This window comes from Camellia sinensis, chromosome 7 (genome assembly GCF_055761805.1).
Source record: "Camellia sinensis isolate YWXY chromosome 7, ASM5576180v1, whole genome shotgun sequence".
Lineage (NCBI taxonomy): Eukaryota > Viridiplantae > Streptophyta > Magnoliopsida > Ericales > Theaceae > Camellia > Camellia sinensis.
The window spans coordinates 823,922-968,100 of NC_138967.1; the positions used below are offsets into that span (position 1 = coordinate 823,922).

A 144,179-nucleotide genomic window follows, 5' to 3' on the forward strand; every position below is an offset into this window, starting at 1 on the left:
TGATATCTAGTTTTGAAAACATTGTGCGTTCTTATTCCGGTTATTAGCCTAGATTTACTATGTGGTACGCACAGCATACAAATATAGACCGGATCGCCTGAATTGGAACGACATATCTCATGTTTGTTTTTTTTTTAAAGCGGTTTGCTACTCGCAAGTATGCTAAAATGTGGATTTGCCACCCTCAGGTGGGCTTAGAAAACAAGGTGATTTGCCACTATCTAGTGGGCTTAAAACTCACAATTGATGAATTGTTTCAATCCAAATAACCCAACCTTCACCCACAGGCATTCAGGCAGGTATATCATATAAGCAAATAGCCTCATGGTAAGCATGCTATCATGGCAGTCACTCACACGCATGCGAGGATGCTAAAGCATAAAACTTACCGAGTACTCCAAGCCAAAATAGAAGCTATGTTAGAAATCCATGCATGATCCTAACTATACAGAAATGCCTAATGCAACACATGCAAAATGCAACTAAGATAGGCTCGGCTATTCTAAAGATAGCATATGAAATGCTACAACTAACAAGTATTCAACTTGGAATTGAAATACAAATGCAGTTAGTATGATGCGCCGAGCCCGGTGCATGCAAGACAGATGAATGATGTAAACATGCAAGCATAAGTATGCTAATTGAAACATGCCCTAATCTAACCATCATAAGCATGTAAATAAAAGGGAGAAAGACGTGGGGTTGGAAGACATACATCACACGCACGCACACTTATTACAATTGTGTCCTCACTCGGAGGGTCCGAATAAATAATACAGTCCGAATGAATAGTACAGTCTGAATAAATACAAAATCCTAATTAATTAACAAATTAATCTAGGAAAGCAGATAAATTGGCATGCAAATCTATGGACCGCCTCAGCTCTGTTTTGGATGACAAATGATGCATGCTCGGGTTGCCTTTGTCAGGAAATTCCTTGCGATGCCCCGGTTTGCCTCTGTTTGCAATTAATCCCAGGATGTTGTGCGAAGCTCTAGAAGGCTACTAATTTCTGGTTTGCTACAACAGAGAGCAAAAAGGGGGCATGGCAAAGTATTTTTACATATGAATGCATGCCTCGATCCTCGTACCACCAATCACGCATATCGATGCATGATGGCTGAGGAGTCGAATTGCACGACTCAATGTGAAATGAATGCACATGAAAACACAACAAGACCTAAACTCCATCATGGGTAATCCGGAGTGTCGGGGACAAGGAATTGAGACACGTTCCGTCACTCTGAGTACGAAACGTCTCTCGTTTCCCTTGCTTGGGCTAATTCCTATCCCAAACACAATGCAAATGAGATGGCATACACAATGCGACTAACATACAACCTAGCATACGCAATGCTATGAAATGGCATACACAGTGCTCGATGTAACATGGCATACACAAAGCTCTAACAGGCAACCTAGCATACGCAATGCTATGAATTGAAAAGGCACACACAATGCATAATGGACTTACACCAACATGAGTGGACCTCAGCCACACTCACATCAGTGGCCATTGGATGAAAAAGAGACAACCGAAATACGTGCACACATGCACGCATACCGAGGACCGAACCTAAGGCATCAAATGCCACTCTAGGGATGAAAGATGGCCTATGAACATGTAATTTCCTGTACTAAAATATGATGCTAAATGATCCCGAAACATGAAAATATAGCACCCGATGCAAAGAATAAGCCCCGAAACTCAATACTAGGCACATGCATTGAACCATAAGTATACAAATCAAGCATTATTTGATCATGAAGTTAAAAGACAGAGCTAAGGCAGTCCCAAAAGATGCACATTTCTAGTTTAGAGCATGGCCAAAAGATGCTAACATGATGGACTAAAATAGCCTGCAACATTGGCTAGCAAGCATGGTTTACATGGTATGTATATGAAGAAAATGAGAACTCATCAAACCAGCCAAAAACAGTGAATAAAACATGCCAAAATATGCCCAAATAATCACTGAAATGCAGCCAATGCATGCAAAAATGAGGGGCTTCTTTGGAAGGCCATTCAAGGGGTTGTTAAGCACATATAAGATAGACACTTAGCATGACCAAACCAACTCTGGAAATGAGTTATGACAGCCCTAAAACTCACAAAATTGGCCCTGAAATCAGTTAAGGAAACATACGATGAAAGGCCCCCTCAAAAGGCCTTGAATGGAATTGTTCTACACATGCACTATAGACATAAAATATGATCAAAAGGGCCCTGGTCAAACCTAAGGCAGACCTTAAAACCCACAAAATTGTGCCCAAAAAGTGACTTCAATGCATGCAAAATAGACCCCCTTTGGAAAGCCAATGATGCTAGTATAGAAAATGAGGGGTGAGAGGGTCACCCCTCTATGATTTCAAAACTCAAAACCTCATCAAAGCCACTGAAAATCCCCTAGATTTCAGTGGCTAAGAGGCCTAAACAAGTCCAATGCAAATGCTCTAATGCATAGCCCTAAATATGAAGGAATGAAGCATGCAAGGTAGGAGATGACTCCAAAAAGAAAAGTGACCTCAAGAAAACTTAAAGAGGAGGTCAAAACAAGGCTTTTTTCCAGTTTATAACAAATCTCGAAAATGTTCACAAATAAAGCTAAAGTATGATGCAAAAATAGTCCTAAAAGAGAGATAGAGGGTAAGGGGAAGCAGATGACCTCAAACAGCAAAGTACCCCTAAACAAAGTTGAAGAGGAGCTCAAAATATGACACTTTATAGTTTATGATAAAGGCCAGAAATACTTGCAAGTGAAGCTAAGTAATGAAGCAAAAAAATGCAAGTTTAAGGAAAATAGACACTTACCCTTGAAGAGCCGACCTCCAGCAGCTTTTGGACCAAGTTGGTGAGCTTTCAACCTCTGCAAATGACTTTCAAGGTGCTGGAATGGATGATGGAACTGTGGTGCTAAGGGTTGTAGTGCAAATGGACCAAGAAAATTAGGGTTTTGGAGCTTGGAATAGTGACAATGGAGGAGGGAGGTTATATGCCTTAAGCAAAAATGTTTAACCCTTCAACATGAAGCCAAGCCTCTCCTTTATAGAGGAGAGGCTCCAAAATATCCAAAAAGGTCCCCAAGTATCCTCCATACACGTGTATGGAGGATGCACCAAATGGCTTCCAGCTGGCACAGCTGGACTACACTCAGAAAAAAGCAAAAAGCAAGAAGCAAGAAGCAGGCCGGCCAGTTCAAGTAGCCGGCCGGCCAGTTCAAGTAGTCGGCCGAACAGGGGTCAAAAGGTTCAAGAATAATTTCTAGCCGGCCACCCCAGAAAGGTGGCCTCCCAGATGAGTGCAACGCAGCTATGTAGAGAAAAACCATAAAATGTGACCCAAGAGAGAGAAAAGCTAGCTTTTAGGCAAGGTTCAAAAGGGTCAAGAAGAGAAAACTGGTTGGCCTACCATATTGGTGGCCTCCCAGATGAGTAGATCACAATGGTGGTATGAAAAGCCAGAAAATGTGGCTCAAAAGTGAGAAAAACCAGCTTTCTGTCAAAAAAATTGGCTTTTGGAGAGAGAAAATGAGAAAACTAGTTTTTTAGGGGAAAAGGTGGCCGGCCACCATCCTACCACCTTCTCAATAATGAAAATAGGGTCTCTACAAAAAATGGACCAAAACGGATGCAAAACGAAGGTTCGGGGGCCAAAACGCGCGATTCGAGGCCTTGAAAGTAGGCTGTTTGGCACCGGAAGTGGCGTATGACCACGAAGGTGGTCTCCCGGGCCACAGTGTCTCTCTAAAGGGAGGAAATAAGGCGTGTGCCAAAAATCGGAGCCAACGGAGGTAGTTAAGCGGTCCTGAACCGAGGCATACGACCGATGGCTCCGAAAACCGAAAATCGGGCTCCAAATGGGAAAAATGGCCTACAACTACGAAACGTAGCCTACGGCCACTGAGAAATGGTCTACGAGACCTCTCCCTCCCTTCAAAAAGAGAAAACAGAGAAAACAGGACCTGGTTTGCAAACTGAGGCAAAGCACAAAAAAGCCTCGAAGTCCGGAGGCAAAGCTCTCAGCCGAGACTCTAAAACCTCAGATCGAGCACAAAATGCAACATCACCGAGCGCTCAACTGGTGACTTCTAAGTCTTAAGGTCGGTCAGAAATGGGGTGTCTATAGTTGCCCCTCTTTGACAGAACTCGGAAGTCATACATGATGGGAGTGAATGTCAAAGCCGAGAGACGACCCATTTTTGACAAGGCCGAAGACTTAGACAAACAGACAAGATAACAAAGATGTGCCCGCAGGCATGCCCGTAGGCAGGGGGCAAAATGCAAAATGATATGCACAAAGCTGGACGTAGCTCATGATCATGCAAAGCAGCAAGCTGTAATGAAGCGTACACGCAATAGTTTTAAGCAAGCACACACAAATCTAACTACATTACATGCAGAAAGGGTGTAAGAGAATTACTGCAATTCTCACTGCGAATACAGTGCGAACGTGTGATAGATACACAAAGTGAGTAAGCACGTGTGATAGATACACCAAGGGTGAATACAAGGTATGATAGATGCACTTAGTGAACAAAGTGTGATGGATACACAAAAGGTGAACACGAAGTGTGATAGATGCACTTAGTGAACTGAGTATGATAGATACACTGAAGGTGAGCACAAAGTGTGATAGATGCACTTAGTGAACAAGTGTGATGGATACACAAAAGGTGAACACGAAGTGTGATAGATGCACTTAGTGAACAATTATGATGGATACACAAAAAGTGAACACAAAGCGTGATAGATGCACTTAGTGAACAAAATACGATTGATATACTAAATGTGGACACGAAGTGTGATAGATGCACTATGTGAACTGAGTATGATAAATACACTAAAGGTGAGCACAAAGTGTGATAGATGCACTATGTGAACAGAGTATGATAGATATACTGAAAATGAACACAAAGTGTGATAGATGCACTATGTGAACTGAGTATGATAGATATACTGAAAATGAACACAAAGTGTGATAGATGCACTATGTGAACAGAGTATGATAGATATATTGAAAATGAACACAAAGCGTGATATATGCACTATGTGAACAGAGTGTGATGGATACACAAAAGGTGAACACGAAGTGTGATAGATGCACTATGTGAACAGAGTATGATAGATATACTGAAAATGAACACAAAGTGTGATAGATGCACTATGTGAACTGAGTATGATAGATACACTAAAGGTGAGCACAAAGTGTGATAGATGCACTATGTGAACTGAGTATGATAGATACACTAAAGGTGAGCACAAAGTGTGATAGATGCACTATGTGAACAGAGTATGATAGATATACTGAAAATGAACACAAAGTGTGATAGATGCACTATGTGAATTGAGTATGATTGATATACTAAATGAATGAAGTGTGATGGATACACTAAAGGTGAACACAAAGTGTGATAGATGCACTTAGTGAACAAAGTCTGATTGATATACTAAATGAATAAAGTGTGATTGATACACTAAATGAATGAAGTGTGATTGATACATTAAATGAGAAGGTGTGTGATAGATACACAAAAGTGAATACGTGCGTGATAAATACACAAAATGAGAGTGCGTGTAATAGATACACAAAATGAATGAAGTGTGATTGATACACTAAATGAGTGAGAGTGTAATAGATACACAAAGTGAATGAAGTGTGATTGATACACTAAATAAATGAGAGTGTAATTGATACACTGAATGAAGTGTGATTGATACACTAACTAAATGATCTTAAACGGAACTTCTTTGAATGAACCGTACATACAATATCGTGCATGACTGAGAAAGAAATTTGATAGGTACAATGCATTACAATGCATGATGCTTAAGAAAAGCAATAAATGGACAAAGCGGCACTTTAGAAAGCACCTCATGAGGTTAATGGCGGTGAACCGCTCTTCTCTGATAGGGATCTCCCCTTGTGCTCTTCGAACACTTACCTTCAACTTACAGTACAAAGGCTCTGAAATACTGACAAGGGTTTTTCACATAGAACACTTTGGATGCTGCCTTTCTTCCTGATCATATTCACAACTTTCCCTATTCTCCAACGGGGTGACAAACTAGGTTGGTTCGGTATCCAGAATTGAGGTGCATACACGCTATCTCAACCTATGGGGCTTCCATACAGATTTCAAGCCGAGGACACGCCTCTGGGTATTTAAACCAGACTTTAGTCTTGGAAATCCCAAACCTTTGCGTTCTAGGCAACAGCCATTAGAACTCTAGTTTTCACCGTCGCAATTGGTCTCCTAGGAACTCATTGTGAACACAGCCAAGATGCGTCTGGTAGGGAATGGTACTTAGGGAGAGCACTTCTGATCGCCATTCTGGCTTAAAGTAGACTTGATCTTGAGCTTGAGGTAGAGGCACACTCATACTTCGGAGCATTGGCAAGACCTGAAGAGGTACACACGGAATGCAATCTCGGAACTTACTGAAGTTGAAACAAACTCAGATACCCAACATTTTCCCTCTTTTCTTTTGCTTTGTAGTCTGGAACCCATATAGCTTCAAATAGGTCCTGGTTTTACTGTTCTGACATGACCTGGGTTGAACCCTGCGGTTTTACGAAAGAATGAATCTTGTTTTGCACAAATGTGAAGAACGGCACGGCACTCTGAGCACAAAACGATTTTTTTGAAATTGAGAGTGAGAATAAGTTCTCAACTAGGTATTGAGCCTATGACTGAACACAGCGCACCACGACTCAACAAAAGAAAACAAAGGCAAAACAACCTAAACACAAACACAGACACTCAAAAACGACTCAAGACAAGAATCGAGATAAAACAAAAAGACACGACACTCAGACGTGCACAGGGAGCCTGTTTCTCTGGGTATTGTTTCCCACCCTTTCTCATTTGTGATTCTCACATTACTCGGCCCTCGGGCTCTCCTTTTTTTTTTGTCTGAAAAAACCCTTTTCCTCACTTTTTTCTCAGCGCATAACTCTCTATTCTTCAATCTCTCATTTTTTATCCCTCCCCTGGATGGTTGATAGATAAATAGGAAGTTGCGGGCTCTTACCCCTAGCATTCTGCTAGATTCTCTTTCTTGTTCACAACAGCGAGTTTCTCCCATAGAGCGGTTGCAATGCGACCAGACGCGCAGCAGATCTGCAATTGACATCGGTTAACGATGCTCTGCTGGGAGTTTGGACGTGATCAGATCTGTCCGGATGAGGGAGTGGAATACCTTGCTCCATTTCAGTTTGTGCTTCGCACTTGGCTTGCAACCTCGCTGCTCGGAGGATATGAGAGCTTTCGGCCCTTTTTTGTTAGCTTCCGTTGTGCCCCTCTTGGCGAATAGGGTACCCTTTCTAGCAAGTATGTTGACAATAGAGGAAAAACAGAACACCTGACTCAACTGTGCCCCTAGTTCATCATTTTGACCATTTTTTGTTTTTGACGTTCTGCTAAAACAATTTTGACCAACATGAGAGTTAGATTAACATGCTTGTTCAATTTAAAATCATGCAAGTCAGGCTATGAGCACTGAAAATTTTCCTTTTTTGGGTCCAAGAAATGGTCCAGTTGTGAAAAATGGAATACTTTTTGAGAAAATCAGTCAACCTCAGTAAAATTCTCAAAAGCTATTTTTGCAAACGACCACTGCTCAACGAGCATGAAACCTACTCTTGAGATGCAAAATCTCTGATCCGAATGAAAATTGCCCCTTGCTTGAAGGACACTACATGGCAACGAAAAGTTGTCCCTTGTTTGAACGGCACCGCGGCGCATTAAATGGCAACGGAAAGTTGCTCCTTGTTTGAATGGCACTGCAGCGTATCGTAGTCAGTCTTCAGAGTGACGATCACAACCGAGCTCTCAGATACAGAGAAGACAAAGATGACCAGAACCATCACATGGACACAGTCAGATTTGAAGTGTTTTATGGCTGGACTTCAGAGTGAAGTTGCCTACGTATGCCAAAGATGGGAATCAAGCCTTACGTAGTTCGGGGTTAGGTACACTCAGGTATTAACCTCTCTCTTTTGCGCTCTAACTTTTGCCAAGGCCGCCCTTCTGGGTTTTCAACCTTGCGAGCTCTATTCTTCTTTTTTTCATCTTTTCTTTTTATTTTCTTCATTTTTCTTCTTTTCTTTTTTTCATTCTTTGCATTTTTCTTCATTTTTCTTTTTTGTTCTTTTTCTTCTTTTTCTTGCTCTAACTTTTGCCTGGGTCGCCCTTCCGGGTTTTCAGCCCAGCGAGCCACTCAAGGGTAAAGGTGTAGCTTTGTCTATGTCAAATGGTTTTGAGATCCTGAAGTCATCTGAATCCAGGAGAATGACTGCTGTTCGCTGACGATGCAGGAGTCCACCCAATGGGGGGTTGAATTTGCTCCTAGTGTTGTGGATAGGAACTTAGTTATCCTTCAGCAATACTTTCTTCTTTCCTCCCTTCTGGGATTTGACATTCTTGCCGATCTTCATTGATTTGCGGAATGATCCATCTTCGGCTTTTCGAGCAGAATCGGACATTTTGTGCCCTTAGTTCGAGGGGTACTTCAAATTTGGCCACACAGGCCTCATATTGTAATTGACCGTTGAACATTCTGAATCCAAGTTCAAGGTTTGAAAGTAAAGGGGTCGAGTCTCGAGGCTGAGAACGATCCTAAGCTGCACAATCTCAAGAACGATTCCACACAGGTCTTCGCAGGACTGCGCAAAATATTTTTTGAAATCTTTTAAGAAAGCGACTAATCGCTCGTGCAGAAGACAATGTGAAACCAATCTGGATCAAGCCAGGATCCTTCTCAGTACTCACATTAACAAGCATGATCTCATTCATTAAGGGCTTAGCATGCCTCACTTTCTCTCAATTGATCAAACTTCGCAAAACCCGAGGAATTCCTTCCTCTTCGTTTTCACCGCAGTGTACGAAAAAGTTTTGAAAAACTTAGGTCAATGCAACAATTTCAAGGCACAGAAGAGCAGGTGAAAAGTACTGCCACTTATTCAAACTTTCTGGCACAACTGGCGCAAGGCAGAAACAAACACAAGAGTGTGAAAATCACTACTGTTTCATTCGAAATCTGTTGGCACAACTGGCTCCCTGGTAGAAACAGACTCAAAAGAAAGCAAAAAGACAAACACAAAATAGTGATACCCGAGGTAACACCTCCGGAATCACCTGACTCTAACACAACAGGACTGACTCGATACAACAAGACAGACCCGAAACAAAAAGACTGACTCAAAACAAAGAGACAGACTCAAAACAACATAACAAAACTGACCTAAATACCCCAGTCAGAAACTAGCATTCGCAAATGCTCAAAACAGTGCGTGCCATACGCCACATCTGGAGTAAATCGAGCACCACCCGCAGCTGGCTCATCCCCCGATCACATAATCACATTATCCCCTACAAGTTCACTGATCAAGTACCGATAGACTTTGCAGGACCTGGTGTGGCAATGACCCCGTTGTCAAACAGATCTTGTACATCATGGCGCAAACGAAAGCAACTGTCGGTGTCATGACTGGTTTGTTGATGGTAGGCACAGTATTTAGTCTGGTCATGCTTTGCAGGGATAGGATCGGTAGGGGCCGTTGTTCCAACGGTTTCAAATGTCCTTTCCGGAGTAAGACCTCTAGAGCCTTTGACAAAGGCATATGAAGTGGGGTGAAAATCCTCTTGACTCGAGGTGGATATTTGGTTTCTTGTGAGCTACTTCCGGACGCACCGGTGAATGGGGTAGCTGTTTTTGATACGGTGGTGGTGACCATGCCTACTTCAGAAGATCTTGCGGCTGCATCACCACTGGTGGTCGCATTCGAACTGCGGGAAAACGTCCTCCTAGGCTGCTCCTTCTTCTGGTCAATGAGGCCCTGCTTCATAGCATCCTCAATTTGTACCCCCATCTCATGTAAATTTGAAAAGGTAGGGAAGGGGAGAACAATCATTTTTGCCATAAGCTTGGGTTGGAGATTACGCACAATCATCCGAATCTGATCTTTGTCAGTGGGCCTTGTAGCCATCATTGAGGCTTTTGCTTTCCATCTCGTCACGAACTCTGAGAAACTCTCCTTATGTTCTTGGCGGCTGACTTCGAGATCACGAGTTGTGACCTCGATCTGTGTGTTGTAGGAGTATTGAGCAATAAAGGCCTCAGCCAGCTCTTCTCAGTTTCATTTCACGGGGTCCTCTAATTTCGCATACCAAATTGCGGCTATCCCAGACATGGTTCGGCCAAAGAGAGAGAACTTCTGAGCTGTGGTCAAACCCATTGGCCTCAAGATATCAGAAAATAGGTGGAGGTGCACCCTTGGGTCTCCAAAGCTGTCGAAGCGGTCGATATGCGGCATTTTGAATCGGTCCGGCAGAGTCACGGCCGAATCGATATACCCATCCTCAATGTCCGGAATGGACTTCACACCCTGAGATTTCTTGAATAACTTTTCAAGCTTGCTTACTTTTAGTGCTGTGGGGTCTACCTCAGACTCAAAGGGAGAATCCGGCAGGTTGGTGGGTGTTTTGGATAATTGGGGTAGGATTGGGGGCGGAGCCGGCCCGTCGGAATGTCCGTACCTTCCTGGACATTTGATGTCTTCCCAGGTGCTGGAGCTCCTGGTGGGGGAGGAGCTTGATGCGAAGCAAATGCTCCGTTTTGCTGTTGCAGCCTGGTGATTAGCTCAGCCTGCTGGGCCATGATCGCAGCCTGTTGTTTGGCAAATTCCGTCGGGCGGGCAGCGTCTTGCTGCATGAGTTTCATACTTTCTTGGAGTTGACGCATCATTTCCTTCATCCCTACCATGTTCTGCTGTTCCGGCTGACTGACTAGTGGGGTGACTAAAAACTGATAAAAACTGTGGCCTCAGCCTGACTATTCACTGGTGGGGTGGATAAGGGCCACTGATCTGGTAACTGTTGAACCGGTGATCTGTGCCTAACTGGCCCCTTTTACCCTACCTCTGGCGGAGGAACACTGATTTGCCCTTGAACTGAATCTTTGACCTGACAAAGTCTATCAGCACAAGTCTGATAAACCTCAGGGGATATCGGAGCCTTCTGAAGCTATGGTTCCAAGACTACCCCTAGCAAAAGAGAAAACATGCAGCATCTCAGCTTGATTTCACCTAAACAGATATGAGCGTAGTTGAATGAGTGTGCTCTCTACTGAATTCTGCCCAAAATTCTACCGGTGAACTGATATACCCTCAGGTAAAACTGATTCTTCCAAATATTGATACCCGCAGGCCTGATACCCAGACTTGCAAACTGACACATACAACCTGTAGAGACACACTCTAACAGCACGTATCAAGCAAGTAAGAGCCAAAACACCCCTATGGAGGGGTAGGGTTTCGCTGTCCTATCTTGTCAGGAGCTAAGGTTTCACTACGCACGCAGCGGTTTCAAACAACCTATAAATTGGTAAGCAACCTGTCCTAGTTTGGCATGGTCACTATGGATTCCGAATATGCACTAGGTCGAATGGTCAAAAAGGGTGCCCGGTAAAACTGGGGTTTGTGTTCCCGTCGTGACAGAGCCCGCAACTGGTCAGCCTTATGGCACGCTTCTCAAAGCGAGCCTCCGACAAACCGTTCAGGAATAGCATACGGCAAACACAGTGTCCTAGGCGCACCAATGCAAATGCAATGCAAAAAAACACATAAGTGTAATCAAAACAAGATATCATGAGTTCGAGTCAAGTTCTCTAAATCCCCAGTAGAGTCGCCAGAAACTGTAGATGTCCCTGAACGTCCCGGGAGGGAAATCCCCCCCGTTTTGTTCATTTGGGCTCACCACAGTTCAGGACTCAAAGTCACGGTCCTGTATCTAATCTCGCGGAGTGCAATGCAAGACCGACGAATCATCAAAGAGTCCAAATCCGGCAAATCGTTTTGGAAAACTGATTTTTTAGAAAGATGTGCCAAACATGGACTGCTTTGCCAAATACAGAGTCGCCACCTAAATATTTTATTTTGGGAAATTTAGGAAACCCTGACTCGTTGCCTAAGGCCACGTGTCCGTCATCACCAAAGTTGCCTCGGCTCGGGAACTTGGGTACGATTGGGGAAGGTCACTTCGTGAGCACCCCCGCTTACCCGATCAAAGATCGGCCTCTACTAACCATGATATCTAGTTTTGAAAATATTATGCGTTCTTATTCCGGTTATTAGCCTAGATTTACTATGTGGTACGCACAACATACAAATATAGACCGGATCGCCTGAATTGGAACGACACATCTCATGTTTGTTTTTTTTTAAAGCGGTTTGCTACTCGCAAGTAGGCTAAAATGTGGATTTGCCACCCTCGGGTGGGCTTAGAAAACAATGTGATTTGCCACTATCTAGTGGGCTTAAAACTCACAATTGATGAATTGTTCCAATCCAAATAACCCAACCTTCACCTACAGGAATTCAGGCAGGTATATCATATAAGCAAATAGCCTCATGGTAAGCATGCTATCATGGCAGTCACTCACACGCATGCAAGTATGCTAAAGCATGAAACTTACCGAGTACTCCAAGCCAAAATAGAAGCTATGTTAGAAATCCATGCATGATCCTAACTATACAGAAATGCCTAATGCAACACATGCAAAATGCAACTAAGATAGGCTCAACTATTCTAAAGATGGCATATGAAATGCTACAACTAACAAGTATTCAACTTGGAATTGAAATACAAATGCAGTTAGTGTGATGCGCCAAGCCCGGAGCATGCAAGACAGATGAATGATGCAAACATGCAAGCATAAGTATGCTAATTGAAACGTGCCCTAATCTAACCATCATAAGCATGTAAATAAAAGGGAGAAAGACGTGGGGTTGGAAGACATACATCACACGCACGCACACTTATTACAATTGTGCCCTCGCTCGGAGGGTCTGAATAAATAATACAGTCCGAATGAATAGTACAGTCTGAATAAATACAAAATCCTAATTAATTAACAAATTAATCTAGGAAAGCAGATAAATTGGCATGCAAATCCATGGACCGTCTCAGCTCTGTTTTGGATGACAAATGATGCATGCTCGGGTTGCCTTTGTCAGGAAATTCCTTGCGATGCCCTGGTTTGCCTCTGTTTGCAATTAATCCCAGGATGTTGTGCGAAGCTCTAGAAGGCTGCTAATTTCTTGTTTGCTGCAACAGAGAGCAAGAAAGGGGCATGGCAAAGTATTTTTACATATGTATGCATGTCTCGATCCTCGTGCCACTAATCACGCATATCGATGCATAATGGCCGAGGAGTCGAATTGCATGACTCAATGTGAAATGAATGCACATGAAAACACAACAAGACCTAAACTCCATTATGGGTAATCCGGAGTGTCAGCGATAAGGAATTGAGACACGTTCCGTCACTCTGAGTACGAAACATCTCTCGTTTCCCGTGCTTGGGCTAATTCCTATCCCAAACACAATGCAAATGAGATGGCATACACAATGCGACTAACATACAACCTAGCATACGCAATGCTATGAAATGGCATACACAGTGCTCGATGTAACATGGCATACACAAAGCTCTAACAGGCAACCTAGCATACGCAATGCTATGAATTGAAAAGGCACACACAATGCATAATGGACTTACACCAACATGAGTGGACCTCAGCCACACTCACATCAGTGGCCATTGGATGAAAAAGAGACAACCGAAATACGTGCACACATGCACGCATACCGAGGACCGAACCTAAGGCATCAAATGCCACTCTAGGGATGAAAGATGGCCTATGAACATGTAATTTCCTGTACTAAAATATGATGCTAAATGATCCCGAAACATGGAAATATAGCACCCGATGCAAAGAATAAGCCCCGAAACTCAATACTAGGCACATGCATTGAACCATAAGTATACAAATCAAGCATTATTTGATCATGAAGTTAAAAGACAGAGCTAAGGCAGTCCCAAAAGATGCACATTTCTAGTTTAGAGCATGGCCAAAAGATGCTAACATGATGGACTAAAATAGCCTGCAACATTGGCTAGCAAGCATGGTTTACATGGTATGTATATGAAGAAAATGAGAACTCATCAAACCAGCCAAAAACAGTGAATAAAACATGCCAAAATATGCCCAAATAATCACTGAAATGCAGCCAATGCATGCAAAAATGAGGGGCTTCTTTGAAAGGCCATTCAAGGGGTTGTTAAGCACATATAAGATAGACACTTAGCATGACCAAACCAACTCTGGAAATGAGTTATGACAGCCCTAAAACTCACAAAATTGGCCCTGAAATCAGTTAAGGAAACATACGATGAAAGGCCCCCTCAAAAGGCCTTGAATGGAATTGTTCTACACATGCACTATAGACATAAAATATGATCAAAAGGGCCCTGGTCAGACCTAAGGCAGACCTTAAAACCCACAAAATTGTGCCCAAAAAGTGACTTTAATGCATGCAAAATAGACCCCCTTTGGAAAGCCAATGATGCTAGTATAGAAAATGAGGGGTGAGAGGGTCACCCCTCTATGATTTCAAAACTCAAAACCTCATCAAAGCCACTGAAAATCCCCTGGATTTCAGTGGCTAAGAGGCCTAAACAAGTCCAATGCAAATGCTCTAATGCATAGCCCTAAATATGAAGGAATGAAGCATGCAAGGTAGGAGATGACTCCAAAAAGAAAATTGACCTTAAGAAAACTTAAAGAGGAGGTCAAAACAAGGCTTTTTCCAGTTTATAACAAATCTCGAAAATGTTCACAAATAAGGCTAAAGTATGATGCAAAAATAGCCCTAAAAGAGAGATAGAGGGTAAGGGGAAGCAGATGACCTCAAACAGCAAAGTACCCTAAACAAAGTTGAAGGGGAGCTCAAAATATGACACTTTCTAGTTTATGACAAAGCCCAGAAATACTTGCAAGTGAAGCTAAGTAATGAAGCAAAAAAATGCAAGTTTAAGGGAAATAGACACTTACCCTTGAAGAGCCGACCTCCAGCAGCTTTTTGACCAAGTTGGTGAGCATTTAACCTCTGTAAATGACTTTCAAGGTGCTGGAATGGATGATGGAGGTGTGGTGCTAAAGGTTGTAGTGCAAATGGACCAAGAAAATTAGGGTTTTGGAGCTTGGAATAGTGACAATGGAGGAGGGAGGTTATATGCCTTAAGCAAAAATGTTCAACCCTTCAACATGAAGCCAAGCCACTCCTTTATAGAGGAGGCTCCAAAATATCCAAAAAGGTCCCCAAGTATCCTCCATACACATGTATGGAGGATGCACCAAATGGCATCCAGCTGGCATAACTGGACTACACTCAGAAAAAGCAAAAAGCAAGAAGCAGGCCGGCCAGTTCAAGTAGTTGGCCGACTAGGGGTCAAAAGTTTCAAGAATAATTTCTAGCCGGCCACCCCAGAAAGGTGGCCTCCCAGATGAGTGCAACACAGCTATGTAGAGAAAAACCATAAAATGTGACCCAAGAGAGAGAAAAGCTAGCTTTTAGGCAAGGTTCAAAAGGGTCAAGAAGAGAAAACTGGTCGGCCTACCATATTGGCGGCCTCCCAGATGAGTAGATCACAATGGCGGTATGAAAAGCCAGAAAATGTGGCTTAAAAGTGAGAAAAATCAGCTTTCTGTCAGAAAACCGACTTTTGGAGAGAGAAAATGAGAAAACTGGTTTTTTAGGAGAAAAGGTGGCCGGCCACCATCCTACCACTTTCTCAATAATGAAAATAGGGTCTCCACAAAAAATGGACCAAAACGGATGCAAAACGAAGGTTCGGGGGCCAAAACGCACGGTTCAGGGCCCCGAAAGTAGGCTGTTAGTCACCGGAAGTGGCGTATGACCACGAAGGTGGTCTCCCGGGCCACAGTGTCTCTCTAAATGGAGAAAATAAGGCATGTGCCAAAAATCGGAGCCAACGGAGGTAGTTAAGCGGTCCCGAACCGAGGCATACGGCCGACAGCTCTGAAAATCGAAAACCGGGCTCCAAATGGGAAAAACGGCCTACGACCACAAAACGTAGCCTACGGCCATTGAGAGATGGTCTATAAGACCTCTCCCTCTCTTCGGGAAGAGAAAACATAGAAAACAGGACCTGGTTCGCAAACCGAGGCAAAGCACAAAAGAGCCTCAAAGTCCGAAGGCAAAGCTCTCAACCGAGACTCTGAAACCTCAGATCAAGCACAAAATGCAACATCACCGAGCGCTCAACTGGTGACGTCTAAGTCTTAAGGTCGGTCAAAAATGGGGTGTCTACACATGTGTTTGAAACCACTAGAGTACTTTCCATTCTTAGAGAAGAAAATTGCTGCGGTATTGTCACAATATATCTTTAGCGGCCTGGCAATTGAGTCAACAACACCAAGTCTTGAGATGAAATTTCACAACCATAAAGCATGATTTGTAGCCTCAAAGCATATGTAATGTCCTTCATTTGTTTTCTTTCCAAGTCATTCCTTGGACACTGTTTTTCACTTAATTTATCACCCTTCGTGATGGGTGCATCACCGGCTGAACAAAAACTGCATATTGAATCTCTCCAAAACACGATCAATATATCCTTTTGGGATAGTCCTAGCAATCCTCGAGATCGATCCCTAAAGATCTCTATGCCAATAACATAGTTTGCCTCACCCATATCGACCATTTTAAAGTTCTTAGATAGATATTCCTTGGTTTCATACAATAAGCCAAGGTCATTACTAGCTAACAAAATGTCATCCGTATATAGCACTAAAATAATGAACTTACTCCCACTAACCTTCAGATATATGCACTGATCAACCGCATTTTCCTTAAATCCGAAAGAGGTAATGGTATTATTAAACCTTAAATACCATTGCCTGGAAGCTTGTTTAAGGCCATATATGGATTTCTTTAATTTGCAAGCTAAATATTCTTTACCTTTCTTTGCAAATCCTTCTAGCTACTCCATATAAATTTCTTCATCCAAATTCCCATTTAGAAAAGCAGTTTTCACATCCATTTGATGCAACTCTAAGTCATAATGAGCTACCAATGCTAGGATGATTCTAAGCGAGTCCTTCTTAGATACTGGAGAGAAGGTCTCTGTATAGTCTATGCCTTCTTTTTGAGTAAAACCCTTGGCATCAAGTCTAGCTTTAAATCGTTCGATATTGCTTTTGCGTCACGCTTGGTCTTGAAGACCTATTTAGAAGAATCATCACTATTCATGGCTTGTGAAAATGAGACTGGATCTTTGTTAATCCCAATATCAAAATCAGATTCCTGTAGATACACCATGTAATTATCTGAAATGGCAGGCTTTCTTTCCCTTTGAGATCTTCTCAGAACTGCCGGTTGTGGTGGTTCTATAATATTTTCAATGGTGGTATCTTCATGAAGTGGTGAAACATGAGGTGGTGAAGGATTTTCATTATGTTGTTCGTTTCCCTCAGCTTGTGGAACAGTCTGAGGAACAACAGTTTTTCGATAAGGGTCAAATGTTGGCACATCTACCCTAATTTCCTCAAAATTCACCACTTGTGTTTTCTCACTCCCACTAATTTCACCATTCTCTAGGAATCTAGCATTACCAGTCTCCATTATCCTCGTACTGTGATTAGGACAATAAAATTTGTACCCTTTAGATTTGTCTGGATAACCAATGAAATATCTAGATATTGTTCTTGAGTCCAACTTTTCTCTTGTGGGTTAAAGATTCTTGCCTTTTCTAGACAACCCCAAATATGTAAGTGTCTCAAACTAGGTTTCCTACCAGTCCACAACTCAAAAGGAGTTGTTGGGACTGCTTTACTAGGAACCCTATTTAAGATATACATTGCAATTTTTAAAGCTTCACCCCACAATGAAATAGGTACAATTGAGTAACTTAACATACTCCTAACCATATCTTTAAGTGTACGATTACGCCTTTCAGCAACTCCATGTTGCTGTGGCGTACCAGGCATTGTATATTGAGCACAAATGCCTTTCTTTTTTAAGAATTTGGCAAATGGGCCAGGATTTTGTCCTGACTCATTATATTTACCATAATACTCATCACCCCAGTCTGATCTCACTATTTTAACCTTTCTATCTAATTGTCTCTCGACTTCAGTTATGTACACCTCAAGGATGTCAACAGCCTGAGACTTTTCATGAATTAGATACACATATCCATAACGTGAGAAGTCATCTATAAATGTGATAAAATATTTTTCACCACTAAGACATGGGATGTTGAGTGGCCCGCAAATGTCTGTATGAATTATCTCAAGAAGCTCATTACTTCTTGTGGCACCTTTCTTAGTGTGTTTGGTTTGCTTTCCTTTAATGCAATCCACACATATCTCAAAATCAGTGAAGTCTAGGTTTTCCAAAATCCCATTCTTCACCAATTTTTTAATTCTATTTCTAGAGATATGCCCCAATCATCTATGCCACAAGATTGAGGATTTTTCATTAATTAGACCACGTTTTAAACCAATATTCGAATGCAGAGTTACTAATGATTGTGTAAACTCATGATTTAAGGTAATTTTATATAATCCATCACATAAATTACCAGAACCAATCATTATTGAATTAAACATTAAATTGAGTTTTCCACAACTAAATAAAATTGAATATCCAACACGATCTAATTTGGATAACGAAACTAAATTCCTAGAAATTGAAGGAACATAAAAAGTGTCTTCTAGATCCATCCGATGAACCCGTCTCTAAGATCAGTCGGTAGGTTCCTACAGCTACGACTTCAACTTTGAGACGGTTCCCCATATAGACAAATCTTTCACTTTCCTTCGGTTTCCTGGTTAAGAGGTATCCCTGCATGTCATTTGTAATGTGAATCGTGGCCCCAGAGTCAATCCACCAAGTATTAGAAGATACTCTTTGATTTTACAAATTTACCCATCTTTTTCTTTATAACTCCATGAGTTATAGCCAATACAGTTTTGGCATCCTTTTTCCCTCAACCTCACTTCCTCCTGAACACACATATTAGTCTGCTCATTCAAACTTCACTTATCTTTATTGGTGTTATAGTGAATTTTGAATGCACCGAACTATGATAGAAGTGAGTTGAGAATAAACTGCATGAGGAAAGTTTCATCAACTTGCATCCCTAAAGTTTTAAGTTTTGCAACTTTGTCACCATATTGAGGATGTGATCCTAAACTCCTAGGTGGCCATTATATTTCATTGTTGTTGATTCAACCATAATAGTGCCAGCAAGTGGCTTGTTGATCTTCAACAGCCTTTAACCAAATTTTACTTTAAGCATTAGGGTAATGTTACTAAAGAGTCATTTGGTCAATAACCAAGTAAGATCCCAGGAAGGTCGAAGGAGTCAATATAGTCTCCCTTCTAAGTCTAACCACCTTAGATAGCAAGCTATCTTTTTGACAGATCTTAAGAGATATTAACACAATATCTCATAAGTAACACGGAAAAAGGCATAAACAATATACATATTAAAGCTTTGAGAATTATGATAAACTATTGATATCACATAAGTATTCCTTTGGGCAAAACTTAGGTATATCTATTGTCCACTCGTCAAGAATCACTTATGTAGGTCTAAAGTAATTTATGCAATTTTTCAGCTAGTCATGTTACATTTGGGTATTCAATTTTAATCTGTCAAATTATATAAGTTACATTATCCTACTCAGTTTATAATTATTTGAAAGTGACTCTCCTTTGGGCTAGTCTCAATCTCCTAATTATAACTGCAATTGAGAATATTATCGACCTTAATGTTACTCTTTTAACAATTCTTTTATGTAGTTCTATATTCATAAGTTTTACAAATCTAGGCCACTTTGGCAGCTACTAAATTAGTAAACCCTATGAATACGGAACTAACCAACAATATTCTCTATTCATTAATTTGAGTTATTTAATTATCATTAATTCAATCACTATTTAATGATTTCTAGAATTTCTTTTATGTGATTGCAATTACCAATATAATAATAATAATAACTTTTGACTAACATGAATATTTATATATCAAATTATGTAATATAACAATAATATCTCATATAATGGTCAATAAGAATTACACCTAATATGAATTAACCACTCCAATATTTAATATTCAATGTCATAAAATTATATCATGATATCAAATTTAAATCATGAAAATATATAAATATCAACAATAAGTGCATATAATCAGATGAGGTAAAATCATAATTATTTAATAGACCGAATGATTCAACAAATTATAAAATTACTTTTAATCTATGTACTTTATCATAACGGCAGGCAATACACGCAATTTACTATCATATTATGATGATTATAAAAATTATTATCACTAAAATTGATACTAAATCAAAACATGCATATGAACAACATAAAGAATTACATAAAAGTCTACACCTAACAAATCACAAAACAAAGTGAGTGGACTGTGCTCTTATTTAGGTTAGGCCCTAACAGATCATGTTGTCTTGTGAGTGAGGGAGCCCATGATGTGCATACTTAGTGGAGTGCACATCACATGCCAAAAGAGTTCAAACCTTATAAACAAAAGTATGTTTTTATGAATAATTATAATTATGATATAATAACAATATTCATAAATATATTATTATTCCAAGGTGTATTGATTCACAAACTAAAGCTCTGATACCACATGTAAGATTTAATAATACATGTAACCAATAATAATACGGAATTAAACTTAACAGGATCTTGAATTCAATATAACTCAAGAATAAAACGAACATACCTTTGTCAGCCATTGAATTAGAGAAGTTGAGAAAATACCCCTAATAGTTGAATCTTGAATTCTTGGCTCACCTTCTTCTCTCTGTCTCTCTTAATTAGGATGACTATAAAACTTATAGTGATGGAATACTATCAAAAGAAGGAGAGTCACCCATCTTATATAGAGGAGAAAAGAGGGCCAGATAAATTCTATCAGAAGAATTCTTAATCCATCAAGGTTTCCTTCTTATCTTAGAAGAGTAATTATATTAAAATTCTAATTACTGAACTTTATCTCAAATATTGGCTTTATCTAATTGTGGAGTCCAAATAAAATAAAACATGTAAAATATGTAGGCTATTGGGCCACACTAGAAAATAAATCCAACAAGAGTGAGTTAACTCCCTCTGGGAATTTCTATAGTGGATATTTCTCCCGTGGACGTAGACTATTGTCGAACCACGTAAAATTCTTGTCTTCTTTTCTGTGTATGATTGATTTCTGGTGTCTCATAGTCCTAACAATGGTTTATCTGTCAAGAGTAACTACTATTCACTCTCAAATTCCTAGAGTACAAGGAGGGAAGGAGACCAATGGCTTGTATTTAGCAAAATCACCCGAAGAGGTCATAGTCGGGAAGATCAGTTGACTGGATGAATGTGTAGTGGTCCATTTTGTTCTTCGCTAACTGATTTTGTCTTCCTCTAATATGTTTGTGCTTTCTTGTCTTTCTCCAATTGCCAAATTGTTTTTTTCTTCTCCTTTTTTCATGTGGTTGTGTGGTTTTGCTTATTTGATTGTTGTCTTGCTGTCCAGTCCCTTTTTCCCCAGTGATATGTGAGCAGACTTAATCTTTTTTGACAAAAACAAAACAAAACAAAAAAAACACAGACCCTTAACTCGAATATTGAGAAAAATATTTGCAAATTTATGATGCGTTTCCTTGATGTTGCATAGAGCAATAACAAGTGCTGACTACCGGTTGGATGAGATCACTCATATAATTGAATTTGTTGGGTCTCTGCCATTGTTTGAGTCACTGTGTGCTCGTTGGGTTCTATGAATGCCATAGATGTGTTAATTCTTCAAACAATATTTAATAGGAATGCTGTTCAGTGGAGTCTAAACTTTTGCTCTATGTGTATGTTATGAGTAAAACTTGGAAGTTTGAATTGCATCTATAAGCTTTGAGCTTGTTTATGTTAATTAAGCTGCCTCTATAAAAACTATAGTCATTATGCATTCCGTTAATGACGTAGTCCCAATTTCGTTACCAAAAAACAAATGGCGTATTCAAGGTTCCCTTTGAACTACAATGATGGATTTTATTTTATTTTATTTTTGCTTGAAATAAGAAAGACAGTAGAAGGGCACATCGTTCGGTATGGAATTTTGTATTAAAAGTTTTATTTGTGTATTGTATGCTTTTGCAGTTTATGAATTCATTATGCTATGTATTTTCAACCCAGTATATTTCGGGCAACGTTAATATTGGAAAAAGATGGAAGAAAACAAAAAAAATCATATATTGCATTAATCTTGGGAAAAATTACATGGACTAGTGTCCAGTAGGATAGGATAGCATACACAGAGTCACAACTTCCATTATAATTAAGGTGGGGACGGCGATTGGATGCCATCCTCTCATATCCCCCTTCATATAAAAAAGAAAAAATATGAGTGTTTCTATGTTAAAAATTGGAGTTGTTTAATTCTTCATGTATGTACGTACTACGTACTCATCATGGAGGACGAATAGTAGCATTATAATGTTTGGTTTGTATTCAATAAGTAGTGTGTAATTTAATGATTACTTTTTCATGCCAACGAAGAATGGTGAACCGGTTGCTGGCAGCCACTGTTGTCCTTGGATAAATGGAGCGACTGTGAATTGCATAGCCTCGTTTTTGTTTGTGATCACCTTGAAACCTTTCCAGTTGACCCTCTTGGCCGTATTAGCACCAGGGCCTCGGTTTGCATACTCAGCGTAATACAAGGTGTTGAGAGCAAAGTTCCCGGCCCAAGGCATCCATCCTGCTGGTTGGATAAAATCTCCCAATGTTGATTCCATGACGACAGTTCTCGAGTACTCCTTCCATGGCCGGCCCAAGTAGCTTGGAATTTTGAATCTTAGAGGGAAGAGCTTGTCTTCGGGGACAATCCGGCAGTTTTGGATGACTAGACCAGTGGGCTCTTTTGCACTTGTTCTTCCGTGAGCAGTCACCGTGTTTTGCTGGTTGTCCATGGGCTTCCTTACGATGATGAGAGAGTTCTGGATGATTGTAGAGGAATCTCCAAAGATGAAATCTACGGTACCAGAGATGACGCAGTTGCGATAGAATTGGCGATGTGTTTGGACGTACAATGTGTCTTGGTACCCATCCATTCTGCAGTTGTAGAAGGCAGCCATATCAGACTGGACTCGGAGAGCCACCGCCTGATGTCCTTCAGGGCCAGCTTGGTTTTGAAATCCCATTGACTTGCCTACGAACCCATTTCCCATTACACCTGCGCAATTAATTAATTAAAAGATTACAATTTAGGCAGGGGGGAGAGATGAGAAAGAGAAAAAAGATGATGATGATGACGGGGACGACTCACTAAAGGAGGCAGTCCTGAAGGTTGGGTAGCCTCCAGTATTGCTTTTTTTACCAGTGACCATAGTCTTTCGGGGTCCATCTCCATACATGAAGATGTTGACTTGGTCGTTATTAACGGTAATATATTCGTCATAAATCCCCGCCTTCACGTAGATAATGTATCTGCCCTTGTTGTTCTTTGGGTACGCGGCAAGAGCAGCAGCAATGGTTTTATATTGTCCACTCCCATCCTTGGCCACCACTGCATTAGGCTTCAACTGCGCATTGTTGGTTGCTAGTAGCTTTCGGTCTCCAGCTGAAACCCAATCAGGGTAACCCCCTCCTCCTTCAGCTTCAGCTTCAGCTTCGGTTTCAGATGCCTCCATAAGACGTCTAGAGCTTGCACTCGTGTTCACTGGGATATTGAATGCTGTCAAAATTTGAGAGATGGCTGAAACAATGGCCAGTGCATTGTCAGTGAGCTGTGTGGCGTTCAGAAGCCCATCCGACACTTGTTGCTTCAAATCTGGTTTTTCGATTCCATCCATGCATGTTTGCTGGTATGAAAGCACAGCGCTTAACCAGTTCTTGAGCTCAGCCTCTCTGTCGTTGACAGTGTGCAACTCGCTGTCGCCCACCATTGAAAAGGAGGCTTGAAGCTCCTGGATAGCATCTTGCAACAGTTCTTGGCAATCCTCAAAAGCCATTTTGTGATAAGAATCGGGGGCTGCTTTCCCAATGTTTGAAGTGTTATCCAATGCTGCTTTCATCTCATGGATGGCGAATTGGATGGCTGCCTGCATGAAGTCTTTCGGGGTGGCGCTTTGATTGTTGGCAACTGACTGAAGGCTATTTACGCATTCTTGTTTGTAGTCAGTCGGGGAACAAATGGCGGCAACAGCCTTGGACGTTGTTGACAATACATCATCACCAGAAGAATCGGACGATGATTTCTTATTGTTGTTTATACCAGTAATAAGACCAATGAGCACCGCTACAACAAGGATACCGGATACTCCTAGGATCATAAACTTGCCCCCTTTCATCTTTCAATCTTAGTTTGATTTTGCTCTGTCCCCAGTTTGTTTCTTTGTTTCTTGTTTTTTGTTTTTTGTTTTTTTTTTTGTGTGGGGTTAAAGGTGGTCGGTTTTGAAACTGGTAATTATATAGAATAATTCCCGACGCATTGGGGGATATAGAGAGAATCTGTTTTAGCTTCAAATCAGGCCTGAGTTCTTATAAACGTGGGTTGTTCTAAATAAGGGTAAGTCACCAGTCCTTGTTTATAGGAATGGATGGGTGATTAAGTTTTTCCGGTTGTTTTTAGTCTTTCTCTGGATGAAAATGGACTTTGTTAAGTTTAGGTGGTGGTTTGGTCATGTGGCTTGGGACAATAGTCTTCCAAGACCAAGAAAAGATTGAGAAAAAAGGACAGTTAAAAGAAAAAATGACAGCTAGTACTAAATCCTCTCCAATGTTCTTCCGAAATGATCTCCAACGTAACTCATTCGTGGTGGGCTTCGTCTAATATTAGCGAATTTCTTCTTGAAAAAAATAACAGAAAAGAAAATGCGATGCTTTTTAAATCTCAAGTACATGCCATATATGCATATCATACTTCCAACTTCATTTATCCTGTTACATGTATATTTATTATGTTGAGTAAGTTTGGTATGGCTTCTATGCCACCTGGTAGTTTGAGAGCAAATGTATCAACCAATATAAAAAAAAAAGAAAAAACAATATATGTAGCACCACTCAAATAATATATTCCACATCCGGTATTTATTTTATTTTCAATCATTCAAACATGTACCTTATATATAAAAACAAAATAATAAATTTGTCCATTATATTCTCAACTATTCCACAACCTATACCCATTGCATTCTCAACGAGTTGAGATTCTCTCCTTGAAGCATCTCCTTGGCTTCCTACTGACAACAGCTGAGATCAGCTAGTCCAGATCCAACGGCTATAAAAAAAAATCAAAAATCAAAAAATTAAAACAAATTGAATTTGGTTTTTCTGCCCAAAGCTATATACAACTTATACAGAGCAGATATACTCACTCTCAATTAACCCCCTTCTCCTCCACTGAACCCATCTTCACCGGCCACCCACTCCCGACGTTTTGAAACACCGGCGAGAAGCTCCTGAAAAATGTTGCTGATTGTTGTTCATGTTGCGGAAAAATGTTGCTGAAATTGGGCTGGAATGTGTGTTTTGTTAATGTTGATAATGTTGATGTAACTTATGGCTTGTATTTACAATTTGGAATTGGTGTTGGAACTCATAGATTGGTGTTCATAGTTGTTATTTTGATGGGTAATTTGTATTTATAGTTTTATACTTTTATCCGAGTAGGAATATTTGAATACATTTGAAGTAGCCTTGAATCATATTTTGTGTTTGTGCTAATATGGGGATTACCCATACTTCTCAAACGTGGAAATTATTTTCAGCTGAATTCATTACTTCAGAGCTCTGTTTGTTCTTTTTCTTATATGCTTTCTAAGGAAACATCTCAGTAGAAATTGTCTTCAAACAATGGTTGTTTGGTGAAGGCAATAAAATTATTAGCATATGGTTTATTTAATAATATTAAAGGCTCCTGGAATTTCTCTGGTTTGGAAAGGGACTCATCTGATTCACACACACAAGCCTTAAAGCAAGAAACTTATACAGGTTTCTTGTGTGAATGTTGTAAGCAAGTAACGAGCAGCTTACAACATACAAGTGCAGAAGAATAATTAAAGTTTTAGTATTATTTATTGTTAGTAATGGGCGCCCATGTGGCATGACTATTTAAATTTAACATTTGATCCTTATCCAAATAGGTTTTGATTTTGAAATCAAACCTATTTAGGATAACCACTCTTGAAACAGACGTTATCAGTTTGAACTGATATAGATAGATATAATAATATATTAAATATCTGATATGGTTATGGGTAATCTGAGAAAAAGGAAAAATAACGTAGTCTGTTTTTCTACCCACATTCTGACTCTCTCCCAAAAACACAACGATCAAGTCTTTGACACTGTGGTTAGTGTGGGTGATATTCAATCTGTGATATCACTCCACTGCTGGGTTGGTTCATCAAGAAGTTTCCTGGAAGCACGTGATTTATCCAAGAAGGTTCTATCATCAAGAAGGTATGATCTGATCATTTTAATCCGCTGCATAATCTGTGTTTTTTCAGTTTACATTGGTATCAGAGCCTGTTAATGGATATTTTCGTGTTTTCCTCATGTGTATACTTTTATATGTATATGTATATATTATACACATGAATATTTGTAGAAATTTTTTTTTTTCAGATTAGGAGCATAAAAATATTTTTTTTTATGTTCTTTAATGTCTTTTTTCATATCATAAATAGTTTTATTTTGAAAAAAGGAGTCCGGCAGTACAAAAATCGGACCAGAAAACACCCTGGAAGGCGGCGCGTGGCCTGCACGCGCCACCTGACGCCGTGGGCCGTTTCCACGCGCCTCCACGCGCAGCCACGCGCCTCCACGCGCCAGCTGCTCACCCGACGCGCTTGCACGCGCTCTCACGCGCGCGTCAGCGGCGCAGTCACGCGCGCGCCCTCCGCGCCACGCACGCGCGCCGTGCGCTGAGCCGCGAGCCGAGCCGCGAGCCGAGCCGCGCGCTGAGCCGCGAGCCGAGCCGCGCGCTGAGCCGCTAGCCGAGCCGTGAGCCGAGCCTCGAGCCGAGCCGCGTGCTGAGCCGCGCCGTTTTCCTCGGCTGGCTTGGCTGCTGGCAATTAGGCACTGTTTGTTTTGTTTTTAATTCTGAACTGCGTTAAATGATCATAATTAATTCATTACATATTTGTTTTATGCGTGGCTTATACTGTTAGACTCAGAATTAAGTTTTCTACATTCTGTAAAATTTTGAAAATTTTCAGAAAATATAAATTATTTTTCCTGTGTTAATAATTCATTTTTTATGCTTTAAAATGATTCTGGTATTGCATAAATAATTTTCTGGGGCTGAAATATTTATTGTAGACTTCTGAAAGGTTTTATTATTTACTGGTAATATTGTCTCATTTTATCAGTTTCTGGATTTTTTATTTCTAATTTTATGTGTGTTTAATTAGTTATTTAAAATTCCAGAAAATTTCAGAAAATTCCAGAAAATTTCAGAAAATTCCAGAAAATTTCAAAAAATGATGTACACTTTAATTATGGCATAATCTGCATATTAAATACATTTTTTTTGGTTTTTTAATATGTTGCAATTAAAGCATGATTATTTATTTATTTATTTATTTGAATTCCATCATTAAATAAATATAGCATGAGTTGTTTGCAAATTTATATTGAGATGCTATTGTATGGAATTTATCATGCTTTGTATATGCCATAAATAGTGGGAGATTGTTTGATTATTTTTTGCGCATGGAATGAAATTAAATTTTGATAATTATCACTAGAGGCGCAAGAGATGATTACGAGCATAGCAAATTTTCGATCTTGAGACATGTGTAAAATTATCATTATTTAATTTAGATTCTTTTTTGCTGCAAAATATTTTGTTTTGTGTTGCTATCATTAATATCCCCTGCGCATTTTTATTTACTCTGTATGTAGAAATGGCTGCTAAGTCAGTGGTGGCAGACTTAACTAAGGGAGAGAAATTGGATGGCGACAATTACGACATATGGCGCCGTAAGATCCAATACCTCCTCAATGAGCAAGAAGTGTTGACCACACTTGAACAAGTGATGGTTGAGCCAGAGCAGGGCAATACAGCTCAACATCGTCGTGATCTTGAAGCCTTTCAGACTTGGCGTAACAAAGATCGGTGTGCGCGCTTTACTATGTTGAGCAGCATGCACAACGACTTGATTAGTGAGTTTGAGCATTGCCCGACTGCATTTGAGATGTGGGAAGCTCTCAAGCAAAAGTTTGGTATTACCTCTTTGGCAAAGCTACGTGGGCTGACTATGAAGTTTGACTCATATCAGAAAAGGGCGCATCACTCGATGAAGCAGCATTTGAGAGTCATGTCAGCCATGATACGTGAGCTTGCGGCTGCTGGGCATAATTTGACTCAAGAGCAGCAAGTACAGGCTGTGATACGCTCTCTGCCAAATTCTTGGGAGCAGATGAAGCAGAACATGATGCATAATGAGAGTGTGAAAACATTCGAAGACATATCGCGTCATTTGGAGCTAGAGGCTGAGCGCCTTGAGGCGGCTAAGTCTGATGGTTCTGCTATGGTGGTTGAGTCAAGCTCACGTAGGACTTCTCAGTTCAAACGTGGAAAAGCAAAAGGTGCCCCCAAGAAGCAAGCAGCGGCTGCGCTTAAGCCCAATGGCGCTAGAAATTTCAAGCGTAGGGGCAAGAGAGGTGGTAAGAAGGCAAAGGCTAAATTGACATGCTTTAACTGTAACAAAGAAGGACACTTCGCTCGGGATTGCCCTGAGCAGAAGAAGGTACTCCCTTACTTAATTTCTCGCATTCAATGCTTTGTGTCTAGTCAAGCATTAATTGCTCATTCTCCTCATTTTTGGGTTGTAGACTCCGGAGCAACAGACCACATCGCGAGGGACAGAGTAGGGTTCGTTGAGTATCGTCGAGTACCTGCTGGGAGCAGAAAAGTTTACATGGGGAACGAGTCCAGTGTGGAGGTGCTTGGCATAGGCACATTCAAGCTGGAAATGCGACGAGGGCGCACCTTGTATCTTCATGATGTTCTTTATGCTCCGGATATTCGGCGAAACTTAGTTTCAGTTATTAGCATGATGAGCCTTGGTTTTAGCTTTTGTTTTGAGAATAATGGTGTTAGCATTTATTTGGGAACAATTTTTTATGGTTTTGGTTATCTTTCAGATGGTTTTTTAGTTTTGGATGTGGATGATTCTAGTATCAATAAAAATGCCAATGGCTCTATTTCTAATATTGCATCTTTTTGTGATAATGATTCTATGAGATGGCATGCTAGATTAGGCCACATAGGGCAAGACAGGATGACTAGATTGGCTAGAGAAGGTCTTTTAGGCCCACTCGCTAGAGTCACTTTGCCTACTTGTGAGCACTGTCTTGCTGGAAAGGCAACAAGAAAACCATTTGGGAAAGCCATAAGGGCATCTATCCCATTGCAACTTATTCATTCTGATATATGTGGACCAATGAATGTGAGGGCAAGGCATGGAGCCCCCTATTTCATCACATTTATAGATGATTGCACACGTTTTGGTCATGTTTATCTGATTTCTCACAAGTCAGAAGCATTGGATTGCTTTAGACGGTATGTTAATGAGGTTGAGAATCAATTAGACAAGAGCATTAAAGCTCTAAGGACTGACCGAGGACGTGAGTATCTATCTGAGCAATTTAAAGTGCTCTGTGAGGAAAAAGGAGTTATCAGGCAATTGACAATTCCTAGGACTCCGCAACAAAATGGTGTAGCGGAGAGAAGGAATCGCACATTGCTTGACATGGTTAGATCAATGATGGCGCAAGCTAATCTTCCAATTTCTTATTGGGGAGATGCTTTGTTGACTGCTGCCTACGTCCTTAACCGTGTGCCCTCCAAATCAGTTCCTTCCACCCCATATGAGATGTGGACTGGCAAAAAGCCTGATTTGGGCAATTTGCGGCCTTGGGGTTCGGCAGCTTACATACACAATGCTTCTCATAAGTTTGGGAAGTTGGGCCCTAGAGGAAAGAAGTGTATCTTCATTCGCTATAGTGAGCATTCTAAGGGCTATGTGTTTGTTGGGGAGCATCCGGATGGAAGTGTGACTGAAATTGAGTCGCGAGATGTGGATTTCCTAGAGGAGGATTTCCCTAGCAGAGGTGAGGTAACTAGAGAAGTAGAATTCTACGAGATGGAGGATCTACTTGAAGGCGCACCTAGTAGCTTAGTAGAGAATGAGGAAATAATTCCTCAAGCTCCTAGGGACAGTGGGAGCGATCTACTTACCCATGGATTGGATCCAATGGATGAGGATTCTCAACTACGTAGAAGCAAACGTGGAGCTATACCCCGTCGTCGTTTTGAGATTGAAGGGGAAGCATTCATGATTGCTCCGAGTGATGAGATGGAGCCTAAGAATCTCAAAGAGGCTCTCTCATCCCCTGCTAGTAAAGAATGGAGTACTGCAATGGAAGAAGAAATAGAGTCTATGAAGAAAAATCATGTCTGGGACTTGGTTGATTTGCCGCTAGGGCGCAAGACTATTGGGAACAAATGGGTTCTCAAAATCAAGCGCAAGGCGGATGGTTCCATAGAAAGGTATAAGGCTCGCCTAGTGGCGAAAGGTTACACCCAACGAGAGGGTGTGGACTATGAGGAAACATTTTCACCAGTTGTAAGGTTTGCCTCTATTCGCCTAATCCTGGCCATAGTAGCTCAGTTGGACTTAGAGCTATATCAGATGGACGTTAAAACTGCATTTCTCAATGGAGAATTGGATGAAGAGATCTATATGGATCAACCAGAAGGCTTTGTGGCAGTAGGTCAGGAGCGCAAAGTTTGCAAGCTTCAACGATCTATTTATGGCTTAAAGCAATCATCCAGACAGTGGAATCTGAGATTTCATCGAGCCATTATTTCAAATGGGTTTACGATGATTGATGAAGATCACTGTGTGTACGTTAAGCGGTCCAAGGACATTTTTCTGATATTGTCATTATATGTAGATGACATATTATTGGCTGGAAATGACAAGGAGATGATTGTCGCCACTAAAATGTGGTTGTTCTCTACATTTGAAATGAAGGACATGGGTGAGGCGAGCTATGTGCTCGGTGTTAAGATCCTCAGGGATCGCTCTAGGAGACTTCTTGGTTTGTCTCAAGAGACTTACATTAAGACTATTCTAGAGCGGTTCCAGATGCAGAGCTGCAAACCCATTGACACTCCTGTTGCAAAAGGCGAGAGCCTAAGCCTTGATATGGGTCCTAAGACTCAAGAAGAAAATGAAAAGATGGCCCGTGTTCCCTATGCAAATGCTGTTGGAAGCTTGATGTATGCTATGATGTGTACACGTCCTGACATTTGTTATGCAGTCGGATTGGTGAGTCGTTACCAATCCAACCCAGGACCAGCTCATTGGAAAGCAGTTAAGAGGATATTACGATATCTTAGAGGAACTGCAGATTACACACTTTGCTACCAGAGTTCAGATCTACATCTAGTTGGCTATTGTGATGCTGACTGGGGAGGAGACCTAGATGAGCGTAAGTCTACTTCAGGATATGCTTTCATGCTTAGCGATGGTGCTATTTCTTGGAGCAGTAAGAAGCAATCCTGCATCGCCTTATCGACCATGGAGGCTGAGTTTGTGGCTTGTTCATCTGCCGTTCAGGAAGCCGTGTGGTTGAGGAGATTCCTTCAGCATTTGGATGTTGTCACACACACTTCAGATCCTGTGACTATCCATTGTGACAGCATGGCTGCACTCGCTTACGCTAAGGATCCTAAATACCATGGCAGAACCAAACACATTGATGTGAGGTTTAATTTTATCAGAGATATTTTGGCGCAGAAAGAAGTGATCCTGGAGCACATCCCTACAAGTCGCATGGTTGCGGACCCTTTGACTAAGCCCATTGCTAGAGATGTTTATCTTACTCATGTTAGGGCTTTAGGACTACGTAGGTGGTGATTTTTTATGTGTATTCAGTTGAACTCTTTTTTTGGGGATATTAATGCCATTAGTATTCATACTTGTTTCTATCACACATTTATGTTTACTACTTTTAGTAATGGTTTGTGAATTAGCATACACAAAACAATTAAATTGATGTTAGCAGGCAAGATTGGCTCACTCACACGAGCAATCGCCCTTAGCGCTGGGTAGCGAGTAAGGATGAGACTAGAAGCTAAAATTATCCACTAGCTATGTCGCCTTGGTTGAAGCCAAGATGAGGTCTTGTTAGAGACCGACCATGGATATGAGAGTACCCACTTTTCCATGATATGTCTGTTATGGATAGCCAGATGCGAGATCTCATTTGATGCCTGAGAGGCGAGCAAATAGAGAATTCGAGTTAGACGCTAGGAAGCGACTCGTGCGCTTAAGAGCGACTAGACTAAGATCTGTATGGTGTGTGAGTTTAACATCACTCTTTGGAAGAGTAACTCCACTATAACATGCATTCATACTGCATGTGCTTATCGACCCGTTAGCGAGGTGAAAGAATGGATCCCTGCTTCTTCACCGTGTGAGTCCTAAAAGTCTTTTTTTTGACTTTACTTTGTGCCTTTTGTGACCTTTGACTATGTCATAAGATGAGGAGTTGATGTTCAGCTACTTTGGTATGTTGCCTGCGGTCATGTATGATTCGGCTTTAAGGGACATTACTGGGAAAGCGGTCAATTTCAAATTGAATGATATGAGGGTGAAGGGAAGATCATCTAGTTCTACATCTCTGCTCTATATTCACTGTCGACAACTCACATCGCTCTTTATAGGATACTGATTGGGTGTGAATATAATGCGGGACCTAGGAAAGTCAAACATGCTCTTTGAGGGATTAGAGATGTTTTTGGACTGATGTAGCTAGATGGGTCTGGGTACATGAGACACTATTTCTGTTCTTTTTGGGTTGATGTCTCTATGCTGACTCATGTTGAGTTTCTAGTATAGAGCTCCCACTTGCAGGTGTTCTCAGCGGTCGCACGGTGCATTGGCTAGTATGAGATTGTTCGTTTTTGGGGAGATTGAGATAGAGATGTGGCAGTGTCATGCCAACTCATGTGCGAGTGGGAGATGTTAGTAATGGGCGCCCATGTGGCATGACCATTTAAATTTAACATTTGATCCTTATCCAAATAGGTTTTGATTTTGAAATCAAACCTATTTAGGATAACCACTCTTGAAACAGACGTTATCAGTTTGAACTGATATAGATAGATATAATAATATATTAAATATCTGATATGGTTATGGGTAATCTGAGAAAAAGGAAAAATAACGTAGTCTGTTTTTCTACCCACATTCTGACTCTCTCCCAAAAACACAACGATCAAGTCTTTGACACTGTGGTTAGTGTGGGTGATATTCAATCTGTGATATCACTCCACTGCTGGGTTGGTTCATCAAGAAGTTTCCTGGAAGCACGTGATTTATCCAAGAAGGTTCTATCATCAAGAAGGTATGATCTGATCATTTTAATCCGCTGCATAATCTGTGTTTTTTCAGTTTACATTTATCAAATAATCTTATTTGTGATGCTTGAGTTTTCCCTTTTGGCCAATGGTTTTATACCCGATTCATTTGACAAGTTCTATAATTTACAAACAAGTTCTATAATTCTTTATTATACCTGATGCAAACAAGACCAAAATACTATAATTTACAAGTTCTACAATCATCAAATCCATAACTACATTCATCAAATTTCCATTCATAACAATCTAAAATCCCTCCATCCATTCAGCAAAGCCAAAATGCTACAAACTTCAGAAATCATTCGATAAAATTAAAGTCAAAATGCTACAAACGCCAACAATACATTCGTCAAATTTTCCCGAAGCCAACCAATCAATAAGTTACATCATAAATACAAAATCATAAAAATTACAATGGCATACACCATCGCCTTCAAATGATTTTCAATCCTTTCAAGCCTTTGACCATAGTCATCATTTTCATTTTCCATCCTTTCAAATCTTTGATGATATTCATCATTTTCATTTTCTATCTCATGAAGCCTCGTCCTTAGATCATTAAAGTCTTCTACTGTTATAGCATCATAAGGTCTAGTGTTGAAACGGATTGTAGACGTAACGTCTTCATCATCTTCATCCACGAACTTGAAGTAATTGCAATGGGCAGTGTTATTCTACAATGCATGAAAATCAGTTAATTGAATAAGACAAATTAATTTGTAACTACAAAAGGATTAATATTTACAATACATACATATTTTGATGGACAAACAAAGAACAAAAGCCCTTGAATTCCATGCTTATTGGTTCTTACAATATATATGGCAGCTGTTCTTCCACAGTTGCACAGTAAACTCAAAGAATAAACTTAGACTATATTGCTAAAACTCTTAAAATTAATCCACCTACAAGCTTAACTTCATTATATATTTCAATTTAAAAAACTAATGAACCTCAAAAGGCACTTTCTAGTCGAAGTGATTTTAAAAACAGATTGGAGATAAATATATGTTAGGCCTTTGACATGTAAAATTTGACACCATCAAGTTTCAAATACGAATTCAACCAACTATAGTTCAAATGAGCTTCATAGGGACACACCATACTGTTTCAGACATTGTGCCTCCAACCCTCCTCCCCACTCCATCCTCCATAGAAAGTTCAAGGATGGTGTTTCAATTGTCAGAGCTTAGACAAAGATGCCCTAGTTGAACAACATGAGTATCCAAAAAGAATTCTTCTATGGCCTCATAATTATAGAAGTACCAATGCCTTTAACAATAGATAAATCTGAAGATAAGAAAAAAAAAAAAAAAAAAAAAAAACAACAACAACAACAACAAAACCATAATTTTTCATGCCATAGCAACTATTGGATCATAAGCAAACCTCTTAGGATCAATTGCAAAAAGTAATAATTCTAGAGAAATTACTTGTTTGCCTCAAACATAAAGCCCTTAGTCATAAAAGCTTTAAGGGACCTCTGTTTGCCTCAAACACAAAGATTGCCTAGTGACCTCTGTTTGGGTACGCAAAGTAGATATATAATCTAACACTGTTTAAATCATGGATTCATGTAGGAAAAAGAAGAAGTGAAGTGAATCAAATAGAAATAGTTTTTTTTCCACAAATCTCATGTTGGAATGTGTCCTACATTGCTTTGAGTTGCCCCATCTGTGCTAGTTATAAGGCTTTAGTTTCCCTCTCCTTAATACTTGGGTTTTAAAGAGAAGTGTGGGTTGGGCTTTTCAACTTGGTATCAAAGCCTAGTTGGGCCTGTGACTGGTGGGCTATTTATCCAGCTAGTGTGTGTTGTGGTCCAGGAGGGTATGTTGGAATGTGTTCCACATCGCTCAGAGTTGCCCCATCTGTGCTAGTTATAAGGCTTTAGTTTTCCTCTCCTTAATACCTCGGTTTTAAGAAGAAGTGTGGGTTGGGCTGATACAGACATATCATTTTTTATCACCTACTCAAAACAAACTCATGATTTATGCCACAAAAAACACAGTCAAGAAATAGAGAGAGAGAGAGAGAGAGAGCTTGCCTGTGTAAGGTTTAGAAGAAAAGTAGGAGAGAAAAAAAAACAAAAAGCGTCGAGAGAGAGAAAGAAGGAAAGACGTCAGTGAGGGTGGGTCGCCGGTGTTTTAGGAGCTTCTCGCCATCGTCGAGAAAGGGTCGCTGGTGAGGGTGGGTCGCCGGAGAGGATGGGATTGGTAGAGGAGAAGGGGGTTAAGTGAGAGTGAATATATATACTTTGTATAAGCTGTATATAGCTTTGTGCGGGAAAACCAAATTCAATTTGTTTTAATTTTGTTTAATAGCCGTTGGATCTAGACTGTCTGATTTCAGCTGTTGCCAGTAGGAAGCCAAGGAGAGGCTTCAAGGAGAGGATCTCAACTCATTCACAACCACCCAAAAATTGAAAATTTTAGACTACGTTTGTTTCGACGTAAAATATTTTAACAAAAAACATTTTTCTTGTAAATTGATTTTTACGTAGAAAAATTATTTTTGTTTTCATTTTTCAATGTTTGGTTAACACTTGAAACAAAAACATTTGAACATTGCTATTTGGGCCCAAAAATTATACCCATTATCTAGATCCAGTGATATGTCAAGAAGATAACCAATCATTTTCTTGACACATTACTGGATTTAGAAAGTGGGTCTAAGAAGTAGGCTTATATCTCATTTTCCAAAACATTTTATTGCCTGAAAGATAAATTTTGATTCAATAAAGTGTTATTTATGATTTTTTAATAAGCTAAAATATTTATTTGAAAATGATAAATGTGTTAAAAAAGTAGTGAGTGAGTGTCAACTTTATTATTTGGGATAACCTACAAAAGTTAAAAAGTTACTAAAAAAAAGTCCCTACTATTTGGGGAAAGCTTGTGGGAAAAGTCTAGGGCAAAACAATATGAATTTAACTACCAAAAAGTCAAAAGTTAAAAGTCAAAAAGTCAACAAAGATAGAATGGTCATTTTGATTTTACTACAATATTTTATTACACATCTTTTTGTAAAAAGTCGAAAAGTTATCCCAAACATACATTTTTTTTTTCTCTATTTTTTTAGTCAAAAAGTCAAAAAGTACACTTATATAGCACATCCCAAATTTACTTACAAAATTTTTAAAGGTAAGTCATTTTTAAGAAAATGATGCAAAAATATTTTTCTTAAAAAATATTTTATTTACTTTTTGTTCAACCAAATAACGGAAAATGGGTAAAATATTTCTAGCAAAAACATTTTACGTCAAAACAAACGGAGACTTAACGTCAAATTTCAAATATAATATAAATATATACAAACCAAGTATAATCTAACCTAAAATAATAATTCAATACAAAACAGAGGATTATACAAAAACAATGTCATTCGTGCCCAAAAAAGAAACAAATATCCACAATCATGCCAAAAGGTAATCTGTATCGTGCCATTTTGACATATGGGTTAAAAGTTAGTTTTGTAGCTTTTTAACTCTTTTAAGACCACATCACTTCTTTATTTTATTTTTTTGTACATTTTTTTTAAAAAAATTAAAAAAATTAATTTTTAACCTATTTTTCAAAGTAAGTCATGTGTCACGACAAACATCAAAGTGTACCACCCCAAGAGTAATATATACCAACAATAGTAATCCACACCAAAATAGAGGATAGCAAAATAAAAAATTATACAAAAATAATGATCTCTGTACACCAACAAAAAAAAAAAAAAAGTATCCACAATTTCCCAAGAAAAGCCATCTGTAAAAGTAATATTAACAATTAGTATTTATAGACTAACAGTTGAAATTTCAAACTATAAAAGAAAATTATCTAAAACTTTATTTTATTTAATCTTCTCAAAATTGTATAATTATATTGTCCTAATCATATGGTGCGTGTCCTAACAAGTTTTCTCCTCTCAATCGTCATTTTCAACTAAATTTAAAGCATTTTTGACACAGCTAGCCTAATTGTAACTAATTACAGCTACTTGTAGAAATATGAAAAGATTGATTGACAAAATAAAATGTGTATTTTATAATAATATTTAGATAGATAAAATGAAAACTAGCATTGGAGATGCTCATGTTGTTAATATTATATCACTTTGCATATCATTTCTAATATTGGCTGAAAAAGTAGTCAAAATAGAACTCACCTTTTCTTCTACCATATGGTATTTTTATTTTTTTATAAGTAAATTATAAATATATTTCTTGAAATTTGTTTAGAATATAAATTGCCTTTTATAATTTTGAAAATTACATCTCACCATTTCAAGTTTCTAATCATATAACAAATGACACATTTTATTAATAAATCATTAAGTCAATTAATCATTTTTAATGATGTCTGAAATATATTTTAATTTATAATTTAAGTAATTTTATTGTTGTATAAGAGAGCAGTTATAAAATTCATTTTTTCTACCAATTATGTTAAATAAAAAATTATGACAACAAAATATTTATAATTTTTAAAACTGTAGGAAATAATTAATATTTTAAGAAAATCTTAAAGAGAAAATTGGCAATAAGTCCAATATAAGGGTTGCTTGAGGCGTTAGGTTCATTGAAATTAATTGTTTTTTTTTTTGGGGGGGGTGAGAAATCCATGCTTTGTCAAATATTATGGTGAGAAGTGCCTTTTGTTGTTTTGAAAAACATTTCTTTCCAGTTTTGCCCTTTTATTTTTTTAACCTATCTGTTGAAATTGTTCAAAAAATTTATCTGTTAAAATTCACCAAGCTTATTTCTTCCTGACGGTTGAAATTTATCAACCATATTTCCTTATCTGTTGAATTTATTTGTTCAAATTTCTCCACTTTTTTCTATCTAGATTTTCTATCTATATGTTTAAATCTCTCTCATTTTGTCTATTTTTCCTTCTCTCTCATCTCCCTTCTCTCCTCTCTATTTTTCTCTTTCATCGACCAAAGAAGCATCTGCTTACTCACTCTTCTATCTCCTTTCACATTCTCTCTCATAGGGTTAGGGTTTACACAAGGGATTTTTCTTCTATGAACATATCTCTTGCTTGATATATCCATCCCTAGATATACGATCGTTTGGCAATCTAAATCTCCAACACATCTCTGGCGACACAACTCGAATGTCGATTCTTGAGAAATCATGAAATCAGCACAGAAGATTTTCGATCTCATATCAATATTTATAGACCCAAACACAAACTATATATGTATGTATATGTGTTTAGCCCTATGAGTATATAGGGTTTGGGGGATTGAGCAAGGAACGAGATGGAGGGAGAGTCGCTTTCTAAAAGTGAAAAGATCTGTTCAATGAAAATGGCGTTGCACTGTCAGACTCTTATGCCGGAACAAACTAGCTCACCATCGATGACGATCGCAAGATTCTTCATCACAGATGAAGACCAAAGATGGAGAGCATCACTACTTCTAAAGAAATTTAGATCTAGAAAGAGAGAGAAAATAGAGGAGTTGTGAGGGAAGTAGCACAAGAAGTGGCCTAAACCATTGTCGGAGAAGTAGACGGCCCTGTGCTGTCGCCACCATGAAATTTTGCCGACAATGACTTAGTGGCGGTGGAGGCAATTGAGGCAACAAAATTCTTGGCCCTCGCTTCTCTCTCTCTTTAGAGTCTTTGTTTCTCTCTCTAGATCAATTGAATAGATATCAGTCTCTCTTCTCTCTCTGTCTCTATATATATATGTGTATGTATATCACAATCTAAACAGGTAAAATAAAATTAAACAGATAAGAAAAAATATGAGAGCATTTGAAGAAATGGACCAAAATATTCCCACACGCCATTTTCAACAAATCCTTGTTCTATTCTTTTTTTTTAGGTCTAAACCACCGGTATCTGGAAGTCCACAGGACCCCGACTAATCCGGTTGGAGTCGTGTAGGACCACAAGGGCGGCAGAGCTCTCCTAGCAAGGTTTTAAACACAGCTACGTTCCCAAGTCTCGAACCCGAGATCTTGGTTAAGCTAGCATAGCCCCTTACCAACTAAGCTACGTGCTTGTCGGTATCCTTGTTCTATTCGTGTATGCATAAGAATAGATAATTTGGGCATTTTGCAAAAACATATCCTTGTAGACATAATGTTTTAGCACGTGGACTTTTAAACCAAAAAAAAAAAAAAAAATTGAACTTATCACCCGAATATCCAATCTTCAAAAAATGTATGTGCAATTTATTTATTTGTTGTACGAGTATAATATGAGCATCCATAGTGAAGTTGTTAACACTTCACTAGTTAGTTAAGCTTGGTTGCTTATGCTTTTTGCTGTAATGAAATAATTAAAGACAAATTTTGGATGAAATGCTAAAAACATTGTCAAACTGTAACAACCCACTTAACATGGAGGATGGAAGAGAGAGAAAGAAATGAATGGAGTCAGATTATGACGGTACAAAATACCATTCAAATTATTAAAATCATCCAAATCACACTAATTGTGCATTTGGTAAGACGGAGCGGTTGGTGGTTCGGATAATCCAACTTGTACATTTAACCAAATCACCCGCCTATTTTATGTAAATTTTCAACCAAGTATAGTTTAATAAAAATACATTGATATATGTTCAATGATTTCTCAATTGAACCTAATATACTCAACAACTCTCTTATCAGTGAGTTGTTCACAATACCATCAAAATCGTACCAAATCATACCAAATCGCATATTTTTTTGGATTTTGGTGAACAGATTGATGAGTTGGGCGTCCAAACCTTGTGGGTCGGCACAGGTGGCGGTTTGAGAAAGCAAATCTGCCTAATATAACCGTCTCGACCCGCCTATCTTTTTTAATTTTTTTTAATTTTTTTCTTTCTTTCTTTTAGGATAAATGACAAATACATCCCTTGAGGTTTGATTAAAATACGAATCACCCCTTGTGCTTTTGAAAATTACATTCTATCCCCTCAGGTTTCTAATTTTATAACAAATCGCCCCTTTTATTACTAAATCATCAAGTCAATTAATAATTTTGAATGATATTAAAAATATGTTTCAATTAATAATTTAGATAATTTTATTATTGTATAGGTGAACAATTATGAATTTCCTTTTTTTAATTAATTCTGTTAAATAAAAATTTTAATAAAGAAATATTGATAATTTTTTAAATTACATGACACAATTTATATTTTAAACAGTGTATTCAGTTTTTTTTTTTTTTTAATATATGCGTACACAGATTCCACGTCCCACCTTAGATAAATTCTCAATTAAACCCTATGTATTCAACAGATTGGTAAACAACATTTGTCTGCTCTCTTGCTCCTCCGCCGATCGCAGTCGCCGCCGCTACTACCCTTACCGATCGCCGCCGTGTATTCTCTGCTCGCCGATTTGGTACGTGATCCATTTTTCTTTGCTCTCTATGTTCTCTCTCTCTTCTCTCTCTTTCTATTTGCTTTCTCTGTGATGATTAATCTGTGAATCTTAGCATACGGATGGATTGTCTCTATTTAGTCAAGTAGAGGAGGGTGAATTGGTTATATCTGTGTGTGTATTGTGTGCTGTTTTGTTTTCTTGAGAAATAGTGCAGTTGGTTCTCATGGTCTGAAAGTTGTTCAAACCTTGAAAAGGTTATTGTGGACTATGCTTCTCAGTACTTCATCTCTGAAAATCCATGAAAGCTTTTTATTTTTTTTTTTATCGACCTTCAATACAATGATTTTGATTAATTTGTAAATCTGAGAAATTGGTTTAATGGTGGTTTTGATTAATTCGTGAATCTGAGAAATAGATTTAATGGTAGTTTTGATTAATCTTTGAATCTGAGAAATAGATTTAATGGTGGTTTTGATTAATTTATAAATCTGAGAAATAGATTTAATGGTAGTTTTGATTAATCTGTGAATCTGAGAAATAGATTTAATGGTGGTTTTGATTTTGATTTTTTTTTTTTTTTGATCGGCCTTGCGGGTCGGTTAGTGTCGCGACCCAAACCCACCCTTATAAGTTTGACGTCCTAATCGGCCAATAATCTGAGATTACCAAAGGCCTTCCTATACAATCATAAATAATCGGGGTTAACGGAAGCAATATACAAAAACATCAATAGTCTAATGAGCTGTGCATTTATATGAACAAATATTTACACGCAAAAACGTTAATATACCCACATTGAGTACATAACTTGTAACTTAGCATCTTATATATAACATATGCACATAACAGAAGTTTACTTCATGATCAAAAGCTTGACAACGGCCTTCCAGGCCTAGCCCCAACTCGGAGGCACTTAAAACAACTCGGTAGGCTTCAGAAGGGTAGTTCGGCTAAAGACCTCTTCTAGACTTGACCTCCAGAACACTCACCTATACATATATGTATATATAAATAGGGAGTTAAAGCCCGGTGAATAACATTAAAGTAAAGGGATTAGTGAACGAATTCCAAATATATCATATTCGTAAAACAAATCATGACACAATCATTCATATCAGTCTCATATCAGAACATAACATAATGGTACATCTCACAGAACACATTACATATCGCCCTCCGACTAGAGTAATTGGTTCCGGATACTGATTAAACACATATCACCACAATGAGCTGGCTAACGAGATCTCATATCACATATATGTCATGGACCCGCATTTACATGCCGTCCCCCATGACTTTGTACTATATGTGGATGCCATAATAGATCAAAATAGGACATTCGTTCATGTATCAAAATAACATTTCAGAAACCATAGCTTATCAGATAACAGTTTAAACATATACCATACAAACATATCTGTTTATCAGATAACAGTTTATACATATACCATACAAACATATCTTTACAGAAATGTTACTCACAGTGGGCTTCCAGAACGGTTGGTCAAGCAGTCCTTGACTCGTGACCTACAATCACAAATATGCATAACACGATACACAATCATCTTAAACATGTTTAGTTCACTTAAGCTTTTAAATATGGATGACTAGAATTAAGAATTAATTAGATTATTAATTTCCTTTAACCTCTAATTAAAACATGTTTAACCATGTATTAACCAAACTAATTAAATATAAATAATTTTTTTTTTTTTTGATAAATAAGCAAATATTATTAAGAAAGCATCAAGACGATGCAACCAATACAAGAAAACCACCCAGAAAGGGAACCAATAAAACAAGGACTAACCAATCACCTCATCTAGAAAATCTAAACACACAAATAAATCCGGATCTACCCTACCCTCCAACCAATTATACAAAACTAGAGAAAGAAGACTTTGTAACCAAGAAACACTATGAGAAACCGCTAAGAAGGTACGTCGATTCCTTTCCAACCAAAGCAACCACATCAAGCAGAACGGAGCCAATAACCAAGCACGGCTCTGCCGCCGGCCAAGACGAACGCCTCGCCAAGCCCAAAGGAACTCAAACACCCCTTGTGGCTGGACCCAAGCAAGTCCAAAAAGTGAACAAACGAAGCCCCACAAACACGAAGCCACCGAACAATGAAGAAACAAATGATTCACTGACTCCGCATCCTCGCAACACATACAACACCGATTCACAAGGATGTGCCCCCGCCGCATCAAATTATCCAAAGTAAGGTTCCAACCTAAAACTACCGTCCACATGAAAAAGGCGACCTTAGTCGGAACCCCCGGAACCCAAACACTTTTCCAAGGGAAGACCCAACCAGCATCTCCCATCAACCCCTGATAAAATGATGCTACTGTGAACCGCCCCTTTGCCCCCAACCTAGTCCATACCAATACATCGGAATCCACCCCTACTGGTCCAAAACCATATAAAAAATCCCACAACTCCACCAACTGAGCGACTTCCCAATCATGAACCTGTCGCCATAACTTAATATCCCAAACTACCACACCCCCACCATCCAAATAGGAAGCCACCAATGCATTTTGATCTAATGCAATATTAAAAATCAAAGGGAAACAGGTCTCCAACACCAACTCCCCACACCACAAGTCTTTCCAAAACTGCACCCTACTCCCCTCCCCCACCTTACCCTATCCACTTCCAAAACTCTACCCTTCCCAACCAAATCCCTTTCCATAACCCACACCCATAAGTGCAGGTCACAAACCCAGAAACCCAACCCCCTCTGCCTAGTCCATATTTAGACGCCACCACTTGACGCCACAATCTGTAAGGCTCCAAAGCAAAACGCCAGAGCCACTTCCCTAACAAAGCTCGTTAAAAGTCACCAACTGTTGAACCCCCTGTCCTCCAACTTGCTTGGGTTGACAAACCTGACCCCAATCAACCAAATGATATTTAAAATCATCACCACTAGTCCCCCACAAGAAGTCCCTCTGAAGCTTTTCTAACCGATGCGCCACCGACACTTAAATATAAATAATCTAATCATATGCCAACCCTTATTAAGTTCACTAATTACACAATCAAACTTAAATTAGGCTCATACACATTAAATTACAATTAAAATATCAAAATCTAGAATTTAAGTGTAAAATCATAAAACATGCAAGTTTGAGTTCCAAATTCATCTTCCATGGAACATTCTTTTGAATTTCTTTAAGCCATGCAAGGAAACATAAAAGCATGGACATGAATTTCCAACATGAAACACAATTAAAACTTTAAAACAAAGCTCAAGTGTTCAATTGAAAGATCAAAATTTTAATTAATTTGGAACATTACAAAACATGCCTATTTTGAGCTCTAAATTTAAAAATTCATGGAGTTTCCTCCTCCAATGTGAAGAACTATGCAAGAAATCAAATGTATGAATAAGAGTTTCATGAAATCAAGTCATGCATGTCAAAACCTTGAGCTAAATTCTTCAAATCTAACCATGGATGTCATGTTCTTGCACTAATTCTTACAATTCCTTCTCTTTTATGTTCATATGAATTCTTAACATCATAAACTCCCCAATTATACATGATTTCTCCTTATTTCAACTTAGGTTCTACAATCTCATGAGTATAACACTTCAATTTCATAAAATTAGAGGAGAATTCCTACGTTTAATGCTTGAATTGGTGCAATTTTAACTTGATCTCCCTTGATCTTCTTCTTCCCCCCCCCCCCCCCCCAACCCACCCCCCTCCCTCCTTTTTTTTTAGAAAGTTCTTGAGCTCTCTGGAGCTTTATCTCCTCTCTCAAGTGTATATCTCCAGCATAATGCACTCACTCTCTCTCTTGGCTCCTCTTTTCTTTACTATATTGATGAATAGGGTTATATTTAGCCACTAATCTACTAGTATACTTTAGTTAGATTAGATTTAGGCTAATTCATCATATTGAATTAAATTACACCAATCACATAATTAAATCAAATTCCCTTAATTTAAATTAATCTTTATCATTTATAATCTTAATGACACTAAATTAAATTATACTAATGTGTATTAAGCTCTAATTCCTATTCAATTTTTTAATTCCAACCTATTAAAATTAGCGAATCAAACGACATCAATTTTTGAATTAAACCTTCCGGATAACTCTAAAAATTCCAATTAACATATCCTTATACTCAATTTTGATTTTTGAACCCCTTTATGTCGTCAATTTCAGTTTCAAAGCCGAGTTCACAACGGATAGTTTCTCAATTTAAACAGATATTTACAACGAATCAAATTAGATAATTCACAATTAATCACTTGGCACATGTCAGAATTAAAATTCAATACATAATTCATCACTTATAATTACGATTAACATTTTGGGGTCGTCACAGTTAGCTACTATTGCTCAATAAGAAAAAAATGTCTAATTTGTTAGCTATTGTTTGGGTATAAAAAATGTTTGAGAAATCTTAACTATGTGGGCAAAAAATGTTTTGGCTGAAATATTGAGTATTTGAGTTTTCATTTATACTTGCTTATTATAAACTGCCAAACCACCCAAACTGCCAAGTCAAAACCACCATTATTTGCCAACTAAACCGCCGGTTTTTGATAAACAAAACGGCAATTTCTTATGTCAATTTTGTCAATCCGCCACCCGCCATGCGGCTTCTATTTTACCCCTAAACCATACCGACCCACATCGCGCACTCCCCTACTTATCAGATTCATAGGGAAGAAAGAAGCAGACCTTGCTGTCACCTCACCTCTCCTCTCGCCGCCGACTGCCGTCGCCCTAGTTCTCTCTCGCTCTCTCTTCTGTTAAATCTTTTGGGCAATATATTGCTTATTTACTCTCTCTCTCTCTCTCCATATTTTTGTTTCATCTTCATGAATCATATCAATGTTACCTTCATATTATTTTTTTAAACTTTTTTTTTCAACCTTTTTATGGTTGTTCACAGATTTTTACTCTGTATTTTAATTTGATTCAATCATTTTTTTCAACCCTGCTTCCCAACTTTTTATTTTTTCTTGAGCTTTAGTTTAGCTTAGGTTGAGGGGATTTTTTTTTTTGTTTTTTTGGCTGATTGTTTTGCTGGTTTTCTTTGTTCAATGAATTATTTACCTAAAAAAAAAACAAAAGAATGAACATGGCAAATTTAATAGATTGTTTGGAACAAATTTATATTCTTCAAGTTGTCGATTATATATTTTATTTCATTTTTGTTGTCAGTATTTTGATTTATGTACTTCCAAATCTATGAATAGTTATGTGTAACATTGTGTCATGTGTCTTCCATTTGACACTGTTTCTTTTTAGGGTTCATTGTAAATTTGTATTTTGTAATAGATAATGGACGAGGGAAATACAAGTGATGAGTGCTTTGGATTGTTATTATAAATTTTTTTGAATTGTCGGATTTCTAATTTTATACTTTGTCAACGTTGAATGTCAGATGAATGGATTGTATAATTTGTTTGGATTGTTGGATTTCTAATTTTTTAGTTTGTCAATGTTGAATGTCATATGAATGGACATCTATTTTAATTTCAACTGTTTTAGCTAATTTATAAATTCGGTTTTTTTCTTCTTCAGATTTTATAATTTGAATTATGCTTTTTCTAATCCACTAATCCGCCCGAACCGCCAAGTAAAAACCGCCATTATTTGTCAATTGCTCCGTCAATTTGTGATGGAAAAATGGTGGTTCCTAACACCAAATCCCATATGGGGGATGAGTATGCCTTTAGTAGAAGAGAGATTGGGGATAAGGGGGGGAAAAAAGGGAGGAGGGTAATGACGTATGATTTTTTTTTTACTTTTATTCTTAATACATGCTTTAATATCTTTATTGTAACACTCCACATACTTACTAAACTAATAAACACAAAATTAGATCTCGTTTTTTCACTTTTTATCATAGAGAATATATTAACACACATAAAACATGTCTAACAAGATTTCGATTGTTTGTTGTAGTTTAGTAATTTCGTTTGGCCTCATTGGTGCAACTTGTAATAAAGCTAAAAGTTGACAATAAAAAAATAGAAGTTAAAAACACCATTTTTTAAATTTCAGATAATCAGTTTATTGAAGTTGTGTTTGTTTATTAAATTGTAAATAAAAGTTGTATTAAACAGTTTGACATATACTCTCAAAATAAAATAAGCTCTAAGCAATTTATATAAATTGCACTAAACAGTTTCATTAAAGTCTACGAAATTGTGAGTTTCTACCCTTATTCTTCTCTGTCCTTGGTACCCCGTCCAAGCCCTTCCCTAAAGAGAAGTAAGAGAGGACTCTACCTTGGGCCCACAATCTCTGAGGAAAAATAGGCCTCCAAATAGCAATACTACAAATCAAGAAATTTTACCCCGAATCATCAATCGAGGGCTCAGATTCATTTCCATATAGACTCTACACTTGTACCAATTCAATCTCTGCCACACAACACCACCCAAAAAAAACTGGGTAGTTATATTTGGGAGAGTAGGTTTTCTCCCCCCAAATTCTTTTTTTCCACTATAATGTTAAATGCATTGGGTACATCGTGGGTATACAGGGGTATCGTATGGGATAGGTATGCTGGGGAAAAAATTGCATTATTCGAAGAGTATAGTCATCTTTGAAAACCTTCACGTAATTTGTAAGTAATCATTGCCCTTTACTCACGAATTTGCCCTCTTTTGCTTCGTGTTATATACAATCAAAATTACATAAAATAAAATAAAACTAATACTTTTATAAGAAGACTAAAAAGAAAGAAACAATTAGATATTAGGGTTCATAAGTTGGTGTATTTATTTCATTATTACTTTCATAATCTTGATGTTTTTGTATTTGTTATTTGATTAGTTGATTTTCACACAGACACATATCTATATAGTTATTCTCTAGGAAGCACTGACATGTCTGGCAAGCCATGTATCAGTGTCGGACACTGACACCGTCGGACACGCAGTGGACACGTGTCCGACACTCAGCCTGGAGTGTCCCTTTTTTTTTTTTTTTTGTCTTTTCATCTCAAACACGTCTTGGACACGTTCAAGACCCTAGCCCCATAGAGAGAGAGAGAGACAAAATACCCTAAAATCGAAGATTTGTTCAGGCGACATGTTTGAGACCCATCGAGAACTATTCAAAGTTGTAGCAACAAGAGAGATAAGAAATGGAAGACGAACAAGCTAGATGAGAGAGGGAAGATGAACAAGCTTTCCATCTGCGATGAGCGAGAGAAAGCTTCCTGCTACTGCAATAAATTTTTGGTTTCCCTCTTTTTTTTTTTTTTCGTATTCCTAGAAAAGAAAAGGGTGTACAGCTTTCCACCTTCTAAGCTAATAAAGGTTCACCTGGAAGTCAAATGGTCAAACAACTGGCTTCCACCTACTAGTCAAATGGTTAAAATAACGTATTTACACTATAGAAAATGACACTTTTGGCGACCAAACAATTTTTAGTCGCCAAAAGTGGTGGAATTAGCTACCAAATATTTTATTAGTCGGCAAAAATAATAAGATTTAGCTACTAAAGTTTTTTAGTCGGTGTATATTGCTTATCGGCCATAAATTTAGTCGCTAATAATGACACAATTGGCTACTAAATTATTATTTAGTCGCTAATTGTTGAACAATTGCCAACGAAAACAATTTTTGGTTGCCAAATGATATAGCTGTTAAATTTTATAATCGAGAAATATAGCTTATTGGCGACCAAACAATATTTTTGTCGCTAAATATTCCATCATAGGCTACTAAAAAACGTTTAGTTGCCGTTAGTATATATTTTAGGCTACTAAATTGTTTTTTAGTCGGTGTCTTATACCTTTTGCCGACAAAATAATCTTTAGTCACCAATTGTCATCAGATGATATTCAAAACCTTTTAGCCACCACACTAGTTTGGTTGCCAATGATTCAGTTCTGGTGACCAACAAAAACATTAGTCGCTAAAGCTCTAAATGTTTAGATTTATTTTCGCGCCTATCGCACACATTTTGCCTCTCTTTGTATACACACAGCCACAGAACATCTCTTGCTTTGTCGTTTCGCCGCGCAAATCACCAGCACACCTCACGACCTCACAACCTCAGCACCGTCGTTTCCCGTACGCCGCAAATCACCACAGCCACCGCCGCTAACAGGTTCGCTCCCTTTCGCTCTCTTGCTCTGTCGCTTTCTATCTCGATCTCACTCTATCTCGCTCTCTCTCTCTCTCTCTCTCTCTACCCCTTCTATTTCCCCAACTGTGAACTTTGCTCTAGGGCTTTTATTCTACCCATTCCGGTTAATTTTTTCTTAATTTTTGAAATGGGTTTGTTTGAAGTGGTTTCATTACTAGAGTTTTATGGGTTTCATGTTGTAAATGGGTTTGATTTTAGGGTTTGATACCTTTCCCCCTATTTTTCCTTTCTCTCATTAGTTTCAAAGCCCTAATCCAGTGATTGTCTATCTAATCTCATGCATTCTGATTATTTTCATTGAAATTTTCTCTCTCATGTATTTTACTCATCATTATTTATGTAAATCTGTGTATGAAATTTGCATACACAGATTATCTGAGATTGAGATTATCTGTGTATGTATTTTGAGATTGAGTTTACATTTAAACTGAAGATGGGGTTTACAGTTAAACTGTAAACTGAATCTTCAGTTTACAGATTGGGTTTACACTAAGCCTAGCAAGACATGAATGAGTTTACATTTAAATGGATTAAACTGAATAGGTAATCTGTGATTGGGTAATCAGTTTAGATGTAGTGGCGAAGATTCAGTTTAAATATAATTGATATGTATTCTGAGATTGGATAATCTAAACTGATACATACACAGATAATCTGTGTGTATTCTCATCAGTTTAAATATAATCTCAATCAGATTATTTGTGTATTCTCTGTTTTATGTATTCTCTTTTTATTCTCATCAGTTTAAATTTTGTGTTATGAGATGGAGATTATCTGTGTATGTATTCTCATCAGTTTAAATATAATTGATATCTATTCTCATCTGTTTAGTCAATTATTTGCTCATGTCTTGTATCATTATTCTCATAAATTTTGCCAAAAACAGACATTTGGCGACTAAGAGTTTTGTAGCAAAAAAAAAAAAAATTGGCTACTAAAAGGTTTGTAGCCAAAAGAAAATCAAACATTTCGCTTCTAAAAGATTTCGTAGCTAAAAACAAAAGCTAAAGAATAAAAACACTTTTGCCGACTAAAAATTTAGTAGCAAAAAATGTGGGACTTTAGGCAACCAAATATTTAGTAGTCAAAATAAGAACTATTTGCCGACAAAAACTTTAGTAGCTAATAATGTGGGACTTTAGGCGACCAAATATTTAGTAGCCAAAAGAAGAATTCTTTGCCGACTAAAATTTTAGTAGCTAAAAATATGGGACTCTAGGCAACTAAAAGTTTGGTCGCCAAAAATGTACTAATTTAATTTTATGTCCAACTTTTTGGTGACTAAAAAGTTAGTCGGAAATTGAATACATTTGGCGACTAAAATAATTTTAGTCGCTAATTACCTTTACCGACAATTCTTCCACGACTACTTTTGTGACCAAATAATTTAGTCGTTGAAACCCTTCGGCGACTAAAAATTAACTTTTGGAGATTAAAATTTAGTCGCTAAAAGTGAAAATTCTTGTAGTGTTATATTTTTGCTAAATGTTCATTTTTGGGTGTTTGCAGCTGAATGTTTAAATTTTTAATTAGTGTTAAATTGTTTTTTTTATAACTTTAAATAAGATATTTATATATGTGACAAATATTATATAAATAAATAAATATATTTTTAACGTGTCCTTAGCATGTCGTGTCCGACATTTTTTGAAAATTAACGTGCCGGCGTATCTGTGTCGTGTCACGTGTCCATGTCCGTGCAACATAGGTTATTCTGTGTGTTATATACTTGAAGTGAAAGATTTGCAAGTGCTTGAATTGAAAGATTTTCATAAAGCATTATAAAAAACTTTAAAAAAATTAAAGATTTATTGATGTATCCTAGTTGTATCCATATCCCACTTTTTTAAGATTTTGCCATATTGGTGTACCCATAACGTACGCGTGCCAGTATCTATCCCTGCACCCATGCTTCATAGATTCTAACCATTTGTCATTTATAACTAACAAAATAGGAACAATTTAGACAATATAACCACTTTTTGTTGGTGATGTTGGACGGCAGTGGTGGTTATAGACTAGGGAAGGAAAGGAGTAACAATGGATAGGGAAAATTGATAAAGCGGTGGCAGTGAGTTGGGGAAGAAGAAGGGTGGTGATGGATTACGGTAAGGATAAGTGGTGATTGTCAATAGTAATGAAGGGAAAACAGTGATTAAATTGTGTAAATTGCCCGTTCTCTATTAGTTATAACTAACAGCTACAAACGGATGGTCATGATTGATACAATTTTAAAAGTTGAGGGTTTAAATTGAAATAATTAAAATTTTAGGGTTTGATTTGTTAACAAGGTAAAACCTGAGTGTTTTTTTTTTTCGTTTGGTTGTAATTCCCAAAAAATTATAAATATAAATGTTACCAAATAGGGCATTAGTATTTTATTTTAGGGTAATTATACTTACCTCCTTGAGGTTTGAGGAAAATACAATTAGCCCCACACTTTTGATATAATTACAATTGCCTCCCTCAAGGTTTTAATTTACATAACACTTTGGCCTTTTTCCAGCAATAAATCATTAGTCGTATGAATGAAAAAATGATGTTATCATATCTTTCCTACTAAAATGTATATTTGTCTTTGTTTATTTCGAAGTCTACGCATCATTGACATTAGTTTCAATCGCTTTAACCATACTAAAAGGGAAGTTAGTGTAATTATGGCAAAACTGTAAAGCTAATTGTATTTTCTTTAAACCTCAAGGGAGGTTAGTGTAATTTACCCTTCATTTTATTAGGCAAATTGGACAGAAGTTGGAAGTTAAACGAGGCCCATCAAGAGCCCATAAAAAGCCCAAGCACATATTGCTCGCCAAACCTTGATATCTCCGAAAGCCCTATCCAATAAACCCTAGCCATCATGCTTGAACTCAAAGTATGCACGCTATCTAGGGCTGAGTTAAAAAATCGAAAAAATCGCAAAACTATACGATCCAGACCAAATCCAATGGTTTGGTTTGGTTTGGTTTTCTCAATGCATGGTTCGGTCCGTTAGGCGAACCGTATTTTATGATTCAGTTTGTGGTTTTATAGTTATGGTTTTGGAATGAAACATGTTACAATAGATGTATTATTGATTGATGAATTGATTGATATTGTGTTAATATTACAATTACAAGGATTCCTATTATATAGGAGTGTGTTTGGGAGTAGGTGGAGAGTAGGTGAAGTGGAGGTGGTAGTGGTGTAGTGGGTTAGGTTTAGTGGAGTAGGTGAGGTAGTAGTGGTGGTAGGTTTATGGTAAATTCTAACAGCCCCCCGCAAACTCAAGGAGGATAGAAACTAACCAACTTGAGTTTGAAGAGAGGAACAAAACAAGAAAAATACATAAAAATAAAAAAGGATAGGAGACACTGAATGGTCGTGTCAGACCGTTGTAGTAGACAGTTTATGGGGTCATGTCGGACCGTTGTAGCAGACAGTTTATGGGGTCATGTCGGACCGTTGTAGCAGACACTGTATGGTCGTGTCAGACCGATGTAGAAGACAGTTTACGGAGTCTTGCTGGACCCTTGTAGAAACTAACCGGAATCAATGTCGGGACAGTTTACAGAGTCTTGTCGGACCCTTGTAGAAACTAACCGGAATCAATGTCGGGACAGTTTACAGAGTCTTGTCGGACCCTTGGAAAAGTGGCACCCTCAAAAGGTGTGCCCAATTTTGTCAAAAGGCGTGCCATCAAAAGGCGTGCCCAATTCATCAAAAGGTGTGCCGGACATGATGGCGAGGCACGTGGGCGCCTTGGCTTGCGTGCCCGTTTGTCGGCTGGTGGTAAGAGGCGCGCGATGCGCGTGGCTGCCTCGGCTATAAGACAGAGGCTGTGCTTGGAAGCATAACTAGTGAAACCTCTGAACATTGTCAGTCTGAAACACTCTGAAAATACTCTAGATCCAACCCTTCTCTGAAAAACTCAGCAACATGGCCTCTTCTTCTCGTCCAGCTACCCAGAACATGGCCTCCTCTTCCCGTGGTCTGCTCACGCTCTTTCCAGAACTGAACGAGCCCACAAGAGAAATAACTGGTGCGGTGGCCAGTGAACCTCAACCAAACACCTCTGGTTTTGCTCCGTTGAACTTTCCGATGCGGTCGGTGGAGCAAAAAATGGCGGTGCAAACTGATATTGAGGCCAATCAGTATACTCTGAAGTCATGTGTGGAAACCATGACGGCGGTCACAAACTTGTCGAACCGGCTGCAGAGTAGGACAAATGAGGTGCAGCATTTAAACGCCCAACTGGCTCTGCTCCAACGCATGTATAAGGATGCACGAGCAGAGATAAGTGTGCTGAAAGCAGAAAATAAGGAGCTGAAGCGGAAGGCCACCGTGATGTTCCGATTTGGAGGGCCGCCATATGCTGCAGTGGAGGAGTATGGGGGAGTGAACGTGCTCGGCGGCGTGGAAAACACGGAGGCAGCACCGGCAAGGGCTGTCCAGGACGGAGGCAAGAAGAAGAGACCTGCAGCAGAGTAGAGAAGAAAAATCCCACTGTGGGTGTTGTGTTTGTTTTGTTTGTTTGTTTGTTTTTTTTTTTTTTTTTTTGTGTGGTTGTAAAATGGTGATCGGGGTGAGCCCCAACATGAATAAAATGAGTGTGGTAGCAGTTCTTCTTCTTCTGCTGTTTTTGGTGTTTTGTTTTTGTGCCATCAACATGAATAAAATGATTTTGATTTTTTTTTTTTAATGAAAAAAATAAATAAATAAATAAATAAATAAGATAAAAGAAAGAAAGTGGAGTGTATGGAGTGGTGTCTGCCAGCTGGGGTAGGAGCACATGCATAAAGAATTATACAGATAGATATATATAGATAAAAGATAAAGAGGGTTTGGTCGGTTGATTAAAAAAAGAATGTGTGGGTTTGATTATGAGAGAGAGAGAGTGACAGTGTAAAGAGGGTTTGGTCGGTTGATTAAAAAAAAAAAAAGAATGTGTGGGTTTGATTATTAGAGAGAGAGAGTGACAGTGTGTGCCATGTCCCCCCCTGTGTGATCTAACCCGAAGGAGAGTACAGTGGATCAACTAGTGAATATGGTTTGAATCCGTCTGGCTCAAGTATCGAACAAACCACTCGAGAAATGGAGATGGGAAAGATGAAGAAAGACAGTCGTGGTTTCAGCGGAAGCTCATGAAAACTGATACCCTGCTGGAAAGAGAGTGAGAGCTGTGGAGAGTTCCGTCAATGGCGGATTTTCGCAGTTGCAGAGTTGTGGAGATAGCAGCGAAGAAGAGCTCTCTGTTCTGCCACGTCATACCACGTCACACCAAGGTCGTTGTGACTGGTAACAACCGGACCAAGTCGGTGCTCGTTGGTCTCCGAGGCGTGGTTCTTACAAATGGCATAGAGGTAAAGCTACAAAGGAAGGCCCTTAGTGTGATTGAAGCTCCTATTGGTAATGAGGATGATGATGACCTTGAATTTGAGAATGTGCAGTGGAATGGCTCAGATTTGGGCGAGTTAGCATCCGATGATACTCAAAAGTCCTACAGATCAAGGCATCGCATGCATAAATTATCATGGTCGTCCCACAAGACTACGAGCAGGTCCCTCTCTTGTGAATCACAATCAAAGGGATCATCTGTGTCTACTCCTTGGGGGTCCACAAAGGTTGACCTAAATCTTCGAACATGTGACCTGAGGCATTTGAAGTACATCCAAAGCCACATTGGCTCCTCGGTCGCCGTGTGAGGACCATCCCATAAACCCATCTGGGTGTCGAGACCGAGAAACGCAGGGGTTCGAGTGGTGTGGAGCGAGAGAGGCGGCGAAGCCGTGGTAGGCGGTGGTGATTTTTGTTGATGAGCTGGAAGATGCAGGAAAGTGAAGGTATGTGTAAAAAACAATAAGCGGATTAGGTTGAGGTCCGGCGGGCGACCAAGGCGAGGTTGCCGCCCGCCGGTGAAGCGAAAAAAAATACTAAGTTCTTAACCTTGCTCTGATACCATGTTACAATAGATGTATTATTGATTGATGAATTGATTGATATTGTGTTAATATTACAATTACAAGGATTCCTATTATATAGGAGTGTGTTTGGGAGTAGGTGGAGAGTAGGTGAAGTGGAGGTGGTAGTGGTGTAGTGGGTTAGGTTTAGTGGAATAGGTGAGGTAGTAGTGGTGGTAGGTTTATGGTAAATTCTATACCATGTTACAATAGATGTATTATTGATTGATGAATTGATTGATATTGTGTTAATATTACAATTACAAGGATTCCTATTATATAGGAGTGTGTTTGGGAGTAGGTGGAGAGTAGGTGAAGTGGAGGTGGTAGTGGTGTAGTGGGTTAGGTTTAGTGGAGTAGGTGAGGTAGTAGTGGTGGTAGGTTTATGGTAAATTCTAACAAAACAAAACCGAACCGCTTAAATATATATATATATATATATTGTTATTTATTGTAGGCACTTGAATACCTTTTTAGTATCCCATATATATTTATAAGTTGTTAACCCTCTACTCTTGCAAGTGTGCCTTTATATAATTGTAGAACTAGTTTTAAAGAATCATTTAAACAATTTTTGTTTTTAAAATGATAGCATATTATTTAATGTATGTTGCGATCATATTGTGAATGATGACAAGTTTTACAAAAATTGTGATTCCAAACTGAACCGAACCGCGTTTTCATGATTCGGTTTGGTTTGGTTAGGTTACAAAATTTTCATAGTTCGGTTTAGTTCAAAAATTTATGGGACTGTAAGTAGTGGCTTGGTCTTGGTTTATTTCAAAACCGAACTAAATCAAACCATGCTCACCTCTAGCACTATCTGAGCATATACATCACATTACTTGTATATATTGGGAGAAATTATTGTTTCTTGGGTTGTTGGATGCTCAAATCAGAAGGAATGGCCGAAGCAGCTAAAAGCAAACCAGTGATTGGTCTTTCATGGGAACCGAAGCTGCCTCCACTTCCATCTGGAACCAAAAAGGGGTCTGATAAGCCTCCTCGAACTTTGCCTGAAAGTAGTAGTAGTAGTGCTGTGGTGTATAAATCTAACACAAAGCTCATAGATGGCCTGTTTGTTCCACCGAACAACCCTAAAAAATTGAACAAATTACTGAGGAAGCAATTCAAAGATACTGCTGGGAAGAATTGGTACGTGCGGATCTAACTTTTTTATATTTTTTTAATTTTTTGTGAATAATTTTTTGAGTTTTTGTGATGTGGGTGGGTTGGTTGGTTGTATATTTATAAATAGGTTTGACATGGCGGCCCAAACCCTCACCCCTGAGTTGAAGAAAGATCTCCAGCTACTCAAGGTGCAGTGACTTTCTTTCTTATCAAAATGTAGTTTCTTTTGCTACTACAAATTATATTGGTGTGCTTACTGTACTAAAATATTGTTCTGCAAATGGGACCAAATCAAAAGTTTTCTTCAAAATTGAAAGTTTCCTTTGATTTTTTAAGTGTTCTTTTGATTATCATCTTTGAAAACCTCCTTGATACATGTCACACATCAACGAATGGTGATCGTAAAAGAGCTCTCTTTTATGGTTTAACCTTGTGAAAAAAGGGACTCATCTTTAATTTGTTTGTGAATTGGGATGTTGTGTATTTGCTATGTAGCAAGCTTTTTTGTGTTCAGCAAATATATCAATGTGTAAATTTGGTTCATGCTGCATTGAAGCTATGTGACGGAGGACAGTGCTGTTAGGGCTGTTTAGGGGCTGTGAAAATGCTGAAATTTAGGAAAGAAAGAAAGAAAGAAAAGAGAAAGTAGGTCTAGGAGTCACTCCTAGAATTCCTTAGGCATCACACTTAGGATTTGATTGCATTGCACAATGCACAAAGGAACTTCAAAAGCTCTGAAAATTCTTTAAAATATTAACTCTATTAAATTACAAATATTACATGACTTTATAAAAAATTAGGAGACTTCCTAAATCAACTAGAACTAAGAAAGAAAACTATTAAGGGTGTGTTTGGTTTGGTTTTGGGAGATGAATTTTCAAAAAAAAAATTTAGAGAGAGTTTAGAAATTTTTTTGATTTGTTTGGTTGTATATTTTGAAAATAATTTTGGAGTATGAGAGTTGGGGATGATTTGATATTTTATTGCAGTTGAGTAGATGTGTGTGAGAGAAAAAATGATTGAGAATGAGAGAGGAGAGAGAAAAAGTGATTGATTGATGTGTAGGAGAGAGAAAGTGATTTTGGAAATTTTTTTCCAAAATCATTAAGCCAAACAAAATCTTAAAATTTTTTCTCCAAAATTACTCTCTCAAAAACAAACCAAACAAGGCCTAAATCTTTGGCTTTCAAAAGCTCATCTAAGACTAAATAAAAAACATAAACAAGAAACTAATTAAATAACGTGACCTACAAGATGATCTATGGGCGACCCGTATAGCCCATGTCCAGAAAGTTATGAAATTACCAAAATACCCCTAAACATGCAAATTGACAAAGACTTGACCTAAAAATAATAATAGGACAAGACCCATAAGCTTAAAACATAACCATCCAAGGTCCCAAGTGAGTTGCCCATCATCCAATGCATGCCAAATCAAAGCTTGGGCCTTAGAGGCATCTCTTCCATGTCTCTTGTACACCTTTAAGAGGTTGTTGCCACTTGCCTCCATCACTATGGTAATGATAGGAAATTTAAGCCATCAAAAATCATCCTATCTACAAATTTATTTTCACCAGCTAGATTTGCATCAACGGAGAATTGATACTGTAGCAACTTAGGATAAAAGCTTGCCTAAATTATAGTAAAGATTCTTGCTAAACTTTCTACATTAGTAAATATTGCTGGCGAATGTGGCTCAGTCTTTTGACTGAATTATTTTTGGGATGAGAATATATGTTCCCTCCAGTCAAATTTTCTAAAGGGTTCATAAAACGTGCATTGTATTTATGCCAGTCATTACAACATTTTGACAGTGATTTTTTAAGCTTTAGTTAGGTAGTTACAAATAGTTTTAGTAAAAATTTAGTGATTCCAATACTTGCTCTGCCCCCTAGGATCTATTTTGCTGGAGTTGTTGGGCTTTCGACAAATTTTTATTGATCCATCAATGAAGTGTTAAGCTATTTACAATGAAAATGAATACAATTTTATTAAAAAATTATGTTGCAAGTCTAAATATATATTCTAGTCGTGTTCGCCTACCCAATGCGTGTCTTGTTAGACTTGGAAAATATAAATTTTAATTTTGATTTTGATTTAAAAGCACACATATTGTGTGCCGCTCAAGTGGTAAGGGTCTTGTCTACTAGACCAAAGTACTTCGTTTCAAGTCCCAACATCCTCTCTATATAATTTTGTATTTTAAATAGGCTAGAAGAGCATTTTCGGAAATCAAAATGTCACATTGTGTCAACACCATCTCAAGCCTTCACTATAATAGTATATATATATATTGATGGACACATCACATTTCGATATCGATATCGCGAATTTTGAAAAAAAATTATAGATCTTTACTTAAAATTATGAATAATTTGTAAGTATTAAGTAGAAATAGTGATGCATAATTTTGAAGGTCAAATGTTGTAATAAAATGTATATTTGACATTCTTATAATAGCATACATAGTGTGACAAATATGTGCTGCAGAATACATAAATAACACCAATGATTAAATATTTATGATATATGATGACAATTATACTAACCAAATAACAAATATAAGTATAATATACAAATAAAGTTCAAATAGATAGATTGAAATGTACCTTTTAATTAATGTAAATACACAGAATAAAGTTCATATACATAGATAACAATCCATTAGTACACCAACTATTTAATATGACTATTGTCTACTACCATTATATATATATTTTTGGATAAGTAGTATTACCCCTATGTTCAATACAACATGGAGTTTTTAGCTGGCTTGCATGTGGGGCCCACATTGTAGACACAAATTTTGAAACATGAAGTGTTTCAACACATTTCAAAATTTTATGTTATAAATGTCCACTGTTTAGTTTTTGGACTAAACAGTGTTGATTATTTGAATAGCAGGCTCCTATTTCCGATCTGTATTCTAGATCGTTAATTACACATTTTATATAAATGAAACCTTCGATTAATGAAGAACAAAATAAATAACAAAAGACAATTTAAGAAAAATAAATATTTTATTAAAATTGTTATGGGTTTTGAACCCTCGAATACAAAGTACAATTGTTGGGTTTGGAACCCTTTACCTATTCATCGCCATTCTGCGTTTGTAGCGTAGGCTCTTGAATTCTCTGGGCTTCTATTCTTCTTTCTTGTAACGACTTCTTTAGCTGTTGATGTCTTTCTCTCTCTCTGGTATTCTCACTTCTGATTCTCTGATCCCTCATCTTGTGTGATGGTCCTCGTATTTATAGAGGGCCATCCAGGTGATAAGAATGCCTCATCCTCAATTTGAATTTCAAATTGAATGATAGCACCATTTGAATTTTGAATAATAGCACTATATGATTAATCGTATATCTGATTAACTGAATTGATCTTTGAGGTTTCATCCTGTGTGGTGTCCTTGCTGTAGGCTCTACATGTGTCATCTTTCGTAAGCTCCACGTGTAATTTGAGCATCTTGAATAACGTCGTTAAGATACGACGTCGTTTTATTTATACACTTCAACGGAGCAAGTTGATCATTTTGAGAAAATAATTGCCTACAACATTCCCATCATAGGCTCTATACGTGTCATAAATTTAGTTGAAATTTATGTGCCAACAAATGCCCCTCATGACTTGCACAAGTGAATTTTCTTAACTGTGCGAGTCAAGACAATTCGGTACTTTTATCTAGATGATCTTTAGGTTTTGGATGTGATTACTTCTTGGCTTTGGTCCATAGCCCTTCTTTTTTTATATATATTTTTAATGAAGGGTTAATTGTCCTTTATAGTCCATGGGCCTTTTACTTTTGTTGCATGGGTCCTTTTTGTGGACTTTATTTTATTTATTCATTTATTTTTTTTTTTTAAGTGTCATGGGTAAGGTCCAAGATTTAATTGGACCTTTCCTTTTATGGGCCTCCTATTTACCGCCATTTTTACATCATATATATATATATATATATATATTTTAGGCCATCATGGATATTAATGGGTAAGGGCCAAGATTTAATTGGGCTTTTTTTCTTGTGGGCCTCCAACTTGCAACTTTTTTTTTTTTTACAGTAGATTTTTTTTTGTGGCCATCATGGATATTGATGCGTAAAGGCCAAGATTTAATTGGCCTTTTTTCTCTTGTGGGCCTCCAACTTGCCACCTTTTTTTTTTCAGCAGATTTTTTTTTTAGGCCATCATGGATATTGATGGGTAAGGGCCAAGATTTAATTGGGCTTTTTTTCTTGTGGGCCTCCAACTTGCAAATTTTTTTTTATTTGTTTTAAGGATCATATTTTTTTTTTACAGCATATATATATATATTTTAGAAGTTTGTCTAAATGAAATAGGATGGATTGGCATTGATAGGATTTCTAATCCTATATGAACTCTTGCTTCTTTGGAGTGTTTTAAGAGACCACCTCTTTTCTTAAGCAATAATTTTTGCTTTATATAACACCTATTCATGCGTACAACCCATATATATTTTTTCCTGCAGCTTTCTTCCTCAGCAGATTTTTTTTTTTTTTTTGTTTCCAGCAGCCTCTCTTCCCGGCAGAAGCTGTTCTTCTTACACTTTAAAGAAAGCACAAAAGAATTCCTTCAGATTCCTTTTAATCAGGTATACTTTCCTATTTATTGCTTCTCTTTTTTTTTTTAACGGCATGTATTTGTTTATTTAGCAGTTTTTTTTTTTTGGCTAAACCCAAATATGAACACAGACAGTTTTTTTTTTTTTTAAAAAAAACCTTTTTTTTGTAGACCATGAATCTAAATAGGCCAAACAAAGTCCTTGTCACAAAGCCCTTTTTTTTTTCTTTGAAGAACAAACCAACACAGGTTGCCTTTTTTATTCCCACACTAGCTTCATTTTTTTTCAAACTGTTTAGCAGGTTTTTCTTTTTAAACCCTTTTTTTGTAGACCATGAATCTATATAGGCCAAATAAAGTTTCAAACTGTTTAGCAGGTTTTTTTTTTAAAACCTTTTTTTGTAGACCATGAATCTAAATAGACCAAACAAAGTCCTTGTCACAAAGTTTTTTTTTTTAAAACCCTTTTTTTTTATTACAACAGCAAACTATTTAGTAGGGTTTTTTTTTTAAAAACCCTTTTTTGTCAACCATGAATCTAAATAGGCCAAACAAAGTCCTTGTCACAAAGCTTTTTTTTTTTTTTTTTTTCTTTGAAGAACAAACCAACACAAGTTGCCTTTTTATTCCCACACTAGCTTCATTTTTTTTTGTCAAACTGTTTAGCATGTTTTTTTTTAAAACCTTTTTTTTTTTTGTAGACCATGAATCTAAATAGGCCAAACAAAGTCCCTGTCACAGAACCCTTTTTTTTTTTCCGAAGAACAAACCAACACAAGTTGCCTTTTTTAATTCCCACACTAGCTTCATGGATACCATGCTTTTCTTCTCTCTTTTTTTTTTTTTTGCTAACCATGAGCCCAAACAAAGACTTTTCTTGTTTAAAGAAAAACTTGCTATACCCTTTTTTGTAACAGCATATATTTGTTTATTTAGCAGATTTTGCTAAATCCAAATATGAATAGACTTTTTTCTTTTTCTTTTTTTTTTTTTTGAAAATCGAATTTTTTAAGCCTGCTACCTTTTATTTTATTTTGCATTAGTAGCAGCCCATTGTACAATTGGCCAATTTTTTTTTTTTTAAAAAGTCGAATCAAGCTTGCCCCCTCGTGATTCGTGTAAGTGAATTTTAATTGTATGAATCACGATAACTAATTTCCTTTTTTTTTGTTAACAATTATTTCATGTCTTTTTATCTCTTTTGCAGGCAACACGCAAGGCGTCAGAGTTTGTTTGCAGGTATCATTGCTCCTTCCAGCCTAAGGGCAATGAATGGCTTGAATCCTTGGCAGTGATTGTGTCCTTTCACCCCAGTGGCTTGAATGTGAATGTGTCCTTCACTCCAATGGCTTGAATCCTTGGCAGTGATTGTGTCCTTCACCCTAATGGGTTGAATAATTGGCAGGGATTGTGTCTTTTCACCCCAATGGCTTGAATCCTTGGCAGTGAATGTGTCCTTCACCCCAACGGCTTGAATCCTTGACAGTGAATGCGTCCGTCACCCCAACAGCTTGATTCCTTGGCAGTGAATGCGTCCTTCACCCCAACGGCTTGATTCCTTGGCAGTGAATGCGTTCGTCACCCCAATGGCTTGATTCCTTGGCAAGGGGCTTTCGTCAATTTCTTTATATTATGACATTTTTTTAGAATTTACCATAAACCTACCACCACTACCACCTCACCTACTCCACTAAACCTAACCCACTACACCACTACCACCTCCACTTCACCTACTCTCCACCTACTCCCAAACACACTCCTATATAAAAGGAATCCTTGTAATTGTAATAAACACAACATATCAATACATCAATAAATAAATACATCATTTCTTTCAAAACGCAAGTTGTTTAGGATGTTCTAAATAAGTGCACTTTCTGACTTTTCATAAAAAAAAATGTGTAGAAAAGTTGAGAGGAGATGTTGATTGATGTGACCCAAATAAGTGTATGTATGCAAAAAAAGTGCATTTTTTTAGTGCATGCCAAACACCTACTTAATTAATAATAGTGTCAATTAACAAAAAAAAAACAAAAAAAAAACCACAACACCACAACCACACCCACAGTGGGATTTTTCTTCTCTACTCTGCTGCGGGTCGCTTCTTCTTGCCTCCATCCTGGGCGGCCCTTGCCGGTTCCGCTTCAGCTCCTTGTTTTCTGCCCTTAGCACGCTTATCTCTGCTCGCGCATCCTTATACATGCGTTGGAGCAGAGCCAGCTGGGAGTTTAATTGCTGCACCTCATTTGTCCTACTCTGCAGCCGGTGCGACAAGTTTGTGACCGCCGTCATGGACTCCACTTTTTTTTTATTTTACTATCTATATATATTTTTTTATAATATCTTTTTTCCTATTCCTAATAAATAAATACATCATTTCTTTCATGGTATCAGAGCAGGTTTAAAACCTAATATTTTTCGCTTCACCGGCGGACGGCAACCTCACCTTAGCCGTCCGCCGGACCTCAACCTATTCCGCTTATTTTCTACCCATACCTTTCCATCACTGCCCAAATCCTCTCTCCTTCACCACCACTGCTTCCTAGTTGATGAGTCTGTTGCTTCATCTGAACGGAAGGGCACTGAGTACTGCCAAATCAGGAGGAGATTCAACCACTTCTGGAGGGTGGAGAGGAATCTGTTGTGGGTCGTGTTTGGGGGAAGGGAATTTTTCAGGGTTTGATCCCAAATGAGTGTGCCGCGGCGCATCAAGGCGTTTGTTGCTCCCCAAACGAGGCCTACTGCGATCATCTTCTCTATGTCCCTTCCCACCATCTCTCACAGCTCTCTCTTTCTCTCTCTCAGGTTTTGAGTTGCTGAGGGATAGAGAATAATGGGTGTTGATCATGTTGTTGACTGATATACCCACCACACAGAGCACATGCTCCGCCCTGCACACACGCACACCGAACAACACAACACACCCAGCTTTTCTTTGTTTATATCTCTTTTTTATTATTATCCTATATTCCTCACACACACTCCACCAAACCCACGTTACACTTTTCTTGAGTGGGGTGCCCTAAGACCCTACATATTTTGTCCAGTTGATCACGCTGCAAAGGGTTTGGTGTGGCTTTTCACTTTTCTTGAGTGTTCCACTTTTTCTTTTTCTTTTTTTTTTGTAAAATAGTGAACGGGGTGAGCCCCGACATGAATAAAAGGAGTTTGATGTGCAATTGTGCAAGGCGTCTTTGTTTTTTTTAGGTGGAATATAAAAAAAAATAATAAGAAGAGAATAAAAAAAAAAAAAAAAAAAAAAAAAAAAAGTGGAGTCCATTTTCAACGGTCCGACATGACCCTATAAACTGTCCCGACATTAATTCCGGTTAGCTCCTTTATGGGTCCGACAAGACTCTGTAAACTGTCCCGACATTGATTCCGGTTAGCTCCTTCATGGGTCCGACAAGACTCTGTAAACTGTCCCGACATTGATTCCGGTTAGTTTCTACAAGGGTCCGACAAGACTCTATAAACTGTCCCGACATTGATTCCGGTTAGCTCCTTTATGGGTCCGACAAGACTCTGTAAACTGTCCCGACATTGATTCCGGTTAGTTTCTACAAGGGTCCAGCAAGACTCTGTAAACTGTCATAACAACTGTCCCAACATTGTCTGCTACAACGGTCCGACATGACCCCATAAACTGTCTTCTACATCGGTCTGACACCGCCATCCAGTGTCCTCTACACCGTTATGACACCACCATCCAGTGTCTTCACCAATGGTCTGACACGACCATACAGTGTCTCTTATCCTCTTTTATTTTTATGTATTTTCTTGTTTTGTTACTCTCTTCAAACTCAAGTTGGTTAGTTTCTATCCTCCTTGAGTTTGCGGAGGGCTGTTAGAATTTACCATAAACCTACCACCACTACCACCTCACCTACTCCACTAAACCTAACCCACTACACCACTACCACCTCCACTTCACCTACTCTCCACCTACTCCCAAACACACTCCTATATAAAAGGAATCCTTGTAATTGTAATAAACACAACATATCAATACATCAATAAATAAATACATCATTTCTTTCACATTTTGCCTTCACTAACCTCCCCTTTTTTTTTCTTTTTCTTTTTTTTGTTTTTTAGGCATCATGGAAAAGACAGGTGAATATCTTCGACGTGATGAGAGTGATGTATTAGATAAATCTGGTCCGAAAATAATTCGGCACGAACCTATCACTGCTTTATTGTTACCCACCGAGTTGGACCCCTACATCCCTTTACATACGGCTTCCGAAGACTTGGTCTATACAGGAATTCGAAACTGTTGTGAGATTCTCGAGAAAGGGCACTCCAAATCAATCGGTTCATTCCCTATCTCAATCCTCTTTCCATTTTCTGAAGACCTTGACTGTTCCAAATTTAATATTCTTCTTGAGAGAATGAAACATGAAAAATTAAAGTGGGATAATTCTTTTAATGTCCGCGGCATCTCCACCTATTTGCAATCCCCAATATGGATTTTTTGGTTGAATGATGTTCTCTCCACATTTGCCCCTATTTTGAAGAAGTGTGGGATTTATGCCGCAATTTATGTATCCCAATTTGCTTATGCTAGGAATGTCGCCTTGCTCAAAGGATTCTTAGAGCAGTGGTCACCCGACACCAACACAGTCCACACCATTCGTGGCGAGTTTTATGAAGAGTTCACCTCCTCCAATGACGTTTTATATTCGTCCCACACATCTAAGGCGTGCCGTGGGCTTTTCAATATTTATGCCAGCTCTTTTCAATCCAAGAAGTTTAACCACTGGACTTTCAAATTTATTGACGAATCCCCAACTTCGATTAGTGGTTTTCGACGAAAAGACAGAATCCCTGATGATGTGTATCTTTCTGGTTTTTTGGCGAGTTGGCATAGCAGATTTGTTTTCTCTCACTCTTCCGGGGAAATTCGTCCAACTACCTTTCATGCAGCCACCAAAATGACCGGTGGAACCTTATTTAGCCTAGCCATCCCCGTCCTTGCATACCTCTATCATTCTTTTAGTAAAATGGCATCATCACCTTCACCTGGGAAGGAAAATATTCAGGGTCCTTTGCATTAGCTTTTTGGATGGATTTCATTATATTTGGTTAAGACTTACTCTCATAGCGATCCTCAGTCGATTTATCCGATTCCGGATATTCATTTCATGCCATATCTTGGGTTTATTGGAAACCAATCGGCTGCCCAATTTTTTATTGATAAATTTCCATTTGTGGACTCTCTCCTAACCTGTCGCACGGAGTGTCAATTTAGGGCTCTTACCCATGAAGGTGAACCTTCAGGCATTCTGGTCAACTCTGAAAGGATATCTTTGAGGCAAGGGATTTTAACTTTTAAAATGGGATTTAATTTCATTTCTGAACCGTACTCCCCTAACCGATACGGTCGTCAATTTGGGTTTGCCCAAGCGTACCCTACACCGCTTAATGTATCTTGTCAGCAGCCCTCTAAGTGGTCTAAATTTTATTACAATTGGTGCCATATGTTACGCTACAGTACAAATGTCTCATTGGACTTACCAGGCTCCCGATCTACTTCTCATGTAACCATGCTTTATGCCAATTGGTGGTTGGGAACTTCCTTTACCATGCTCCAATATGTTACTCATACCCAGCCGAAATCTTCACGCAAGAGAAAACTTGATATGTCAATTAAAGACCAAAAGACGAAGAAGCCTTCTTACTCTACAGCTAGGTCATCATCTTCACCTATTGCTCTGGAAGCATCGTCACCTCAGAGAATGGATAATAGTCAGCCACCTATTGCTCCTTCCCGATCTAGTTACTCGGTTTCAGATCTCCTACATCTTTTTGAGAATATGTGTAATTCTCAATTTAAAATGAGATTTAGCTTTGAGCAAGTAGATTCTGGCCCTCAATTTTCTAGTCTAGCGAAGCTTTTTCTAGAGACTGTGTCTATCAGTGATTGTACAAGAACTTCCCAACCAACAGTATCGACCAAAACTCCAATGGACCAATTTTGCACACACCTGTACTCTTTTCTTGAAGATAAAGATGAGAATATGATTCAAGAACTCTTTGAGGGAGATGAGTACGAATTAACTGCCTTGGGTCGTATTCGCATTGAGAGTGTTGAAATTCCTTCTCCCACCAATCTTTTGATCGTTCTCTCAATGCGAGTAGCGAGAGTGAAGATGAGTTTTATTACTATACCCCTCTTTTAGATGGCACACCAACTAAGATGAATAAATTGCCCCTAGCAAATGTAGGTTTTTCTTCTCTTTCTTCAAACAATCCATCCAAGTTGTTAGAGAAAGGTATAATTCCTCTTTCTTTTTCTTTTTCTTTTTCTTTTTCTTTTTTCTTTTTTTTATATTTTTTTTTAAAATACCTTTCATTTTCTTAGACACTACGCCTTGGACTTCCCTAGCTGCCTCGCATATGCCATTGGCTACCTTTAAGGGTATTCTTATTCATTCCTTGTACCTCATTTTATTTCATCATGTATACGTACTCAAGGAACTCTTTTCTCTTTAGATCATGTTACATTGCAGAATCCGTGGTCCACTTGTGAGAATCACAACTTGTCTCCTCCCACACCTAAGTCTCTTCAAGCCGTACAGCAAGGTATACTTCATTCATCCATATATATATATATATATATATTGTTTTTACCTTCTATGTTTTCATTGAGTGTCTCCTTCTATTTTCACAGAAATTACTTAGGAAACATTGGAAGAGACAGACGAAATTACTTCTAATACCTCGGAAAATGCCCAAATTCTTGCAGACTTACTTGAAGCAAATAGGGTTAACAAATTATTTGACCAATTTGAAGCACCCCTTGCTCTATCTAGCCTTATTTTGGAAACCTCCTCTAACGAAGCAACCACCCATATTCAGAATGGTCTTACTATTTCTCTCCAATCAACGACGGATGTTAATGGCATGATTGCTGTAGCAAACAACGTTTTCATGGTTTTGAAGAGTTTGGGTGTAGACTTCACCTCTTTTTACGAGAAGGTGAAGATATTCCTTGGGTGCTTTGCTTTAAAAACCCAACTTGCAGATTCTTCAAACTTGTCTACCTCAGAATTTGAGGCCCAATACTATGAGAAGAAGCTTCATTTCAACAAAGTTTCTGGCGAACATGAACAGTCGTCTGCTTCAATTATCAAGTCGGATGAGCACATTGTGAGTCTTAATCAAAGGATTATTCAAACCAAAGAGTTACTCAAACAACTTGAAGAGGAATTGTCATCCACCCAAGCGGAACATGCATCCTTTATGTGTGACTTTGCACAAGCTTCCGAGAGTGTTTCTAAATCAGAAGAAGGCGTGCAAACTGCTCTGAATGTTTTGAGCCAGCACAAGAAGAAGAATGGATAACACAGTGTTGTGGAACGTGTTTTTGAAAGGGTTAAGGCTTCTCTTAATGAATGAATGCACTTTTATTTTTTTATTTATTCGAACATTATGTATTTATGAAATTTCGCTCAGTTATAGATTTATTTGTTATATGAAATTTCTCAATACAATACATTGATTTGTCTTATCTTAGCCGTTCACAGTTTATACTCTTGCGGGCCAGGAGTATCCAATGTTTTATCACCTTAGATTTCGGTGGAGTATTTTAGCTGTTTAACCACATACAATACCGTTGGTGGTTTTCACCTTTTGGCCGTACACAGTTTATACTCTTGCGGGCCAGGAGTATTCACTGTTTTACCACTTTAGATTTTGGTGGGGTATTTTAGCAGTTTAACCACATACAATACCGTTGTTTTTTTTTTTTTTTGGTCGCCCTAACTTTTACCTAGGCCGCCCTTTCGGGTTTTCAACCTAGCAAGCTTTCTTAAGGGTAATATCTCTTCAAGAACCTTGCATTGGTTAGGGGAATGATTCTGTCACCGTCCATCGTTATCAACAAATAGGCCCCATTAGAATAAACCTTCTCAATCACATAAGGTCCTTCCCATTTGGGCTCAAACTTTCCTTTGGTTCTTCGTGAGACTACTATGGGTGTTCTAACCATTAGTACGAAGTTTCCTTTTTTAAAGGAGCGAAGCCTCACTCTTTATTGAATGCATTTGCCATCCTTTGTTGGTAGATCTCCAAGTTTTGTTGAGCATACAACCTTCTTTCATCTAGGGTCTCGAAATCAGCCAACCTCACTCTTGCACTTTCATTTTCTGTTGAGGACTCTTGTTTTGCCACTCGCAATGATGGTATTTGAACCTCAAGTGGTAATACTGCTTCTCCTCCAAAAACCAACGAATAAGGAGTTGCTTGAGTAGGAGTTCTGTGCGAAGTTCGATAAGCCCACAAAGCTTCTTGTAACTTTTCGTGCCAAGCTCTTTTGTTCTTATCCACCATCTTCTTGAGAATTTTGCACAATGTCTTGTTGAAAGCTTCTGCCAAACCATTGGCAGGTGCATGATATCTTGATGACTGGTTGTTTTTTATTTTGTATTTGGCAAATAACTTGTTCAAAGCATCACTCTTGAACGGTTGTCCATTATCCATAATGACACTTTCTAGAATCCCGAACCTGTAAATGATATAGGTTGGATGAACTCAGAGACAATTGTGCTTTTTATATCCTTTAAAGCCATGGCCTCTGCCCATTTTGAGAAATAGTCAGTAGCAGCTAGGATGTATCGATATCCTGCTGAAGATGGAGGTACAAAAGGACCAATAATGTTCATACCCCATGTTGCAAATGGCCAAGAACAAGTTGTTAAATGTAAAGGCTCTGGGGGTTGGTGGAGAAAGTTTCCATGGAATTAGTAGACTTGGCATCTTCGAGCATAATCTATGCAATCTGCAATTATAGTCGCCAATAGTATCCCAACTGTTTTAGCTGCATATGTAATTTAGGACCACTTTGGTGTGCCCCACATACACCTGCGTGTATTTCTGCCATTACCTCTTGAATATGCTCCTTGGCTATACACCGCATGTACATTCCATCCAAAGACCTTTTGTATAACCCATCTTTCCACAGGACGAATTTGGTAGCCCTACGTCTCACTTCAATTCTTTTTACTTAATCTTCAGGTAGCCTACCAGTTGAAGGTAAGCTATGAATGGTTCCCGACAATCCTCCTCGCTTTCTCCTTTCGTGGTAACAACCAAGTCAGAAACCTCTTTTAAAGGTTGTAACACCCTTCTTTTGCCTATTGTGATAGTAATTGTTTTACTATCTGGTAGGGTGAGCGATGCAGCCAAACCTGCTAGTGAATCCACTCGACTATTTGTTCTTCTCTTCACGTGGAAAATATATGTTTTCCTGAATTGTGAAATCAATTCATCAGCCTTTTCATGATAAGGGATGCGACTTGTTTTCTTAACAATGTACTCTCCATGGAGTTGCTTTACCACCAGTTCTGAATCTCCATAAATTGAGAGTTCTTCAATAGGAATTTGTAATGCCAATTCTAATCCAGCAATTTTTCATATTCTGCCTCATTATTAGAGCATCTATCACTTAAGGCGAAAGAATGGATGATTATAGCATTGTCTGGAGTCACAAAAACAATTCCAATTACAGCTTTATTGTTTTTAGGATTTTCTTGCTTCTTGCCATCTAGACTCCTTGAAGCTCCATCGAAATACATCTCCCATCCTTTCTGGATTTCTCCTTGCATAACCTCTTCATCTGGTAAATCAGTTACTAGAAGTGAGTCATCAGGTATAGGATGTGTTGCCAAAAAATCTGCTAGAGCCTACCCCTTTACAGCTCTTTGAGGAACATATTCAATTGCGAATTGTTGGAGAATTACAGCTGACTTTGCAATTTTCCCTGAAAGTATGGGCCATGAAAGTATATATTTCAAGGGGTCTGCTCTTGATGACAACTTGACTTCGTGTTCCAAGACATAGTGCTTAATTTTTGCAAGGCGAACACCAAGGCAAGGCATGTCTTTTCGATAGAAGAATAATTGACTTCTGCCCCAACCAGAGTACGACTCAAGTAATACAAGACATTTTCTTTCCCATGCTCATTGTGTTGTGCCAACAGTGCCCCTAACGAACCATCCAGGGCTGTTATGTACAACAAGAGTGGTTTCTCTTTTATTGGGCTCATGAGTACTGGAGGCTTCAAAAGATACTCCTTAATACTATTAAAAGAATTTTGGCACTGCTGATCCCATTCAAATGGAACACCCTTTTTCATCAATCTTGAGAATGGCAAGTATCAACCAACCAAGTTAGAAATAAATCTTATGATATAGGCCAATCTCTCTTGTAGCCCCTTCAATTCCCTTAAATTTCATGGAGGAGACATTTCAGCAATGACTTTAATCTTGGTAGGGTCAATTTCAATCCCTTTGTTTTGAACCACAAACTCTTGAAATTTTCCTAAGGAAACTCCAAATGCACATTTTAGTGGGTTCATCTGGAGTTTGTATCTCCTCAAACGTTCGAAGATTCTTCTCAAATCTTCCACATGGTTTTCATTTTCCTTTGTCTTTGACGACAAGATCATCAACATAGCATTCAATGGTGTCATGGAGCATATCACTGAAAATTACAGTCATTGCCCTTTGATACGTGGCTCCAGCATTTTTTAGGCCAAAGGACATTACCTTATAGCACAAGGCTCCTCTCGGAATCCTGAATGCAATCATTTCTTCATCTTCAGGTGTCATTCAGATTTGATTGTATCCTGAGTATCCATCCATAAAAGACAAGGTTTCATACCCAGTAGTTGCATCTACAAGAAGTTTAGTGATGGGCAAGGGAAAGTCATCTTTAGGACAAGCCTCATTGAGATCACGGAAATCAATGCAAACCCTGATTTGACCATTCTTTTTCTTGATCGGCACTATGTTTGCTAGCCAGGGTTGGATATTTGACTTCCCTGATGAATCCTGCATTAATAAGCTTGTCGACTTCAGTTTCAATTTGGGCTGTAAGCTCTGGTCGAGTTCGCCTCTGAGGCTGTTTAACTGGCCATTTCTCAAGGTAAATTGCAAGCTTATGGACTGCAATCTCTGGATCAAGACCAGGCGTCTCACTGTAGTTCCACACGATACTCCCTTAAGAAGAAAATATATTGTCGAGCTTCTTCTTCCTTTAAATTTGCACTAATGAAGGTTGGTTTGTTTTCTCCTTCATCACCCAGATTTACTTCACGAAGGTCATCCACGGTGGCTTGGCCTCCTGCTTCAAATTCTGTTGGTGTAGGTTGAGCTTCATCTTGGTCAACATTTTCCAACACATCTCGAGTGATAGTCATGTTTACTGGAAATTTTTCCTCATATCCCCAATAGCCTAACCCTTCTGTCCTAGCGGTGATAATATCACCTGGTTGGATAGCCTGCCTCTGCAAAGTTAAAGGGTGTCATTGTTCCTGCAAAGTTAAAGGGTGTCATTGTTGCTGGTATTTTTTTAGGATCTAAACCAACTTTTACCAACATCTATGTAATTTCTACACTGAAGGTAGGCTTCTCAAAACTCGAGATGTTTTCTTCTAGCACTTGTTCAACTTTCAGTTTCTGTTCAACATCTCCAAGTGAGTGGAATATGATGGGTTTCGACCCTTTTCCTTTAGGAGGGACCACAATCTTATTATATTTCTCCACATAGGTGCATTTTGTCCTCCTTAATGGCAACATAAACTCACCCTTGAGATCCAAAATTGGATTTATTGGGGCTAGAGCCTTTGCCCCTGGTTTCCTTTCGGACTTTGGCACATATCGAAAAGTTCTTTTTGTTGAAACTGGAGTAGACTCTAGAGCGTCTTTGACATTCAGAGTATCTTCAGACTTCTTCCCATCTTTTCCCTTTCTTTGTGAAGTCTTTGTATAGAAGTGAGCATCAGCATAATAGGCCTCTACTTCTCCAAATGGATCATTGCCAGCCACAATTGTCCCCTCTTTTTTGGGTGAAGGTAACGGGTACTTGATACATTGGTGATAAGTTGATGGTACTGCATGATGATTATGCATCCATGGTCTCCCAAGCAAAGCATTATAGGAGGTGTCTTCATCAATGACCAAGAACTCGGTGCTTTCGTCAATATCCCCAAACTTGGTCCGCAATTCAATCTTCCCCATTGGGCGTTGTTCATTCTGATTAAATCCTTGAATGACCAAACGACTTGGGCGAAGTTGTGAAATTCAAACCCCTAACAAGTTTAAGGCCCTCTGAGGCAGGAGGTTTATCGCAGATCCTCCATCAACTAGAATTCGAGAAATTTTCACATCATGAATAAGCCCAGTGATAAACAAAGGCCAATTATGGTCTATCATTTCAACACACATGTGTTTGTCACCAAAGGTTACCATAGCCATGCGTGTAGTTGTCTTCTCTTGATTTATACCCTCAATTTCTTTGTGGAAATCCTCTGGCTTGGGCAGGGCATATATTAAAGACTTTTGAAGCTCTGGATTCCAGATCATATATTATTGGAAATCCGCTGAAGCTGCAACAAAGGCCATAGTTGCAACCTGATTAGCCTCTTTTGCCTGAATTAGAAAGCTCTTCGTTCGGGCTGTAGCCCTTACAGTTGTGTATTGCTTCGACGCTTTCACATAATCTTCAGTAATCTTTGTGAAACTTTCAACTTTCTGGAGAAGTATGACTTTCTTCGTCGCACCAGTTACCTTCGGGACAGCCAAGAGCTTTCGCTCCGGACCCCTTAGGCAATAGGGGAAAGAAGTGCATCTTTCCAGGATTTCGCTGGTTCTACCTTTGGGACAGCCAAGAGCATTCGCTCCGGAGCCCCTTGAGTGATGGGTGCTATCTCCAACCTTGGTGATTTCAAAACCACTGGAGTGTAGGTTTGTCTCTTGACAGTTGCTTCAGCATTCCTATAACAGAAGAATACGTTAGTAAGTTTCAACTATATATATATATTTTTTTGTTCTTCAAAAGATGGGAGGAGAAATAAGTCCCACTGGGCGTGCCAAAATTTGTAGACACAAATTTTGAAACATGAAGTGCTTCAACACATTTCAAAATTTTATGTTACAAATGTCTATTGTTTAGTTTTTGGACTAAACAGTGTTGATTATTTGAATAGCAGGTTTCTATTTCCGATCTGTATTCCAGATCATTAATTACACATTTTATATAAATGAAACCTCCGATTAACGAAGAACAAAATAAATAACAAAAGACAATTTAAGAAAATAAATATTTTATTGAAATTGTTATGGGTTTTGAACCCTCGAATACAAAGTACAATTCTTGGGTTTGGAACTCTTTACCTATTCATCGTCATTCTGGGTTTATAGCGTAGGCTCTTGAATTCTCTGGGCTTCTCTTCTTCTTTCTTGTAACGACTTCTTTAGCTCTTGATTTCTTTCTCTCTCTCTGGTATTCTCACTTCTGATCCCTGATCTTGTGTGATGGTCTTCGTATTTATAGAGAACCATCCAGGTGATAAAGAATGTCTCATCCTCAATTTGAATTTTAAATTGAATGATAGCGCCATTTGAATTTTAAATAATAGTGCTATATGATTAATCGTATATCTGATTAACCGGATTGATCTTTGGGGTTTCATCCTGTATGGTGTCCTTGTTGTAGGCTCTATAAGTGTCATCTTTCGTAGACTCCACGTGTCATTTGAGCATCTTGAATAACGTCGTTAAGATATGACGTCGTTTTATTTATACACTTCAACGGAGCAAGTTGATCATTTTGAGGAAGTAATTGCCTACAACATTCCCATCATAGGGTCTATACGTGTCATAAATTTAGTTGAAACTTATGTGCCAAGACACATGTCCTTCAATCCTCCACTATCCTGTGTTTGGTTCACCTAGATTAGCTTCCCTCCTCTTTCCAACTGTAAAAAATATACTCCCAACTCTTATCCCATTCTTCATCCCACTTTAACCATATATAATACAAAAAGTCTCATGGTATATATAAACAGTCAATATCCCATAATGTACCAAGAAACATGTGGGGCCCACGGTATTACTTATCCCCTTGTCCCCTTAATCCTATCCCCCGAAACAAACATGGCCTTAGTGTATGCTTTGGTACACAATGTACTTTCTTGACATCCCATGTGAACTTGGAGTCTAGGTCAAAACCGCTTCTCGGGAGGATGACAAGCGCCCAGTCCGTGACAAGTGGTATCAGAGCCAGGTTAGGAGCACTGTGATGGGGACGGTACGTGGGACTTACACCAAGCACCTTCATTGTGGGGTCCACACCAAGGGTGGTGTCCGCGCGGGGCGGGTTTCCCGTGCGTAGGGGAACGGACAAGCATGGGGGCAGGCAGGGTAATGTCCCCCTGACGAGGGCGTCAGGGACTGGCGGTGGTAGCATGTCACGTACCGACTCATCAGGGATGCGAGTTCTACACCAAGCACCTTGCAAGCGCATTAGGTTCATTAGGTTGTGAGCGGCAAGGCAGGCAGGGTAGATCCCTATCGCATCTCCTAGGTTGGTCCGTGGGCAAAATGCACGGGGGGGTACGCAGTACCACTCGTGGAGCCGGCTTCTCGGGAGGATGACAAGCGCCCAGTCCGTGACAAGTGGTATAGAATCTGTGCTACTTGGAATGAAGATTGATCCTATGCGAGGAATAGCAATAGAAATGTGGTACACCACACGCTCTAAAATATATTATGAGAGAAGTGGCTGTATAGATCACACTAAATATAATTTATTATTCTTCAAATTAGTCATTTAAAACCTAATTATAAAAGGATTATGGTCTTATGTTTTTACATTTTGTCATGCCAAGCTCCCACTATATTTAGATTTTAGTTCATTATATTTAATTCTTTTCCTTCTAATTAAAGAAATTACATAGGGAGGGAGAAAATTGAGATAGTTTTGGATCGTTGAATCCATTGTTTTAGAACGGAAGTTTACTTTGTTTTGGAATGTGCATTCGAATTCATAAATCGTGAGGGTGTTAGCTTTTTTCTAGTACATTGTGTAGAATAGTAAGGAAGAGCACAGAAGAGGAAGAAGGAGAATAATAATAAAAAAAAAATAAGAAGAAACAAAGAGGGAGAAAAGTTATGGAGTACACTTCTACTCTGTGTTCTGTTATGAAGTTTTGTCTTTCACTAGATATTGAGCTGAAGTGTTCAGGGGATGAAAAAGGTGATTGTTGTAACTATAGTTACCAGGAATAGTGATATTCTGGCGATCTATATTTGGGAATATATGTTCTGAAATGTGGACACTTGTTTAGTGATCCAAAGCAATTCTAACATTTTCTCTATTTAATTCCTTGCTGCTTTCCTTGTGAGGGAATAAGAAAAACATGAAAAATAATGAACTAAAATCAAGAAAAGAGTGGGATTTTGGCAATGGATCTAAATGAAAAAGGCCATAGACATTACTTGACTTGTACAGAAAGTACATTAGATCGTAAAGGATGCATATTAGTCAGTTTTTTTTTTTTTTTTTGTAAGATTGAGGAATAAGTTGGACGATTATGCTATTCAGAAGGAAAGCATGTTGGATATAAGAAAAGTTAAAAAATAGAAATGCATTTTATGTTTCATTGAATATCTGAGTATTTATGAAAAAATTCATCTGGTGTATGGAAGTATGTCAATACATTGCACATTTTGTGATCTATACAAGCTATCCTTTTGTGCACGAGGTTGTGTAGTATTTGGTGTACCATGTTCCTCTTCATATTCCCATTCGTCATACTGAATGACCCACAATTTAGGTGACACTGGTTGGCTGGTTTAACATGGAATGCATAGCGTTATGATTAAATCTCTTTATTATTTTCTTGATAAGTTTTCTTTTGTAAACAAGAAGTTTGGGTTGTTGTGTAATAAGAATTAAGAAACCCCTCAGCTATAAATTGTCTCTATCATGATCCAATTAAATGATTGGAGTTAGCCTTTGCTGATCAAGAAGGTCCAAGTTCCATGTCTTGTTTTCCCATCATCTGCAATTCTGTGTTCTGAATTGCAGACACCTTGCTCTCTTATCATCTTTGGGTCTAGTTTCACATATTTCCACAACTTCAGTAGTTATCATATGTTCCTTGGTTATTTTTCCCCCGTTGTATCGCAATTCGTGAACTACCTCTACAAGCATAATGTTATCTATGAGTTCAAATGCAATAATTACTGGGTTTGATCAAGATTTTATTGGCACTCAATATGAAATTTGATTATTTGCTTACCTTGGAGAAGTTATCAGAATATTGTTTCTAGGATGGCTGTCATCATTTGATTTGTTTCAAAAGGATTTGACAGTTTACATTTGTGTCTCTTTTGTTAATTACAGTTGAGGAGCGTCATTGATCCAAAGAGACACTACAAGAAGGGTGATTCAAAATCGAGAACAGTTCCCATGTATTTCCAGGCAAGTACTTGGTTGCATACAAGAAATGTAACCTTATTATATTACCAAAAGGAGCATCTGCCGGACTTCATCATATGTATTCTTTTTTTGTTGCCTTGTATTGATTTCTCGGGTAGGTAGTGAGAAGATTGGCATTTTACAAATTTTCAGGTGGGCACAGTGATAGAGTCGGCATCAGACTTCTTCACAGGTCGGCTTACTAAGAAGGAGAGGAAAGCAACCCTTGCTGATGAGCTACTCTCTGATCATACCCTTGGGGAGTACAGGTGAGGCAGAGTACATTCCCCCCCCCCCCCCCCCCAGCCTTCTTTTTTTTATGTCTAATAATTGTATATCAACCTTTTGCAGGAAGCGCAAGGTTCGAGAGATTGAAGAACAGAACCGTCCTGGAGGGGTGGAGAAATGGAAGATAAAAGGTGGACAGTCTTGGAAACGTGCTAAGCAAAGAAGACGCTGATGGCTTTCGATGTTGTTGACCCTGCAAAGGATATTTTTCTCCAGCCAAGTTCAGTTTTTGTGTTGGCACACATGACGCATACCAGTGGTAGATGTTAACATTTGGTATTGTGCCATAATGAAATGAGAGCAGTCAATCAGATCAACATCAGGCGCTTTTAATCATTATAGATTATATTTATACACATCACATGAATTTAGTGATTGCTTGCTTGCATGTGTATTGACTGTTAATGATTTAGACACTACTCTAGAAGATGGCTGTTATTAATTTTGTATGAAGTTTTGGATTTGTGTGGCAAATTGCCATTATTGAGATGGAACGGAGGCTTTTCCCAATATAAGCCTTTTTTACATTGTATTTCCAAAACTAGGCCAACTTCTGACGGAATTCCAAAACTAAGCTAAAACGCCATTACTATTCGCGCTTTTACTGTTAGGAGCGCAAAAGTAGATGAACAGGAAAATCGCTATTACAAATAGCGACTTTGATTAATAAGTCGCTGTTACGAATAGCGCTTCTAGGGTTAATTTTTTTCCCAAGGAAAACGCTGTTAAGAACAGCGCTTTTTACACAAATTTTTTTAGCGAAAAAAACGCTATTGCTAATAGCGATTTTAACAAAAATTTTTTGCCAGAAAAAACGCTATTTCTAATAGCGAGTTCACTTAAATGAAAACGCTTTTTCAATCAGCGTTTTTAACGTCCTCATATATACGAAGCCCCCCCCTCATTTGCATTCGTTTTTCAGACTTAGGTTTTTCGGCCATCTCGCTCTCAGCTCACTCTCCATCTCTCACCATCCTCCATCTCAGCTCGCTCTCGGTCTCTGCTCTCGGTCTCTGCTCTCACTCTCTGTCTCTGCTCTCTCTCTCTCTCCGTGGTATGACATTAACCCTAATTTTATGTATTTAGTTTTTGTGTTTGTAAATGTGTTGTATTTTTCTGTCAATGTTAGGGTTTTACATGTGAATTATTAAATGTGTTAGGGTTTTTATCATTGTGGTTATGAAATTAGGGTTTGGAATTTTTTGAAATCAGAAATCAGGGTTTGGAAATCAGAAATGCGAATGGTTTTGAATTTGTGGAATTTTTTTGCTTTTGAATTTTTGGATGTTGCTTGTGAATTGAATATGGTTATGAATGTTTATGCTTTGTCAGTGTGGTTGTGGTGATGAAATTAGGGTTCGATATCAGATTGTTCAAATTATTAGGATTGTTCAAATTAGGATGTCATTTTAGGGTTCACATTATTAAGGGTTGTAATGCTTTTGAATTTTTATGCTTTTGAATCATAAATCGAGTTTGGAATTTTTTGAATTTTTTGAATTTTTTAAATAAATCATAAATATGAGAATTGAGAATTGAAATTTGGAATGATGAAATTCGTAAATCATCAATTCATATAATTGATAATTGTTAATGTCATATTATGAAATTTATATAATTGAGAATTGAGAATTGAAATGACGAAATGTTTATATTTTTAAATTTGAAATCAGGAATTAGAATTTTGAAATTATGCTTGTGAATCAAAATGTCTATATTTTGAATATTGAATAAACCAACGTACATTTGTTGAATTGGAAATTTTTTTTTTTGCTTGTGAAGAGGAATTAAAAGGGAATTAGGGTTTTAAAAGTAATTTTTTTTAATTAAGAATTGCGATTAAAAAATCCGAAATTCATATAATTGATAATTGTTAATGTCATATTATGAAATTCATGTATTTGAGAATTGTTGATTTGAAATTATGAAATGTGTATATTTTGAAATTTGAAATTTGAAATCAGAAAATGGAATTTTGAAATGATGCTTGTTAGTTTTTTTTTTTTTTGCTTGTTAACAGGAATTAAAAGGAAATTAGGGTTTCAAATTATGGTTTTAAAAGTAATTTTGTTTAATTAAGAATAAAAATAGTAAAAATTGTAATTCATATAATTCGTAATTGTTAATGTCATATTACGAAATTCATGTAATTGAGAATTGTTGAATTGGAATTATGAAATGTCTATATTTTGAAATTTGAAATCAGAAATTGGAATTTTGAAATTATGCTTGTGAATCAAAATGTCTACATTTTTTGAATCAAATTATGGTTCAGAAATTGTTAATGTCTAATTTCTACAAAATATAATTATTAAACAAAAAAATATTTAATTTTGAATGTATTTGATTAAAAAAATATTTAATTTTCTCTCCATGAAAAGATCATGTTCTCTCAAATAAAAGATCATGTTCTCTGAAATATTTAATTTTGACTCTATTTGATTAAAAAGAAATATTTTTATTGGTTTCTCAAAATATTTAATTTTGACTCTATTTTATTAAAAAGAAATATTTTTATTGGTTTATCAAAATATTTAATTTTGACTCTATTTTATTGAAAAGAAATATTTTTATTGGTTTCTCAAAATATTTAAATTTGACTCTATTTGATTTTAAAAAAAAAATATTGGTTTAATTTCGTTTGGTTTATTTCACTATATTTGGGGTCAGGCAGCCAAAATATGATTAAAAAATTTAATGAGCTGAATTTGTAATACATATAATAGTATTCTAGTACAAATTAAAAATTTTTGAGAAAACTGAAAAAAATTTGAAAAAGTTTTTGAAATGGGTATTGAACGAACTGACTTATCGCCTTTTTCACTTTGTGATTGTCCACTACCATTGAAAAGGAAAATCTAAACATTATGTTTTAATAATGTTTATTCATGTTTGTATAATTAGAAGTCATTATTAGAGTAGTTACAATATATGCATGAAAAGAGTAATAAATTATTTTAATTAATAGTCCATAGCAATTTCGTACGTAAGAAGGGAAAAAAAAAATTGGCACTTTGATGGATAAGCATGTGTTTTGTAATACCAAATAATTGGTACGGATGGCCCGATAGATTCACATGGATAACTATCCAAAATGTAGTCCATACATTTAACCACCAACTTCAATTTAATTATCTCTAATTTTTTGTCATTATAAATTATCTCTGTAATTATTTTTTTGTTTTTCTATGTGTAAGATAAAAAAGGAGTAAATAAATTTAATTTTTTTCTTACTTTTCAGAACGATCCAAAATGATCCAAAATCAGGTTTTCTTACTTTTCAGAACGATCCAAAATGATTCAACATGGAAACACTTCAAATAATTTTTCAGTTTCTAGCATCCAGGTTTCAACTTTCAGTGGCTCAATAACACCTAGAAAAGTCAGAGGTTTCATCTTGTTAAATTTCTGAGTCAACCCGATAATGTCATTAATTATCGGTTCCACTTGCACTGAAGAAGGCGAAAGAGGTAGTTGTTGTCTCTGTTGTTATCTCATGGACTCGGTTAAAGCTTCTAACATTCTTTCCATTCTGGCATCAAAGGATTCAATCACATCATCACTTCTTGTTCTCTCCATTTGCTATAGGTAAATAGAGCACTAATAAACATAGGCAAATAGCTCGTTTATAGTTTTCACAATGCTCAATTTCATTTCATGTCTAATTGTTTCAGACATGTCGTATAATTTCACATACACTAACACATGCTGATGTAATGCCCCTAATTCTTTCTAGGACATCTTGTAGCTTATGTGGACTCATGTGTACGGTATAACTCGTGCTCTGATACCACTCTATCACGACCCAAACCCGCTACTATAGGTATGACCGGCCAGTAATCCTAAGATTACCGAAGGCCACTTAAATAGATTTACAAAATTAGGGGTTGGCGGAAGCAAATATCATAATTATTCTGTCCATAGAGGTGTGCACACATATATGCATGAAAAGAGTAATAAATTATTTTAATTAATAGTCCATAGCAATTTCGTACGTAAGAAGGGGAAAAAAAAAATTGGCACTTTGATGGGTAAGCATGTGTTTTGTAATACCAAATAATTGGTACGGATAGCCCGATAGATTCACATGGATAACTATCCAAAATGTAGTCCATACATTTAACCACCAACTTCAATTTAATTATCTCTAATTTTTTGCCATTATAAATTATCTCTGTAATTATTTTTTTGTTTTTGTATGTGTAAGAAAAAAAAGGAGTAAATAAATTTAATTTTTTTCTTACTTTTCAGAACGATCCAAAATGATCCAAAATCAGTTTGTTGTTTTAATTTTATAAGAAAGCCTCTATGCCCTCTACAAAATGGACGAGGGTTACTAGTTCACATAGGAAATAACTTTGTCATTAAGGTCCGTAATGGCACAAGTTGGAGCAAATAAAATTAACTTATATTTTCCATAAATCTGAACAATTACATCACCAGGTTAAAAAAATCTCTCTCAATGTTTGCACCCTGTATTTTATATTGTCCAAATCAATCGCATCACCCTCTACTAAATATCTCTCAACCTATTTTATTTTTCGCCACTAATTCGAAAAAATTAAGACAACAAGTATACTTCTTGTTATGTGTTTTTTAGATTAAGACAATAGAGCAATGACAACAAAGAACATTCACGTTGAAAAGATAAGAGTCTTCACATAGGAAGTAAATGAGACACAATCTATAACTCCACGTATAGATGAAATCTCAGCTGTTCTGTTATACGAATAAAAATAAGTGAAAAAAATGAGAAAATAAACAGTAATAATCAAGTTGAGACACAAATATATAGTTGACAAAATACAAATTGAATTAATGTTTCACCTCTACAGTTCCTTCAACCCTGGAAAATATAAATTGATAAAAAATTAGAGGGTTGCTTTTATTTGTGGCTTCTGCAAATTTTAATGTTTATTTTACAAGTACAATTCGATATATGTATATTGTTGATATTTTAATATTTATTGTTTCATTGAAGCAAGTATATGGCAACTGTTCCAATTATCTTTTACTGGGGGGGAAACATAATTCGGGATCCCGATGAAGGTGTGTCATATGATGCTGAGCCGAAAGAGATATATATGGTGCAACTTGGCACCACACTTGGCAATTTGGAGGAGATGTTTATGTCCAAGGTCGCAAGTTACGGGGAAACAGTCCGATTGATCTTCAAATATAGATATCCTTATCGCCAGTGGCAAGCAACCAGCAAATACAAAATATTACCGATAAATGACGATGAGGCGTTGAACACCGTTTTAAGTATCGGTGGAAATTTCGAACCACCAAATTGTTTGGAAGTGTACATTCAGAAAGAGGTTGTACAGAATCTTCCGAATATAACACAGATGGATTCACATCCGTTCACTACATTGCTGACACATGGGGTTGACACGACAGCATTTCAGTCTCCTATGTATGAATCAAATGAATGTTATGCAGCTGGCTACACACAACAGACATTTCATGGCCATGGTGGAGAATCAAGTTCACAAGGTGGATACGAGACTGAATTTCACAATAACACCCAAGATGTGCCCACCTATAGCCATCATACGACTCCAGTTGAAGTTGCTGGTAATATGGCTGAAACGGTTAATTTTGTGCAGTTTGCTGACAGTGACATGTACGGTCCTGATGTCGCCCTAGACAATGATGAGAATGAAATGTGTGATGAAGAAAATTTATTGGGCGGATCAAATGATGATGATGATGAAGAAGATGATGTCGACGCTCCCGTTGATATTCAGAATGCCCCCATTCCACCTAGACCTGAAATCCCTTTCTTTGAAAACATTCACATGGGTGGTGATTTTGACATTAGTAACCGCGATGTCGTTCCCCGTAACCGAATCTGGAATGCTGAAAATCCAAAGTTGGACAAAGGGATGGTTTTCGTTGATAAGAAGCAACTCGTACATGCTGTGAAATTGTACCATGCAACAAATAATCGAGAGTATAAAGTCGTAACCTCCAAGCGAGACGTTTGGGTGTGTGCTTGCAAGCACGACTGTAGATGGTGGTTGCGTGCATCTCTTAGTAAGAGACATGGGCTTTTTGAAATAAAGCAGTATAGGGGTCCTCACCATTGTTTATACCCACGAACGAACAGGGACCACACAAATATTAGCTCCAGTTACATTGCTTCTCATCTTTTGGGACAAGTTGCGGTGAGTATACAAAATAAATGTTTACATTTATATACACATTGTTTATTTAAAGTGTTCACACCAAAATTGTGTCTTTAAAGTTTTCACACCAAAATAATCTGACTCATAGGTATTGTTGTATGCAGAACGAACCTGATATGCCCATTAAGAATGTCATCGAAGACATAAAAAAGTCCATGAACTATACTATACATTACAAGAAGGCGTGGCATGCAAGGGCAAAGGCAATTAGAATGGTATTCGGAGATTGGGATGAATCATATATGATGTTGCTTAAATTCATGTATGCATTACAAACATCTAATCCTGGCACCATCGTGCAATGGAAGTATAGATATACCGGAAATACAACCATTATGCCCGTCTTCCACTTTGTTTTTTGGTCTTTCAAACCCGCCATCGATGGATTCAGACATTGTAGGCCTGTTATAACCATAGATGGTACATTCTTATACGGGAAATACACTGATGTGTTGCTTGTAGCAACGATTGTCACCGCCAATGGCAAAGTACTACCACTTGCATTTGCTGTTGTCGACAAGGAGAGTTTGGAGTCTTGGTCGTTCTTCATTTCAAATATCAAGGAACATATTGTCATGGACCGACAGGGAGTGACTTTGATATCCGATCGAGCTGAGAGTATTTTAGCTGCTGTGAGGCGGCATTGGTTGAATCCCTCGCTCCAATTTGTTGGATATCATCGGCACTGCCTTCGACATGTTTGTAGTAACTTTAACACTACGTTCAGAAATAAGGAGCTGAAACAACTTCTATGGAAAGCAGGAAGTGCTCATCAACGACGAAAGTGTAATGGTTACTTACAACAAATACAGGCTATTGACCAAGAAGCCATCACTTGGGTTTACAAGATGAATCCTGAGGAGTGGGCCCTTTCGTATGACGGTGGACATCGCTGGGGGGTATTGACTAGCAATGATGCAGAGTGCTTCAATAGCGTCTTGAAAGGTGCAAGGAACTTACCTATCTCAGCTATGGTTGAATTTACATTTCGGCGGCTTGTAAAATATTTTGACGAGATGGGAGCCCAAGCTGAACTAGATGTACGAAATGAGTTCCAATACCCTAGACAGATGCAAAAAACTATTGAGGATGGCATCGCAAGGGCAAATACTTTCAAGTTGATATCATATGACAGGTTAGTTTGTAATATAAATTAAATTATTGTTGTTATGTTGTCAATTTAACTACACCTAAAAACATGAACTTCATTAGTTTCTATTACAATTTTTTTATAGGCCACGCCGCGTGTTTGAGGTGCAAACATCTTTTCGCCATGGACGAGGTCGCAATACACAAATTGTGCGGATGAATCAACCCACGTGCAGTTGTGGGAAATATGAGATACGACACTATCCATGTTCTCATATGCTCGCTGTAATGTCTGAATGTGGTGACAATCCATTCGAGTACGTTGATCTAGTATATAGGCTTCCTGTATACATGAGGGTTTGGGAAACTAAATTCAATCCAATACTGCATCAAGATTATTGGGCTGATCCGCAGTGGACTTTAATGCCTAATGTACTGCGTCTGCGACAAGTGAAACGGGGTCGTGCATCTATGTCTCGTATTTCGAATGAGATGGACATATCAGATAGGCGTTTGACCGCTCGTTGCAGTGAGTGCCAACAGACAGGTCATGACAGGCGAACATGTCCGGCGCGACTTGGTCGATGAAGACTATGTAATACTTACATATTGTAATAGATCTTTTTGTAATTCTTTATTTGTAATAGATCATTTTCTTTTCTTTTGTAATTCATTATTTGTAAACGGGGTAATACATTTAATAGAACATTTTTTATTTGTAATAGATCATTTCTGTTGTTTAATTCTTTATATATTGTAATTGTTTTATTTGCTTGACAAAATTTACAACTATCATAGTTTTTATTCTCTACTTCATTGAAAATGTTTATTACAGAATTTTATTTAAAATCACATAGTTCTTCTTTCATTTTAAGATTTTAATATTTCGACTGATTCAAGCATTTTGTACATTTAGAATTTATGAATTACATGTACGTAATTTACAAATTTTTTACTTTATTGCAAAACAAAAATTACAAAATCAATAATGAAGTTGTCGAATATGCCATAAATGTAACGAATTTTGTCAAATATGTCAAAATCAATAATGAGGTTATGTCAAATATGCCAAAATCAATAATGAAGTTTTGAAAAAAAAATGATCATTCCATTTTGTTTGTAAATATTGACATACAAAAACTATCCACATGTTATTGGTCATTATTAAGCTTATGTAACTGAGATCGTAAAATGACTTTGTAAAAGATTTTTATATTAGTCCGAAGCATAGATAACGATAGGTTATGTTGAATTGCTTATCATATTTAATGGCACATAATATGCAAAATTCTGATTTTAGTTAATTGCTTCCATGCTAATGGCACACAAATTTATACTTTTAAAATAATCGACCACATTTATTTTCCAAGTCGTCATGTACATAATAATTTGAGCTTAATTGATATAGTTAAATTACATGCTCACCAATACAGTTTTTCAAAATGTATTTGTTTTTCAACTGTATAGGCTTCATGGCATATCTACCTGATGAGGTCCCCCTTTTGAGTCATCCACATCGGGCTGACAGTATATGGGAGGACCCGGTATGCAATAACGTTTGTTGGACTTTACGCGTACAATGAAAATACACTGCATTTTGTTTTTGATTTCCTTGATAATGCTATAATTTAAAATACTCATTCTGTTATGCAGGACCAGTCACGCACCGTGGTGGCATGCCGACGGGGAGATTCCGGCCTGTGGGATCGTCCATTGGACCATAGAGTCTTGCAGTGTCTACTACGCGCGGGATTCTATGGTGTATATCGTATAGGCCATATCAGACTGGACCACCCACTCATTACTGCTCTCGTCGAGAGATGGCGCACAGAGACTCATACATTTCATTTCCCGACCGGTGAGGCCACCGTCACATTGCAGGACGTATCTGTCCTATACGGTCTACGGATTGATGGGCGAGCAGTTACTGGACTTGACCCATCATTGACGACGGAGCAGTGGATAACGCTATGTGCTGAGCTATTGGGAGTAGCACCTACACCTGCAGACTTACAGGCAGGTAGAGTGAGGGTGAGGTGGCTGTCGGAGCATTTTCAGGGCGATTTTCCAGATCATGCTGCAGATGAGTTAGTACAGCAGCATGCGCGAGCATATATTCTGTGGCTTATTGGGGGGGTACTTCTCCCTGATAAGTCATAGAACCTGCTCAAGCTGATGTATTTGCCACTGTTGAGAGACATTGACGTCATCAGCCAGTACAGCTGGGGCGCCGCGGCTTTGGCATGCTTGTATAGGATGTCATGTCGAGCCACTCAGGTGGGTGTGACTCAGATCGGAGGACCCCTTGTCTTGCTACAGGTTAGTAAGAATTTTATTACATGTCAATTCATATTGTATGGCATATATCAACATTGTAATTGCGTTCAAACTATTGCAGATTTGGGCGTGGGAGAGATTGATTCGCATTGCCCCGTCTAGGCGGCAACTAGTTGCTCCTGGTGAGGTTCCCATTGGGCAGGGAGACATGCAGATGCCGGCCGGACCTCGAGGTAGCCGGTGGAGGGTTGACATGAGCCACGAGGTCGTATCGACCCACGTAGTGGTCGTGTATAGAGACCAGCTTGACCGGATGATAGACGGCGAGGTATCAAATTTAAATACCTAAATTTTAATTGTCATATGGACTGTATATGTTTATGAGCAATTTTTAATAGACTTGTCGTTATTGTAGTTTATCTGGCAGCCTTATGCTGATGTCCTCCAGACGCTCCCAGACTACTGCCGCCTAGGTGAGGATATATGGATGGCGAGAGTACCACTCATTTGTTTTGACGTGGTTGAGTGGCATCTCCCTGATCGTGTCCTCTGACAGTTTGGTCAGGTCCAGGCCGTGCCGGATCGGTGTGACACCGAGTGGCGGTTGCATGCGACGGATAGACGTGGCCGAGCCAGCACTGACTGGAGTCAGCATCATATGCGATACATACAGTTGTGGGATGCCCGTCGCGACACTATTGTACAGGCTGACTGGAGCGATGGGGTCCTCCCCTCTCCCGACCCTTACATGTTGTGGTATCGGCGACATACACACCTACTTGTCGGTAATCCGAGCCACCTGTCCGAGGCCGGATATCAGGGAGTTGGGCCTTCTCTCGAGGCATTGGTGAGTATCGTACTATATCTCCGATAATTGTTAATATCATAATTGATTATTTTCAGTCAACTATAGCCTAATATATCTGATTTTTTTTCCAGGTGGTTTGAGCTGGGAGGTCATACCACTTGGCTGAGGACGCCATTTTCAGACGTGATGGACAGCTTGGTCTGCAGTCCCTTGTAGAGATCAGAGAGTTATTGTACGAGGGGATCTAGCATGCCCATCGGGTAGATCGTCTGCATTTTGGGGACTACGGTGTACACAGTGCAGCAGCTGCTCCAGACACATCAGTCCCGTCCACGTCAGTGCCTCCCAGTTCAGCGCCAGCCACAGCAGGTCCTTCGACTTCAGTCACCCCACCACATGATACCCCATACATTTCTCCATATTCCCCACACGTACATCTTACCCAGCATGCTGACCCTGACCCTGATTGGTCACCGCCCCGCTTCATGCATGATGTTATTACCCCACCCACCCAGTTACAGCCTACTTTTCTGGGGAGTACTTCGACCGCGCCCCGGTTCATGCATGATGTTGCTACCCCACCCACCCAGTTACCACCTGCTTTTGTGGGGACTACTTCGACCGCGCCCAGGAGTACACATGATGCAGTTCTCACTGACATCTCCCACATTGATGATGAGGCCCATATTGAGCCCCCCTCCAGAGCGCGAGGGAGAGGTTATGGTCGTGGGGGACGTCGCGGCCGAGGTCGGGGTGCGGGCAGAGGCAGAGGTCGGGGTCCAGCTGCAGATCGTGATATAGTTGCACCAGACGAGGGAGTGGGAGTTTCACAGCTCACAGCAGTATCTGATCTACAGGCACAGGCAGGATCAGGGGCATCAGATGTAGGAGAGGGGGGGTCACACTCACACTCACAGGCTCCACAGGCAGTCAGTGGAGGGCCGCATGCAGGGGAGAGAGTGCCAGATATTTAGAGAGTCTACCGTAGGAGACCGATGAGGGAGATCCACGGTCGGGGTTGTGGGACTGGGGGCAGGTTAGGGCATTAGCGGTTGCGATATGGACTATATAGGTTTTTTTTTTCTTTTTTTTGTTTGTATGTGTCAAACTTGTACAGCTGATGTAAGTGTCATACTTATTTATTCGCAATTATAATTTCATAATTTTTTATTCTTATTTATATTGATGAATCACACAAATCTGTTTCACATCTCTACCCCTCTCTCATTATCCGTAATTTAGGAGAACATAAATTACAAACGCGTTTGGTTTGAACAAAACGTGTAAAGAAGCTATAAAAAATATGTTTGTTCAAGGCTAAAAATAATTGAAATATCTCGCTTCATTGATAAGTCATGGATAAGCATTACAAATTGCATGCATTACAAAAATGCCCTGGGCGTTCATCCAAACAATTTCATTCATTATCATCATCATCTGACATCTCAATATCAGATTCATACATAACATCCATGCTCCAGGCGTAGTACTGGTGTGCATCATCCATTAACCCATCTTCGGCACGCTCATTTGCGGTCTTCATTAGTCCGGACCTTTGCAAACGTTGGGTCATGCAATTAACCTCGTCGCGGATACGATGCAATGCCCTTTGCAACAACTGTGGAGTGTCAGTTGGCATACGCATGGCTAACCGGCGAGGAAATTTAAGATTAACTTCACGGCATAGCTCAACGAGAACGTTTGCTCGAGTTTTGCGAAATTCCCACTCAGCTCTCATGGTATTGACGGTGGCACGTGAGTAACGCAAATTTGGATTTAATAGGTATTGAAATTCATCTCCATCTGCAACCCAATAGCGACCCATTGCTGAATATAGATCAACCACCGTATATGTCATGATGATATCGCTAGAAATAGCTGTAAAACTTTTGTTGTGGTATGCTACGATATTTATACCATACATAGACATGGTAGCTGTATGTATGCAATTTCCTGTTCGATCACATGCATGCCACTGACCTTATCCAGTGCATTCGGCTGTCAGGACTCGACTTTGTGCAGTCATGAACGAATCAACGGCCTGTAGCATCGGCTATTGTGCCGCAGATGCAGTGATGCCTGTGACTTTGTGCATAATTCCAATGGGCACAGTAGGTAGGAGGTATGTGACTTTGTGCAGCGATGCAGGGATGCATCTGACTTTGTGCAGTGATACAGTGATGCGTGTGACTTTGTGCATCACTGCATCACTGCATGTGACTTTGTGCAGTGATGCAATGTTGCATGTCACTTTATGCAGTGATGCAGTAATGCATGTGACTTTCTTACTTTGCCATGCTTGTATACGTTGTGACTTTTTTCTTGACATTACGTGATGCATGTGACTTCTGCAGTGCAACTTACATGCTTTGTTTTTTTCGCACATTTCAGAATTCATCTAAGTCACATTATTACGACTGTGAAAAGAAGCAGAAAATGCTATTATGTTGGTAAAAAAATATGATAGACGGTTGTGTAATGACAATAAAAATCGGATGACTGTGAAGTTCATTAACTGAAAATAAGATAAAATATAGGCACCAAAGTTCCAATCGTGTTTACCTACCAGGTGACCATTTTATTATGTTGGTGAGAAAAACAATGATAGTTTATGAACAATATTACTTTAATATAAAGAAAATTTCTTTTTCGATTTCATTTATAATTTCTCGAAAACACCTATACGTACTGAAATCGTCAATTCCAAGTGACTACTTATTGTATTACAAAAGTAAGCATGACAAAATAGTTTCATGTCGCGATGTGACAACTCACTGCATTTTGTTTTATTTGACAACGCACTGCTCGAATATGAAGGGATTGCATTGTGATTCTATGGCCTACAATTATGATTTTATCTTACAACCACGTCCGTGACTACATCACAGGTACACAAAGTCACGGGTAATCAAAATTACATGAAATGAATAACATCAAATAATATCACGTGTATCACTTATTCCATAGTGCCCTAGCACCACTATGATGTCTATAAATACCCCAGTATGATGTTTGTTGAAGTCATAACAATAGTAATATATATACAATTACTATTATTATTATTTTTTTTAATTTTATTAACAATGTCTTCAAGAGGTGCAGGAAGTTCACGTCGGCAAATAAATCCGAAAGTGTGGCTGCTACCTCTATTTATGTATGACTACAAGAGCGAAAAGTACTCGAGTCCGAAGGATTATTATGCTGGTATCCGAGCAGAATGGGCGTTTAGGGTAACGGAGCAAGAAGGATTGTATAATGATCTACGTAACTTTGGGGCACCGGTACCTCATCGTCGTTCATTGACCATGGCTAGACGAAATGTGAGTGACTATGAAAAAGCAGTTAGCAGAATTAAGAAGGAGAACAACAGGATGTTGATGCGGAGATGTCAACATTTCATGCTTCAGCTAGCCACTGAAATGGCAGAAGCAAGCAACAGAGATTTGACAATGGTTGAGCGAAATAATGTCTTAAACAATGAAAAATATCTCTCTGACTACTACATGTCAGATGAGGAATAAGAAATCAAACACCGTTATCTTTCATATGTTCCTTACTGGAGTGTAAGACAATGTTGTTGTTGGTCTAACGTACGGATGTATTTCAAGTATTTTTGTTATGAACCTGAAGTTTATGAAATAACTACATTTATAAGTACACATTTATGAGTTCATGACTTTCTTTATTGAATTGCAATTTGTTAATGAATGTTCTGGATTAATGAATGGATTAATGTATGTTCAATTATGTGAATACTTAAAACACATAACATAGATCAGGCAACTCGGAGAAAAGGTTCCCTTAACTGGGGCTGCTGAAATAGGGATGAAATTACAACGAATTTCAATCTCCATCGGAAAAGAAGAAAGAGTCACCTTCCAATTCTTGAAAGTCCAGTAAAAATGATGACTCCGGTAATGAATAAGGGGTTGACAAAAAACTAAACTCGGTGAATCGAACTACCGCCTTCAACAACACATAAAACATAACAGGTAGGTCGGTGAATAGCTTCCCAAATGACAAGAACAATTCAAATAGTCATACTTTTCAATGAAATACAAATAGCGGGTCATAAGCTTCATAAGCTTCATTTTTCACACATTGAGTAGTCAAATCGTGGAGAGACTTGTCAGTATATGCAGATAGATTGTGAAGTCATGTGACCTGGTGCACAGTCTTTGGTTTTATTGATTTGTTTATTACAGTGAGAACTCATCTCTTATTTACATATGTGGGATTCTCAACTCAGAAAGTCACATGGCAACAGTGAATTCACTGATTTACCTTACTGTCAGCATGCTTTTATTTTGTCTGTATATGCAGATGGATTGTGAAGTCATGTGACTTGGTGCAGAGGCTTTGGTTTTCTCGATTTTTTGCTCGATTTTTTTTATTACAGTGACAACTCATCTGTTATTGATATATGTGGGATTCTCAACTTAGAAAGTCACATGGCAACAGTGAATTCACTGATTTACCTTACAGTCAACATGCCTTTATTTTGTCCTTATATGCAGATGGATTGTCAAGTCATGTGACTTGGTGCACATGCTTTGGTTTTCTCGATTTTTTGCTCGATTTTTTGTATTACAATGACGACTCATCTGTTATTGACATATGTGGGATTCTCAACTCAGAAAGTCACATGGCAACAGTGAATTCACTGATTTACCTTACAAACAGCATGCCTTTATTTTGTTCTTATATGCAGATGGATGGTCAAGTCATGTGAATTGGTGCACAGGCTTTGGTTTCCTCGATTTTTTGCTCGATTTTTTTTATTACAGTGACAACTCATCTGTTATTGATATATGTGGGATTCTCAACTTAGAAAGTCACATGGCAATAGTGAATTCACTGAATTACCTTACAATCAGCATGCCCTTATTTTGTTCGTATATGCAGATGGATTGTGAAGTCATGTGACTTGGTGCACATGCTTTGGTTTTCTCCATTTTTTTCTCGATTTTTTGTTACAGTGACAACTCATCTCGTATCGATATATGTGGGATTCTCAATTCAGAAAGTCACATGGCAACAGTGAATCCATTGATTTACTTTACAGTTAGCATGCATTTACCTTACAGTCAGCATGCATATATGTGGGATTCTCATTTATCCGTTCATAATCAACTATATAAACGAGTAAAGGTGAAGACACAACCTTACAACTCATTTCGCCCTACGAAATTATCATTCATTTGTTTTAAAAAATTAGCATGGCTACATGGTTCATAGGAGGGAGTGGGAGTCGTAGAGGTGGTAGGAACTTGCAAAGGGGTGAAAGTTCACGACGAGGAGGGGGAAGGGGAAGTGGCGATGCTGAAGATGAAACACCATTTCCTTTCTTGGATGCCTCTTGTGCTTATCATGATAGGTTTGGGAAGCGACATTTTGTCATGCCCAAGTACTATCGAGATCCATGTGGTTTGGTGGAGGATCCATCAGAAAATCAAACAGGATATGGTTATGCAAAGGCTAGACTTCTTAAGTGGCCCGCACTATTTATAGAGCGAGTGCAAAACGAAAGATTATGTCGGGAAAGACGACTGAGGGTGCCAAAAGCACATTCTGTTGAGATCCAAAAGGAAGATCCTGATAATGTTGATCGACTATGTCAAACACTACAACGTGAGATTTCTCAAATGGGTCGTAGATTGGCCCGCGATATGCAGCTACTCATACTTAAGAAGGATGCCCAGAAGAACAAAACAGAACCAAATGTTACGGCTATCAAGGCTATCATGGAGGATCCTGAACTTGTCTCTGACGCTGAGCTTTCGGATTGTTCAGACTCTGAGCCACCTGCCGATTTAAGCGCGAATTAGGTGTTAATGTCTACACTTCGGCAATATAACAACTTGCATTAATATGTAATGTCTGTGTTAGAGTAAGTATAACTGTTATGTTATGTTATGTTTATGTTTAAGTTTATGTTTATGTATTGTGTCTGTCAAATGTTACGGCTATTAATATGCAATATTAGGTCATGAATTAGGTGTTTGTCTATCTAACTGTTATGTTTATGTATTGTGTGTTCAGTTAAGAGTGTCCAGGATGTATGTAATGTGTGTTCAGTTCATGGTGTCCATAATGTATTTTTGTGGGAGAATTATGTCTGTACTACCTATGTAACTGAAAACTATTACATTTGCAACTTCAGTTATGTTGTTTTCATGCCCGTATGAGTATTTTGTAAAGTACTGACTTCGTATATTATGTATTAAGTATTATTACAAAAATGTTGAGAAAATTTATTTTAGGAGCTCTCGCTGTGGCCTTTGTCTTCTTGGCCTACTCCGCGGTGGTCTTCGCGTCTCACCCTTCGTCGTTGCTCGTCGAGTTGCACAGTGTGTAGGTGTGCTTCGAACTGTACAGCATGCATATCACATTCTAACCCATAACAAAGACGATACAAAAAAATAAATTTTATAAATGAAAACGGGTACAAAACAGTTTTACTAAACTGGTTTACTAAATTGATTTTCTGAATTACATTCTCACCTTCTAACCCAAAACAAAAGAATAAATATATATGTATGTTTAAATAAAAACGGCTTTCGTAAAGCCAAAATAATTTTCTAAATAACACCTTCCAACCCAAAACAAAGACAAAAGAAAAAAAAAATTACATGAAAACGACTTTAGTAAAGCGAAAAAAAAAATTATTAATTACATTATCACATTCTAACCCAAAACAAACACAAAACAATAAGCAAAAAAAAAATTTACATGAAAACAACTTTAGTGAAGACGAAAAAAAAATTTTAATTACATTTTCTAAATCAAAACAAAGACAAAAGAAAAAATGAAAAATGTAACATGACAACGGCTTCAGTAAAGCCAAATAAATGAACATGATTGGCTTAATAATATCTACATGAATATGATTTTGAAATTATATATATGAAAAATAGTATGTAAAATTAATATATGAAAAGAGGTTTTTTTTTCATATTATGTAAAATTTATGAATTACACATTCTAAACAAAAACAAAAACAAAAACAAAAGAAAAAAAAAAAAAACATATTTTAAGATGATAATGGCTTTAGTAAAGCCAAGTACTAAAATATACAGTGTAAATATATTTTTTAAAATATGTTTTATGTTTTTTTCTTTTGTTTTATCTTGAAAATAGCGTTTTATTCCAACAAAGTTTATGTTAAAAATGCTGGGCGAAAAAAAAAAATTCTGTTAAAATCGCTATTTGTAATAGCGTTTATTATGTTAAAATCGCTATTCTTAATAGCGTTTTTATGGCGAAAAAATTTTGTGTAAAATCGCTATTAGAAATAGCGTTTTCTGGCAAAACAGTTTTGTGTAAAAAGTGTTGTTCTTAACAGCGTTTTCCTTGGGAAAAAAAATAACCCTAGAAGCGCTATTCGGAACAGCGACTTCTTAATCAAAGTCGCTATTTGTAATAGCGATTTTCCTGTTCATCTACTTTTGCGCTCCTAACAGTAAAAGCGCGAATAGTAATGGCGCTTTAGCTTAGTTTTGAAATTCTGTCAGAAGTTGGCCTAGATTTAGAAATACAATGTAAAAAAAGCTTATATTGAAAAAAGACCCGATGGAACGACAGTCAACTTAATTGCTTTTGGCGTCTGGGTTACTGCTAGAGTCCACTATTAACCTAGTGGTTTTGGTGTTTTTTTTTCTCCTTTTTAAATTCAATCAAAAGTAGGGGAATAATAAGGGAAGTTACATCACACACACAGTAGTGAATAATGAGACTTGAAAAACATTTTAGCAATTTGGTGAAAGATTTTGCTAAATCATTTTACTGTACTGTGTGTATTGTATTGTATTGTATTTAACCTCCTACTGTACTGTTTTTTCAGCCAGCAATTGACATCTTAATCTCATCAATATTATTGGAGAGCTTCTATTTGCACATTTCCATTCCTCTCTTTGTACACTTAATAAAAATTATTTTTATTATAATTTTATTTTCAAATGAAATTACTATTATGGACATCAAATAAATACATTCGAAAGTTGAATGTCGAAAAAATAATAAAAAATTTAAAATTCTACTTCTGAACTAATTATTTATTTTCAGAATGTTACTTCTGAACCAATTATTTATTAAAAAAGATGTATATAGAATGTAATTGGTGTGTAAAAATAAAAGCTCCCCTATTGACCAGGAGTAAGTGCTGACATACAGCATTGTGCGCGCTCACATAACAGATGAGCACACGAGATGAATCGAGTAAATTTAATAACCCGTTTGGGAACCAATTTTTTGGCCCCAAAAAAAACATTAAAAAATTAAATAAGAGAAGCCAAATAGTTATAGACATCAATTAATCATTTTTCTTTCTTTCTCACAATTACCATTTATTTAACGAGTCCGTAATCTAAACATTAACAGTATTTAAAAATGGATGCAAAATGGGCCCCATAAAAACCTGATTGGAGGAGCCTAGAAGGAAAGGGAATCTGGGAACACAACAAACTAACAATACAGCAACTGCTCATTTAAAATGCAGAGATAATTAGATGCCAACAACATGGCCCGATTTATCACGGAGCCTGAAATGAAATGATATGATGAGGCTACGTTGACAAACTAAACTAAAACTATTACATGAACCAAATCACAGCCCCATAAAAATAATAATAATAATAACGATAAAATAAACCTAGTATACGTCCCAGATTGAATGGATTACTTATCCTGTACCAGGAAAAGTAGAATACTAAAACATATGACAACAAAACCGCCCAACTTATTATGGACAATTAGGAATTGATAAATTTGTTGTGTTTACAATAAGGGGTACAGATTTCTGTTGTTTTTAACTCATTTACACAAAGTTGATTAAGACAGTTCAATGCAAATTCCAGTTTGTAGCACCATAATAGTCTTGATTCATGGCAGCGGTTCTTGCGAATCTCCCAAGCGAGACAAATGAAGGTATGCGTCTGTCCCTGTGAGAACAAAGCACGTGCATACATGTCAGTAAACATTGTGGCAGAATCCAAGTGTAAAAAAAAAATCAGAACCATGGAAAAGTTGAAATCATAAACATTTAGTAAAAGAATAAAGAGCCTAGTGCTGCATACACAAACATGTGAGCATTCCTACATTAACCTCCTTCATCACCCTGACTTTATATGTTTGATCCTTACCCAAGATTCCTAAATTTTCCATGACAAAATGGCAGGTAGATTCAATGTCGTTCGGAAGGCCCACCTCATTCTCAGGTGCATGTATTTCAAGCATAGTTCCAGGAAGAGTAGACTATTGAAATGAGCAGAAGATAGAAAAGATAGTTCTAATTTCTAAACAAAACTATATTTATCAGTTTTAGAAGAAAATTTTGATTCATGTACATCCCCCAAGCTCATTTTTGACCATCTTTCCGCAACCAACTAGGCAAAAAGAACAGAGAACACATTTGATTGAAACAAAGACAAGATATACCAAGCAGTTTGTGGGTGACCTTTTAGATGCAAATAACAGTTACAGGACAATGAAGTCATGGAGGGCACATTATCATGCTGATTTTCATGCATTAAGGGATTCTTCGATTACAGCACAACACAAAACAATAATTACTTACCATATCCTTCCATAGAGATAATTTGCAGGTCCCCTCCAAAATATCTGGCATATAAGCGACTTATTGGAAGCCCATATCCATAACCAGCCATTGTTGCTATGTTAGTTGTTCCAAGATCTGACTGCTCATCCAGGGGGTTTTTGGCAGTACTATAAAGATAGGTAAATATTTTAGGGAGACCACTTCTTGGTATTCCACCCCCTTCATCTGACACCTACCATCCAAACATACCACATTTGTTGAGTAATAGTGGGTGTTATGTTAAATTTGTAAAATATAAATTTTGACTTTGACTTAAAAGTATAAATGTTGTGTGCCACTCTAGTGGTAAAAATGGTCTTTCTTAGAATGAAGGTCTTGGGTTTGAGCCCCATCCTCTTTATACAATTTTAAATAAACACCCAACTCCAGAGGTATTTTGGGAAAACCTAAAACATGAGACATTTTGGGTGCGTTTGGTTTGGTTTTGATAGATAAATTTTCAAAAAAAATCTTAGGAAAAGAGTTTTAGAAATTTTTTTGATTTGTTTGTTTGTATATTTTGGAAATAGTTTTGGAGTATAAAAGTTTGGAATGATTTGATATTTTGTTGTAGTTGAGTAGATGTGTGTGAGAGAAAGAGTGAGTGAAAATGAGAGAGGAGAGAGAAAAAATGATTGATTGATGTGTAGGAGAGAGAGAGCGATTTTGAAAAAAATTTCAAAAAATTTCTAACCAAACAAAATTTTGGAAATTTTTTTCAAAAATTATATTTTGAGAGTTAAACCAAACAAGGCCTTTGTGTCAACATCATCTCAAGGCTTCACATATATAGTAGTATATAGATAGATAGATAGATAGAAGATAAATTGCGAAAAAACGACAACAAAACACATGCCTTAATGGTAACATCCTCTATTCCATCAGCTACTATTATTCGAATAGGAGGTGCGGCTTTGTCCGAGTCCATAAACCGCTCCTGAACAGCACGTAAGGAGTTCTTAACCAACTCAAAAACCATCAGATGTAAATGTGTTGGAACATACCTGTTAAGGAAGCAAACAAAGTTGTTAACATGGAACATGAAACAAAACAGAGAACAAATTCTACTTGGAATTCATTACTCGGACACACGTGGACGCGGGCACGGGTGCGCGCGTACACACACACACACATATATATGTATATGAAGAGTCCAACACACCATTTTTGTTTGTTGTTTGAAAACTGAAGAAGAAGAAGAAGAAGAAAAAGAAGAAAATGGCAAAACAAATAAAGGATTAATTAGAAGGACAATAGCTTACGGGAATGTAAATTTAGGATCCCCATAGATATTAACATCAGGTGCACTTCCATACTCCCGCAAACAAATTGCACGGGCATCCTCACTGGCAGTTTGTGCTACCTGTACAGGGGACATTTTGGTATGTATATAACCCACACAATCAGGAGGAGGGTTGGGATCATGCAATGCAACGTGCTGCCCTGAGTTTCATGCAAATTAGAGGTACATAAAACATGTTTAGTATCCATCTTTAGTAACACTAACAAAATTGATTACCACGGACGGATAAACATAAGGCTTAAATAAAAAGGTCAATTAGGAAATAAATCTCAAGTACAATAAGTGGAAGTAAGCAAGATGGGCTAACCAATAAGCATTCGAATCCCAATTCTTGACATGTAAAAGCGATCGAGGAACTGATGAATCTCGTCCAGATCCTGATAATCAATCTTCCGACCCAGGCCTTTCTTCAACTGTTGAACGCCCAAAGCCATCATGGGAACAACATTATTGTGCCTCACCTTAATCATCTTAATCATTTGGGTAAATTCCAATTCATCATTTGTGTTGTTGATCTCGGGAAAGGATCTAAGGTCACGGAAAGAATCCAGATACCAATCACGCACCTAAAGACAGGAAGTTCATATAATTAACGGGTACTGAGCTCAAATAATGAAATGCCGTGCTGATGAATCTACTAGTATTTACTTATGTATTTTTATTTTATAGTAAGCAAAACACAATGCAGTCTTAGGGAAGGGAGTTATGTGTATCGATTAAATAACACTTTAAAACCTAATTAAGAGAAAGCTCACCACCCCCCCCCCCCCCCCCCCCCCCCCCCCCCCCCCCCAAAAAAAAAAAAAAACATAAACATAAGACCGATGGTGAGAATATTCAAAGCAGAAGTCAAGAAAGATACAATACCCAAATTGAGATATGCACACAGCAAGATCTTTTATCTCATATATTGTATATTATAAACATAAACATAAGACCCATGGTGAGAATATTCAAAGCAGAAGTCAAGAAAGATACAATACCCAAATTGAGATATGCACACAGCAAGATCTTTTCTCTCATATATTGTAAAATATAATATATAATATATGAAAAATGAAAAATCTTCTTTTTCCGATTTATTAAGAAAGTCAGATTAATTCAATTCCATCCAATTCACAGGAGAATTTATAAATAAAATAATAAATTTAAAGAAAAAAAAAAAAAAAAAAAAAGAGAGTGGACCTTGAGAACAGCAGGCTTTAGGGATAAGCCATAAGGGAGGGTCTCAAGCTCAAGGGCTTTTCTGGCAATCCTGGCAGGGAGCTCTTTGTGGAGAAACTGAGCGGAAATCAAGAGATTGCGGAGGGTGGGGGTGGACCCAAACTCCATCATGTACTTGAGGCTGACTCCCTTCTGCTTCAAACCACCCCATCGCTGCACCTCATGGATCAGGCTCTTCGAGTACGTCTCGTACAGTTTCTGATTCTTCGCCGCCATGCCCCCCCTTTTCCCCTCCCTCTCCCCCTCCCTAACTCCTACTCCTACTCCTACACCACCAACCACAGGACCAACATGCAAACCGGATTACACTACTACTAACCCAAACACACATACTATAATAATAAATAAACAGACAGATGGCGCGACTGTGTATATATATGGTTGGATATAGATGTGTCCTGCAGAGATAGAGATAGAGATAGAGACGAAGAAAGAATAAAAAATTAACAAGTTAATAATTTATATTAAAAAATTAAAAAATCCTTTTTTTTTTTTTACATTTTTTTTATAAAAATTAAAAAAAATATTTTCAATATATTAATTATTTTATTGTATATTTTAATTAAAAAAATAAAAAAGGGAGCTTTTTTGATAAGGGAGTTTTTTTGATAAATCCATTTTCTAAGAGTTTTATTCCATCCAACTCATATTTTTTTTGACTATTCCATTAGGTCCAATTTGAGATAAGAAGACCAAAATACCCTTTTCATCTACTTATGTTCTATTTAGTTCACATTATTTTTTTATGTTTCAATAAGTCCTATGGGTGACATAATTACCAAAATACCCTTAATGTGAATGTTCACACCGTCAATATAAATGTTTATATCGTCAATGTGTAGGGGCCCGGCTCATGTCGATCCTCGTGGGTGCTCGGAAAAATTCGAGTCGGGCCGGGCCGAGCCACAAGCCAAAAAAATAGGCCCGACCCGGCCGTTGATAATATGAATATTCACATTGGCAAGTTAACATTCACATTGATAGGAGTGTAAAATTAGCCCGCAGCCTGTGGCCGGCCCGAAACCCGCCTGCGGCTCGTGGGCTGCCCTGGGCGGGCCCGGTCCGACCCGTTGATAATGTAAATATTCACATTGACATGTTAATATTCACATTGATAAGAGTATAAAATTAGTCTGCGCCCTGTGGCTGCCCGAAACTAGCCCACAGCCCGTGGGCGGCCCGAGGCGGGCCCGACCCAGCCTGTTGACAATGTGAATATTCACATTGACATATTAACATTCACATTGATAAGAGTGTAAAATTGACTCGCGTCCCATGGGCGGCCCGGGGCGAGCCCGGTCCGGCCCGTTGACAATGTGAATATTCACATTGACATATTAACATTCACATTCATAGGAGTATAAAATTGGTCCGTGGCTGGTGGGCAGCCCGAAGCCCGCCCGCTGACCACGGCGGGCCCGGCCCGACTCGTTGACAATGTGAATATTCACATTGACATATTAACATTAACATTGATAAGAGTGTAAAATTAGCCCGTGACCCGTGGGCAGCCCGAAGCCTGGTCCCGGGCCGACGCAAGCCCGGCCCCGGCCAGACACGGGCCCGGCCTGTTGACAACGTGAATATTCACATTGACATGTTAACATTTACATTGATAAGAGTGTAACATTAGCCCGTGCCCCGTGGTTGCCCGAAACACGCCCACGGCCCGTGGACAGCCTGAGGCGGGCCCGGCCCGGCCTGTTGACAATGTGAATATTCACATTGACATGTTAACATTCACATTGATAAGAGTGTAAAATTGACTCGCGTCCCATGGGCGGCCCGGGGTGGCCCGGGTTTGGGTCCTGGCCTACCCCGGGCCGCGGGCGAGTTTCGGGCAGCGGACAAGTTTTACACTCCTATCAATGTTAATGTTAATATGTCAATGTGAATATTCACATTGTCACAGGTCGGGCCAAGCCCGCCTCGGGCTGCGATCGGGCTTCGGGCCGCCCACGGGCTGCGGGCCAATTTTACATTCTTATCAATGTGAATGTTAACATGTCAATGTGAATGTTAACATGTCAATGTGAATATTCACATTACCAACGGGGCAGGCCCGGCCTGGCCCGAGGTCGGGCTACGGGCTGCCCACGGGTCACGGGCCAATTGTACACTCTTATCAATGTGAATGTTAACATGTCAATGTGAATATTCACATTGTCAACGGGCAGGGCCGGGCCCGACCTGCCCCGGGCAACGGGCGGTCTTTTGGCCGTCCATGGGCCGCGGGCCAATTTTATACTCTTATCAATGTGAATGTTAACATGTCAATGTGAATATTCACATTGTCAACGGGTCGAACCGGGCTCGCCCCGGGCCGCCCATGGGCAGCGAGCGGGTTGGCGCCGCCACGGGACGGGGGCCAATTTTACACTCCTATTAATGTGAATGTTAATATGTCAATGTGAATATTCACATTGTCAACGGGCGGGGCCGAGTCGGGCCCGCCCTGGGCTGCTGTCTAGTTTTATACTCTTATTAATGTGAATGTTAACATGTCAATGTGAACATTCACATTGTCAACAAGCCGGGCCGGGCCCGCGCCACCGGTCGTGGGCGGGTTTTGGGCAGTTACGAGGCGCGGGCTAATTTTACACTCCTATTAATGTGAATGTTAACATGTCAATATGAATATTCACATTGTCAATGGGCCGGGCCGGGTCCGCCCCGGCTGCGGGCAAGCTTTTGGCCGCCCATGGGCCGCGGCCCAATTTTATACTCTTATCAATTTGAATGTTAACATGTCAATGTGAATATTCACATTGTCAACGGGCCGAACCGGGTCCGCCCCGAGCCGCCCATGGGCCGCGGGCGGGTTTCGCGTCGCCACGGGACGGGGGCCAATTTTACACTCTTATTAATGTGAATTTTAACATGTCAATGTGAATATTTACATTGTCAACGAGTCGGGCCCACCCTGGCTCGCGGGCGGGTTTCGAACCGCCCACGGGCCAATTTACATTCCTATAAATGTGAATTTTAAAATATAAATGTTCACATCATTAAATTGCTAATCGTTGAAAAAATATTTATAAGGGTATCAAAATTAAATATAAAGGCATAAGTGTCTAAGAAAATAGTGTAAATCAAGAAAATGGACTTTATCGAATAAAACTGACTAAATGGGTTAAAAAATTTCTTCATAGACTTCTTAAATTAAAACACTTCTAAATTAGACTTATCAATAAAAATTCCATTAAAAAATTATTAAAATAACTTATTTTCAATCTAATCCTTGGCAGCGGAGTAACCAGAGACGGGCAGAGGTGTCTGGGTCCCTAGTAAAACGTCATGTGTCAGAGAGAGCCCCCACAGACTGCACCAAGGATCCTCTAGAGTGAAATTTCCCTCAAGTTTCCTAAAGTGCTATATTGTGTGGTTGAGATTTATTGGCAAGTCATATCAGAAAAATTGATGTGACTTGCCAGTAAATCTCAACCATACACTGTAGTACTTTAAGAAACTTTAGAAAAAAATCACTCTAGAGGATCTTTGCTCCACAGACTGTGGGAACTTTTCCAAACTAGTCCCAACACTATTCTATTTTCCAAATTAAAATTTAGTTTGGCCAAAATTTTCAAAGTAGAAAGTTACTTGAGATGATTTAAAAATAAATATATTTTTTATCTTTTTATAAAAAAATATATAAAAAAGTAAAGAGATAATATAATGAAAAAAGATAAAAAGATAAATTATTTAAGAAATGCCAAACCACCCCTAAGTTAAAACGTATTTAGTGCTCGTTTGGCAATGATTTTTTTAATTGACTTTTTGATTTTTTTAATTTTTTTACGCTGAGGTTTTTTGAGTCGTTTGGTATTTTTTTTTGGCTTTTTTGATTTTTTATCTTTGGAATTGTGTATTTTTTTTTGTCTTTTTATGATTTTTGTCCTTTTGTGATTTTTTGACTTTTTTTTGCCCTTTTGTTATTTTTTAGCCCAATACAAATACCAAACAATCCCTTATTAAATACGCTTTCAGCATTTTTGTGGTTTAGACGGACAAAATAAATAAAACTATGAAAGCATGTTTAAAAAACGGGCTTTCAATTAAGGTCGCGCGGTTATAAATCACGCGTTTACTAATTATCACGTCAATTAATAAAACGCAATTGAAAAACGTACAATACGCTATCAATAAATAAAAATAATAATTAATTTTACACCCACATTACACACACTCACACTCTCACACACAGACACTCTCTCTCTCTCTAGTACATCGCACACACTTATAATAAATAAATAAAAATAAAAATAATTAATTTTATTCATTATATTTATTTTAATAAAACATATATAATTTTTAATATATATAAATTTTATTTTCTAAAATTGAGACCAATATTAAATGTATATATAATAATAATAATTTATAATAATCAACTATATAAAATGATCACTTTCTTACTTTAATTCTTAAATTTTTTTTTTTATTTTAAGGTTTAGGATTTAGGGTTTAATTCTTAATTTTTTTTATTCTAGGGTTTAGGGATAAATTTTTTTTATTTTATTTTAGGGTTTAGGGTTTAATTCTTAAAATTTATTTATTTTTATTTTAGAGTTTAGGATTTAATTCTTAAAATTTATTTTTTTAGGGTTTAGAATGTATAATTTAATTCTTAAAATTTATTTTTTTATTTTAGAGTTTAGAGTTTAATTCTTAAAAAAAAATTATTTTTTATTTTAGAGTTTAGGGTTTAATTCTTAAAATTTATTTATCTTTATTTTAGGGTTTAGGATTTAAAGTTTAGGGCAAATTGTAATTTATAATGCCAAAAAACATAGTAAGAACATTAAAAAAAAGAAAAAGAAAAAAGAAGATAAAACTGTGTCATTTTAAACACAATAAAAAACACAATAAGGGATCACATCAGTGACCCCATAGCCAAAAAAATAATAGATAAGGCTTAGCGTCAGACATCACACACACACTCACACTCTTTTCTCTATCTCTTTCTCTCTCTGACACACTTACATCCACATCACTCCACTCTCCCTCTTTCACACACATCCACGCACACTTATAATAAATAAATAAAAATAAAAATAATTAATTTTATTCATTATATTTATTTTAATACCAATAAAAAGATATCAATCATATTTTTAAAATGAAACCAATATTAAATATATATAATAATTTATAATAATAAATAATAATTACTCTATTTGGTTTGGTTATATTTTTTAAATATATATATTTTTTAAATTATTAGTCTCATTTTAAAGATAATCAAACCAAATAGAGTGATTGTTATTTTTTATAGACGAATATCAAATATATGTAACAATAATTTATAATAATACATAATAATCAAATCAAACAAAGCGATTATTATTTGTTATTATAAATTATTATTACTATATATATATATATTTAATATTGGTCTCGTTTTAAAAATATGATTGATATCTTTTTAGGGGGATTTTTTTTAGGGTCCCTGGTATTACTATTTTATAGCATAAATGACATACAATATTTTTACAATGTCTAAGGTCCCTCAACATGAATCCAGAGAATATTTGATCCAGAGAAATTCTCTCCAGATAAATTGTGGGAATTTCCAGAGAAATTCTATGCCTTTCCTAGAGAAATTCTGGGAATTGCCTAGAGAATTCACAAGAATTTCTCTGTGATTATTTGTTTACTTTTGTAGAATTCTTTCTCTATGAAACCAGAGAAAATTCATAATTCTGTACTAGAGAAATTTCTAGATTATGTAAAGAACTAACATTTATGGTTTTTAACTCCAAAAAAAAAAAAAAAAAAAGAAATTTCTCTGGAAATTCTCTGGGATTTTGGCCACTGTGTAAATTTTCTCTGATAAATTCTCTGGGAGGTTCCAGAGAAATTTCCAGAATTTTTCTAGACAAAATTTCTCTGGACAAAAAATTATTTGGTCATATTTGCCACTTATCAAAGTGCTTTGGTGGTATGAAACTTTTAAAAAATTACGTAATTTAAAACACTTTTTGTCTATTGAATTGGTGGCTTGATATTGTTTTTTCTGGTTTTCTATGTACTAATGTCATGTATATTTGCTACAGGCAAGGGTGGGTCCTAGTGTTGTGGTCTATACTCAACTTTCAAAGCTTGATGTTCTGGGAAGGTTTCATGCCTTACACTGCTTGGAAATGTATGGGGTGGGAAAATGGTTCTTCCACTAGTATGCATTAATGTGTTTCATGGAATTTCATATTGAATGTTCTAAGCTATGATATTGTTGCAGAAAATGTGCCGGTGGAAGCATCTGAAAAGGTTTCATTGCTAACAATTGCTTGGGATCGTAAAGTTCAGGTTGTAAAATTTGCCCAATCAGAACTCAAAATATATGGGAAATGGAGTAAAATTGGGACTCAAAGCCACTTCTTGGCCAACCAATTTTCTCTGGAGAGAATTTCTGTCCAGAGAAATTCTCTGAGATTTTGGCCACTGTGTAAATTTTCTCTGAGAAATTCTCTGCGAGGTTCCAGAGAAATTTTCAGAATTTCTCTGGACAAAATTTCTCTCTCTGGACAAAATTTCTCTGGACTACAAAATTCTTTGGTCATATTTGCCACTTACCAAAGTGCTTTGGTGGTATGAAGCTTTTACAAAATTACATAATTTAAAACACTTTTTGTCTATTGAATTGGTGACTTGGTGTTGTTTTTTCTAGTTTTCTATGTACTAATGTCATGTATATTTGCTACAGGCAAGGGTGAGTCCTAATGTTGTGGTCTATGCTCAACTTTCAAAGTTTGATGGGGCTCTGGGAAGGTTCCATGCTTTACACTGCTCGGAAATGTATGGGGTGGCAAAATGGTTCTTCCACTGGTATGTGTTAATGTGTTTCATGGAATTTCATATTGAATGTTTTGAGCTATGATATTGTTGCAGAAAATGTGTCGGTGGAAGCATCTGAAAAGGTTTCATTGCTAACAATTGCTTGGGATCGTAAAGTTCAGTTTGTAAAATTGTTCCGGCACTTGATCGCTCGCGATTTCGTTTCTTCATTCTCGATTCGCCGAAGCTTTGTCGCTGGTTAATTGTAGGAAATTGTTGTTCTGGTCGGTGTTCAGGACGCAAAAGAGCAAGGAATGCGAAGAAGAGAGAGAAGACAGAAAATCGAAGATTGAGATCGAGGCGGAGGAGAATTACGCACACCAGGTGATAATGATGAGATCGAGATCTGTAAGCGTTTCGGTAGCGTCGGATTCCAGCACCGAAAACATGAGATCTTCATCGGTGAAAAGCAGGGGATTGTATTTTCCTAGCCCGATCAAGTTTTTCTGGCAATCGAAGACGTCGAAAGTCATTCAGGAATGGTTTCCTTTGTACAGAGGTTGATAAATTTTTGTATTGATGATCAAGAACTCCACAACTTCACTACTAGATCAAATTTTCTAAGGATGAAGAGGAATTTTGCTCTAAAGAAAGATTTGGAGAGGAATCAATTTCATATGGAGTGAACTCTGCGTTCAACTGTTCAACGAGAGAGAGAGAAAAGTAGTAGGAGAGAGATAAAGAGCATGAGATATATCAAATTTCTCTGTAATAGATAGGTGTGGGTTGAGGGACCTTAGACATTAAAAAATAATATTGTGGATCTCTTCCATTACTAAAAATGGGAGAGGGATCTTAGACTAATTTTTCCATCTTTTTATTGGTATTAATTTTATAAAAATAAAATTTATATATATTAAAAATTATATATGTTTTATTAAAATAAATATAATGAATAACATTAATTATTTTTATTTATATTTATATTTATATTTATTTATTATAAGTGTGTGTGGATGTGTGTGAAAGAGAGAGAGAGAGAGAGAGAGAGAGAAAGAGAGAGAGAGAGACAGAGGGAGAGAGAGAGAGAGAGTGGAGTGATATGGGTGTAAGTGTGTGTCAAAGAGAGACAGAGAGAAAAGAGTGTGAGCGTGTGTGTGATGTGGGTGTAAAATTAATTATTTTTTTTATTGAAAGCGTGTTTTCAAAACATGTTTTCATGTTGCGCATGTTTCAATTACGTTTTATTAATTGACGCGATAATTAGTAAACGCGCGATTTGTTACCGCACGACCTCAATTAAAAGTGCGTTTTCTAAACACGCTTTCATAATTTTGTTTATTTTGTCTGTCTGGACCACAAAAATACTGAAAGCGTATTTAGTAAACACGTTTCAGTTTAGTTTGGGAAATTCGGTCTAACTAGACTTAGTTTGGAAAATAAATTAGTGTAGGGGTTTTGTTTGGGAAAAGCTCCCAGACTGTAACCTTGTTTGGTTTAACTTTCAAAACATAATTTTTGAAAAAAAATTTCAAAATTTTGTTTGGTTGGAAATTTTTTGAATTTTTTTTCAAATTCACTTTCTCTTTCCTACATATCAATCAATCACTTTATCTCTCATCTCTCATTTTCAATTACTTTTTCTCTCATACACATATAATAAAATATCAAATCATCACAAACTCCCATACTCTAAAACTATTTTTAAAATATACAACCAAGCAAACCAAAAAAATTTCTAAATTTTTTTCCCATGAATTTTTTTTAAAAATTTATTTCTCAAAATCAAACCAAACATTTCTATAATCACTTTCCTTAAAATATGAACCCACGTGAGCTATTGGATTATGAAAAATGTTTGAAAACTCAAATAGTAGGTGTCGTTTGGGAAGTGGGTTGATTTTTTAGTTTTTTTGTTTTTTTAGTTATTTTAGTCTGAGGCTAAATAAAAAGTCCAGTTTAGGAAGGACTTTTTGATTTTTTGACTTTTTGGTGAGGTATCCACATGTTAAACGACCGAACTATCCTTGGTAATACCTTTTCCACTCCTAGTCGGCTCCTTCCTCCACGTCAGTGTCATTGCACTTTTTTATTATTATTATTATTTTTTTTGGATGAGGCGTATTAAATTGGAATTCTTTTTTTTTTAATTTATGTTTTGTCATTTTATTTTGTTTTTTGTATACATTAATTTGTTTTTATTTTTCAAAAATAGTTTTTCTTGTGTTTTATTTATTTTTAAATTACGTGACAAATGTTAATTTCTGTTCTTAATTTTTTTTTTTTTGGATGAGGCTTATTTTTGTGGTTCATTTTTTTTAATTTTCGTTTTTGTCATTTTTATTTTTATTTGTATACATTAATTTGTTTTTATTTTTCATAAATGGTTTTTCATGTGTTTTATTTATTTTTAAATTACTTGGCAAATGCTAATTTATGTTCTTAATTTTTTTTTTTTGGATGAGGCTTATTTTTGTGGTTCGTTTTTTTTAATTTACATTTTTGTCATTTTTATTTGTATACATTAATTTTTTTTTTAATTTTCAAAAATGGTTTTTCATGTGTTTTATTTATTTTTAAATTACGTGGCAAATGCTAATTTCTGTTTTTAATTTTTTTTTTCGGATGAGGCGTATTTTTGTAGTTCTTTTTTTTTAATTTATGTTTTTGTTATTTTTATTTTTATTTGCATACATTAATTTGTTTTTATTTTTCAAAAATGGTTTTTCATGTGTTTTATTTATTTTTAAATTACGTGGCAACTGTTAATTTCTGTTTCTAATTTATTTTTTTTTTGGAAAAGGTTTTTCTTTTACTTTGTGTGTGGTGAGGCAATGCCCCTTACAATCAAGTTCATGTGGGGATAGTTTGGTAAATTTATCAAAGCATGGGTTGTTGCCAAGCACCTGACATGCTTTTGTCTCCATTTGGCTAGTTTAATATTTTTTGTCCCATAGTGACTAAAATAGCCCATACTTCTTTTGTCAAACGAAGGCTTAATGTGTGTATAAGTCCCATTTGATAATGTTCCAGCCTTCTCCCTTTTCTTTTCTTTTTTTTTTCACATCACTGGAACTCTAATTTTGAGGGAATGAATCATTATTGTTTGATTATTTATTTGATAACAAATTCGAGACTTGTAATATTTTGATGAAATTAATGATTGCAACATGTTTATCAGTAATATTTAAGATCTTGCGTTGAATATTCGATATTAATTAGTAAGTTCCTAGTATCGCTCAATAATAATTTGTCATATACAAACTGATTTTTATGATTAATTTTCTTAATTATATATAATCATTAAAAAAAATTAATAATATTTAAAATAATGAGTTCAATATTAGTACATATATTTATAAATTTCTCTTCACCTATTTATTTTCATTTAATCTAATTTATTTTCTTATATTTTAATAAGTTTTATGAGTAATATAATTATCAAAATACCCATAATAAGGTGAAACGCACATTAGTTTTCACATTGACAATGTGAATATTTCATGATATGAACATTCATACAGTTAAATTTATTTAGGTTTCGTTTGTTTTGACGTAAAATATTTTTGTCAAAATATTTTATTCAATTCATTATTTAGTTGAACAAAAAGCAAGTAAAATATTTTTTAAGGAAAATATTTTTACATTATTTTCTCAAAAATAACTTATCTTTAAAAATTTTGTAAGTTAATTTCACGAAATTGACTCTCATTCACTATCTTTTTAACGCATTTAACATTTTTAAATAAATATCTCAACTCACTAAAAAATTATGAATAACACTTTATTGAATCAAAATTTGTCTTTTAGGCAATAAAATATTTTTGTTCTAAGTGTCAACCAAACGCCGAAAAATAAAAACAAAAATATTTTTGTGTAAAATATTTTAGGTCGAAACAAACGGAGCCTTACTGTGAATATTCACATCACAAGGTTGCTAAGGGTTCAAAAAATATTTCTAAAGGTAAAATTGTCTATAAAATACCTTAACAATGTGTTTAGCTGGGGGATTTGAGAAGAGATTTGGAAAGGAAAGGGGAAAAAGTATGTTAAATGTGAATAAAATATTACTAAATTTTACCTAATTTCACATACATTTTTCCTTTCTCTTTCCAAATATCTTCCCAAATCTTTCAACCAAACGTAACGTAAATATGAAAATTAATATTTGGCAGTTCAAATGTCTAAAATAATAGGACTTATTAAAATACAAGAATAACTTATGAACTAATTGAAATACAAATATTTCAAAGAGAGTTTCCTAATAAATTTGTCTTCAATATTTAATAATTCATTTAAGTTTCTAGTATTGTTCAATAATAATTTATCATATACAAACTGATATTTAAGATTGCTTTTCTTAATTAGTTATCTACAACCTATATAAAAAGAATATAAGAGTGGTATAACGCTGCTTGTTTGGTATAACGCTACTGCTTATTTGGTTTGTTATAATCTTTCCTTTTAGATGTGGGTTGGACATGTGGGCTGCAAATTACCCACCATCTATCACTCAATTGCTTTTCCAATAATTCTCCATATGCTACAAACGGAAGCGGTGGTTCAACCCAAAAAATTCACTTAGGTGTCATTTTTCAACTCTTCCTCCCAATTTTTTGGTTTGTGTGTCTTATTGGCCGTGCGTCGTTTGAGTGAGGTAGGTATACATGTCTTCCATTAAGTACTACAACAGAACCAGGTCGAGCCCACCATCCCTCCCTTCTAAAATTATCTTCTATTTCGTGGATCAAATTTGCAATCAAACGATTCTCTCTCAGCCGAAGACAAACCCATATATGTATATACTCTTTGTTCTGTTTCACTTCCTATCTTGGTTCAACTTTGTTGTTTCTGGGTTCACATACTACAGACCAAACTCCATTATCTGGTATGTAATTTAGTGGTTTTCTACTCATTTTTCGGCTATTCACGGATGAATTGAGATCTGATGTGCATGCCTTTGTTCTCATGGGTGTCTGTTAGTGCATACACAAATTAGGCACACCACCTGTTTGACAATATGCCTGAATATGTAGACCCAAAATTATAGGGCTTCCCTAATTGAAAACTTGCATTGAAAATGGGTGAATACTCATAAAAGTGAGAGGGCTTATACTCAAAAACTATACCAATGATGCTAAAGACTTCTATCTCCACTAACAAAATTGATGGATTTGTAGCTTTAAAGACATTACCTTAAAGTTCAAAAATATTGAAAACTTAGTATTTGTAGATGCAAGGGTATTTTGTTGTGATTCTTTATTTTCATCGAGTTACTTTTAGATTTCCTTTAACTTGATTGGCTTGTTAATGGGTTGGCTAGGTCAAGTGGTTATTGGATTAGACCATGTAATCATCACCATGAAGAAGGGGGATATTGCAGTGTTCATGTTGTCTCCTCGTTTGGGTTATAGAGCCATAGGCAAAAACGGTGTCCCTTCCAATTATGTTATTCAGTTTAAAGTGGATCTCATCTCACGGATCACGGAAGTAAATGTTTGCATGGATGGTGGAATTATCAAAAAAGTGCTTGAGAAGGGAGAACAAATTGGCCCACTCCCATCTAAGTTCCTACCCAAGGTTTGTTTTCTCATTTTAATATTTTTCTTTAAAATTATTTTGATGCTGATGTAATGTTGATTGTTTCATATGTTTGATGATTGATTGATTTATGATCTTTGTACAGATCGAGATCAGAAATCTTAACAAGCTTTGGCACCCTTGGGAGAGGAAAAAGTTGAGTATTTTACATTGGCTGATCTTTGGAATTCTTTTGATGAATGGAGTGCTTATGGTGCTTATGTGCCTTACCTCTTTGCAATCCAAATCTTTACAAGCAATTCGTCGGCGAACAGTTTAAGGTATCAATTTCATTCTCTACAATTATATATGTTCTTTGAAACATTTGTAATTAGCTAGAGCTCATGCACTGGGTCCTTTGGTTTTTATTTGTAATTTGACAGTTTGGAACAAAGATTGTTTGTTGTGATTACAAAGTTTCTTAAACGATTAATTGTGAACTTTTATTCTTTTATAGTTGGTTTTAAGGTTGATATAATTTTGTAATTTAATTGCTTGGAACCCTAATATGGGTCAGTCAAAATTTTCCCATTTTGATGATTTCTTTCTTGTTTTTTAGTATTAATTATAATTCTATGTTCTTAAACTAGTTTGGCATTTGAAATGTTCCAATCCCATTATTGACTGTTTGGTGTTTATTGACATTGGTACTTAAAAAGGCATTCATAACATAGTTTTCTTTGGTATGTTCACTTCTAAGTCTTAATTTTTAGTGGCTATACTGAATCAATTCACGGGGGAACGTTTTCAGGGATGAGACCGAGTCAGTTTGTGAGACGAGTCTGTTATGAATGACAAAGTGGGTTACCTTTATTTTCAGTATGTTAGAGAGATCAGCTCCTTATGGAAGAGTTCCTTTCATGGATAAGGTACTATTTTATACGTTTACTTTGTTATATAAAGCAATTAACTTATTTAGGTTCTTCACATTCATAACATTAACTCTATTTTTATGAATTGTTGCATTTCAACATTCTGATTAATGAAAGAACTGGGAACTCTATGATGAACAGGGACTGGGCTGGGATTGACAGCATTTGGCATACTGTTCTTATTCTTGGGAATCATTTTATTTTTTGACAAGGGACTACTTGCCATAGGAAATGTAAGTAAAACAGTTCTCTCAACATAATTTTGTTGCTCAATTTCTTCCATTATTGAGCATTTTCCGTTTAGCTTGTTGTGTATTTGATGCCTACTAAACATTGTGTTATTTTGGTGACATAGAATCAGATCCTCTTTCTTATTAGCGATGATGATAACCATTGGACCAAAGTCCTCGATGCAGTTTTTCATGAAACGTAGCAATTTCATGGTTTGTTTGCTTTATGTTTCCTCTATTCAATGTGTGAGGGGGTAATTTGTGTGAAACTTGGGCCGAGCTAAGACCGGTTGGAAAATGGACCGAGCTATGGGCCGAGGTGATCCCTTGCATAGCTCGGTTCTTGATCCTTTCGGTTTGGTCAGAGAGGGCTGCCATTAGCTTGGTCAAGGTGCTCTGGACCGAGGTATAGGGGAAAAAGAACCGAGCTAGAGCATGCCCAAGGTGTCACCGAGCTAGGTGAGCACGATTAAAATTAGTTTAAGGCAAGCCAGTGCCATCTCAGTTGTGTTACTATCAAGGCCATGGTTGGGCCATCTCACTTGGTTAAGCAGTAAGGAAGGGGTAAAAAGATAAGCATTATCTTTTTGACTCTTAGGAGGACTCTGCTAAGGAGAATAGAGCCCTACTAGGATTGTGCAAACCATCTCACTTGGTTGGTAGTGAGTAGAGTGTGTGATTCCTAGGAGGATTCTTATAAGAAAAGTTGGAATCCTATTAGGATTACGCCAGACAGAATCTATAAAAGCTTATAGAAGGACCTATGTACAGGTATCACAATTCTCATCCTAGAATACACAGAGCTTTTATGTCTATTGTCTATTCGCTGACTTAAGCATCGGAGAGGTTTCTGGGACACACTCGCCGGCTAGCTCACGTTTGTGTTTTCAGGTAACAAAGCGACGACGTTTGGAGGAGTGCAAACTTGATCAGCAGGATTATATGAGAAAATTATTTCGTGCACGTACAATTGGCACCTTCTGTGGGAAGACACAAAGAACAAAACCTGTTGATCGAGTTTTCCTCTCTAGTTAAAACCAATGGCGCACAATGAAGATTTGCCGCAATCTGCTATCGATGGGCAAACCCCGGAGGGGGACGGAAGGCGCAAAGTTTACCTTCTATCCCATCCATGGCAGAATTAGAACCCCAGCGATGGAACTCCTCAGAGGGACACACGGGAGAGACGGGCCACCAGTCCCCGTCGCTCTCAAAGTCCTGAAAGACAGAGGCGGAGGTTGGATCCTCAAGTGCTAGAGGATCGCATAAGGAGAAAGACGAGTTAATAAGGAGGATGGCGGCAGACATGGAGACAATGAAGCGGCAAATAAAGGGAAAATGGGTGGCAACGGAAGAGAGGCACAAAGGCAACACGCACTCTTACCATTCGGAAGATCGTGGCAGACACGTCACGCCATCACAAGCAAAAAGTAGGAGTCTTAGAACAGGTGACACTCAATCAAGGACTTCCAGGACTCATTACTCCAGGTCTGAGAGAACGAGGACTGAACGGTTGTATACAGAGGGAAGCAGCTATCGGCCCTGGCACATGCACCAAATGACATCTAGGCATACGAAAGTGCCTAGGTCAGCGGACCTGCCAACAGTGCTCAAGGAGAGGGCCTGATGGAAGGAGGACACCAAGGCTTGCGACCCTCGCGGAGTTTCATCCCTACAGCGGTTGGCCCCTAGGACACACGGGAGTGTCGAGATAGGGAAGTCAATGTCGCGTCTTGCTTACGAACCAGCAGATAAAGTATTAGCAAGGTTACAAAACTCGCTGTTCGTTCCGAAAATTAAGAACGCACCGCTACCCTCAGGCTTCCACCAGCCCAAGTTCACCACTTATGAGGAGAAGTCAGACCCCTACATGTACTTAAGCCACTTTCGCCAGGTTATGGCAGTATACCGGCGAAACGAGGCTCTAATGTGTATCCTATTTCCATCCAGCCTTGGCGACCTAGGTCTAACCTGGTTCGAAAGGCTACCAGAAGGCAACATAGCCTTATGGGCACAGTTAGAAGAAGCATTCGTGAATAGATTCAAAATGAATACCAAGACACCAGTGGAGATTGACCAGCTACTCTCTATTGACATGGGCGAAAATGAGACATTAAGGTCTTACAACAGTCGATATTGGGAGACTTTCAACCAGATTAGGGATTGCCCTACAAATCTCGTCATCGCACAATAAAAACGGGGTTTACCAGTCGGTAACAAATTGAGGGACTCAATGACAATGATGTCACCACTCACGATAGAGGCCCTAGTGGAGAAAGTGCATCAACATATTCGGGTAGAGGAAGATAGCGCCCGTGCTAAAGCAAAATCTGGCACAACAACGATGCCAGACAAAAAGACTACAGCAAAAATCAACACGGTAGAATAACCAAGCAAGAATGGGTGCGGTAGGCGAGCCAACAGAGAGGACCCATAAATAAGGAAGTTAAAAGTCCGCACTGCCATTACTACAGTATTCAATAAACCTATCTACCGGATTCTTAGCAAGATACGTGATGAACCCTTCGTTCGGCGACCAGCCAAGTTAGGAGAAGCACAAAGAGGCTATGATGAAAGGTCCCGTTGCACCTTCTATGATAAGAAAGGGCACCGCACTGAAAATTACACACCATTAAGGCAACATCTGGAGGAATTAGTGGCTACTGGACACCTGGACCAGTATATAGAAGGAGAAACACAGCCAGCCCCCCAGGACCTCAACAGACCAAACAGGATGCTAGTCGATGGTCCACCCCAAGGCATAATCAATGTTATACATGGGATCGTCGAACCTGAGCGGGTATGTGAGCTCAATGGGATGATCAAAAATGCTGAGCACTTGAGAGAGGTATTAAGTGCACAACCCACCATCAAAAAGGGCAGAACAGAGGCTACGAACATCATATCCTTTTTAGATAGGGATCTAGCAAGGCTACATTTCCCTCACAATGATGCACTGGTGGTCACTTTGCGCGTCAAGAATTTCGACATTAAACAGATTCTGATTGACCAAAGAAGCTCATGCGAGATAATGTACTACGAGACCTTCAAATAACTGAGATTAGAGGACAAAGACTTGGCACCTGCGACATCTCCCCTCGCCAGCTTCAATTCAATGCCAGAATGGCCAGTGGGCAAGATAATCCTGCCAGTCAAGGCAGGAACGATGACAAAACAGGTGGAATTCTGGGTATTGAAGGTCCCTTCCACTTACAACATAATCTTGGGAAGAGCATGGCTGCACGCCATGTGGTCGATGGCGTCAACCAACCATCAGGCATTACGGTTCCCTAACGAAATCGGCATGATTGAAAAAGTCTTAGGAGACCAAATCATGTCGAAACAGTGTTTCATCATAGTAAACGACAGTCGTGCTACAAAAGGGTTTGTTCATATGGCGAAAGAGCTAGAAAGCAACGAACTGTTTGCAGATGTCGGCAAAACAACAGAACCGAAGGCAATGGAAGACCTGGTTGAGGTAAGGATAAATGAAAAGAACCCAGAAAAGTTCTTTTTGCTCGGCTCGTCTTTATCCAGCACTAAGAGAATAGAGGTCATAGAATTCTTAACCTCTAACATCGAAGTGTTTGCCTAGACACCATACGACATGCCTGGCATTGACCCAAATTTCATCTGCCATCAACTTAATGTCCACCCAACTGTTAGGCCAATTATTCAGTGAACTCACCGATTGACACTCCACCACGCAGAGATAATAGCCGAAGAAGTAGGAAACCTGCCGGAGGCAGGAGCCATCAGAGAAATACACTACCCCAGGTAGATCTCCAACACGGTAGTAGTACCAAAGAAGAACGGCAAGTGGCACGTTTGTGTGGACTACAAAACGGTCAACAAAGCATGCCCAAAAGACAGTTTTTTCCTACCACGAATAGACCAACTGGTGGACCTAATGGCAGGGCATAATCGACTTAGCTTCCTTGATGCGTATCGAGGTTACCATTAGATCGCTATGTATGAACCAGACCAGGAGGTCACGTCATTTACAACGCCTAGAGGATTGTATTGTTCCAAGGTCATGCCCTTTGGCCTAAAGAACGCAGGGGCTACATTCCAACGGATGGTCACCAAAATGTTTGAACCATTGTTAGGCAGAACAATAGAGGCTTACATAGATGACATGGTGGTCAAGAGCAAGGATGAGAAGGACCATCTCCGGGACCTAGATGAAATGTTTCAGATTTTGAAGTCCCACAAGTTACGTCTAAACGCATCTAAGTACGTATTCGGTATAGGATCAGGCAAAATTCCTAGGCTTTCTAGTGACCAACCGGGGTATAAAAGAGGATCCTTCTCAGATAAAAGCAATCCAAGATCTTGAGAGGCCCAATACAGTCAAAGAGGTACAACATCTCACTAGCCTAACAGCCGCACTCAACCGGTTCATAAGTCGGTCGTCAAACAGATGTCGACCATTCTTCCAAGCATTGAAGGCCAAATTTGAGTGGGATAAGGAATATGACCGCGCCCTAGAAAGCTTAAAAGACTGCATGACCTCTCCTTTGTTGTTTGTAACCCCGGTGCCAAGAGAAGAGCTCTTTTGGTACTTAGCTGTTTCACAGCATGCAGTCAGCGCAGTGTTAGTCAGAGCGGAAGGAATCCAACACCTGCCTATCTTTTATGTTAGCAAAACCTTGCTGGGCGCTGAAACAAGGTACCTACCATTGGAAAAGCTAGCATTAGCTTTGATGATGATCTCAAGAAAGTTGTCACACTATTTCCATGCCCACACCATGATTGTCGTAACGTTTCCATTAAAGGCCTTGTTTGAGAAGGCGGATTTTTCTAGACGAATATTGAAATGGGCAGTGGAGTTGGGGCAGTTCGATATCAAGTTTTAACCCAGAACCACAATAAAAGCCCAAGCTTTAGCAGACTTTGTGGCTGAGTTCACGCTAGGAAGTCATCACGTATGCCCGATGGATTTAACCGACACAACAAAAATGAGGGAGAAAAGTGCCGCGGGAACTACGCGGCCCCTAATGCAGGATGCCCAGCTACATTGCAAGTCGTACAAGATTGAGGACAGGAAGGAAGGAAGGAACAAACCATGCTATTCCCAATGGGGACTCATCAAAAAATAATGAGTTTAGACAGTCAGACAGTACAGTTCAAACCCTAACAACAGACATCCACTTGGAAGAAAACACCAGCAACACCCATGATCCCAAGACATCATCCGATCCCTCTATTTGCTGGAAGCTATTCATTGGAGAGATGTAGAAACTCTTCGTGGATGGAGCATCCAATAGGCATGGTGCATGTAATAACCCCGACATCCAATTAATGCTAAACCATGATTATTTATGCCTAACAATAATTTAGAAGGAATCTGGAATTAAATTGCATATGTATTGCATTATCTTTGTGTTTTTATCTGTTTGCCATAAAATGATATGTTCATGTTTTCACTTTGAACTGCGAATTGAAAGCCTTTTCGGCGGCCGAATCCGAAACTAATTAGTGTTTTGTGTTAATTAGAATTAATGTGATTTTATGGTAAATTTAGTTGAAATTTGATTTGGTATGATTAAATTAGATTATATAATGCTAAATCACATTAGTTGAGTATTTACATGTTTGCCACCTAGTGGGCCACCTTTACAAACTTGTGTGGGACTTAATTCACACCCTTGAGGCATCATTTCTTCATCCATATCTCAGACCAAACTGTGAGAGTGAGAGAAGAGTAGGAGAAAATTTATTCAACAAGAATTTTGCTTGATCTTTGGAGATTTGAAGGAAACTTGGAAGATTTGAGCTTCTACACTTAGAATTCAAGACCTAAGGTAGAGATTTTACCTTCTCCATTGTGAATTTAAGATTAGTTCTTGCATGGTTCATGGTTAATTAGTGTCTAAAGCTAGGATTTGGGTTAAAATGTTGAATTGAGGATTAATTCATGCATGCATGCCTAAATTTCCATGCTTTAAGTTTGAGTTCTAAGATTTCTTCCATGCATGTGTTAATTTCACTCACATTATGGTCATTCAACTTGTTTTCCATCAAATTATCAAGTTTGATTATGTTTTGGAGGGTTTGAATTCGTAGAGGTTCTTGCATGTTGAATTAATAGCATATTCATAAAGTTCACGTTGATTTTGCACAAATTGGGTTGCTCTTGGACCATGATTTCTTGAAATGATTTTTAATACATGTTGTTTTATGAGTTATTATACGTCTCCTCAAATATTGGCCCAGAAAAAAAAGGAGTTTTGAAGGCTTATTGGTTGAGTTTCATGCTTGGAGGTCAATCTGGATTTTCTAGAAATTTGACCCACGCTCGAGCGGGTACTTTCACGCTCGAGCGTGAATCCTGAGTACATGCACTTCTGCTCGAGCGTTTATAGTTACGCTCGAGCGTGAAATGCGTATACCCAGAAGTTTGTGTGTTTTGTAGTCCGCTCGAGCGGGGGAAACCACGCTCGAGCGAGACTCTGAGTCTCACGCTTGAGCGGGGGTCGAGCGCCCGTCGAGCGTAAAAATTGTGCATCTAGTACTTTTGTCGATTTTACAGTCCGCTTGAGTGAGGAAGTTCACGCTCGAGCGGAGCTTCATATCTGCATGTCCGCTCGAGTGGGGTAATCTACGCTCGAGCCTGGACCCTATCTTCAGTAAAATTCGAGAAATGGTTTTCAATGCATTCTTGCATCCTTATTCCATCCTAGGCATTCCTAGGCTATGTTTAAGACCCCATAATGAGGATAAGAGATTAGAAACACACTAAGAGCCAACGAAATAAGTTTTGTACAATTAGAACGTGTGTTTCAAGTGTGCATCTGTTATGTGTTGTGTAGATCACGTGCCACGTACCGTTTGACCAAGTTTACTCCGTCTGTCTGTCTCAAGGCCCACTGTGAGTAATAACTCTGTAAAGTTATGTTTAACTTAAGTATTTTTTGACTGGTATGGTATGATTTGTTTTCTGAAATGCTATTTTACGAATTATGAATGAATGTCTAATTTTTCGAAAAGTATTTGTGGCACCCTTAGTTCACGTGACCCTCGCCCGGGGGTAACAATACCGCGGCCAATCTGCACGTGGCCCTCGCCCGGGGGTAACAATACCGTGGCCAATCTACACGTGACCTTTGCCTGGGGGTAACAATACCATGGCTACTTGCATGCAAGATATGGACCTTTAAGGTCGTTGGTACCAACTATGCATGTAGGTCTCTGGACCAAATGGATCTGATAGTCAATGGGTGTACCACGTATGATCTTATACATAATCTGATTATGAACATGAGTGTGTATCTAAATTTATTTCTGTTTTGAAGTCTGAATATGTTCTGATTTAAATACTGAATCCTAACTTGTGCTGCACACCATTCATAAAACCCCTTTGCTCTGTTATTATTCACTGGGCTTTGCTCACAGTTTATATTATGTATGTAGGTGAGCCGGCATGTGACCAGGGTCAGAGTTGACGGCTTTCTGTTCTGTTTTTGTCAGCCAACTGTTGTGCCTCCCGAGGAGGTTCCGAACGAAGCCTAAAGCCATGGCTGTTTTTGTAATCATGCTAGTCTTTGTGTATGCTCTATAAATTCAGGTCTTGGGAAGTACATTCTGTAAATACCTTGTGAATATTGTGTATCTGGACTGGCATGTTTATGTATATATAACTAAATTTTGAAATGTTCTGTCTCATGTACGTTATCACAGTTCATTGGACCTTGTCTATTTTGTATTATTGCTTCCGCAGCCCCTTATTATTTACTAATCTCTTCAGAGGCCTTTGGTAATCCACGGATTACTGGCCGATTACGATGCTAAACCTACAGGGGCGGGTTTGGGTCATGACAGTGCAGGACTTGGCATAGTCCTCATCTCACCAGATGGCCTAACAATTGAACAGGCAGTCAACCTGGGCTTCTCAGCATCCAACAATGAGGCGGAGTATGAAGCACTTTTAGCAGGCTTAAAGTCAGCACTTTACATAAAGGCCACCGAGTTGATGGTTTACAGTGACTCCTAGCTGGTAGTAAACCAGATTTCAAGCGACTACGAGGCAAAAGATGAGAGGATGGCTAAGTACCAAGAGTTAGTCAGAAAGAAGATCATGAAGTTCGAAGTAGTTCAGATATAGCAAATCGACCGAGAAGAAAGTAAAGTAGATGAGCTGACAGGTTTTGCTTCAATAGCAGATACATCTATCCCACACCCATTAGTGATCGACTTCATACCTAGACCAGGTATTGAGGAACCCGAAGCAACCGAGACATGTTGCGCCGAACTAGGCCCATCCTAGATGGATCCAATTATAGTGTTTTTAAAAGATAGCATCTTACCTTAAGAAAAGAAAGAGGCCAACAAAATTAGAGCAAAATCACAACGATTTTGGCTCTCTCCATCACTAGCATTGTACAAAAAATCCTTCACAGGACCTTACTTGAAATGTGTCCATCCCAGTAAGGTCGAGGCATTTTTATTCGAGATACATGATGGCGTATGCGGAAGCCACCAAGAAGGAAGACCATTGGCTTACAGGGCAATTTCACAAGGATATTGGTGGCCATACATGCAAGTAGATTCAGAGAAATATGTCGAGAGGTGCGAGAAATGTCATAAGTTCGCACACCAAATACATTAACCAGCCAGAGAACTCCTATCACTAACTAGTCTGTAGCCCTTCACAATGTTGGGCCTGGACATAGTGGGACCACTTCCAACTGCACCCGGCAACAGAAAGTTCTTTCTTGCGGTAACGGACTACTTTACAAAGTGAGTTGAGGCAGAAGCACTCGCATCTATAAAGGAGAAAGACATTAAAAAATTCGTCTGGCAGAACATCATTACTCGATTCGGCATACCCAAAGCTCTAATATCTGACAGCGGCACTCAGTTCGATGGCAAAATCTTCAGGGGCTTTTGCGAAGAATACAAGATAGAATTTTACAATTCTACACCAGCATACCCTCAAGCGAATGGCCAGGCAGAAGCTTTGAACAAAGTCGTTTTAGATGGTTTGAAGAAAAGGTTGGAAAGAGCAAAAGACAAGTGGGCAGAGGAACTTCCTCATGTTTTATGGGCTTACCGTACCACACCTCGGCGGTCAACTAAAGAAACGCCTTTTTCCTTGGCCTATGACATGGAGGCAGTAATCCCACTGGAAGTAGGCCTCCTACTATTAGAAGTGGAAATTTTGACCCAAATTTGAACGAAGAAGCCATAACCTTAGAACTCAACCTTGCAGAAGAGAGAAGGAAAAAAGCATTAGTTCACATTGTCTCATACTAGTAGGAGTTATCCAGAAAATATAACAAAACAATGCATCCGAGGTAATTCAATATTGGAGATTAGGTACTGCGCGAAGTAATAGGCAACACTTTGGTACCTGGAGATGGCAAGTTAAGACCTAACTAGGAAGGACCATACAAAGTGGTTGGTTTAGCAGGAAAAAGTGCATATCACTTGGAAGATAAAGACAGCAAGGCTATTCCCAAGCCGTGGAATATTGCAAATCTCAAACTATTTTATTTTTAGCTTTTTCTTAAAATACTTGTAATTTTTCCTTTTTGAAATAAAACTAGTAGTTTTTTCAGCATAATTTTTTCTACTGTAAAAGTTGTTCTTAGTGATTGCTAGCAAGGGGCAATGAAGAAGGTTGGCAGGTATGACCAACATTTTTCTCTTCTTCAGCCGAGATAAGGATCTAGGCTGAAGAAGGTTGGCAGGTATGACCAACATTTAGCTCTCTTCAACCGAGATCAGGATCTAGGTTGAAGAAAGTTGGTAGGTATGACCAACATTTAGCTCCCTTCAGCCGAGATAAGGATTTAGGTTGAAGAAAGTAGGTAGGTATGACCAACATTTAGCTCTCTTCAGCCGAGATAAGGAATAGGCTGAAGAAGGTTGGCAGGTATGGCCAACATTTAGTTCAGCCGAGATCAGGATCTAGGCTGAAGAAGGTTGGCAGGTACGACCAATATTTAGCTCTCTTCAGCTGAGATCAGGATCTAGGCTGAAGAAAGTTGCAGGTGTGACCAACACATAGTTATCTCCTTCAGCCGAGAAAAGGATCTAGGCTGAAGGTTGGTAGGTTAGACAAACATTTGTTTTCTTCTTCAAACCGAGTTAAGGATCTAAGTTGAAGGCATGACCAACAAATTACCAGGCTCTTGGACCGAGATAACTATCTCAGCCAGAAAACATTAAACATAGCAATCGAGCAAAGAGTCAAACCTGACGCAATTAAAGTTTAAAGATAATTACAAGTAGGGTATGAACCGAACAAAAAGATTGGAAAATTACAGATTTCATTCCATTCCACTTTTAAATGTGCATTACAAGAGGAGGGCTTAAGTCCGGTTACAAATTCTTTGAAAAGTAAACATCAAAAGAAGAAAAAAAAAAGATCAAGCAAATAGATCGTCCAAATCAGCATCCAGGTCAACCCGAGCTTCGCCACTCAGTAGTTCGATTCTAGCAGGTGTCGGTCACAAACGCATCATCAACTGTACTTGACAACGGTGGCTTCATCTGAGCTGTCTGACTGGTTTGGAGACCACAATAATTGGTAGTAAATAGGGCATTGTTTGGTTTAGGGTATCCTTTTTCCTCCTCCCCCTCTTGGAGAAGCTTCTGCTGGATGGTGTTGGCATAGTCCGCCATATAACTTGGGATGAAGTGAGGGGGAGGGTTCTGGAAGACCTTGGTTTCTGGCCCCTGACCGAGCTTCACAACAGTTGTCGTCTATCCACATTTGAAGAAGATGTCTTTCGCAGCTTCACATTGCAAGACATATGTGGCCTCCGCTTCTTTGTAGCCATGGTCTTCAGTGTCTTCCACTTTTTTTTTTAGCTCGGTGATTTCAGCATCTTTCTTTTTCTCGAGCTTGGCCAGTTCACGTAGATACCGATCTTTTTTCTCGGCTAAAGCCTTTTGCTTATCTGCTTCAGCCGAGTTGACCAGCCAGGCCAACCGTGCATTTTCTGATTTTAGCTCAGCCAAAGTGGCCTTCGCCTCTTTCAGCTCGGCTGCTTTCGCCTTAACATCTGAAACGGCCAACCGAGCCGTCTTCCGAAGCTCAAGTACTCATTTATGAGCCACTTGGCTCTTTTGCAGGGCCTACAAAGCTCAGAGCAGTTAGAAAAATCATGTACTGGGACCGTAACAAATGTCACTCAAGTTTTAGGGATTTTTAGGGCTTACCAGTATCATCGATTTAAAGGCCAAGCGAATGGCCTTCAGCTCAGTCAAACTGTCATGTCGTTCCATGTCGGCAGGCAGGCAGACACTTTTGGCTAAATTAAAGGCCAGCAGGTGATCCTTCTCGGCGTTGACAGAGTCAGAGGCCGTTATGGCGCGACCCCTGAAGGTGACAGATGGTGCCCACACCGGTGGCGTGGAAGGGTTCGAAGGGCTAGGTCGGTCGCAACCTTGGGTGTGAGTTGTTTCTTGGAGCCCAGTTTCGGATGGCTCGGTATCATCCTCATCCTTCAGGTGTTGTGTGCGCAGCCGTTTACTTGGCCGAGATGACGAAGCTTAGGCTGTGGGGATGACTACCACTGCCTCATGTGTCTGACTGGCCTGTGGCGCCTCGGTCTGAACCTCGGCAATTGGAGTGGTGGTTTGTTCGGTGATCAGGGCTCGAACAGCTCGGCGCTTGGCCATTTCTTGTTCTTTAGTAAGGGGAATGAGGTTGATTTATGGCAAGTTTGGGTCTGGTTCTGGTGATGGTTCCAGAAGAAAGTCAGTTACCTTGGCCTTCCTTCTTTCACTATATCGGTAGGTCGGCTCGAAGTTTAGCAACCCGGCCCAACCTCGATTACGGTATCGGAGCGCTGCGCGAAGAGCGTCTTAATTGGCGTATGGGTATGGTGATTTAAGTTGGTTCAAGTCTGCACAAAGAAAAAGGCAACGGTTAGCACAACAGAAATTATAACCTGAAACAGCAGAGCAGAAACAGAGAAATAAATCGAAGTTTTCTTGCCGGCTGTTCCTTTATTCCAGTTAATGTTGTAGCCCGGTATCTAGGCTTCCTAGTCTTCAAAATTGCCAGAAACTCAGAAGAGGTTGTCGTTATTTACATCTTTATCCGGTGTGTTTTTTATAATTTTCTCTCGGTCACTTCTTACCCTTAAATAATACACCAAACCGTCATCATTTTGGCTGAGCGAATATTGGTGGAATAGTTCGGCCAATCTAAGGTTGAGGCCGAGCCGGTAGTTTAGCTCGGCGATGCCATTTATTATCCTATAAGTATTTGTGGAGAGTTAGGTCGGGTAGAGTCTTGTTTGCCTAAGGAATTCACATATCAGAGGCTGAACGGGAAACCGAAGGCCGGTTTCTACAATAGATATCACGGTAAACAGGACGAAGCCCGGTTTGCCCCAGGGTGTTATTTCTAGTTCGGCTAGGGAGAGATGAACGTCGTCCGGAATCTGGTAGTCCCTCCGGAATTTAGCTGTGGCCCCAGAGAAGTCTACGAGAAATCGGTATTTACCCATGATAACTTATTATTTGTCAAAATTGTTCACAGTGGCCTAGCTCGGCGTATCTGAGGCTTTGGTTGGCTCGATTGAGCAAAGCCGTATAGGGGCAAGGTGCAAAGGTGTGCCTGGCCAACCTAGTTGAGTTTGCAAAGTGACAATAAAGTGTTATGCCCAGATAATTGAACCGAGCTAAGAAAATAGACAGAAGTAAAATAAGCCTAGCTCGGCTACATCTGGGTTACGGTCAGTTTTTAGTTCGGTAGTAAGGCAGGATCGACCCAAGGTTCATGACTTGGTCAGGAATAGGCCATGAAGTCACAAGCAAGTACCTAGTTCGGTCTCAAGGCGACTTTGGATTCACAAACAAGTGTCTTGTTCGGTCTCAAAGACATTTTGGATCAAAACATATTTTTTGAAAACTAGTTGGTGAGCCTTTATGATTGGCAGTGTTCTTTTTAAGTTCATAAGTGTTTGTTCAAGCATTTTTAACACACGTATATGGAGATTAAATACTAGAGATGCAAATACAAGAATGAATACAAAGGAGCATAAGAAAAAAGGTTTTACAAGAACGTACGAGTTTGAGTGTGAATAAGAAATCCAAACAGCAATGGAGCAAGTATAGTGCAAGGAGCTGGAGCATAAGATACTGGAGCGTAGAGGGAGTAGGTCTCAAAAGCGCAAGGATGGAAGAAGATGAACAGTGGGGGTAAGATTCAAAGAATGGGTTTTGAATAGGCATAGAAACGGCGGGACTTTTCAAACGTTTTTTGATAAACGTGGGACGGCTGTCGTATTTTGAAAAGTCAATAGAAATGTGCCATGTGTCACAAACAGGACATAGTGTCAAGTACGTAAAGTGACGGGGTGTGGCAAGTATAGTACTGAAGACCGATCTTATCCAGCTCGGTGGGGTTGGATATTTTAATCACGGTGGTATTACTTGTTTTAGTTTGGTCGACTTGGACGTTTTAGCTCGGTTGGAGAAGAATAATCCCAAATCATGTGCTGTAGATGGGATTAAGGGGAAATTGAGAGAGTAATTGGTGTGAAACTTGGGCCGAGCTAAGATTGATTGGAAAGTGGACTGAGCTATGGGCCGAGGTGATCCCTTGCATAGCTCGGTCCTTAATCCTTTCGGTTTGGTCAGAGAGGTCTGCCATTAGCTTGATCAAGGTGCTCTGGATAGAGATATAGGCGAAAAAGAACCGAGCTAAAGCATGCCCAAGGTGTCACCAAGCTAGGTGAGCACGGTTAAAATTAGTTTAAGGCAAGCCAGTGCTAGCTCGGTTATGCTACTATCAAGGCCATGGTTGGGCCATCTCACTTGGTTAAGCAGTAAGAAGGGAGTAAAAGGACAAGCATTATCTTTTTGACTCCTAGGAGGACTTTGTTTAGGAGAATAGAGTCCTACTAGGATTGTGCAAACCATCTCACTTAGTTAGTAGTGAGTAAGGTGTGTGATTCCTAGGAGGATTCTTATAAGGAGAGTTGGAATCCTACTAAGATTATGCTAGGCAGAATCTATAAAAACTTATAGCAGGACTTATGTACAGGTATCACAATTCTCATCCTAGAATACACAGAGCTTTTGTGTCTATTGTCTATTCGTTGACTTAAGCATCGGAGAGGTTTCCGGCACACACCCGCCGGCTAGCTCATATTTGTGTTTTCAGGTGACAAAGCGACGACGTTTGGAGAAGTGCAAACTTGATCAACAGGATTATACGAAAAGATTATTTCGTGCTCGTACAGTATGTGTACTCATCTCACATTTTTATTTACCACTCTGGGCCTTGCCTTGTGATGATTGTATAGGGAACTATTTCTTTCGGTGTGGGTTTTTTCTTGGTTGTTATAGGATAGGCTGTATTGAGAATAATTTTGGAGGCATATGGGTTCATTGTTCCTTTCAGGTTCATTGGATTTCCCTCCAATGATTTCATTTCCTCTACCCATATTACTTAATATTAGTAGCTGATTGGGTATTTTATGTAATGGCTTTTGGTCAACACTGTCAGTTTTTGTGCAGAAGATACCTATTATTGGGTGGGTGGTCCAACAACCATTTGTTAGATCGATACGTTTATCTTGCAATTCAATATAATGTTTTTTCAGAGAGGATTCTCATGGATTTCTGCTTCTTGTGTTCTTTCATGGAAACCACTTCTGCTAATTTGTTCTCGACATAATTTATATTGAGAATTGGAATGTAGTTTGGGAATCATGGGTTGCATTTTGTATAGTTGAGACCTTTTCTTTTTCCTAGTCCTGAACATATAACAATCAAAATAATAAGGCAGCCCCACTTAATCAAGATATTGCATCATGTTGCTGCATTCAGTGAAGGTCCTCTCTCAGCATCTGCTTGGATGGAGTAGATTCTGTTGTGAATATAGTGTTTCCCTCAAGCACGTTATTGAGAGGTAGTGTTTTCTCTCTTACTAGAAAATCTAGACATATTCCTAAATTATAAAAATAAGAAATGGTACGAAGGATTTCTAATTTTGAAAGCTGTCTAATTACTAATATAAGAATGATCGGTTCATCATTTCTATTTTGATTCATGATTTAATCATATCCATGTTATTTTATTTTGCTTGCACAGTCATGGATTCTATTATTGGGAAGCTATTTCATTCCTTCCAAAGCTAATTAACAAAAAAAATTAGACATTTTTCTCGAAACCAATAAATATAAATTTTTGATATACCTTCCAGGTTTAATTTGAAATGGAATAATGGAATTCAAAACTTTTAAGGCTAACTTGTTTCTAATAATTACCTCATTTTTTATTATTTAATTATTTGATTTATATTTTTTTTTATGTCCCCTGTTTCATGCTTTCAAGACTCTTCTTCCATTGAAAGCTTTGAAATTTGTTTAGGGTTTAAGCTTTTGCTTGTAGTTTAAATTCATATAATAAAGTTTAGAGAATTTAATGACAATTTTTCATATCTTTGTCTCATTCTATAATTCTTAGCCAATGATAACGCAATCGTCACAACTTTGTTCCGAGCCAATTGTTCCGAGCCAATGATGGCTGTAATTATAAAAAAAAATAAAAAAATTTAATAATAACAAATAATATTTTATAATATATTTGGTAATATAAAATATAAAAAACTTAATAATATATAATATTATGATAAGGTCCAGGTTAAGTTTGAGCCTTTCATTTTAGGAACGGGTCTATCCACCAGTAGGAAGCTTTCGGTTTTAGGATTAAATATTTTATTGGTCTTGTATGGGAAAGTGGCTATTTATTTGGTTATTTGATTTTTTAAATTATTTAATTTGACTAAAATAATTGTATTTGAGAAATTTGTTGACTTTTTTTTTGTAATTAATTTGATAGTGTGAGAGAAAAATAAAATAATTATATATTAAATGTGATATTTTATTTTATTAATTATTTTAATTTATTTTATTTTTTTATAAACTAGTTTAATTCAACTATCTTCTCAAGCCCATTGTAACGTATGGTTTCAGGGGTGGGGGTTATTGAATCCGTTCATTCATTCTCATTTAACTTAGCTCCAAGGAGGTCGATTGTTTTTAGAATGTCATAACTGTTGTGATTGAGGTTGTTTGGTTGAGGCCGTTTGGTGCAGTTGTTAAAACAAATTATAATTAATAACTTAACAGATTATAGATTATAAATTATAGATTATAGATTATAGTTTTAATCATATACTACTAACCTAATTGGTATAACTATTAAATTATAAATTTAAATTGTTGAGTAATATTTGTTTAATAAGTTGTGAAATAATTTTTTATTGAAAAATATTTTTTTACCCTTATCAGCTGTAAGGTGATTTTATCTTTGCTTTTTTGTAAATAATTACTATATCAAAATTTATCTTTACTTTTGTAATTGATTACTAGATCAAAGAATGAATTAAGACCATCTCCAACGGTTCACCAAAACTGATATCAAATTCAAATTTTGATGAAAAAGCTGCTGTTCACTGCTCCAACGGTTGCACCAAATGAATATCAGATTAAGATTTCATTAAAAAATTTATCAAACTGACGACGAAATACTGATTTCACCAAAACACTGTTGGTGACCGTTGGAGGGAGACCAACCGGTCAACCAGCCGGTTGCCCGGTCGGTTGACCAACTAGTCGACCAGTAAAAGATTCAAACAGTTCAGGAAAAAAGTTCAAACCGTAAAAAATAAAAAATAAAAAATAAAAAAATTTGTCTAACCGGTCAACCGGCCGGTCGTCCCGAAAAAAGTTCAGAAAGTTTAAAAAAAATTTCAGACAATTCGCGAAAAAAAAAAAAAAAAATTTTGCCTAACCGATCAACCGGCCGGTCGACCACCCGGTTGTCCCGGGATAGATTTGGTGAAAGGTGAACCGTTGGAGTGAGTGGTATCAAATTTGGTGAAATGGTTCATTTTTGACTCAGATTTAGTGAAAAATTTGAGTCACCGTTGGAGATGCTCTAATAAGTTTTGTAGTGTTTGTTTAATAGATTTTTTTTTTCTATGAATTGTTATAAATTTTTTTTTAAAATATAAATCTTTACTTTTAGAATTTATCTTTACTTATTTTAGGGTTACTTTTACTTTTGTTAGGGTTTGGAATCAGTGGCGATTGAGAGGGAGAAGGCGAGAGGCGAGAGGAGAACGAAGGTGGAGGCGACAAGAGGCGAGAGAAGAACCACGACGGAGGAGGCGAGAGGCAAGAGGAGAACGACGACAAAGGCGGAGGCGGGAGGCGAGAGCGAGAGGAGAATGACTGCGGAAACGAAGGCGAAAGGCGGTGCTACTGCTGCCGCTGCCGCTGCTATGTTTTTGCAAGAAGAGAGGTAAGTGATAAGGTGGCATAAATGTAAATGCTTGGAAATGACAAGAATATTTAAGTAATTTTGTATATCCCTCCGTGTTTCTCACCATCTGAAGCAGGGGAGCTTCTATTTACACACACAACATCCACTCTCTACACATCTCTCCTCACTACACTTCCTACACACCTCCTTCATTAAGTGTGTGTATTGAGGGTGTTTGGTGTGTGCATATAGAAGCTCCCCTGAAGCAGCTGCTAGGCAGCTTTTGAAAATCAATTTTTTTTCGAAGGAGAAAAGCTGAAACAGATTCTAACTTTTTGATTAGTTTATACCAAACACCCAAACATAGCTTTTTTTCAAACTATAATCTATAATTTAATTGAAATAATTTGTAACAAACAGGGCGACAATGCTAAGATTCAATATCTTATTAAATATTTTATATAAGTATAAAATTCACATGAATCTCACACCTATATAATAAAAATAGAACAAATTACACTAATAGTCACTCGTGTCATTTTGGCCCTGACTTTTTAATTGTGACACATATGATCCTGAATTTTGAATCTTGTTCTAAATAAGGATAATTGAAAATATCATTGTTTAATTTTAAGGGCAAAATCGTCAATTCAATAAAATATAAATTAATTTGACAAAAATAAATGTCAAAAAAATATTTTAAATTTTTTAAAAATTATTTTTATCCATCAATGATAAAATTATGTAAAATTGATAAAAATTAATAAAAATTACATGATTAATTTTTAAAAATTAATTTTACATGATCATAATCCAAATATATAATAAAAATTAATTTGATAAAAAAATAAATATCTAAAAGATTTATCAAATTTACATAATTTTATTTTTAGTGGATAAAAATAATTTTTAAAAATTCAAAAATATTTATTAGACATTTATTCTTGTCAAATTAGTTTATATTTTATCAAATTGACGATTTTATCTTTAAAAAATCTAATAAAATCTTCAATTGTCCTTATTTAAAACAAAATTTAAAATTTAAGATTAAATATATTATGTTTAAAAAATTATGAATCAAAATTATATAAGTTTCAAATTATAAGAATTATTAATATAATTCACCCATAAAAATATTAATAAACCATTTACAATCTCTCGTTGTGATTTGTTACAGTTTGAAGGTAAGTCCAATCATTCCGTTGAGATGATGTAAGCGGACTTTTATTGCAAAGTAGGAGGTTGAGTTAGGGAGGACCGGGGCACTAAGGGTGTGTTTGATTGGACGGACTGAAAAATAAGGGATTAGAATCCATCGGATTTGAATTCTGGGACTGTGAATCCCCCGGACTATTTGGTCGGATTGGATATGTATCCTGTGTTTGTTTTTTCATGGGATTAGATGTCTGGATAGGACTATTTTCAGTGAATCCAACGTTTGGTTGGACGGACTGGATAGGATAAATGAACAAAAGACTATTTTACCCTTTTTCAATTGTTTACTATGTAATAGCAATATTAAACATATCTTTAATATTTTAATTATTTTTAGTAAACATTAAACATACTAATGGTTAAATTTTGTTTAAAGATATTTAAACATACTAATATTGATAAAAAAATTTGACTGGTATAGATTATTTTTATTTAAACAAATAAAAATTTATTGTTGAAATTAAACATACTAATGGTTAAATGTTTAAATTTTTATTTAAACAATTAACATTGAAATTATTTTGATGTACAGATTATGTTTAAACAATTAACAATTAACAATTAAATAAATGCTGATGTATAGATTATGTTTAAACAATTAACAAATGTTGATGTAATTAATAATTAACAAATGTAGATGAAATCAAATGTTGACGTATTAAAACATAATTTAATAGATGTTAAATAAATATACATGTTGATGTACAAATGTTGAAATAATTTAATAAACATGTTGATGTACAAATGTTTAAATGTTTAAATAAAACATAATTTAAATAAATGAAATTATTTATTGTTGAAATTAAACATTTAATTGTTTAAATAAAACATCTATTAAAACATCTATTAAATTTAAACAATGAAATTAAATAAAACATAAACAAAATTTTAAAATAAAACATCAATAAAATATCTATAAAAAATTATTTTAAAAAATTAAATAAATAAAACATTAATAAAAAGTTAAATAAAATTATTTTATTTTTAAATTGAGACATTTAAATTTTATTGAATTTTATTAAATATAATACATAATTAAATAGTAGAGGGTCAAAATGGTCATTTTCGCATATAATCCCAACAGTGATTAGTCCCCCACTTTCTGTCCCACCCCCCAGGACAGGATAGTCCCCCATATGGGGGACATGGAGTCCGGCCGGACATGGAGTCCGCCGGACTAAAAAAAAATCAAACGACGGATAAGGTGCACTATTTGGATTACAATCCAAATAGTGGATAGTCCCCCCTCCTAATCCCCCCAATCAAACACACCCTAAAAGACCAAATCCAAAACCACAGAAAAAATTTTATAGGTTAGGAAGAAGATTAGGAGTTCTAAATTTGGAGTTTTAGAAAAGTTCTAATGAGAGTTGATCCTCACTTATGATGTAATATTTATGTTTTTTTTTTACCACATCACTCAAGTTCAAATTAGAATCTTAAATTTAGAACTCTGTATCACTTATTAATAAATATTACTTGTATTATTTTTTTTATCAATTTTAAATTATTTTTTAAACACTTAAGATAAATATAGTGAATCTATGATATATATTTTATCCGTATATAAAAATTACACAAAATAATAAAAAGAAAAATAACAAACAAACTTTTGAGTGGCAAGGATATGAAAAATGAAAACTGCAAGGAAAAGTAGAGGCTATGTTTAATTTTATCAATTCTACGCCCGCGTTTGGTTCTTTTAAAAAATTATGATTCAAATAAAAAAATTTAAAATTCTTTTTATAATTTATAATCAAATATACAATTCAAAATTATTCAAAACTTAAGGATTGTTTGGGATGTCTTAAATAAGTGCACTTTTTGTCTTTTTGGACTAAAAAATTGAGGTTGAAAATATAGATGTTTGGGTTAACTTTTTGACTTTTTATGAAAAAATATGTAATAAAAAATTGTAAAAATTGATTTGTAGGGAAAAATTCGAATTGAGAGTTGTGCAGCCGTAATTATTGACTTTTGGTGAATAGTACTAACTTTTTAACTTTTTAAGTAACTTTTTGTCTTTTTATCTTTTTTGAAAGATCCCAAACTTGCCCTTAATTTAAAATTATTTTCAGAACTCATAACTAAATACACAACTTAAAACTCAATTCAAAACACTTTTCAAAACTTAAAACCAAATTCTTTTCAAAACTTCATTTAAAAAAAAAATTAAAAAATATTTTTTATTTTATTCATGATTTGAGCAATGAAATCATATTATGAGTTTTCAGTTGAATTTTAAAAAGATAAAATTTGTTTGGTTATGAGTTTTAAAAAGAGTTTTAAGTTGTATTTTGAGTTTTGAGTTGTATTTTCAGATTTTTTAGATTTATTTTTTAAAAAATATTTAAAAATTTTCTTAATTTTATTTTTTTAGGGTAAATATTTTATATTTTAAATATTTATTTATTTATTTTAATATACACTATATTTCATACATTTGTATGTTGTATTTTTTAAATATTTTTTTTTAATATTAAAAAAATTTAAAAATTTATTTTTTATTTTAAATATAAAAAATTTATTCCAAATATTTTTTATTTTATTTTATAAAAATATTTTTTAATATTTTAATTTGTTTGTTATGTGTTTGATTACAATTTGAATGTGGAGTTTTGAAAGTAGTATAGAGGTTCGAGTTATATGTTTGGTTCTAAGATTTTAAAATAATTTTTTAATTGAGTTTTGAATTGTGTGTTTGGTTATGATTTGAGTGCATATTTGTGTTTTCAATCTAAAATATTAAAATTAAGATATTTATGAAATAAAATAAAATATTTAAAATAATTTTTTTTAAAATATTTAAATAAAAATTATATATTTAAAATAAAAAATAAAATTTTCTTAAACATTTTTTTAATATTTAAAAAAAAATAAATCCAAAAAAATTAAAAATACTTATCAAAACTCTTTTTAAAACTCATAACTAAACAAATTTCATAGGGATTAGTAACAGATATTGTAACAACTCAAATTTTAATTATTCTGTAGAATTTGTACTAATATTATCACAGTTAGGAAAATATATAATTTATTATATATTATTGTACGGGGAGCAGATATTCTGGCAAGCCCGTACTCCTTTCTTCCAAGCTCCGTTTATGTCCGATCACCTGCGAGCAAATAACAGTGAGCCGCCCGGCGGTGTGTGGCCGGAAAAACCCTCCGACGATTAAGTTAGCACACACCTTAGGATAGAGAGAGAGAGAGGAGTGTTAGAGTGTAGGAATTCCTTACAGAATGTTCGTCTCTCGCGTATGGGGGGCGCAGACATGCTTATATACCTTCTGCGCCCCATATCCACTCCCAGTTATCTCCTGACACGTGGCTCCGCTATCCCATCTGTCAGTATAAACCTTGCTGAACATCACCTAATCTCAACTGCCTGTCTTCTCAGCTGGAGCTCGGCAGCCGAGCTTCTCTATCCACGGCCGTGCTGTGCTTCATTCCCAAGCACTTCACTGGCTAAGCCCAAGGAAGACTGGGCTAGGCGGCATCTCGGCAAAGCCTAGCCCGGGGCACCTCCTGTGGTCGGCCTTCCTGCCGATCAAACGATTACCTCGACTGACCATGCCTTTCCGGGCGCCGGTCGCTCAGCTTGGCTGGCTCCACCATCGCCTGCTCAAGCAGCTCGGTCCAACCAAGCACTACCCTGCCGAGCAGCTTCCTTAAGGTCGAGGGCGGCACATACTTGGCCCAACTCCTGCCCGGCCCAGGTCCTGGCAGCCTATCTCCGGGCGGATCACCGGTCATCTCGGCCCCATGCACCATTAGGCTCTCAACTTGCTCGGCCGTTACCTCGGCCCAATTCCAGATCATAAATCTCCCTCTCAATTGCCCCTTAATTCCGTCCGCGCGAGCGTGACTGGGATTACCTATACTTCGACCGGGGTAACATTTCTTCGGTCTTCAAAATGCTAAAGGGCGACCAGGCTAGTTAACGTAACTGTCTGCGAACTTGCCCGGTTATACTCCTCGGCTGACGTCCTCTTCTTTGAAAGTAGGCCGGTTGGCTCCTCGACTCTTCAACCTGTCTCTTCAGTTCTGACGTCGCCATAAATGGGGACACGTGGCGGGCTGCCATTGGTTCTCGAGCAGCCAACCCGCCGTTTTGCCAGAATTTGAATTTGGGCGGTCTCTCTTCCTCTATAAACATGCAAGACCCTTCGTCCTCATTTTCCTCCTACCGTCTTTCTACAATCTGACTCGCTAGAGCTCTAGTATCTTCCTCCAAGCCCCGTTTGCCATTCTTTGCGTTTGTGCTCGAAGGAAAAGTTTGCCCCTCACTGGTAAGACCTCAAACTCCCCATTTATTGTCATTTTCTTCGATATTTCACATATTAGGGTACGAAATCGTAGCTTTTAGGCCTTAGGCACCTAAAACCATCCCAAACCCTCCATTGTTAACGGTGTTCTTCATTTTTCTTGAAGAACACTGAAGAACTGGGGCTGACCGGGCTCCTGGTCTTCATTTGATCCAAAAAACCAATCTAACCTAGCAAATAACATGTTTGTCTCAACCCCAGCCAAAATCGAGATAGCCAAAGGAATCGGTCGCTCGGCCAGGCTAACATCTGGTCTGCTTGGGCGACCGAGCTCCTTAGTTAGCTTAGACGACCGAGGTGGTTTGGCACTCTTGATGACCGAGCTAGAGTCCAGCTCCTTTCACGCGACCGCGCTCACACTTACACTTGCCATCATTTTCCTGCAGAGTCCAAGGGGGCCACTGTCCATTTCTGAGGCTCTCAAGGCCGAGCAACAACTAGTTAACACAGTGCCAAACCCCTCAGCCGAGCTATACCAGGCCGGCCACAAATGGGGAAATTTCGATTTCTCGTAGATACTCCGGCTGCACTGGCTGCATTCAGGAAGGAGTACGGCATCCCGGCCGATGTCCACCTTGAACTTGCAGAAATTGAGACAACGCCTTGGGGCAGGGAGGAATGCCCCTTCACCGTGCTATCCATCGTCGAAGGGGGCCTTCGTTTCCCACTCAACCCATTGATTATCGAGTTCCTGCGCCGAACCGGGCTAGCACCCACCCAAGTGTCCACCAACACTTACCGGATAATAAACGGCATGCACGAGCTAAACAACTGGTTAGGCATAAGCCTAGGTTTAGTCGAGATCCTGCGCCAATACACCCTAGGCCACACCGGCGACGGCCACGCCTATTATCTTAAGATTAGACCGGGCAGAGAGAAAATCGTGACCGGCACACCAGACAAGGATCTTCACGACGATGATTTCTTCTGGGTGTCAGGCAATTACGAGACAGCCGAGGTACCGGGCTAGATGATAAGCAAAAACTTTGGCAGCACATGTAAGCCGCGCAAATTAGCTCGGTTAATATAACTTCTTCATGTTTCTGTACATAGTCATTTTCTTTCTTGTTTCTTTTGCAGCAATCCAAGCCTTACAAGCCAACTATCATTTCCCTAACGTAAAGGCAATCAGGACCGCGCTCCGCTACCGCGACCGAGATTGCAACCAATTGCTCAGCTACAGTCCCACATACAGATACTCCGCTCCCTGCCGGAGTAAAGTTATAGACTTCCTCCGCGCTCCAACACCTCCACCAGATCCAACTCCGCCAGACGTTCCACTCATTCGCTTGACAGAGGAGCAAGAGATGACCAAACGAAGCAGAATCAAGAACCTGCTCACCGCCACATTTGCCGAGATGCCGAGCGTTGTCACCCGCTCGCCAGCCACCGGTCAATCCAGCGGCGCCGTGGTCGCTCTTGCCTCTCAAGCGACCGGGCAGTCCAGCCGAGAACCTGCTCCTCACCGTGCTGGTAAAAGAGCTCGCGCAGACCCATCTGCCGAGCTTGTCGTCGAGCTGACTACCGAACATCCATTTGACACTCCTGTCCCAGTGCCGGCCTGGCGTCCACAGCTGAAGCACCGGGGTCAAGACATCCCGGCCACGGCTTCGATCAAGGGCGATAAAGAGCATTTGCTCGCCTTCGATCTTTCCAAAGCTCTTCTTTTACCGAGCGACGTGGTCGGCAGCGACCACGTCCCTAACACTCGGTTGGTAAAATCATCAGTGAAGTCTATGGCTAGGGTAAGTCAATGTACCTCCAAAATTTTCACAAGTGTTTGCCCGGTTTCTTTTCTAATCAACTTTACTTCTTGCAGGCCATTCAGAAACAACACCTAGTAATGGAGCGCATCCATAGACTTCGGCAAAAGGCCAATGACACAGCCAGCCAAGTCCAGAGCCTCCAAGCCGAGCTCGGCCGGGCAAAGTCTTCACTTGAGATGGCTAACGCAGACAACAACAGACTGCTCGGTCAGCTGGATGCAGCCGTGAAAAAACAGGATGAGCTCCAGACCGAGGTAAACGCGCTCAAAAAGTCACGGAAGAAAGACTGTCGGGCTGCTAACAACGCCGGCTTCAACGAAGCCGAGCAGAGCTATAAGAAACAAGTCTTTGCAACACAAGACATTTACTTCAAAGCTGGCTGGAAGTCTGCCTGCAAGCATCTCGGCCAGGGCTCTGACACCGACGTATTTGCCAATCCCCCTCCTGCTTCGCTACCAGTCTACCTCGTGCCTTACGCAAACGACGTCTTCAGCACTTTGCAAGCTGAGGCCGAGGAAGGGCTTGAAGAGGGAGACGCCGAGACAGATACAGAGGCAGAGGATGCCGAGGTGCAGGAGCAGCCTGGCCATGATGAGCCCGGTGCCCAAGACAAAAGTCCAACCATCAACCTTGATGCCGCCGAGGACGAGTTTACCAATCTCTCCCCCTTAGTTTAGTTTTCTTCTCTTTTTGTATTTTTGCTTTCAGCGCTTCTGATGTAACCGGGCTCTGTCCCCACCTTTTGTATTGACTTTCTTATCAATGAAAAACTCAAATTTTGCCAAGTGTTTGCACGGTTGTCATCAATTCCATCTTCAGCAAAACATCTTGGTATATATCATAGATTGATCAAAACACCTCGTCAACCGGAATTCATAACTCGGTTGAAGTACTTAAGCAGAACAAAACAGCAAATTCATAAACCGAAATAACCATCTCGGTTGGTAATAACAAAGTTGAACAAATCACCAACTCTTCCAACCGGAGTAAATCATCTCGATTGGGAATAACAGTTGAACAAATCACCAACTCTTCCAACTGGGATAAATCACCTCGGTTGGGAATCCTAAGTTGGACAAAACACCAACTCTTCCAACAGGAATAAATCATCTCGGTTGGGAATTCTAAGTTGAACAAAACACCAACTCTTCCAACCGGAGTAAATCATCTCGGTTGGGATTCCGAAGTTGGACAAAACACCAACTCTTCCAACCGGAGTAAATCATCTCGGTTGGGAATTCTAATTTGGACAAAACACCAACTCTTCTAACCGGAGTAAATCATCTCGGTTGGGATTCCGAAGTTGGACAAAACACCAACTCTTCCAACCGGGATAAATCACCTCGGTGGGGATTCCTAGGTTGGACAAAACACCAACTCTTCCAACCGGAGTAAATCATCTCGGTTGGGATTCCGAAGTTGGACAAAACACCAACTCTTCCAACCGGAGTAAATCATCTCGGTTGGGATTCCTAAGTTGGACAAAACACCAACTTTTCCAACCGGAGTAAATCATCTCGGTTGGGATTCCTAAGTTGGACAAAACACCAATTCTTCCAACCGGAGTAAATCATCTCGGTTTTTTACATTAAAACAACAGTCCAAGTGCTAAAGCAAAATTACTTCTATATATTGACGAAAAGAATTACATTCTGCAGTGCAAGCCAAAAAATTCCTTTGCACAAGAAAAGAAAGCAAAATCTTAGAAATAATACAGTTTCAGGTTGGCCGCATTCCATGGCCGAGGTATTGCTCTTCCCTCTAGATCCTCCAAGTGGTAAGCCCCCTTGCCCGCCAGACCGGTGATCTTGTAGGGTCCTTCCCAATTTGCCCCTAGTTTGCCTTCACCTGGCACCAGGGTGTTACCCATAACCTTCCTCAAAACCCAATCACCAACTTTGAACGGTCTAGGGTGCACCGTTTTGTTGTATTTCTTTGAGAGCTCTTGTTGGTAGGCGGCCACATGGATGAGGGCCTTCTCCCGACGCTCTTCCACTAGGTCCAGCTCCAAGGCAATAGCCTCGGCGTTCAGTTCGGGCTCAAAACTCTCGCTTCTTAGGGTGGGCATGCCAACTTCCAAAAGTATGACCGCCTCCATGCCATAAGCCAAAGCAAATGGAGTTTCCCCGGTAGATCGCCGCGGGGTTGTTCGGTATGCCTAAAGGACGCTGGGTAACTCCTCAGCCCATTTTCCCTTTGCCTTCTCCAGCCGTTTCTTCAACCCATCCAGAATAGTCTTGTTCGATGCCTCGGCTTGACCATTGGACTGTGGGTAAGCCGGAGTGGAGTTGTAGAATTCAATCTTCAAATCTTCACAAAATCCTCGGAACAGGCGACCGTCAAACTGGGTGCCGTTGTCAGAGATCAAGATCTTGGGGACGCCAAACCACGTGACCACGTTCTGCCAGACAAACCGCTTCACGTCTTTCTGTTTGATTATTGCCAAGGGCTTAGCTTCAACCCATTTTGTGAAGTAATCTGTGGCCGCAATGAAGAATTTCCGGTTGCCCGGTGCTGTTGGCAGTGGCCCCACTATATCTAGCCCCCACATGGCGAAAGACCAAGGACTGGTGAGGGGAAGAAGTTTCCTAGTAGGCTGATGGATCTGATGGGCGAATTTCTGGCATTTTTCGCACTTGCGGACGTATTTCTGTGCGTCAGCCTGCATGCATGGCCACCAGTATCCCTGTGAAATAGCTCGGTAGGCCAAGGACCTGCCCCCTATGTGGCTGCCACAAATGCCTTCGTGAATTTCGTACAAGAAGGCCTCCACACTACTCGGGTGCACGCACTTTAGATAAGGACCGGTGAAGGACTTTTTATACAACACACCAGATGGAGAGAGCCAAAACCGCTATGACTTCACCCGGACTTTGTGTGCTTCTTTCTTTTCAGTTGGTAGAGTCCGGTCTCTGAGGAATAAGATCAAGGGGTCCATCCAGGAAGGGCCTAGCGCGACACAGAATACATCCGTCTGCCCGGCGTCTTCAATGCTTGGCCGTGGAAGAAAGTCAATTAACAGGGGGTTTGGAGACATACAATCTACCATGGAAGCGAGGCCGGCCAGCTCATCAGCTCGGCTGTTTTCTTCACGGCCAATCTGTTGGACTCTGATTGCCTGAAACTGCTTGATGTGTTCCCTGACTAGAGCTTGGTACTTCGCCATCCTGTCGTCCTTTGCTTCGTAAATCCCAGAGACTTGGTTAACCATAAGCTGGGAATCACTGTACACCAGTAGCTCGGCAGCCTTCATTTGAATAGCGCTCTTGAGCCCGGCGAGAAGGGCCTCGTACTCAGCCTCGTTATTAGATGCTGGGAAGCCAAGCGTGATAGAATGTTCAATGGTTAGGCCATCCGAGGAGATAAAAACGATACCTAGGCCGGCACCATGACGGTTGGACGCTCCATCAACAAAAAGCTTCCACATTTCCCCCACAAAAAGCTTCCAGCAGTCTGATGGGTCTTGAGAGTTGCGAAGGGCAATGGGATCACGGTTTCTTGGCTGTCTGGGTTCAAGTTCCGTGTTGATTGGTTCCACGCCAGCTCCCCTTGGTGATTCGGCACCGGACTCAGCAAGTCGGTCTATAATTCTCAAGTCCGTAGGTGAATCATCAGGTTGCGGTGCTATGCCGGCCGCAGGTTCTGAGCTGTGTGGTTCCATTTCTTCCCCCCTTGGTGATGCGGGACCGGATAGAGCAGATGGGTCGGTGATACTCAACTCCGTCGTCGCATCACCAGGTGGTAAAACCGTGCAAACTGAGGGGGCTTCAATGGTGCGTGCAAACTCCACGTCGCTACCTCCACCAACTGGTTGTATCTCGGATGGTCTTGCATGCATCTCATCATCTGTCACGGTAATATCGACCGGGCATACCGGATGAGTGCCAGGTGAGAACTTGGCGACGAAGTCTGCCAAAGTCTGGGCTTTGATAGCAGTGCGCGGCTGGAACTTCACATCAAACTGTCCCAACTCGACCGCCCACTTAAGAATTCGGCCTGAAAAGTCCGCCCGTTCAAACAAGGCCTTGAGGGGAAACTCGGTCAGTACGACGATGGTATGGGCGTGAAAATAATGCGCCAACTTCCTTGAAGCCATCATCAATGCCAACGCAAGCTTTTCTAGCGGCAAATATCTCGTCTCAGCCGGCAGCAAGGTCTTGCTGACATAAAAAATTGGGAGGTGCTTGATTCCTTCAGCAGCGCGGACTAGCACCGCACTGACTGCGTGCTGGGAGACGGCAAGGTAAAGGTAGAGTTCCTCACCCGGCTTTGGTGTAACCAACAGTGGCGGAGAAGACAGATATTCCTTGAGCTCGGCCAAAGCTCGGTCACACTCTTCGTCCCACGAGAACTTTGACTTCAATGCTTGAAAGAAAGGGCGGCAGCGATCTGATGACCGACTTATAAACCGATTAAGCGCGGCGGCCATCCCGGCCAGATGCTGCACGTCCTTAGCCGAGCTGGGCTGTTTCAACTCTTGCACGGCTCTGATCTGAGTAGGGTCTGCTTCGATGCCTCGGTTCGTGACTAAGAACCCCAAAAATTTTCTGGATCCCACGCTAAAGGCACACTTTGACGCATTCAAGCGCAGCTAGTGCTTCTTTAGAATGGCAAACATCTCGGCTAAGTCGGACAAATGGTTTGCCTCATGTCGGCTCTTCACCACCATATCATCGATGTAAGCCTCCATTGTCCGGCCAAGCAAAGGAGCAAACATTTTGGTCACCATCCTCTGAAAGGTTGCCCCGGCGTTCTTCAAACCAAAAGGCATGACTCGGTAGCAGAAGAGTCCCCTTGGAGTCGTGAAAGAGGTGATCTCTCGGTCGGGCCCATGCGTGGCGATCTGATGGTAGCCGCGGTAGGTATCCAAGAAACTGAGCCTATTATGTCCAGCCGTCAAGTCCACAAGCTGGTCAATTCGCGGCAAAGGGAAGCTATCTTTGGGACAAGCTCGGTTGACTGTCTTATAGTCGACACAAACTCGCCACTTTCCATTCTTCTTGGGCACCACTACTGTGTTGGAAATCCACCGAGGGTAGTGCACTTCCGGAATTGCTTGTGCCTCAAGCAGGTTCTTCACCTCCTCTACAACTACCTCGGCGTGATGCAGTGCCGATCTCCTTGTTCGCTGGATGACTGGCTTTGCTCCAGGGAAGACATTGAGGTGATGGCATATAAAACTTGGATCGAGGCCAGGCATGTCGTAAGGCAACCACGCGAAGACTTCGATGTTGGCCATCAAAAACTCAACCATCTCGGTCCTCTCTATGGCCGTGAGACATGAGCCGAGCAATAAGAACTTGTCCGGCTGTTCTGTATCAATTCGCACCTCAACCAATTCCTCAACAGCCTTGTCTTCGGCCTTAGTGCCCACATCATCCAAGACACCCTGGTCCTCCGGTCCCTCAATCATTTGAACGAATCCTTTGGCAGCCCGGCTCCCGTTGACCGCCACGAAGCACTGCTTGGACATGACCTGATCGTCCCAAATCTCCTCGATTGCCCCTATAGTCGAGGAGAATCTCATCACCTGGTGGTAGGTCGACGCTACAGCTTGCATAGCGTGAAGCCATCCTCTTCCAAGGATAAGGTTGTACGTCGAAGGCACTTGTAGCACCCAAAACAACACTTGCTTGACCACGGATCCCGCTTTGACCGGAAAGATAATCTTTCCCAAGGGCCACTCCGGCTGCGAGTTGAAACCAACCAGTGGCGAAGTTGCCGGAGCCAAGTCTGTCTCCCGAAGTTTAAGCTGCTTGAACGCGTCATAATACATGATCTCGACCGAGCTTCCCTGATCAATCAAGATCCGTTGAACATCAAATTCCTTGACGCGTAGTGTTACTACTAGGGCATCGTTGTGCAGCGTCTGGATACGCTCTAGATCCTTTGAGGTGAAACTAATCACGTCTTTTTCTTCAGTCTTCCCCCTTTTGATGGCAGGCTGTACCGACAAAACTTCCTTCATATGTTCTGCCTTTTTTATCATGCCCCGGAGTTCGCAAACACGCTCTGGTTCCACGATGCCGTGGATGACATTAATAACTCCCTGTGGTGGTGTGTCTCGGTCATCCTGTCCCCTGGGATCGATCGGAGCCTAATTCGGCTTCACGCCGCCATCAATGTAAAGGTCTAGGTGTCCGGCCGCGACCAACTCTTCTAAGTGTTGCCTTAAAGGCAAACAATCCTCAGTCCGGTGGCCTCGCTCCCGATGAACGTACAACGATACCGCGGATTGTAGCCCTTTTGTCCATCGCCCAACTTAGCAGGAAACCGGACATACTCCTCGTCTCGGATTTCACTAAGTATGCGATAGATTGGAATCTTGAAGACCGTGGTTATGCCAGTCCTTGCCTTCAACCTTCTGTTTGCGTCCGCTACGTCATCTCGGGGGTAGTCATCCCGGTCATTCCGACGTCCTCTACCCCGATTTTTGCGATTCGAGCCACGGTCCGATTCCTCTGCTCGGTCACTTGAGCGGCTGGACTCTTGCCCAACTGTGTGCACTTTGCCTGCTGTCTTCTTGTCTATTGCTACTGGAGTTGCCTTCACGGTAGAAGCTGACGCGTCATCCTCTACTCGGATGTGCTCATTGATGCGCTGCATGAGCTGGCCCATGGAGGTCGGTTGGTGCATGGTCAGCGAGTCCCGCAATCTATGGCCGACTGGGAGACCACGCTTATATTGCGTGA

General features: G+C 38.4%; 6 protein-coding genes and 1 long non-coding RNA gene across 11 annotated transcripts; 5 read left to right on the top strand and 2 right to left on the bottom strand.

Annotated features, from left to right (window-relative positions):
* Positions 1-22,415: 22,415 nt before the first annotated feature.
* On the bottom strand, positions 22,416-24,334 carry LOC114320910 (putative pectinesterase/pectinesterase inhibitor 28). The gene is made up of 2 exons (XM_028267997.2): positions 23,207-24,334; positions 22,416-23,113 (listed from the first exon to the last, which is right to left on the bottom strand). The coding sequence occupies exons 1-2, from the start codon at positions 24,228-24,230 to the stop codon at positions 22,416-22,418; spliced, it is 1,722 nt and encodes a 573-aa protein (XP_028123798.1). The 5' UTR covers positions 24,231-24,334.
* Positions 24,335-40,463: 16,129 nt separating this feature from the next.
* On the top strand, positions 40,464-77,516 carry LOC114320914 (rRNA-processing protein fcf2). 5 transcript variants are annotated; one of them, XR_014334886.1, is made up of 11 exons: positions 55,800-55,878; positions 55,982-56,042; positions 60,381-60,462; positions 61,639-61,670; positions 64,530-66,709; positions 66,799-66,855; positions 66,930-67,019; positions 67,108-67,811; positions 76,629-76,706; positions 76,857-76,972; positions 77,055-77,516. XR_014334886.1 is itself a non-coding variant. In XM_082877274.1 (7 exons), exons 3-7 carry the CDS (start codon positions 55,628-55,630, stop codon positions 77,161-77,163), a joined length of 615 nt encoding a protein of 204 aa, XP_082733400.1. In that variant the 5' UTR covers positions 40,536-40,663; positions 48,626-48,748; positions 55,623-55,627; the 3' UTR covers positions 77,164-77,516. The 5 variants fall into 5 exon arrangements, 2 of the variants coding, with proteins under 2 accessions (XP_082733399.1, XP_082733400.1); XR_014334885.1 differs by having other exon boundaries at positions 55,801-55,878; positions 60,384-60,462; XR_014334887.1 differs by lacking the exon at positions 67,108-67,811 and having other exon boundaries at positions 55,801-55,878; positions 60,384-60,462.
* Positions 53,962-54,468, top strand: LOC145794925 (uncharacterized). Its single transcript, XM_082877257.1, has one exon. It carries the CDS (start codon positions 53,962-53,964, stop codon positions 54,466-54,468), a length of 507 nt encoding a protein of 168 aa, XP_082733383.1.
* Positions 77,517-81,828: 4,312 nt separating the features above from the next.
* On the top strand, positions 81,829-85,026 carry LOC145794931 (uncharacterized). Its single transcript, XM_082877275.1, has 3 exons — positions 81,829-83,164; positions 83,290-84,320; positions 84,421-85,026. The coding sequence occupies exons 1-3, from the start codon at positions 81,980-81,982 to the stop codon at positions 84,860-84,862; spliced, it is 2,658 nt and encodes an 885-aa protein (XP_082733401.1). The 5' UTR covers positions 81,829-81,979; the 3' UTR covers positions 84,863-85,026.
* A 1,466-nt stretch (positions 85,027-86,492) lies between these two features.
* Positions 86,493-87,398, top strand: LOC114264957 (serine/threonine-protein phosphatase 7 long form homolog). The gene is made up of 3 exons (XM_082877276.1): positions 86,493-86,593; positions 86,673-86,879; positions 86,967-87,398. Exons 1-3 carry the CDS (start codon positions 86,531-86,533, stop codon positions 87,102-87,104), a joined length of 408 nt encoding a protein of 135 aa, XP_082733402.1. The 5' UTR covers positions 86,493-86,530; the 3' UTR covers positions 87,105-87,398.
* An 8,678-nt stretch (positions 87,399-96,076) lies between these two features.
* On the bottom strand, positions 96,077-99,918 carry PDK (pyruvate dehydrogenase kinase). The gene is made up of 6 exons (XM_082877277.1): positions 99,443-99,918; positions 98,565-98,823; positions 98,217-98,397; positions 97,811-97,958; positions 96,934-97,147; positions 96,077-96,298 (listed from the first exon to the last, which is right to left on the bottom strand). The coding sequence occupies exons 1-6, from the start codon at positions 99,695-99,697 to the stop codon at positions 96,240-96,242; spliced, it is 1,116 nt and encodes a 371-aa protein (XP_082733403.1). The 5' UTR covers positions 99,698-99,918; the 3' UTR covers positions 96,077-96,239.
* Positions 99,919-110,878: 10,960 nt separating this feature from the next.
* Positions 110,879-120,593, top strand: LOC114310878 (uncharacterized). The gene is made up of 6 exons (XR_014334882.1): positions 110,879-111,143; positions 111,579-111,835; positions 111,953-112,116; positions 112,587-112,704; positions 112,849-112,940; positions 120,354-120,593. It is a non-coding gene; the product is annotated as an uncharacterized LOC114310878 (long non-coding RNA).
* Positions 120,594-144,179: the final 23,586 nt, after the last annotated feature.

Excerpts from the sequence above, each read along its gene's own strand:
- LOC145794931 (XM_082877275.1), top strand. The coding sequence starts at position 81,980 with ATGGCAACTGTTCCAATTATCTTTTACTGGGGGGGAAACATAATTCGG. Across the intron at positions 83,165-83,289 it reads ATCTTTTGGGACAAGTTGCG|AACGAACCTGATATGCCCAT; the intron begins GTGAGTATACAA and ends TGTTGTATGCAG. Across the intron at positions 84,321-84,420 it reads AAGTTGATATCATATGACAG|GCCACGCCGCGTGTTTGAGG; the intron begins GTTAGTTTGTAA and ends ATTTTTTTATAG.
- PDK (XM_082877277.1), bottom strand. The coding sequence starts at position 99,697 with ATGGCGGCGAAGAATCAGAAACTGTACGAGACGTACTCGAAGAGCCTG. Across the intron at positions 97,959-98,216 it reads GATCCTAAATTTACATTCCC|GTATGTTCCAACACATTTAC; the intron begins GTAAGCTATTGT and ends CTTCCTTAACAG. Across the intron at positions 97,148-97,810 it reads TAGAGGATGTTACCATTAAG|GTGTCAGATGAAGGGGGTGG; the intron begins GCATGTGTTTTG and ends TTTGGATGGTAG.
- LOC114320910 (XM_028267997.2), bottom strand. The coding sequence starts at position 24,230 with ATGAAAGGGGGCAAGTTTATGATCCTAGGAGTATCCGGTATCCTTGTT. Across the intron at positions 23,114-23,206 it reads CTTCAGGACTGCCTCCTTTA|GTGTAATGGGAAATGGGTTC; the intron begins GTGAGTCGTCCC and ends TTAATTGCGCAG.
- LOC145794925 (XM_082877257.1), top strand. The coding sequence starts at position 53,962 with ATGGCGGATTTTCGCAGTTGCAGAGTTGTGGAGATAGCAGCGAAGAAG.
- LOC114320914 (XM_082877273.1), top strand. The coding sequence starts at position 55,628 with ATGGCCGAAGCAGCTAAAAGCAAACCAGTGATTGGTCTTTCATGGGAA. Across the intron at positions 55,879-55,981 it reads GATACTGCTGGGAAGAATTG|GTTTGACATGGCGGCCCAAA; the intron begins GTACGTGCGGAT and ends ATTTATAAATAG. Across the intron at positions 76,707-76,856 it reads CAGTTCCCATGTATTTCCAG|GTGGGCACAGTGATAGAGTC; the intron begins GCAAGTACTTGG and ends ACAAATTTTCAG.
- LOC114264957 (XM_082877276.1), top strand. The coding sequence starts at position 86,531 with ATGTCATGTCGAGCCACTCAGGTGGGTGTGACTCAGATCGGAGGACCC. Across the intron at positions 86,594-86,672 it reads GACCCCTTGTCTTGCTACAG|ATTTGGGCGTGGGAGAGATT; the intron begins GTTAGTAAGAAT and ends AAACTATTGCAG. Across the intron at positions 86,880-86,966 it reads ACCGGATGATAGACGGCGAG|TTTATCTGGCAGCCTTATGC; the intron begins GTATCAAATTTA and ends TCGTTATTGTAG.